Source organism: Schistocerca serialis, chromosome 4 (genome assembly GCF_023864345.2).
Source record: "Schistocerca serialis cubense isolate TAMUIC-IGC-003099 chromosome 4, iqSchSeri2.2, whole genome shotgun sequence".
Lineage (NCBI taxonomy): Eukaryota > Metazoa > Arthropoda > Insecta > Orthoptera > Acrididae > Schistocerca > Schistocerca serialis.
This window is the reverse complement of record NC_064641.1, coordinates 432071117-432180028: the sequence shown is the minus strand read 5'-3', so window position 1 is coordinate 432180028 and position 108912 is coordinate 432071117. Positions and strand designations below refer to the sequence as shown.

General features: G+C 42.0%; 1 protein-coding gene across 1 annotated transcript; it reads right to left on the bottom strand.

Moving 5' to 3' along the window:
* Window positions 1-10586: 10586 nt before the first annotated feature.
* On the bottom strand, window positions 10587-108456 carry LOC126474510 (cholinesterase-like). The gene is made up of 10 exons (XM_050101981.1): window positions 108448-108456; window positions 95099-95233; window positions 82358-82634; window positions 77578-77763; window positions 54402-54601; window positions 42238-42388; window positions 39646-39827; window positions 24647-24776; window positions 15749-15887; window positions 10587-10885 (listed from the first exon to the last, which is right to left on the bottom strand). The coding sequence occupies exons 1-10, from the start codon at window positions 108454-108456 to the stop codon at window positions 10717-10719; spliced, it is 1578 nt and encodes a 525-aa protein (XP_049957938.1). The 3' UTR covers window positions 10587-10716.
* Between the last annotated feature and the right edge of the window lie 456 nt (window positions 108457-108912).

The window sequence follows — 108912 nt, the reverse complement described above, 5'->3', positions numbered from 1 at the left end:
TGCAGAAGACAATATTCTTTGGCTGTGTGAAGTTTAATGTTTATATGTAATTAACAAATGTTTATAATGTTATGTATATAACATTAATTGTCTTTTATTTAACTATGTATAATTTTTTATGAAGTGAAGTCAGCACCAGCTCAGGGCTAAAGTTAAATATAGGAGAAACCAGTAGGGATTTACCGACGTTCTGGAAGGTCGGAAAAGGTGGAGATTTTTTACTGCTAACGGAAGCAGGTAAGAGATGGGAGAAGTGGAGTGGGTCAGTCAGGCGCTAGACACCGTTGAGGCAGGTAACGAAAGCTCTACTCCGCAGTACTGTTTAAACAAAGCTAAAGTTTAACTACTTAACAGATGTGAGTGAAGGGAAGGTGCTAAAGTACAAGTTTGCAACGCTTTAGAGGAGATACAAAATTACTTCTACAACGTGTGTTGGTTCCTGGATGTGAAATGGTCTAAGGGATCCATTACTGAAACTGACGCAGATCCCCAGGAAAGCCAAACTCATATTTACGATGGTATAATTCGCATAATTCGACGCCACGAAGACAAGTAATAGTCTCCGTCGCTGCAAAACGGTGACTGCCTTCAAAGCAGCAACTGTGCTCACGACATCACTACTGAAATTAACCGCCCATAGTTCTGTATACGAGCTGTGTTGACAAGGTTTGTGTGTTTTATTCTATAATCATTTAAGTGTTTTTTTCTAATGCAAAACTACTCATTTAACCTAAAGTGTTCCCAGTAGAGTTTTTTTCCTATACTAAAGAGAACGAAACCGAGAATCCATTGGTGCGAAACATTATTGCGCAACTGAGTGCTTTCTTATAAAGTAAATTTAAATTATCACTCAAGTGCAACTATTAAAGTAAATGTGGAGAATTGTAGATAGCCTTGGAAGCAATTAAAATAAATAACAACTCTACCTAGTGTGTGAACCTGGTTATTGGGAACTTCTGTCCAAGAAATTACGTAAAGTAACTATTCCAATAAAACAGAGAAAAACCAAGTATAAAAAACCTTTTGCAATTATTTCGATATCTGAGACCGATGACCTCACTGTTTGGTCTCTTCCCCCAAACAACCCAACCCAATTATTTCGATACTAACAAAAGTATCGTCAAATATTTCTTGTGTATAATACATGTTTTCAGAGGCAGTGCTGCTGATCTTACCTTCAGAAACGTAAGCAGGCATTATTGTCGTTCCGGTGTTGTTTTCATGGACCAAACTTTCTAAGTGTGTGTGTGTGTGTGTGTGACAAATTCTGAAAGCAGTCATTAGTCAGCTATCTACGTGCTTTAACTTGTTCCTTCAGTGATAGAAATTATTAAAAGAGAAAAGTTTTAACAAGAACCAAATTTGGTGAATTTGTTGAATAACGTCAATCGATTCGTCATATTGGCTGGCGACCGTGCTTTTCAGTATTAGTATTACTCGCAAGAAGTAGTTTGGCGAAAAAGAAAAGCTGCAACCAAGACTATACGATAACTTCACATTTGACCGAGTTTTATCCATTACGTGGCATCTGAGGTCACTAGCGGTTGTCAAGGAGGTAGTTGTGTACAAGTGTTTCAATTACCGAAGGTAGAATAGCATCTGAAGTAGGCTACTAAACGTAATTACAAGAGTAGAAACCGTGAGTGTTGTAAGCGGCCTTTAGACAGGACTAGAACATTTACTACGTCTAATACTATAGTTATATAGGTCTTACGGTGACAGAACAGTACTTACTCCACCATGCTACCGTTATACTACTCCTGCATTACCCCTATTTGAGTTTATATTTATAACCCTGTATCCACCTCACCAGAAGTCTTGTTCCTCCTGCCATAGAACTTTACTAATTCCCACTATACCTGACTTCAACCTATCCTTTAACCTTTATAAATTTTCTAACCTACCTGCCCTATTAAAGGATCTGACATTCCTCACTCCGATCCATGATACGCCAGTTTTCTTTCTCTTGATAACGACGTCCTCCTGAGTATTCCCCGCCAGGAGATCCGAATGGGGCACTATTTTACCTCCGGAATATTTTACCCAAGAGAGCGCCATCATCATTCAACAACACAGTAAAGCTGCATGCCCTCGGGAAAAAATACGGCTGTAGTTTCCCCTTGCTTTCAGCCGTTCGTAGTACCAGCATAGCAAGGCTGTATTGGTTAATGTTAGAAGGCCAGATCAGTCAATCATCGAGACTGTTGCCCCTGCAACTATTGAAAAGGCTGCTGCCCCTGTTCAGGAGCCACACGTTTGTCTGGCCTCTCAACAGATACCACTCCGTTGTGGTTGCACCTACCGTACGGATATCTTTATCGGTGAGGCAGGCAATCTTCCCCACCAACGGCAAGGTCCATGGTTCACGGGGACCTTGGTTCCATCGAAAACAGCATTTATAATGACCCTGTAACAATAAATGAGTTGACGATCTACACCTGGTTTTTCTGCTGAATTTTCAGGGTCTGCAAAAAGTCTTCTACTGGTATTAACATCACTGCTGTTTCCATAGCCTTGTTTGGGAACACCTGGAATTAATACCAGTCGATTTCTAAACGTTCCACGTGTGACTGTTTCCTCTCTTGGACAAGTTCCTTTTCCTCTTTCCAACGAGTTTGCCACTTGTTGTTCTCACGGTTCTTAATACTCGCCGGCCGAGGTGGCCGAGCGGTTCTAAGGGCTACAGTCTGGAACCGCGCGACCGCTACGGTCGCAGGTTCGAATCCTGCCTCGGGCATGGATGTATGTGATGTCCTCAGGTTAGTTAGGTTTAAGTAGTTCTAAGTTCTAGGGGACTGATGACCTCAGAAGTTAAGTCCCATAGTGCTCAGAGCCATTGGAACCAATCTTAATACTCCAGTTTTGTGATTTCTCTCACTTCCTGGAGCGAATAACACTAGAGGACGTTTACAAGTTCCTCTGCCGCACGCCTCCTAATATCCTATAACGCTCGCTACGCTGGAACGTTAAACCATCAATACGGTAGTTTTAGGCAGTTTTACTGGTAACTACTATGCTGTCTATCAAGGGGCTACATTGTAACCAAAAGGGAACTACGTACTTGAGGCTACCAAGCGTGGCCCAACACTTCAGACGACTTACTCTGAAGTTATCTCAGGTAATCAAGTCCTAAACAGCTGCTCGTTGCGGCAGTATTCATCTCATCACATTCGACGAGTCACTGTCAAGAATGCTGTAGCATTTCCTCTAACGCAACTTCCACTCAACGGTACAATGACGGTTGTCCTGTGTTTTGGGACTGATTGTTTTCTAGTAGTTTTTGGGTAAACACCGTGCAATATGTTTTGTGATCACTGAAGGGCCTCGGATACTAGTGAATTTCACGTCATCGCCTGACCTTACTTCTCAAATTACTGTCTTACCACAGTCTGTCCAAGCGACATACTACTTATGTCAGCAAGATTACTCTCGCTGAGAATGAGATCGCTTACGCGAATCTCTACTCCACGTCAAAATATCCACGGGTGTACTGCCGGTCTACAGTGTCCAACGGGCACAATATTTCGGCGATCAAGCATGTCGCCATCATCAGGTAAACTGACGGACTGAGCTCCTGTGAACGTGCCGGCACGGAGATCCGTACGCTATGGCTGCCCAGGGGGAACTGCAGTATTTTAAATTTATATTAATTTTGTTTCCCACAGTATATCTTGGTAGAAATACATTCACTTACACCTGGGATTAGCAATTACTGTAGCAGCAACAAAAAAAGTCAGTGTAGTCCTACTTAAATGATATGGAATTTTGACACAGGATATTTACAGTTCTGACATCCATTTGGTCCTTAATAAAAACTGCCAGATTTATTTTCTCACTGCGTTCTTAGAACTATTTACAAGGCTTCTTTTCATTTTCTTAAATAAATTACTTTTTCCTAACGTGTATCCTTATTTGAAAGTTTCTCTCGACTACTCAGTATAAGATACCAATAATGACACTGAAGCGCCAGAGAAACTGGTGTGGGCATGCGTATTCAAGTACAGAGATACGTAAACAGGTAAAATAAGGTGCTGCGGTCGGCAAAGCCTACATAAGACAACAAGTATCTGGCGCAGTTTTTAGATCGGTTACTGCTGCTAAAATGGAAATTTTTCAAGATTTAAGTGAGTTTGAACGTGGTGTTACAGTCGACGCACGAGCGATTTCATACGGTATCACCGAACTAGCCATGAAGTGGAGATTTTCCCGTACGACCATTTCACAAGTTTACCGTAGATATTAGCAATCTTCGGGATCACTCCGACCGGAAAAAGATCCTGCAACAACGGGACCAACGACAGCTAAAGAGAACAGTTCAACGTGACAGTAGTGCAACCCTAGTGCAAATTTCTGCAGATTTCCATGCTGGGCCATGAACAGGGGTCAGCGTGCGAACCATTCAACGAAAATCATCTATGAGCTGTCGGAGCCGGTCCGCAGCAAGCAACCGACTGCCTACTGGTCCGTCCGCGACTGCACCGCTGGTGCGTCTCCCACTCACTGCCAGACACCCGACGGAGGAAATACTGGCTCGGACCCAGTCATGCAGAGGAAACACGCCCACTGGCTACCCGACATCCCTGCCCCGGGAAGAGAGCGAGCTAAGTTCCACAAGATGGTAACTGAAAGGGCCTAGAAGCGCTCAGAGAACCAGTTACACGTTGCCCGATGAGACGACCGACCTCTCAGAGCCAATACACCGACGACATTTAAAATAACTTGTCAATCAAAATCACACAAACTACACACACCCTGACAAACACTGGCACGAAGACCTCAACGATACCCAACAGTAACTAAGCACGCACGGATACAAATCGGGAGTCGATGCGCGCGCACACACACACACACACACACACACACACACAGCCGACTCATGACCGATTGGCGATCCGAAACGCGTCGTCCGGTAGGACGACCGACCGACGATCCACCAAGACCGTGGCCCGGCTCACGTGATGCGTGGCGGCAATGGTCAGGCGAGACATGTCAACGCAGACCTCACAGCTCCATCCCAGCTACACTAGTGCCGCATTGCAACTCCCCGACAGGCAGGTCTGGAATGCGTTCCAGAAGCGTTCCAACTGACTGGCAGCCCGAAATCGCGACCCGAACTCCTTACGACCGACAACGACCGGGAAGCAATAGCAGTCGAGCAAAGATACCACGAGAGGGCGTATATCGATACGCGCTGCTAGCACCGGTCACGGTCAGGCAAAGCAGCAACTCAGTGACAGTAGTATTTTAAATTAATGTAGAGTGGTGGACGTACGTTAAAAACAGAGTGTAAAATACATGATGGTGGGAACACGAGCCACGCACGGCTCAGTAAGCTAACATGGGAACAATAGTGAGCATCAACCACAATATGAGTATAAGAGACGCATAGTAATGATATTTATACTTATCCTTATAAATTTACAAGCCATCATTTCCCTTGGACTGCCTCTGAGAGTATTTTTATTTGTTACCACAATTAAAATGGTTCAAATGGCTCTGAGCACTATGGGACTTAACATCTTAGGTCATCAGTCTCCTAGAACTTAGAACTACTTAAACCTAAAAACCTAAGGACATCACACACATCCATGCCCGGGGCAGGATTCAAACCTTCGACCGTAGCAGTCCCGCGGTTCCGGACTGCAGCGCCTAGAACCGCATGACCACCGCGGCCGGCGTTACCACAACTAAAAATGGCTTAAATGTGATATGGGACACTGTCTTCGATGAGACTGAAAATCAACAACATTTCCTAGGTCTTTATAAAATTTCCTCATTATGTCTACAGAAAACATCACAGAACCATTCCTTACAGTTCATATAAAATATTGATCTAACTGGCCCTCTTTTTAACCTGATCTAGTTTACACATGTCCAAGGCTTCCTTCTTTTCTATAGATTGTCTTTCCGTATGTTTTTCCATACTACACCCTCAGATTTTAGTAGGGAGGAGTGTTCTACCTAGGGTTTAGCGTACATGGGAGCACATTATGCTTTTGTCCAGTAGTCTAGCGACTAATTTTAGAGTCACATGAAGGAATGAGCACTAGCGATCGCCGTAAGTAGTTCCCGTGTGTTTCAACAGATTTCGTTGTTGTTAGTCGGGAGGTTGTGCTTTGAGCACCATTTGTAAATATTTCGCGCTCCACACCAGTTTCTTTGGCTCTTCAGTGTAAAGAGTCCTAATATATATGGAATTGTTATGAGGTCCACCCTTACGCTGACATTTGTACAGTTATTACGACCATTGCTGTCAACCTGATCACTTGTGTCAATTGTCTGATACCTGAGATCTGCTAACCTTCTGTTGCCATCTTTTCGGTTTCTGTCACGACCATTTTGTTGTTGTTCTCATTCCATCTACCAATCGCTCTGTTATAACCCATTTTATCTTTATGTTATCTTTCTTTTCGTCTGTGACACACTCTCTCGTACATAATTTTTCACCCGTTCGGTAGATAGTGTGACAGTGTGGCACACATGACGTACTTACGTACGTTGGTTGCTAGTGTCAGGTGTGAAAGTAACTAGGCGTGAGATAGACTAAACGCATCATTTTAATTTAAAGAAGGCCAACTTTCATAAGTAAGACTAATTTGACTGGAACTAACCTGATTCCTTTTTCCAAAACATTTTGCGTGGTTACGCAATTTGTGCCAATTTTGGTACGAATTTATGAATTTGACGTAGTAAGGTTTGTAGTATATGGAAGGCCATCCTGGCATAAGAAATGATCTAAGACTTAATATAGAGCTGAAAAAATTTGTACTTAGAGCCAATAGCAGTTTGCTGTATTCGCTTGTATAACACTTCTAACATCTGTAATTTCTACTCCCGAATTGCCACTGCGATAGTGAAATTATCACAGGTCTCAGTTACTTTCAATGTAGATATGGAGTCATAAAAGTTAAACAGAAAATAAGTAAAGGGTGTTTATAAACGAATATCGGGGTTTTAACGCTTTATAATATTTATTAGATTAAACTTACAATTACAAATGACATGTCAAATGAAAGAGCAACTCAAACAGTTGTGTTTGGCACCAGTGCGCATACGCAGCGCGCAATGTTTCCGCTGCAGTTTGTTGAACTTCACTGTACCCAAGCGCTGGATAGGCCGCAAGGGGCCCAATGACAGGGCTTGCTTTGCATGACCTCCATGTTCACCCGACCTAACGCCATGCGAGTTTTTCCTTTGGGGTTTCATCAAGGATCGCGTGTACGTGCCTCTGCTACCAGTAGACCTCCCTGAATTAAGAAACCGGATTGAAACAGCTGTTGCTACATCATTGAAAACACACTTATCGACGTTTGGGAAGAACTCGGCTATAGGCTTGATGTGAGCCGAGTGACAAGTGGTGCTCACATTGAACATTTATAAAGTTCTTTGTAAAACTGTTGGAGTTGCTCTTTCATTTTGCATATCATTTATAACTGTAACTTTAAAATAATAAATATTATAAAGCGTTAAAACCCCGATATTCGTTTATAAACACTCTGTATTTCTAATTACAAGATTGAAGGTTACTACACACAATATAAGATGGAACGATAGTAGTAGTAATTATGAATAAGAAGACAGGACAAAGAGTTACTTCGAAGAGCCCAGTGGTAGGATTATTCTTATCAGACTTGATACCTACCCAACGCCAATTACAGTACTGTAGATAAGTAAGCTGCGCTATCGAGCAGACAAAGAGGTGACAGTGAGTAAATGAGTGGATTGAACAAGTAACATAGTACATAAAGGGATATGAAAATCTAATAGTCATTTGATATTGGATCACTATAGCAGTGGGAGGAAAACAGAACAGAGATACACGAGAATATGGGCCCTTTACTACAAATGAGTTATGAAAAGCCTAAGTGAGTTCTGCAGTCAATTTCAGCAGGTAATACAAACACGCCGTTCAAGGATCACGTCAGAATGAGTTATACTAGCAGAGGACCTTGAGATACATGACGATACTAGCTTGATTACATAATACTGAGAAAGAGATTCCGAAACTGGATTTTAAAGCTTACCAGCAGGAGATATAAATTGATAGAACTAGTTCTGATGAAAAACACACTGACGTGTAACAACATTGTACAGAACAATCAGTGTCTCTCAAAGTGGGATACTTAGTTATTGAGGAACGATTATGTGCACTTGAAGATCCCTGAGGACATGGATAATACGGCTAGGAACACCACAATAGCCAGTTCCTTTGAAGAGGAATGGATTTCAATCGCTGAAGATGGACAAATCAAGTGACGTGGAAGGTAATTGGTTAAAAACCTTGGGCAGCATAACAAACATCTCTCCTTACTGACGAAAGGCTCTGAGCACTATGGGACTTAACATCTATGGTCATCGGTCCCCTAGAACTTAGAACTACTTAAACCTAACTAACCTAAGGACATCACACAACACCCAGTCATCACGAGGCAGAGAAAATCCCTGACCCCGCCGGGAATCGAACCCGGGAACCCGGGCGCGGGAAGCGATAACGCTACCGCACGACCACGAGCTGCGGACTACTGACGAAAGAATGAAGTACAACAGGAGTAGAAGGTATTATAGCAATAGAAGTCATTTAAAAATGGAATTCATAGAAGAAGCACGGAAGCCTGAGCGAAATGGGTGCAAAAAGAATGTGAAGAAATCTAAAAGTAGCCGCGTGGGATTAGCCGAACGGTCTTAGGTGCTGCAATCATGGACTGTGCGGCTGAGCCCGGCGGAGGTTCGAGTCCTCCCTCGGGCATGGGTGTGTGTGTTTGTCCTTAGGATAATTTAGGTTAAGTAGTGTGTAAGCTTAGGGACTGATGACCTTAGCAGTTAAGTCCCAAAGATTTCACACACATTTGAACATTTTTTGAAATACAAAAGTAAATAGCCGTCGGATGGACAGGTGCCGCATTTAAAAATATAACATAACTTTCGAGTAAATTAGAAGCATTGGCCTCTACATTGAGAATAAAAAAGGAATTTCGTTCTGAACCGCCGAGGACAGAGCGCCAGCTTCTACAAACACAGTGAGGGCTTTTATGGCAGGCAGAAACTGTCTTATGACGTGTTATAAGAAGATATTAATGACGAGTTTGAGGACATAGGGTACCAAATATGAGAATTGGAGTCTGACACAGCTTTGGATAACTTGAGAACAGCCAACTAATGGGTAACATTCTTTTATGATTTCTAAACTAATTAGCGAAGTACATCTGGATGATTATTAAGTTAGTGTGTAGAATTTGTGGGATTGGAGACCACTGAGTTTTCAGAACACATTAATCCATTCTGTTTCCAGATTTCAACTGATAACAAATACGGCGACTATCCTACAATCGACGTAACAGCTTAGGCATGTATATTACTTATAAGAATGCATCACAAGAGCGGTTCTGACGTTGCGCTTGATAGCGGAAGCAGCATGTAAGAAAAATTAAGACACGTTCTTAAAAGATTCTACCACAAAAAGAACATGAAACTTCCTGGCAGATTAAAACTGTGTGCCCGACCGAGACTCGAACTCGGGACCTTTGCCTTTCGCGGGCAAGTGCTCTACCATCTGAGCTACCGAAGCACGACTCACGTCCGGTACTCACAGCCTTACTTCTGCCAGTATCTCGTCTCCTACCTTCCAAACTTTACAGAAGCTCTCCTGCGAACCATGCAGAACTAGCGCTCCTGAAAGAAAGGATATAGCGGAGACATGGCTTAGCCACAGCCTGGGGATTGTTTCCAGAATGAGATTTTCACTCTGCAGCGGAGTGTGCGCTGATATGAAACTTCCTGGCAGATTAAAACTGTGTGCCAGACCGAGACTCGAACTCCGGACCTTTGCTTTTCGCGGGCAAGTGCTCTACCATCTGAGCTACCGAAGCACGACTCACGTCCGGTACTGGCAGAAGTAAGGCTGTGAGTACCGGACATAAGTCGTGCTTCGGTAGCTCAGATGGTAGAGCACTTGCCCGCGAAAGGCAAAGGTCCCGAGTTCGAGTCTCGGTCGGGCACACAGTTTTAATCTGCCAGGAAGTTTCATATCAGCGCACACTCCGCTGCAGAGTGAAAATCTCATTCTGGAAACGAAAAGAACATGCTCGAGAAAAAATCTGGAACCAAATTATTTCTCTCGCAAAATATGACCGTCAATGGAATGGCGGATTTTACCGTAATTTGTTGAGCTCAGATAAGAATATGGTTACAAAAGCAATGTTATCGACTAATTCACGTAGATCGCTGGAAATATTCGAGCTGAAACCGAAACGAGCGTTTTTAACAGCAGTGATGTACGTCAAAATACACTTTTGGATTCAATACTGTCTCAAATACGATGCGTATCGCTTAGAATTTCCTTCTGTTGATCAATGAAAACAGCTATACAAATAGAGATACGTATCAGAGGAAATCACATTTATCTGATTCACAGGACACCCACCACTCAATGTAGTGCAGCAGAAAAAAGTTATTGCAACAGTGAGTTAACTACAATGCAAAAGTTATTAAATTTAGCTAAATATATGTTGTTATTTAGACAAGAACAAATCGTGTGAAGTATAATTACGTTTAGTTAAAATAAATGAAAGAAATCACAGACATAAGAATAACTTGTAGAGTAATATTTTATTTCGCAGCTGTTATTTAGAGAAATTACATTTAAAATATTATATGCTACTTCCATGAGTTACTGAACGACAATTTCAGAACTTCCAAGTGACATCCAATGTGACTCCATCAGTAGGTCCCAGGATATGGTTCTAGCGGTACGTTATCGTTCCAGAAGTCCATGCGCTCGCTAAGCCTGTCGTGTGCGAGCGAGAAGTTGGCCTGCATCAGCAGGTAGCTGCGGCTGCTCAGGTCGTACGGCTCCCACACCACAGGGTCCGCCTCAGGGGTGGGGTTCCTGTGGAAAACGTTCCTGTGAAGCTGTGATTACGCGTAATTTTGGCGTATTATCATCTGCAATTTACTGGACACATGCCTGAAGCGATTTTGCTATACTTCTTTTTAATGTATCATCACACATCACATGTAGACTATAAGAGAGGAAGCAAAAAGGACTTGGCCTGGACCTGAAATAGCGATTATGCAAATGATGCTTTGTTTCGTTTCCTGGTACCTGCTGCGTAATAACGAAAGACAAGGGTGACATCATCAGATAGTTCTGTCTCTACGATTTCTTAAAATAGCTATGCAGTGTAACATTCATTCAAATAAATAATCTTCAGCACTGTGCTTCCCTCGTATCTGGCAGATTATAACGGGGCAACAGTTTACAAATGGCGGCACTTTTCGTAACCGACATGAAGATCATTTTAGAACTGCTATATATAGATAAAAATGTTGAAAATTGCGGATTACGATATTACACAAAAGGGCATTTAAAGCTTCATGGAAAATCTAACACTATATCGGCATCAGAAGAAACAGTACAGCACGTTTTACGCAAAACTTTGGAATTAATGCAAAAGTGATCTTTCTTTTTGAACAGCTCACAAAGAGTAAAACAGTTATTGGCCACTAATAGGCAAGTCTGGTGGTGGAAATATAACAACAAATAACCATTACAAGTCATATGTTTTAGATTGTGTAGTACTTCCACTTCAACGTAGCAACAGCAAATCAGTCGTGCTTATTTTTCCCTGGACAGCAGACAGGTGCTGACGTGTGGACGAGTGGATGCAAAACGGTTAGTCTATATCGACAGGCTTAGTCTACCTAGTGGTACAGTAATGACCGTGAACGAAACAACAGCGATTGTGACGTGTTTGTGGGAAGAATGTTCGACGCAGAGAACAAACAACCCACACACTAATATGTCGACATATTAAAGTACCAAATATAAAAATAGGAACTTATGATCGTACACCACCCTGTACGTAATGACGGATATTGAAAATGTTCTGTCATGAAAACCTTGTCCGAATGTTATGCAACTGATAATCCAGTATTTTCATGCCTGAAGGAACTGTTGATTAAAAGTTATGCGTGCTTATCTTCAGTATTTTCCATAAAGAAAAGAGCCATTAGTGCAGATGAAGAATGGTGTGGGAATTTGATGTCCACTGGGTGTATCTAACATTGTCTCAGGAGAAGTTCGTAACAGAGCATGCCCATAGGACGTGTATGTACAGTTTATGGTCTTCTGTCTGATATGGAGAAAGGTCGAGTCATCGCTATGAGGGACTTGGATTATCATACGGACAGATTGCACTGACACTTGGCTGTAGTGGAACGTATTCAGACGGACTTGTTAGATGTGGACTTACGACAACAATGTGGCAAGAACAGTAGATATGACTTTATCCAGAAGGACGCCACCAGGAGAAGATCGTAGGATTATTCGACTTGCTCTAGCAAATAAAAGGATGACACCATCTGCAATCCGGGCAGTGTGCCACCACCAACAGTCCGGAACTGGTTACAGATATCCAGAGGTCTCGAGCTGCCCTGAGTTGTTTACATATGACATCACAGAATAGACAGCAGATCGAAAGACTAAACATCTTTTTCCAAACATGTTTCACAGAGGGAGGTCACGCTCTAGGGCCTACTTTAAACCGTCGCACGAACGAGAAAATGGCTGATACCGAAATAAATGACATGGTAAAGAAAACCAACTGAAATCACTCGACAGCGGGAAGACCAATGGACCGGACGGAATACGAATACGAATGCGATTTCACACAAAGTACGCGGTAGAACTTGCCCCTCTTCTGGCAGCAGTGTACCGTAGGACTTTTCAAAAAGGGTCGTCGAACAGATGCTAAAAGCTTTAGGCGTTTATCTCTGAAGTCGATCACATCTAGCTCCGAAAGGAGCGATCGTGTGAAACCAAACTCGCTATGTTCGTCCACGAGACCCACAACGCTTTAGATACGGTTCCCAGATATCTGCCATGTTCCTTGATGCTTGCGTACTGCCACCTAATAAACAAACTACGAGTGTTCGGAATACCAGACCACCTGTCTGACTGGACTGAAACGTTTCTAGCAAACAGACCGCAGCACGTCGTTCTCAAGGGAGAGAAGTCTTCAGACGTAAAAGTGATTTTGGGCGAAGCCCAAGGGAGAGTTATAGATTCATTACTTTTCATAGTATGTATAAATGGCATAGTAGAGAACATAGACAGTTCCATGAGGCTTTTAGCTAGTGATGCTATCGTATATAGAGACGTTGCAACGCTAGAAAACAGTAGCTAAATACAGGAAGAGCTCCAGAGGACTGACGCTTGTTGCGAGGAGTGGCAATTGATCCTCAACATAAACAAATGTAGCGTATTGTGTATACATCGACAGAAAGACCCATTTTTATCTATAGCTATGCGTATGGGGCGATTTAAAGTACGACAGCCACATAAAACTAATTATTAAACATTGCTCATTAGTATGGGATCCGTATCAGATAGAATTGGCAGAGGAAACAGAGAAGATGTAAGAAGATCAGCACGTGTCGTTACAGGTTCATTTTGTAAACACGAAAGCGCCACAGGGATGATCAAGCAATTCTAGTGGTAGGCGCTACAATGGAGGCGTTGTGAATCGAGGTGTGGTTTATTATTAAAGTTCCAAGAGTATATTTTCCTCGAAAAGTTAACAAATGTATTACTTTCTCCTACGTACATCTCGCGAAAAGACCAGGAAGATAAAACTAGGGACTGTCTGAGAAATTTTAATAAAACTAGGGAAATTTGATATTCATTATTACAGGTTTCCAGCTAGAATGGGATAAATTTGTGGACAAATTTTTTTGCTGGAAATTTACCACATTTATTCGCAACTGTACCAGGAAAGGAGGGACAAAGTGTCCTCCACCGCACATCGCACGGTGGCTTGTGTGGTATAGATGCAGATATAGATGTAGGTAGAGACTTGTATGGGTAGAGACGAGGTCCTCTCGACCACTGAATGGGAAGTACATGGACTCGAATACTAATGATACCATAGGTTTTACTTCGTAGGAGCACTGCAATGGGACCAACAGACGTGCTATTTCAAGTAGTAAGGCCAGTTTTATTAAGTTCTATACAAAAATAGAAAAAGGGAGAGATTTAAGTGTGACATGTGGTAATCAGCCAATAAAAAGAATCGAAACAACACAATTTCTTGGAGTGCACTTTGACAAGAAAATGAACTGGTCTTCGCATATAATAGATCTCTGTGAGACGCTTAGGTCTGCTACGTATGCTTTACAGGTTGTCACTACATGTGTTGAACGTAAAACTGCAAAGTGGCATACTATGGCTATTTTCACTCATTCATTGAATACGGCATTATTTTTTGGGCCAACAAGCCATTAGCAAGGAAAGTGTTCATTGCCCAGAAGCGAGTCTTGAGAGTTATATGTGGATTGCGCTCAAGAGACTCATATATGAATAGCTTTCGAAAACTTAAAATATACACAACTACATGCCAATATATTTTTTCTCTCATGTGTTTTGTGATTAAAAATGTAGAGATGTTTCAACCAAACAGTAGTTATCATGAGCATAACACACGGAGGAAGAATGACATACACAGCAAGAATAGAAATCTGAAACTGGTGCAAAAGGGGGTCCGCTGAACTGGAACAAAACTCTTCAGTGCTCTTCCTCCTGAAATAAAGATAGAGATTCATAACAAGAGTAAGTTTAAGAAAGCGTTAAAAATATTTCTGCGAGAAAAAGCTTTTTACAGTCTAGATGAACTTTTAAATAAATAAACTATAAAGTTTTAGTATTATATAATACAAAATGACATAATGCTACTAAGAATGTCATTTAACTTGAGCTCTATATCCGCTTGAGCTCTGTATCGGTTTTTCGCTAGTGCTTTAATGATTTTAGAAAATATGTATCTTCTCATTTCTGAATTGCTACCCAAAGAAATTACTGTATGAATGTTTATATAATTATGTACTCAAATGTTTGCATATGCTATAAGATTATCATATTGTACTTGTAAAAAATTGATTCGTTCCACGTCCTTGTGAACCCAACACAGTTGGACATATGGAACACGAAATAAAATGAAATCAAATCAAATGGAAGTAGCTACAGTGTTACAGCAAGCCGACGTTTACGTACAGCAGTGCCAATGACGTCATTTGCAGGGGATGGCACAGTGGACAGTTGACAGCTCATCGTCAACGACGTTATTTCACCATTTTTACTTCTACCACATAAGTTGCCCTCAAAAGATCTTTGAACTGTACGACCTGTAGAGCAATTGTTTGGCTGTATAATTAAAACATTTCAGTACGTACAACAAAGTGACCTCTACATACTAAACAACGGAATTTCCTGCCGCAGGGAATATGAAAAGAAAAACATATTTAGGCATAGCGAAAAAAATACAGTTTGCAGCACAACCATTGCTTATCATGTTCTACAAAATTTTAATAAAACTGGGATCCGTTTCAGGTCCTTACTATCGGTTTCCAGCAAAATCGGAACAAATATTTTGCTGGAAACACGATTTTTTACGTGTTAATAATGTTACTTACTGGGAAGGTCTGCTGAGGTAAAACGTCTTTATGTCTCATACTGCACCACAGTAGTAAGAAAGACAGAGTAGGTGATTTATTTTCTACATATTATGGTATTTGTTTGATAAATATAATATTATGCACTGAATATAGAACGTGATATACTACTAATCACTGAAACAACTTCAATCTCTTGAAGAATTACTTGAACACACGCTAATGGACATTTGGATTTCTCTAAGCTCTCCTCTGAGCTGCTCTGTTAGCATTACTTGGTTTTAGTAACTACAAGGACTCATACCCGTATTTTACGAAGTTGGTCCACAGGCGCAGCATATTCCTCCGTACTTGATCCTCTTCGGATTGTGGGTCCAAGTTATAATTAGTGTCACCATTATAACGGAGGAAGAGGAATCCTTGTTCTCCTTCGTGTTCAACACCTGAAATAGAGATGTGTTCCGGTCAACATATTATGTTTGCTCATAGCACTGAATGATGGGTTGCACAAGTAGATTAAACAACTGCACAGAATACACCGATGGCGTAAGACTAAGGTCCTTCATTCATTTAAGAAAAATGAAAACTGTCGCCTTTTGTTTTGTTCTTCAGTTTTATTATCCGATGACCGGTTTCCAATCGCTAAACGATTTATTATCAGATGGCACACACGCACTAGAAGGAGGGAGAGAGAGAGAGAGAGAGAGTTGAGTAGTTGTGCCAATTTGGAAGAGAGAGAGGGAATGGGCGAAGGGAGATCTGCAGCAGTGTGGGAGTCGTGTAGCTATGGCAAGATGTACAAAGAAACGTTTAAGCACTTTGCGGCCAGAATGCATTTCATGAGATCAATTTCGTTGCTTTACTTACAGTTATTAGTGTCCGTTGGTTGGTTGTTGGTGCATACAGTATTGTCGAAAACATAATGAATGTTATCCAGTGACATTAATTTTATTGCACATCACACACTTAACCACAGGTAAAATGCTCCACATGCTTTACAAAACCTAAATAAAAGTAGAAGTACAGCTAAAGTTATGTCAAAGAGTGTGTGGTCGCGACAGTAAGTATGTATCTATTTCTCTGTAGCAAAAATAAAAGTTATAGTCAGTTATATAAAGTTGTCATGTGACATTTATAAAATCCATTAAACAATAAGTTTCAAAGATAATGCATTTACAATTTTAGCAATAAAAAATCGTTCGACGTTTCTTTTTCTTTTATTTTACGAAGATTGATAACATTTATGAAATAAATAATAAACATCTCAGAATTTCTATTTTTTATAAATAATGAAAACAGCGTGGTATGTGGGAGGAGGAGATTGTGTGTGTGTACACGTGCACACACGCACTAGAAGGAGAGAGAGAGAGAGAGAGAGAGAGAGAGAGAGAGAGAGAGAGAGAGTTGAGTAGTTGTGCCAATTTGGAAGAGAGAGAGGGAATGGGCGAAGGGAGATCTTTTTAGTTATTTAGTTTTTAAAGTTAGTGATTCTTTGAAATTTTGGAAAAATTGGTTATTTGCTAAGTCTGTTTGTTCATTTAAGATGGGCTAATTTTCTTTTTGGATGAAAATCTCTAATTGCATCAGGAGGTCCTTTTTCATTACTTTCTCTATAATGTGTAGGATATTGAGAATTGTATTGATGTTTGTAATTGAAAGACTGTTTTGTGCTAGGTGAGCTGCAAAACTACATATACTTTAATTTTTTAAACACAGTGCATCTGTGTGTTTTTTGTATCGAATTTCAGAGTTTCGTCCTGTTTGTTCTATGTAATGGCAGGAGCACCTGCCACAGGTTAATTTATGTATAACAGATTTGTGAGAAGTGGCCTGGCTGTTTTACTGTTATTAACTTCTTTTGTACTTTGTTGATTGAGTAGTAACTTGTTTTTACATTCTGTGGTTAAAACAGTTTTGCAATTCTGAATGAGATGTTACCAAGGAATGGCATGGAGATACATTTAGTTTAGTCTGCTATTGAGGGCTGTGTTTTTGTTGCTGTTCGGTTAGTTTTGATCTTTTCATCTAATTTGTCAATTATGGATGGGTCATAATTACTGCTGTGGGCTGTTGTATTTAAAATGTTTAATTCTTTGGTTTTTACATCAGGTTCAGCATGAATTTTGTTTACATGATTCAGTGCTGATCTAAAAAATTCTAATTTGTGTTGATTTTGGTGGAATACTGTGTTATTTATAATGACAGCTACATCAATGATTTAGAAACCAAATTTTTCAAAGCAAACAAAATTGAAAATGAGAGGGTCATTTATTATAAATGATATGTTGATAAAGCATTGACACTGTACAATGGGACAACCACTGAAGGAGAATGCTTAGCTGAGAAACTTAATAATATACATCCTGAAATACAATATACGGCTGAACATCAAGCACACATCATGCCACCCAAAACAACAAAATTAGCATTTTTAGATCAGTACTCAACCGAATAAAGAAATTCATGATGAACCTGATGTAAAAACCAAGAATTAAATATTTTAAAGACAACAGCCCACAACAGTAATTATGACCCATCCATAATTGACAAATTAGATGAAAAGATAAAACCAACCCAACAGCATCAACAACACAGCCCTCAGTAGCAGAAGAAACTAAATATATCTTCATGCCATTCCTTGGCAACATCTCATACCGCCTTGAAAAACTGTTTTAATCCCAAATTTCAAAACAAGTTAGCACACAATCAAAAAATTTCAAAAAAAGATGATAAAACTAAACAATCAGACTACTTCTCAAAAATCTGGTATATATAAATAAATCTGTGACAGGTGCTCCTGCTGCTACTACATAGGACAAACAGGACGAAATAAACACAGGTGCACTACGTATAAAATATTCAAATAAATTTAATTTTGTAGCCAATCTAGCACAAAACATTCAGTTACAAACATCAAAGCAAATCTCCATATCCCACAAATTCTAGACAAAGTAATAAAAACGGACCACCCATAACAATTAGAAATTTTCGCCCATAACGAAAATTCACCCCACACCGTCTTACATGAACAAGCAGACTTAACAAATAACACTTTTTTCAAAATTTCAAAGAATAATTACACCTGAAAAACTAAATAACTAAAAAAAACTCTCTTCCACATCTGCACGTCTACACACACACACACACACACACACACACACACACAATATACTACCGCATACCACTGCTTTTTTATTATTTATAACGAAATAGTAATGCTGAGATGTTTATTATTTATTTCAGGAGTGTTATCAATCTTCGTTAAACAAAAGATCCAACTGTACCTAAGTGCAAGCCCCAAGAACATTGCTGACGTAATAGCGAGTATGAACGCAGATCTTTGCTCTGTTTCTCGATGGGCACAGAACCTAGGTCTGAAACTAAACCCCAAGAAATCCCACGTCATACTTACATCTCATCCAAAGTTAATCAGCCGGTACTTTCGCGAAATAGTCCCCCAAATACTCCTCAATGGTACCCAACTACCATACCAAAAAACAGTAAAAGACCTTGGAATAATCTTGGATGAACACCTAAACTGGAAAAAACAAACAGTCACAGCTTGCCGGAAATCGCTCTCCTCCCTACATGCAATTCAAAAATTTAGAAAAATATTTCCAGCCCATGTTAAACAAAAATTTGTCCAAACACTAGTCTTGCCTAATCTTTACTACTGTGATGCAGTTCAACACGGCACAAATAGTGAAAATTCGAGATGCCTCGAGCTAGTGATGAATACCTGCGTTAGATACATGTGCAATATACGGTTGTATGATTATATCAGTCCTTCATACTCCCAGCTAGGTTGGATACGCCCACATAAGGCACGCGATCTCCACACGATGTGCCTACTTCATCGATTTCTTAGCTACTGGTGCCCCCAATACTTATCTTCTCACATTAAACACCTATCATCATTCCACAACCGCAACACCAGATCGGATACGTCTAGCACCTTGGCTGTACCTTTACGTAACACAAAATCTTTCTCCGTGTCATTCTCCATCTCAGCCATACGACTATGGAACGTGCTCCCCTGTGATCTGCGTCTTATCCAGAACCACTCAACATTCAAGAGGGAACTCAAGACTTATATATTAGGGACGGTATAGCCACCATTGTTGTGTCCTTCTCATCTCTTTCTTTCTCCTCTCCATCATAGCTTCGAATTTTACCATCCTACTTCTCTTCCTCTAACCTATCTACCTCTTCTATATCTCTTTCACCCCATTCTATCGTCTTATGTCTCTGCTCGATGAGAATAACTCACAAGCTGCAAGAATATAACGATAACATTCCCAACTAGCAATAGGACTGACATTCATAAAAGAAAAATATGTTTACTTTCATATACATAGTCATTACTATTATTATTATTATTATTATTATTATTAATTGTTATAATTATTTTTGATTGTTATAATTAACATTGTACTACTGTTATAATCTCAATTTTTTTCTTTAACATTAATACTGTATAACATGTTATAAGTCCATGATATTCTGTAGAAACTGAAATTTGTTCAATCTGAGTACGCCTGGTTAGGTGTAAGAGAGGGCCTGAAGGCCCAAATCTTGCCAGGTAAAATAAATGCATAAATAAATAAATAAAAATATAAATGATACATCAAACGAAATTTCATTGCTAAAATTGTAGATGTAATATCTTCTAAACTAATCCTTTAAGAGATTTTATAAATATCACATGGCAACTTTAACATATAACTACATCTTATTTTTGCTATAGAGAAATACATACATTCTTACTGTCATCACTGTGTAATGCAAGAGCAGAATAAAGAGACTCTCTGCCCTAAGACAAACTTCTTGACATAACTTTAGCTGTACTCCTTCGATTATTTACATTTTATGAAGCATGTGGAACGTGTTACCTGTGGCTAAGTGTGTGATGTGCAGTAAAACTAACGCCACTGGAAAACATTCATTATGTTTTCCACGATACTGTGAGCATCAACAACCAACCAATGGACACTAATAACTGTACGTAAAGCAACAAAACTGATCTCATGAAGTGAATAATGCTCGCCACACTCAGTGGTTACATGTTTCGTTTATACATCTTGCCACAGCTGCACGACGTCCAGAGTGCTGCAACAGTCAGTAAATATGTACCATCTGATGATAAATCGCTAGGCAGTTCGAAACCAGTAATGACAAGAATAAATCAAAAGGCGAATGGTTGCAGTAATTTCAAGAAACCATTATTCTTCACAGTCACAGTGACCCTCATCCATAATGGATAAAAGTTTTGATAAGAAGACCTTCTTATGAAACAAGTCTTACTTCATTCAGAGTCTTTGTTGTACACTCACTACCAAGAATCAGCAGTACACTTACTAAGTTGAGGGAACCCAGTCATCATGGTCCGTAGTTTTTAATAGTATTATGAAATTTAATAGCTCAAAAACTTTAATAGATATTGGACTGAAACTCTAACCAGATAATTTGTACATTGTGACCTCTGACTGAAAAAAATTAAATCTATGGAACACATAGTGGCGTAAATACTAATATTTATCGTATCTATTGAATTTCGTGTAACTTTACACTGTACTTCTTCGCTAGTCACGATAAAAGGGCAAAACAAATGTTATGGTTTTAATGATTAAATTATTGAAACAGCAAACGAGGAATCCCATTTTTCATGCTAGTCTTTCATGGTTTTTATTCTGCTTGTTAATCCATCATTAAAACATATTATTGCGTCCACTTCACCAATCTGAAGAGGTGACATACCAACAAAACGAGTTTTTAGCAAGCATTCTCAAATCAACTATTGAAGCTTCCAATCGGAATCTTTGTTTTGCCCCGTAAACATTTTGCTAGGAGTTCAGAATCTGAATGATCTTTATAGATAGGCTTTAGTTCTGTCATAAAAATTTCTGAAATGATGTGTGCCTGTGTGCGTTTTTGTCCATTTGCTTGACATCTATCGTACTTGTACCATGAAGTGTTTCCTTTTGAGCAGAGGCCATGCTGTGTATGTTCGTAGTTGCCCAAATTGCTTTTCTCATCTCACTGACATTTTCGCTGTTTCTTCTGACGGCTAGGCCATAATATTCTGTGATGTTTCTATTTCTGATTTGGTGAGTGTGCCTTTGTACCATCTGCTTTGTCATTAGTGAGGGTTTTTTTTTTCCTGGCATTCTTTGCAGTTTCCTAAGTCTTGCCCCCATTCTCTTCCGCACATGTCCTATATATTAATTTTTGTTTCACTCTAGGGTTTAGCAGCCACAATACTACTAAAGTTTTTACAGACATCATCACCAAGTTGGTGAGTGTATCACATACCATGTCTAGCAATGACCTACTAAAAATAGAGACTGCATCCTTGCTTCCCATACCACTACTGAAACCTTCAAAGTTTTTGTCACATTTGCGTACATTTACCTTACTGGCACAACTTTGGCAGTGTTCTATCGGACATTCATAGTCTAACACCTTGCCTGCATCTACAGAAGCAACTGTGACAGTTCCATTCAGTGATGTACATCCTCTCTTCTGCCAGGAACCGTCCAATGCAGCAATAATATCAGAAGATTGACAAATATCTATAGTTTCTTTCGTGGCCCTCTGCACAGATGCTTCACTGTCTTCTGTTAGGGCGTTGTGCAAATGTTTACAACAGCTCTCAAATTTGACAGCAGTAGGAGTTCCATCGTACCACAGAACATCTCGTCTGCTTTTCTTCTTTTTCCAGTACACCTCATGGCTTAAGCATTGCGAATTTTCACTTTTCTATTTTGCATGTTTCAGGAGATGTTATTGTACATTTCGTTACTTTATAGACTTGACATAACAGTAATATTTTGCTGGTTCGGCCTCATCTCTTACTTACGTTTTCACTAAACGTAAGGGATATTCATTATTATAGTATTTACATTGAGCGGCAGACAAAAGCAATTCTGAAATCTTTCACTTACTAATTCAAATGTAACCGCTACTATCACTGTTTACAACACCAGCATCTTGTTCATTTTCGGTAAGATGTTTCAATTCGCCTTTTGAAGCACTGCTGACGAAGTTTTATTCCTAACCTCATTTCACTGCAGCGTAACAGTTTCTTCATTTTTACGGTTTCCAACAACAATCTTGGAACGATTACCGTAAAATTTACGACTGAAATCAAACATCTGCGTTTCTGTCATTGTAAAATGTAAAATAGCTGACATTTGAAGTCACAACAATAAGTTTATAAGACGACTGCTAGTGGAAAACGTAAGTAAACTGAAGTAAACTACTTCTATAGACAAAAAGATCGATTGCAGTAAATCCCTGCCCATATTACTGTCGATATGTTCCTCAAGGTTATTACACAAATGAGTTGCTATGGAAATAGCAGCGCAAAAATTAAATAACCAGACATTATAGAAAAGGTTTTGTGTTTGACAGTAACGTAACAGCTAAGCACTCACGGGTCGCATCTATTTTAGAAAGGCATTTAAACACGGAAATGATGAGGTACTATAAATGGAGTTTGATGATGATGATGATAAAGTCCCATACTCCTTGATAGAGAGTAGGGGGAAGACGCGCACCGCCATACTAGGCAAGGTCCTAGTGGAAGTGGTTTTCCATTGCCTTCCTCCAACCGTAATGGGGATGAATGATGATGATGAAGACGACACAACAACACCCAGTCATCTAGAGGCATGTCAAAATCCCTGACCCCGCCAGGAATCGAACCCGGGACCCCGTGCTCGGGGACCGAGAACGCTACCGCGAGACCACGAGCTGCGGAGAAGTATATATTTTTAACATCAGGAAGAATCACAGAATTTTATTAAATAAAAAAATTGATGTTAGGCACTCGCGACCTCCAGGACCCCTTTATGTGTGATTTAAATATTACACAAAATTCAAGTACAACCTTTGACGAAAAGGACAACTGTGTTTACAGTATGAGCACATTGGACACCGCAGTATTCTGTATACAGTACCATTTCGATAAAGAGTGATGCTCAAGCTGTAGCTTTCTTTCAGCAGCCGGCCGGAGTGGCCGAGCGGTTCTAGGCGCTACAGTCTGGAACCGCGCGACCGCTACGGTCGCAGGTTCGAATACTGCCTTGGGCATGGATATGTGTGATGTCCTTAGGTTAGATAGGTTTAAGTAGTTCTAAGTTCTAGGGGACTGATGACCTCAGAAGTTAAGTCCCATAGTGCTCAGAGCCATTTGAACCATTTACTTTTCTTTCAGCAAAGCTACCCATTCATACCATTGAGGCTAGATACCCACTGGATTTGACTCCCAACATATTTTCTTTGTGTCGTTTCTCTGTGGGAAACACGATATAATCTAAACAGACGCAGTTATACTAAGGACGTAAACATCAGCAGTTCTTCCACGGAATTGGTACTGGTAAATCTTTCGCATGTCCGTTTGTGTACTGCATCCTGTCCCTTCTTCTTGTGTTTTCTATACATTCCTTTCCACGCTGATTCTGCAGACAACCTCCTCATTCCTTCCCTAATCGGTCCACCTAATTTTCAGTATTCTTCTGTAGCACCAAATACTTATGTGTTCCAAACACAGGTTCTTAGAAATTTCTTCCTCAAATGGAGGCCTATGTTTGATACTAGTAGATTTCTCTTGAGCAAGGATGCTCATTTTGACAGTGATTGCTATTTTCTATGTCCTCACAACTCACAGTCAAATCTATTCCATAGCCTACCGCTGCGCCAAAATGTGTCGTAACATGATGACCTTCGTTCGAAGTGTCGCAACTGTAGTACTGATGTTGGGAAAACTATCCATTATTGGATATTACGATTCTAAGCCTAATATTGTCGTCATGTGAAATTTTCCCAGAGTAAATCTAAAAATAAGTAGTAATAGAACCAAGACAAGACTTTTCTTGTCCAGCGTGTTTGGAATTATGTAAATAAAGACGCGGAGCATCAGCAACTATAGGGAAGAATTTCAGAAATAATAGCACTTTTATTACAGACATGATCAAGTGTGGCAGCGACAGGCATCAAGAGTCCATCCAGGTGCGAGATGGAGCAGACTTGCGTTGCTTGAAACAGCCAGACTTGATAATGCCCTGGGAAGCCAAAACTGTTCACGGCTAAAATAAATCTGCAACTTTTTCAATTGGTGCAGAATTTTGTTTTTATAGAAAAAACAAGAGAAGAATGGTGCGGAATGCAGTTTCGCAAAACGATCTCCGCTTGAACTTACCCCATTCGTTCTTGGGTACGTTCACCCCGCGATAGTCGAACTCGTAGTAGTAGACTGTCAGACCAGTAACTTCCACTATTCTTCTGACGAGTGCGTCGGTGGGGTTGAAGAAACTCATGTCTTGACTAAGCTGGAAAAAAATTGAGACAAATGTGTTACAACAGAGTTTGCTGGTACATTTATCATAGTTTAAGAGGTCCAAAGGTATGTGATTTTCTCAAGGCGTGTCCAGCTCAAAAATTAAAGAAGACACCGCCCCACCGAAAATGATATAAGGTGATTCGACAGGCACGGTCGCACGTCAGACACTATTAAGCACTAAATATCACTGACTTCGTCTGAAAAAATTCGCGGAAATTGTGGTTCAATTGATTCATTAATGGAGCAATGATAGCTGAAACCTCTAACACAAATTCTGATCGAGTCTTGGCGAAGATTTCAGCGTTGTTAATCTCGTTCACAACCTAAACGTTGCTACTTTGTGCTCACAAGTAGAAAATTGAAAGAATTCCGAAATTTGTGTCATCGACCAAGAACTTTTGTCAATGGTTTTGCATTAAAATATTTTTTCACCTCTAACTTTGCCTTACTCTAGTATATCTTTGCTACATATTCCACCGTATATCTTTGTTACATCTTCCGTATTTATGATACTCGTATTATTCCTGCTACCTATGTATCTTGTTAACAGACATAAATAGGAGGTAGCTGAGTGCTGATGCTGGGATACATTTTCACCTCTGATAGTCGCCGCCAAAGGAAAATGCGGTTGTAATCACCAACAAATGGTTTAACGTCCTGGACTGAATCCCACGGTTATCCGAGAAAATATCTCTCGCTCCAGATGGTGTAGCGCCCATCAATGGGTCATTAAGCTTAGAAGCGACCTCTGTGCTATTCGAAAGCTGTAGCCATCATGGAGGCACTGGGTGTTGACCTTTCCCTTACCTTTCACTTTCCGTTCTCCCTCACTGTCGCCAACAACAGAAACACGGCGTAAGCGCCCATCCAGAGTAAGATGTTCCGCTGTTTCCCTGAATCGCTACAGGTGAAGGCCGTAGCCTTTTTTCGCAAATGGTCGTCTTCAATGACGACCTGCCCCTAACCTACCCAATTATGGTAGGACTATACGCCGGCGTCTGACGGCGACACATGTTCACAAACGAGTAATATCCAAAGAATTTTTTCCAAATGAGACTACTAAGCGCTAACAGGGCACAGGATTCTCATGGATTTCCGATCAAATTTGAGATTGCATACTTTGCGACTTAGCATATTTTCCCGAGAATCTCTCACTTAACGAATACTTCTACATGACTGGCAAATAACACATGTCGTTCCTGATTGTAAAAAAAGTAAGGAGTACGGCTTAATGAATAACAAATCAATATCCGTAACTAAAGCCAAGTGATTTTTCTGATCTTTAGTGAGTTGGGTTAATGTACAGCAAACCCTCACTGACTCAATGCTGGAGACGAACAGCCAGTGAGCAGCAGCGGCAGTGTAGCGAGTTGCCACAGACCATCATTATTTTCAGTTGACACAACATCATCTACAGCAAGCTTTTTCCGTCCTACGAATATAACGTGTGTTACATAACTTATAGGTATTACAGTGTATTTCTGTATTGGTGGTCACAAACATAAGGTATGGAAAGGTTCATGCCTTTCAGCGTCACATTTCCGAACTATAACGTTAAATTCGTCAATTATTTGGACTTTCGAGACACAAGGTGCGGATCTGAAGTTTTGCATGTAGATAAAACAATATGAGAAAAAATTGTCCTCAACGTCGAGACTGAATCGTTGGATTATTTTAGGAATTATTATGTGTCTTATATTACTATCAGGCGAACAACAGCAGTCGATATAATCCATGTTTACTGAATGTAAGTGAACACTAGCTGGCTAACGCTATGCTGCTAAGAACGGACTGTTAAAAAGTTCGCAGAAGCAAAGTCTTAGTCGCTTTATTTTATGTAAGAGAATTCAGACTATGTGATCGTTATTTCTGAAGTTGTGCTTGTTGTATTCGTCGTAGTATTGTACTTCCAAATTAGATTCGTCTAAAAGTGTCGGTACAACGAGAAGGCGCTCTTTATTTAAAATTTTCACTTAAACGCCGAGCCGAAGATGCTGGCTCATCGTGGTTAATTGTGTTACAGCAGTTTCCACTTGCTTAGATATGAAGGAACAGGGATTCCGCTCAGTAGTCAGGTACTGACATGAAAAGCACAAACTGTTAGCGACATTAAAATTCATTATCATTGGAATATAAAATGGCATTAGTTCTTAATCTACAATCCATAGTATCCAGAACAATGTCTTCGCGATTTGGTCGGGAAGACACCTACCGGCATGTGTAGATCTACTTTTTTTTTTTTTTTTTTTTTTGAGTCATCAGTCTTCTGACTGCTTTGATGCGGCCCGCCACGGTTTCCTGTCCGGTGCCAACCTCTTCATCTCAGAGTAACATTTGCAACCTACGTCCTCAATTGTTTGCTGGACGAATTCCATTCTCTGTCTTCCCTTACAATTTTTACCCACTACAGCTCCCTCCAGCACCACAGAAGTCATTCCCTGGTGTCTTAACAGATGTTCTATCATTCTGTCCTTCTCCTTTTCAGTGTTTTCTACATATTCCTTTCCTCTCCTATTCTGGACAGAACCTCCTCATTCCTTGCCTTGTAAGTCCACTTACTTTTCAACATTCGTTTGTAGCACCCACAACTCAAATGCTTCGATTCTCTTCTGTTCCGGTTTTCCCAAAGTCTGTGCTAAAAACGTACGTTCTTAGACATTTCTTCCTCAAATTAAGGCTTATGTTTGATACTGGTACACATCTCTTAGACAGGAAAACCCTTCTTGCTAGTGATAGTCTGCTTTTGATGTCCCCCTTGCTCTATCTATCATCGGTTATTTTGCTGCCTTTTTAGCAGAATTCATTAACTTTATCTACTTCGTGACCATCAATCCTGATGTTAAGTTTCTCACTGTTCTCATTTCTGCTACTTCTCATTACTTTCGTTTTTCTTCGATTTACTCTCACTCCATATTCTGTACTCATTAAATTGTCCATTCCGTTCAGCAGATCATGTAATTCTTTTTCACTTTCACTCGGGATAGCAATGTCATCAGTGAATCGTATCATTGATATCCTTTCACCATCGGTTTTAATCCCATTTCTGAACCTTTCTTTTATTTCCATCACTGCTTCTTCGTTGTACAGATTAAGCAGTAGGGACGAAAAACTATATCCCTACCTTAAGACCTTTTTCATCCGAGCCATTGGTTCTTGGTAGTCCTCTCTAATTATTCCCCCTTGACTCATGTACATATTTTATATTACCTGTCTCTCCCTGTAGCGTACCCCTATTTTTCTCAGAATTTCGAAACCTTGCACCATTTTACATTGCCGAACGCTTTTTCCAGATCGACAAATCCTAAGAACGTGTCTTGATTTTTCTTTAGTCTTGCTTCCATTATTAACTGCAACGTCAGAATTGCCTCACTGCTGCCTTTACCTTTCCTAATGTCAAACTGATCGTCATCCAACACGTCCTCAATTTTCTTTTTCTATGAACGCCATATGACACGGGTGCTAACACTAGCATAAACGAAGAAATGTACACTGGAGTATCAAAAGTCATGGGATACCTCCCGATATCGGGTCGGACCTCCTTCTGCCAGACGTGGCGCAGCAACTCGACGTCGCATGGACTCAGCGAGTCGTTGGAAGCCCCTTGAAGAGATACTGAACCACGCTGCCTCTACAAGGGTCAACAACTGCGAAAGTGTTGCTGGTGTAGGATTTTGTGCACAAAATGATCTCTCGACTATGTTCCAAAAAAGTCCGATGGGATTCATGTCAGCGATTTGGGTGGCCAAATCATTCGATCGAATTGTCCAGAATGTTCTTCAAGCCAGTCCTGAACAATTCTGGCACGCTGACATGGTGCAGTGTCATCTATAAAAATTCCGTTGTTGTTTGGGAAAATAACGTCCATGAATGGCTACAAATGATCTCCAACTAGCCGAACGTAACCGCTTCCAGTCAATAATCGGTTCGGTTGGACCATAGGACGCAGACGATTCCATGTGAACACATTATTGAACCACAACCAACTTGCACAGTGCCTTGCCGACTCCTTGGGTTCATGGCTTCCTGTGGTCTGCACCACACTCGAACCCTACCATCAGCTTAGTGCAACTTAAATCGAGACATCTGGGTTTTCCAGTCGTCTAAGCTCCAACCGATATACACTACTGGCCATTAAAATTGCTACACCACGAAGATGACGTGCTACAGACGCGAAATTTAATCGACAGGAAGAAGATGCTGTGACATGCAAATGATTAGCTTTTCAGAGCATTCACACAAGGTTGGCGCCGGTGGCGACACCTACAACGTGCTCACATGAGGAAAGTTTCTAACCGATTTCTCATACACAAACAGCAGTTGACCGGCGTTGCCTTGTGAAACGTTGTTGTGATTCCTCGGGTATGGGAGAGAAATGCGTATCATCACGTTTCCGACGTTGATAAAGGTCGGATTGTGGTCTATCGCGATTGTGGTTTATCGTACCGCGACATTGCTGCTCCCGTTGGTCGAGATCCAATGACTGTTAGCAGAGTATGGAAACGGTGGGTTCTGGAGGGTAATACGAAACGCCGTGCTGGATACCAACGGCCTCGTATCACTAGCAGTCGAGATGACAGGCATCTTATCCTCATGGTAGTAACGGATCGTGCTACCACGTTTCGATCCCTGAACCAACAGATGGGAACGTTTGCAAAACGACAACCATCTGCACGAACAGTTCGACGACGTTTGCAGCAGCATGGACTATCAGCTCGGAGACCATGGCTGCTGTTACCCTTGACGCTGCATCACAGACAGAAGCCCCTGCGATGGTGCACTCAACAACGAACCTGGGTGCACGAATGGCAAAAAGTCATTTTTTTCGGATGAACCCAGGTTCTGTTTACAGCTTTATGATGGTGGCATCTGTGTTTGGTGACATCGCGGTGAACGCACATTGGAAGCGTGTATTCGTCGTCGCCATACTGGCGTATCACCCAGCGTGATGGTATGGGGTGGCATTGGTTAAACGTCCCGGTCACCTCTTGTTCGCATTGACGGCACTTTGAACAGTGGACGTAACATTTCAGATGTGTTACGACCCGTGGCTGTACCCTTCACTCGATCCCTGCGAAACCCTACATTTCAGCAGGATAATGCACGACTGCATGTTGCAGGTCCTGTACGGGCCTTTCTGGATTCAGAAAGTGTTCGACTGCTGCCCTGGCCAGCACATTCTCCAGATCTCTCACCAATTGAAAATGTCTGGTCAATGGTGACCGAGCAACTGGCTGGTCACAATACGCCAGTCACTACTCTTGATGAACTGTGGTATCGTGTTGAAGCTGCATGGGCAGCTGTACCTGTACACGCCATCCAGTCTCTGTATCAGGCGTATCAAGGCCTTTATTATGGCCAGAGGTGGTTGTTCTGGGTACTGATTTCTCAGAATCTATGCACCCAAATTGCGTGAAGATGTAATCACATGTCGGTTCTAGTATAATATATTTGTCCAATGAATACCCGTTTATCATCTGCATTTATTCTTGGTGTAGCAATTTTAATGGCCAGTAGTGTAATCAAGAGACCAGGAGGGTCGCTGAAGACGATGTTGTGTTGTTAGCCAGTTTCGTCGCACTGTTCTGATGGACACGTTCGTCGTAACTCCCACATTGATTTCTGCAGTTATTTCACGCAATGTTGCCTGTTTGTTAGTACTGACGATTCTACGAAAACACTGCTGTTCTCGGTCGTTAATTGAAGGCTGTCGGCCGCTGCATTGTCCGTGGTGAGAGGTAATGCTTGAAAGTTGGCATTCTCCGCACATTTTTTACACTTGTATCTCGGTATAACAAATTCCCTAACGATTTCAGAAACGGAGTGTCTTGTATGTCAAGTTCCAATTTCTATTTCGCGTTAATTCCCATTGTGCGGCCGTTATCACGACGGGAACCTTTTTACATGAATTTCTAAGCACAAATAACTGCTCCGCCAATGCGCTGCCCTTCTATACTTGGTGTACGTGATACTACAGCTAACTGTAGATGTGTATATCGCTGTAACGAATATCCTTGCACACAATTTTTGTCCTTTTTAGGCTTCCGTTTCTATCACGTAAGTCATTACTGATGCCTTAACGGACGTTCTGACAACCCGTGGCTTCTTTTTGTTTGTGTTTTCCAAATGGTTGAAATGGCTCTGAGCACTATGGTCATCAGTCCCCTAGAACTTAGAACTACTTAAACCTAACTAACATCACACAACACCCAGTCATCACGAGGCAGAGAAAATCCCTGACCCCGCCGGGAATCGAACCCGGGAACCCGGGCGCGGGAAGCGAGAATGCTACCGCACGACCACGAGCTGCGCACTGTGTTTTCCACATAATATTCCTTGCCCAGTGAGTTTTGTGGAGAATCTCTTCTTCTCTTTTCATTTAATTTGCTAATTTTCAACGTCATTCCATTAAATGAAATTTTAGAGGAATGGCACATATTCCCCACAGATGATAATCCACTCACATCGCAATTCTATTCTCCAGACATACAATACTTTCCCAAATTAAGGTCTATCCCGGATATTTACAAAGTTCTTTCCGTGAAGAATGCTCGCTTCACGTATGATAGCCTGTTTCGTATGTGTTTCTTGTGTCCTCAATCATCGGTCATTATGCTTCCAAAGTAGCACAATTTTTTCTATTTCAGTTTTACGTGGTCCACTATTTTGATATTAACGTTGTTCAAATGGTTCAAATGGCTCGGAGCACTATGGAACTTAACTGCAGTGTTCGGCAGTCCCCTAGAACATAGAACTACTTAAACCTAAGTAACCTAAGGACATCACACACATCCATGCCCGCGGCAGGATTCGAACCTGCGACCGTAACGGTCGCGCGATTCCAGACTGTAGTGCCTAGAACCGCCCTGCCACCCGGCCGGCTATTAAGGTTGTCACTAATTTCATTTTCGCAGTTCCTTAATACCTTCCGCCTTACGGTCTTCTGTCTTCCATTGTTATTGTTACTTATGGTTTTCTTGCATTCTGTATACGTTTAACTGTAGTATTTCTATTTTTGTCTTCTATTCCCAGTTTTATTTTGGTTTCTTGAACCAGCTGATTTGTAGTCATCTTTCATTACCATGTATACGTGTCTTTCTGAATATTTCAGACGTTTAGCAGTACTTAATGCTGTCGACCACTTTTCTAGTTCAATAGATCCTAAGGATTTCTCTCCGTTTTTCTATATCTTGCTTACACTGTCAAACACAGTGTTCTGAACTGTTCCTCTTGTACCTTGACTGTTCATAAAATCAAACTGCTCATCATCCAGAAGTACTCAATCTGAATTTCCTTCCTTTTGTATATTATTCCAGGCAATAACTTGGAAACACGAGATGCCACGATGACTGTGCAATAGCTCTGGCGTGTATGGGCCCTCATCTTCGGGATTGTATAAAAGACAGTCTTCCGAATGTTGAGTGGTATCTCACAAGGACCTCACGCATCAAGTTGATTTTAGATATTATGCCGAAGCGTTACCTCTCTCTTCTGTCTTGTTTCATCGCAGGCCTTCCAACGCTGCACCAAATCCCAATTTTTTACTCTCTATGTCCTCCAAATTGACATCCCTTCATTTTCTCTTCCATCACATTATGAGACAGATTCTTACCCTCGTAGAAGGTTCTAATTCTTATACACTCTTATACACTCTGTCAACTGTGGAATCCCATTCACACTCTAATTTCGATGCTTTTGCTTCAAAAAGTTCCAAAGTTATTTCGACTTTTATATGTGCTAAATGTGTATTTCTTGTTAAACATTTCATTCTCAGTTTCTATACATTTTTCCATGTATACTGTAAGCCATACCGAGCCAAGAAGATTATTCATGGTAACTTTGAGGAAATGGCAAGGAAAGCGTTTCTGAAGAAGAGAAATTTTTGAACATCGAGTATAGATTTAAGTGTCAGGAAGTCGTTTCTGAAAGTATTTGTATGGAGTGGAGCCATGAATGGAAGTGAAACATGGACGATAAATAGTTTGGACAAGAAGAGAATAGAAGCTTTCGAAATGTGGTGCTACAGAAGAATGCTGAAAATTAGAAGTGTAGATCACATAACTAATGAGGAGGTATTGAATAGAATTGGGGAGAAGAGGAGTTTGTAGCACAACTTGACAAGAAGAGGGGACCGGTTGGCAGGACATGTTCTGAGGCATCAGGGAATCACAAATTTAGCATTGGAGGGCAGTTTGGAGGGTAAAAATCGTAGAGGGAGACCAAGAGATGAATACAGTAAGCAGATTCAGAAGAATGTATGCTGCAGTAAGTACTGGGAGATGAAGAAGCTTGCACAGGATAGAGTAGCATGGAGAGCTGCATCAAACCAGTCTCAGGACTGAAGACCACAACAACAACAACGAGGAGTCGAAAATAGGTGTCGAAAATGGAAAGACAGACGGAACATTTCTCACCTTAAGAAATTTGTTGAGTAGTAGAGAAACGATTTTCATAGCCTAGGGTGAGGGTGCACAGAAGAGAGTTATAATGATGAATAGTATGTGGACGACTTCCTGCTGATGTTTAAGTCGTTCAGGGAGTACTGAAAGAATTATACCAGTGACAGCATTGGGCGAAACGTTGGTTGAATGTCCCCCGATAACGATGCCCAATGTGTTACTGTTGACGCCTGAACCCAGTAACGAGATGCACTTTGTAATTACTAGGAGCCGCCAAAGAGAGCCGAGTTTATGATTTTTTACCGACGCGACGAAGCTCTGAGGTTATGCGGATTTTTCTTATACTTGTGGCTAAACGCTCCAACAGAGAGAAGCACTTTGCGATTCTTTGAGGAAAATTAGTTTTGTAACACACAATCCCATGTAAAGGTACGTGTGTCCAAGCATTTGATAATTAATGTACGATTCGTCAGTGTGTTTTGCATATGCTTTCTCAGGGGAATTAAAAGATTTTACAGCAGTAATACCACCCATGAACGCTTGGAATTGGTGAAAGTAAAAATATAGAGGTAATATTGAGACCAATACAGGTATGGCAAATAGATCATGTAATGAGTTTTCAATTATAATGAGCGCACTTAGAAAAAAATTAGGCATTGCAAAGTCATCATATGTATGTTATGTTCGTGATCCTTGTGTGTTTCATGACAGTCCTACTAAAATGTAAATTAAAAAAACAGGATTTTTTAAGCTGCAGGAGAAAAGTAAAGAACACAGAAGGAGGGAGATGAAGATCTATCGTGAATCACTGGGAGTATTTCACTTACGTTACCAACACAGTCGTTGATTATGGGGTTTTTTAATAACTTTCAAAATATGCTTGCTCAGTATGTGTACAGGAAATTCCGTCTAGTATCAACAGATAACTCAGAAATCTATCAATAAAAGTCCACGCTAATCACATTAATTGCATGTATAATAACTGTGATTATCGATGATGACAAACAGTTTTCTTCAGTGACCTTCGTCAATATTTTTAGACTAGTGTAAAATTATTCTTTACTCATCGGATGTTTCTGACATTGTTGTGAGGCTAAGGAGCCTGGACGTCTTCAGTTGACATTTTTAAACTGTCATGGAGCTTAAGTCATGTCTGTAGATGTCTTGCAAATTCATATTGTGTTTCAAGATCTAAAAGCCACAGTATCTGCTGGAGATTTAAAGGCATAAGAGTCACAGTACTTATTCAATTGCAAAACGTTTGCGGCCACAGAGTCGTGATTAGTACTAGAATTTCAGCAGACTGATTGTAATTATCTTTCCTTATGTACATATAATTCTGATGTGTAATGGTTTTATGTGGAACTTCATTGTTGTATGTTTAATGTCGTGATGTAAACACTTCGAGGGTTCCTACGTCCAATGTGAAACTCATGATCAAACAGAAAGTCGAGGTGGGAGCCCTGTCGGGCTGACACAGCTGACTCCACTGGAAGCGATAAGAAGTGCAATAGTATCGAAGGAAATTGACGGACATCCGAAATGTGAAATGATTTGGCTGAAGGTCACGGTTAAAGCAGGCTCAGACATGGTAATTGGATGTCTCTATAGGCCCCCTGGCTCAGCAGCTGTTGTGGCTGAACACCTGAAGGATAATTTGGAAAATATTTCGAGTAGATTTCCCCACCATGTTATAGTTCTGGGTGGAGATTTTAATTTGCCGGATATAGACTGGGAGACTCAAACGTTCATAACTGGTGGCAGGGACAAAGAATCCAGTGAAATTTTTTTAAGTGCTTTATCTGAAAACTACCTTGAGCAGTTAAACAGAGAACCGACTCGTGGCGATAACATATTAGACCTTCTGGTGACAAACAGACCCGAACTATTTGAAAAAGTTAACGCAGAACAGGGAATCAGCGATCATAAAGCGGTTACGGCATCGATGATTTCAGCCGTAAATAGGAATATTAAAAAGGGTAGGAAGATTTTTCTGTTTAGAAAAAGTGACAAAAAGCAGATTTCAGAGTACCTGTTGGCTCAACACAAAAGTTTTGTCTGAAGTACAGATAGTGTTGAGGATCAGTGGACAAAGTTCAAAATCGTCGTACATAATGCGTTAGGTGAGTGTGTGCCAAGCAAGATCGTAAGAGATGGAAAAGAGCCACCGTGGTACAACAACCGAGTTAGAAAACTGCTGCCGAAGCAAAGGGAACTTCACAGCAAACATAAACATAGCCAAAGCCTTGCAGACAAACAAAAATTACGCGAAGCGAAATGTAGTGTGAGTAGGGCTATGCGAGAGGCGTTCAATGAATTCGAAAGTAAAGTTCTATGTACTGACTTGGCAGAAAATCCTAAGAAATTTTGGTCTTATGTCAAAGCGGTAGGTGGATCAAAACAAAATGTCCAGACACTCTGTGACCAAAATGGTACTGAAACAGAGGATGACAGACTAAAGGCCGAAATACTAGATGTCTTTTTCCAAAGTTGTTTCACAGAGGAAGATTGCACTGTAGTTCCTTCTCTAGATTGTCGCACAGATGACAAAATGGTAGATATCGAAATAGACGACAGAGGGATAGAGAAACAATTAAAATCGCTCAAAAGAGGAAACGCCTCTGGACCTGATGGGATACCAGTTCAATTTTACACAGAGTACGCGAAGGAACTTGCCCCCCTTCTTGCAGCGGTGTACCGTAGGTCTCTAGAAGAGCGTAGCGTTCCAAAGGATTGGAAAAGGGCACAGGTCATACCTGTTTTCAAGAAGGGACGTCGAGCAGATGTGCAGAACTATAGACCTATATCCCTAACGTCGATCAGTTGTAGAATTTTGGAACACGTATTGTGTTCGAGTATAATGAATTTTCTGGAGACAAGAAATCTACTCTGTAGGAATCAGCATGGGTTTCGAAAAAGACGGTCATGTGAAACCCAGCTCGCGCTATTCGTCCACGAGACTTAGAGGGCCATAGATACGGGTCCACAGGTAGATGCAGTGTTTTTTGACTTCCGCAAGGCATTCGATACAGTTCCCCACAGTTGTTTAATGAACAAAGTAAGAGCATATGGACTATGAGACCAATTGTGTGATTGGATTGAGGAGTTCCTAGATAACAGGACGCAGCATGTCATTCTCAATGGAGAGAAGTCTTCCGAAGTAAGAGTGATTTCAGGTGTGCCGCAGGGGAGTGTCATAGGACCGTTGCTATTCACAATATACATAAATGACCTTGTGGATGACATCAGAAGTTCACTGAGGCTTTTTGCGGATGATGCTGTGGTGTATCGAGAGGTTGTAACAATGGAAAATTGTACTGAAATGCAGGAGGATCTGCAGCGAATTGACGCATGGTGCAGGAAATGGCAATTGAATCTCAATGTAGACAAGTGCAATGTGCTGCGAATACACAGAAAGATAGATCCTTTATCATTTAGCTACAAAATAGCAGGTCAGCAACTGGAAGCAGTTAATACCATAAATTATCTGGGAGTACACATTAGGAGTGATTTAAAATGGAATGATCATATAATGTTGATCGTCGGTAAAGCAGATGCCAGACTGAGATTCATTGGAAGAATCTTAAGGAAATGCAATCCGAAAACAAAGGAAGTAGGTTACAGTACGCTTGTACGCCCACTGCTTGAATACTGCTCATCAGTGTGGGATCCGTACCAGATAGGGTTGATAGAAGATATAGAGAAGATCCAACGGAGAGCAGCGCGCTTCGTTACAGGATCATTTAGTAATCGCGAAAGCGTTACGGAGATGATAGATAAACTCCAGTGGAAGACTGCAGGAGAGACGCTCAGTAGCTCGGTACGGGCTTTTGTCAAAGTTTCGAGAACATACCTTCACCGAAGAGTCAAGCAGTATATTGCTCCCTCCTACGTACATCTCGCGAAGAGACCATGAGGATAAAATCAGAGAGATTAGAGCCCACACAGTGGCATACCGACAGTCCTTCTTTCCACGAACAATACGAGAATGGAATAGAAGGGAGAACCGATAGAGGTACTCAAGGTACCCTCCGCCACACACCGTCAGGTGGCTTGCGGAGTATGGATGTAGATGTAGATGTAGATGTAGAAGCAAAGTGTCACTGGACACTGACTCAATGGCGGGAACAGGAGGGGTCTCCCAATGGGCGAGCCCCAACTGCGTCAATGCCCGCTATCCCTCAGCCCAGCCGCGGCCAGCGATAGGAAGCAGCGTACTTCTCCACGTGTGCCACCATCACCTGCAGGTAGAGACCCAACCCCTCAGCGACCGATTTTTCGGCAGGGCCGCCCACCCACTCCCATCACACCCCTCCCGCCCCCTCCACTCCCGCAGTACAAGGGATTAAGGGGCGCCTGACACCTACTTAAGGCAGCTACCAACCCATCTTCTTCTGCAGTGTTCATGGTCACACTATAAAGGTCATCAAACCCACAACTTCATAGTAAGCCCTCAGAGAGGCTTTTAGTCGACCTTAACAGTTATCAACCTGTATGAAAGGTCTTACAAGGCTCTTTCCATGAACACTGAGACACCATTTGGTCATCCTACACATATAGATGCTATGTGTTTGCAGTGAACATTAGCTCTTCAATAGTGAATCATGCTGTTCAGAGACAGGGAGAGTACTGCTACTAATGACGTCATCTTTCTTCATTGTGGGTATGTGTAAGAATTAACACTTTATTACATTTACCGCAACCTCAAATCATGGTTTTTGAATCATAAACGCTTTTATAACTGCTCACAAGAGTTCACCGTTAGAAACCCCTCGTGCAAGCATTAATTGTTCGACTGTTTATCTCAGTGGGTAAACCATGTGTTTTGCTTTTCGATAATTAATATGATTGTTCCAGTGACACGTGTTTCCGTTATAGACTGATCATTCCTCCACTCGTTAATATGTCTATGAGTGTGGTGTGATACTCATATTGTCATCCTTGATTGGGCCAAGCCTATTAACTATCGCTCAGTAAGAGGTTTCCATTGTGTGACATTATCATTTCCTTTAAGTAATTTGCATGATTATATTGTGTGCTAGGTCACCGGAGATCAGACTATAGCATCATAGGCGTATGCAGAACAGCATAACCGCACCTCAGAATTTGTCCGTATAACAGAAGACATCGACAGCTGTAGTTGACGATTTTTATTCAGAAACGAAGCAGTGGTTCCCATAACAAAAGTAGGCAAACATGAATCCATTCATTGCAAACACTCATTTCACGTGACGTTACCCAAAAATAATTTAAAGCAAGTCAACGCACATAGAATTTGTTATGTATCTCGAACGACAGATGAAATTTTTTTTCTAAAACATAAATTGTTGAAGTGATACCTAGGATTCCCAAAAGAAGTACTACTGGTGCCTGCTGTTACTACTCTATATAAATGATTTAGGAGGTTATTTAAGCAGCATTCTTAGACTGTGTGCAGATTATGTTGTTTACCCTTTAGTAAAGTCATCAGAAAATCAAAAGGAATTGCAAAATGATTTTGACTGATATCTGTATGATGCAAGAGAAGGCCGTTGATCCCAAATATTAAACGTGTGAGGTCCTCCATATGACCACTAAAAATTCTCTTAAATTTCGCTTGAACGATAAATCACACAAATATAAAGTTTGTCGATTCAAATAAATACCCAGGGATTACAGTTACGAACAACTTAAATATGAACAATTACATAGAAAACTTAGAAGCCAAGACTACTATTCGAGAGTGGATCGGTCGGAAAAAGATCTGAATGTGGTTCTATGCACCCTCTGCTAAGCCCGTAAGTGTTAAGTTCTGAGTAATCATGTAGCTGTAGATGTAGTGCCCACTGCTGGCTCTCTGTTTGCCACTCTACTTTATCCCCTATGAGACAAACCTCAGAGTTAATTGTTTTTACATGTTTAGCATTCAGAAGCGTAAACCGTTGTTCATGGGCATCAGTAGTGAGGCGTCCACATAAGCCAATACTTTTTGTAGAATCAGTGTACCCGTTCATAATCTAATTTTGTCCTGGATAGTGAAAACAGTATGACATACATAAAGCTGACCGTCGTTCACTGACTTTCTGAGCCACTCTTTATATATTTAAATGCAGGCGACTTGCTCTCCTTCATTTCAGTTTCTGTGGAGGTTTAACGTACCGTCCAGTATAAAGTAATTAGAGAAGGAGCGGTAGATCGCAGGAGGAGAAAGGATGGAGACGAAATTATGCCATACCTTCTGAAAGAAATTACCGTGGCGTTCCTCTCTTGATTTCAGGAAATAACAGAAAACCTATGTCTGGAGACTAGACGGGAATATGAACAGGCGTCATTCAGAATAAGGGTCCAGATTCTTACTACTTAACCGCAGTATCTCACTCCTTAATAAGTGTAATACCTAAGTGTTATTAGTCACAAATAGTACACAATATTCATCGTAATCTGTATGCAGTGAAATGTTTAATGACTAGTATATTTACTTACGTGGACCAAAGGCTCAGGATTATCTAGGCTGATGGTTTCGTTGCCAAAATAGAAATTCTTAAGTTTAAGTGCTGCTTGCGTCTGCTCATCCGTCGTCTGTAGATGGAGGCATGGTCCCACCACTGCTTCAAAATTTTCGTTGAGGTTGCTAACCTTGACTGAGTCATTCAGAATATTGGCCCCTAGATAACATAACATTTTGTTAACGACTCAATGAAAAATTTCAACATTCAACAGCATTCATAAGCCAGTTATCTCTTACCTTACGTGTTACACTACACACATTTACTTTTTTGATCATCTATCATTCATGACAGAATGGTTAACAGTTACTGTTTTATAAGACTTCTTCAATCAGCAATGGTTGTGGTGTACAATGACTTTCTAACCGGCCGACCAGAGTGGCCGAGCGGTTTTAGGCGCTTCAGTCTGGAACCGTAAGGCCGCTACGGTCGCAGGTTCGAATCCTGCCTCGGGCATGGATGTGTTTGATGTCCTTAGGTTAGTTAGCTTTAAGTAGTTCTAAGTTCTGGGGGACTGATGACCTCAGATATTAAGTCCCATAGTGCTCAGAGCCATTTCAACCATTTTGAACTTTCTAACTCATTTGAATAATTCTTAGGAATAAATGCGTCAATAACCATAAAATGTATTTCATGGCTCAAATTAACAGACGACTTTCACTAATTCCAAACACTATTTGAAAGTCGTATATGTGCATTGCGTAATTTGTGCCATGCTTTGAAGCGATCATTAACTTAACGTGATCATTTTCAACGCCTTCGCTGTGACTCATAATTTAATTTAATGTAGTGGGCTGGTTTAAAACTCTACATTCAGTATGTACAATCTAGATAATAGCAATAAATATGTGAAACTCATTAGATTTTCATTTGTATCTCCACGACACGATATACAACGATAAGTTTGAAACGCGTAAGCACATTACATAAAAATGTAACTTGCAGCTAACGCATTCAAGCTGGTATTTTTAAATAAATCAAAGTGTACACATGGAGATGCTTACAGCCGATTGTGATCTTCATAAAGAGTAAGTTTTATAACAGAGTAGTGACTGCCACATTACCCCGTCTTGATATCTCTACATTAAACTTTTAAAACGTATGTGCTAATGATTTACACTATGACTGTTGCGATCTCCACAAAACATTCAGCACTTATCTACGCTCTACAACCTATGTAAAATCACATTTACGGACTTGGGTTTAATTGAACGACATAAATGCTTCTCATTTGCATCCATAAGCATTAGTTATTTGCATCGAATTTCAGTTTGTTTTCCAATGAATGCGGATCAGCAACATCTACCATGCTGGCTGTGCTGAAGTAATCGCTCATAAAATGTATGACAAACAAGAGCTCGTTAAAGTAACAGGGGTACACATCTAATCTTTGGTGTATACATAGTTAAAAAAATAAAATAAATCATCATTAACTTAAGAGCCTTAAATTACTTTTAAAACTCAAAAACTACTTTTCATGCTATAAGGTAACGCTTTTGGTTGGTATTTTATTCAGTAGGGTTTGGAAAATTCGATGGCAATTTTTGTGTATAGTAATTCAGTATTTGCAAATTTTTCTCCTCACACAAAAAATGGTAATGAAAGAAAGAGTGTTTCAACCTGTAGGCTATGTAGAAGTTAAGGGAGTGGAAATTGAAACCCGGTTTTTATTTTTATTTTCATTTAAACTCAACCACTTCTTCGCGCCATTGAGAAAAACGATAATAGTGCAACATATCTATGATTTGAAGAACTATTAAAACGAGTATGATGTAATAGGGTATGTATGAGCTCAAGTGTATAAATTTGCCAATCAGAGATAATAATTTGCACCAATTTACCTGTGTGTAATCGTAGTAACCATTAATTACTAGAATCCTACACCTATGATGATGCCAAAAATGCTATTTAAACTTTGATGAGTGTTGATGATGACGTCAGACATTACTGTAAGCTTAATAAACTTCGGTCTGTAAATGGGAAGACTAAAAATTTAAATAATTGCTAATGCGTTAGGAGTTCGGACTGACTTACGACGATGGTTTAGAAGATTGTTTGCACAATAATTCTTTACGGTGTACGGTGTTGGTCATTAAAAGTGAACCCATTAAGAAAATAGCCTTCGAGGGTGGGATGCACCACAAAGCACTTAAAAACACGGTGAACAGTGAGAGTTACAAATTAGGAATCTAGAACCATCCTATACAATTAAGAAGAGGAAAGATGTGTATTTTGGACATATCAAGCGTAGCGAAAGAAACCACTCTTGTAGCTAATAACTGTAAGCGGAAGAGAAATTTGAAGAAACACGACGCCTTGCCTCAAACGAATTAGGCAGTGGGCGGAATTACACGATATTCAGTCACTGATGCATCCATGAAGTCCTGGAAATGTGATCCTACACATTCCTTAGAGAACACATATTGTAAAGAGGAAATCAATTGAATAACTCTGTCAACCAGAGTGCAGCGGAGGACTATTTTTAATGTGGGATTTTCAACTCCTAACATCACACCATTTTTCACCCTTCATATGTTGGACACGTGGCACGCTCGTTCCGTACACTTACCAGTTTCAGCAGACGTAACCCCAATCATTATGGGCACTTTGTTGAAAGTGCCTGCATTCAGTGTTCGAATTGGTGACTCTGTGATGAAAGCACCTTCAATGTCGGGTTCGATAGTGGGTGCCCAAACGCCGTAACCCATGTACAGTTTTTGCTGAAAAAGAAATGTAAATACTGCATTAAATTTACAGTTATGATGTATGGATTAATAAGCGGGTAAGGAGTTTTGGTTAACTCCTTGTAACTAATATATTTCCACCAACAATTAGTCGTTCCGCTGTAAGCTTGATATATGTACACCACACTTACACGGTCACGTTGAGAGTTTAATTTGAAACGCAACGGATATCTGGTCCATTTATAGTGTCTCTCAGCAAGTGTGGTTTAATGTTATTCATTATAGCTCTGGTTGACCTGGAGCAAAGTGATTGTAACTATAGGGTGTAATTTTTTTGCATCATGGAACCGCACAGGAAGGAACTCCCCAGTGAGGCACGTGAAATAGATTTTGTCTGTGACCAATTCATGAAAGATCCAGCTACTTGTTTGATGTCCCTTTGGGTAAGATAATATCCACAACAAATAAAATGATAAAATTAGACTGGAATACCAACTCCACATAGATTAAATGTCGAGATTTCGTTTTAAGAAGCTATATGAAAAGTGACGATGGCATAGTAGCTTTGGTAGGGATGGCCATGGCGGACTCATAGGTAGAAGCAGTTTGTTCATGTGTGAATCACTTTTACAACGATAGTGAACAGCTCTTGGTGCAAAAATTTAAGAAAACACAAAAAAAATTATTCATTTATACTTGCTTTTACATACTTATAAGTCTACTTTGAAATGTATGGAGCTAGTAGTCGGCTGTGGCTTGTAATAGGAACCATCTTATTCGATTTAGGGAAATCACAGAGAATCGTAACCATGATAGCCAGATGAAGACTGGAGCCTGCATCCTCCTGAATACTGTGTCAGGCTGTTTAAAACAAAGCAGCTTAGTTCGTTTCATCTCTAACGCACAAAACTGCTTTGCAAAGAAGCTATTTAATATTGTAAAAAGCCACTACATCACTTTAAATTCATTTCTCATTACCAGTCACTACACACACTACACATTCTATCCGATAACATCAGGATCATACTAACGGTGTAGGCTGTGCTTATAGTATACCTCAACTTCCCCTTCCCATGCCTGAAAAATTGTGCCTGCACCTCTCCATAATGGGCAAGATGTTGACTTCAGTAAGAGGATAACGTGTTAGTTACATCCACTGCAAAATTTTGAGAGTAAAATACTCCTAAAAAGAAACATTATAACACGGAAATATTGTCTCCAATGACAGACATACTTTATTATTATTATTATTATTATTATTATTATTATTATTATTATTATTATCAATGTTTTTACAATTTACTTGTGTTACATTTTTTACCAAATCATCAGTGTCTGTTATCTAAGTAATCTTTCACTGTATGAAACATATTAATTAACAGCTACTGTTTAACGGCATTTTATAAATAAACTTTTTTATTAATGTCTTCAGTCTCCTTGGGTCAGTTATTATACAGGATAATACAGAAAACGGGAACATTTCCACAATCCAATAAAACTAGAAGTGATGAAAGAAAGAAATTGCATTCAAGGTAATTGAAACTTTACCTTTTTGTCATTTCCGAAACACTGTTAGCATTTATCATTTTTTTTAAATATTACGTCCTTTAGATGGCGTCCTCCTGTACGAATACATCCATGAAATCTGCTGCTCATTGACCGCTGCGACATCTCAGCTGGGATACTGTGAATTGCGTCCAGTATTCTCTGTTTTAACTCATCTAGGATTCTTGATCGAGTCGTGTAGACTTTGCTCTTGAGGAAGCCCCACAAGAAAAAAATCAGAAACGGATAAATCTGGCGATCTGGGGGCCAAGGAATGTTACCGAATCGTGAGATCACACGGTTGCCAAAGAATTCTCTCACATACGGCATTGATTGCCATGCAGTGTGTGATGCCGCTCCGTCCTGTTGAAACCAGGCTTCTTGAACGTTTGGAAAGTTTTCCAATCGAGATGTAACGAAAGTTCGTAACATCTCCACGTAACGATCGGCATTGACAGTTATTGTGTCTCCCGTTCATTGCCGGCCGCGGTGGTCTCGCGGTTCTAGGCGCGCAGTCAGGAACCGTGCGACTGCTACGGTCGCAGGTTCGAATCCTGCCTCGGGCATGGATGTGTGTGATGTCCTTAGGTTAGTTAGGTTTAAGTAGTTCTAAGTTCTAGGGGACTGATGACCACAGCAGTTGAGTCCCATAGTGCTCAGAGCCCATTTGAACCATCTCCCGTTCATTTGCGAAAAAATATGGTCCGATAATCCCATGTGATGAAATACCACACCATACTGTCACTTTACTAGCATGTAAAGAACGCTCATTAAACGTCCTTAAGATTCGTGTTTAACCACCTAACGGTAGTTCTGTTCATTCACATAACCTGTGAGATGAAAATGTGCCTCATCTGACATCCACAACTTGTCTAGAAATTCTTCCTTATTGTTTACTTTTGTTATCATTTGTTGACAGAATCCTAATCGTAACCGGTAATCGTTTTCCTTCAATTGTTCCACCATCTGTAGATTTTACGGATGAAATTTTAAATCAAGATGAGGAATTCTGGGAACACTCTCCCGGGTCATTCTAATCACTGCTGCTTGCTTGCGAATTGAACGCCGTGGGCTCTGTAAGACAGACTCACGTACAACATCAATGTTCGTTGGAGAACGCACACTTCTTCTTGAGGGCAGATCCTTTCTCTCCAAAGTTCATTTTATCGCGTACTTTGACAGAACGGCATAATGACATCCTGAATTATAAAAACGTCGAAACTCCCTCTCCCCCGCTACCAAATTATCATTGTTTTCATAAAACATTCTTACGGCTAGCGCACGCTGTTGTCTGTTCCACTGACCCATGATTACTGTAATGACGGACTGTTCACTCGCTAACTGTCACGAACCTGCAGTGCTGCCACCTGCCCATGGCTGCCACTATTCGTTTCAAACATTCCCGTTATTCTGTGTCACCCTGTATAATTTTATCGCCAGGTGCAAAATGCTGTTTTGAGTTATACGTTTATTCTTCCTTTTCAGATGTGTCTTACGTCATTATCTTCCTTTTACACATGTACTGAGCTTTTTGTGCAGTACTTACCAAGGTTACTTTCATGTGTTTAAAGGACTTCTAAATGTAGTTTCATGACTTAACAGAAATATCAAAAATTCTGAACAGATTTATACAATGTCAGTTTACTATTTTTGGTTATTATTCTCAAAGTCACTTCTTGTGTTTTGATAACCTGTGTTCATATTTTATACAATTTTTCCCTAGAAAGGAATTCCATGGCTAAGAATTTAGTATACACATGTATAGTAACTAGAATGCTCCGGCTGTTACACACTAATGACACTAATGAAGCACTCTACGACCACAAAATGTTGACGACATTTTGTCTGTAAATATCTTTCAGTTGTGCATAGTTTGTGTTTTCTTATTCAAATGTAAACTAACATTTGTTTATCATTTCCAGTGAATGTCTCATGATGGGCACTTTCGTAAAAGGAATCGATGCTTACAATGCTAATATGGAAACAAAGTAATCACTGGGATACAGTAGGGCAAAGAGAATTGTAAAGGACAGTGTTGACACATATTCATAACAGTAATTTTGAATCTTGGTGTGCTGTGTGCTCTGGACACAGGGAAGGAATTCTGCTGGTTCGTGCATTAGCATAATTTTTGAGCTTCAGAGTGGGTTCATATACAACTGATTATGCTTGCTTGCATTTGTGATGCATGAGTTAAAAGTATGTGAATTTCTAACAGGCCTCAGACTCGTGGGCTGCAGTGGGCAGAGAAGGAAACTGTGACAACATTTTATACCGAAAAATATTAATACGTTGTCACAAACTTTAGACACTGAGCAGCTCTGCACCTTTTTTGCTCTGGATCAACAATTCCACAAGTTTACAGCATTTGACTGTAAAATTGGCAGGGTGCCCAACAATTTAAATTGAAGATTCCAGTGAATCTTCTGAAAGCAGTAGTTTTCCAGTAACATAATGTTCTGCACCAGCATAGATTTTGTGTGGCAGACTACATTGTTGTCTTATAACACTACTACTTGGGATAGGTTCCTGATTCCAAAATTTATAATGGTATGACAGAATATCTAAAGTGTATAACAAGATTAAATAAAATTATATGAAATATGTTTCCTCTGAAAAATTCATTAACTTACTCCCAGTTTGCATAGTAACAGGCCATTGGATTGTGTTCTTTTGTTTGGAAGTATTCTTAAATTCATTTTGAATACTGGCACTAAGTAAATTATACACTGAAGAAAATTTGCTTTTCTTTCTATATTATTGTGTGCTGATATCTCAGTGTGCTGTATTTCAGCACTGTTTGCACAGATCTCTCATAGTGATTTTCAGTGGTTGGAATTTTTAATTTTCTAAGTTACTTAGTATGACTAAAAATAAATTTTTGAAGGTAAGTGTGAGCATGCTGCAACGCCTATGTGTTATCTTGTACAAAGTCATTTCAGTGTTGCAACAAACACAGACCGCTTTATTGTATTAGAAATTTTATGCAGACCAATGTGGGTGTACTAAATTCATTAATCAAAGGGAATAATTGCCTCAGAAAGAATGAATTACGTAATTGAGTATATATGCAATTGTAGTGTGTGTGCATCATTGCAGCTATCAATTAATTGATTTTGTACAGAAGTGTGTTGAATTGGACTCGTGATTTTGTTACTTCAAAATTAACCAAGTTTATCCAAAGCAGCATCTACATTTCAGTCAGCGTCTACATTTATTTGTATGAAACATTATCTTTAATTCTTTCATTCATTAATAATTCCATATCAAAAATACTTTCATCGTTCAATCTGCTGTCATTGGAATTCTTGACAATGAGTTGTATTTGCTTCTCAGTTTCAGTATTGTAGTACTGAGAATTGATAATCTTGTTTCTGAACTCTTTACACATGGGATCACAATCAGGTGGTTTAACTGACTGTGTTGTTGTGATGCTACATGTTCACACCACTTGAACTGAGAAAGTTCATTCTTAGAAATTTTGTGTTTTTTTTCACACAATCTGTAGGGGTATCCTCTACATTTAATTTAATATTATCGTTATATAATGAAATTCATTCCGTTTCCTTTTTTATGTTCAATATAACTTTATTAAATACTGATCAATGGTAATCTTTCTTGAGGGATTTCATTTGCTTTTCCTGGAAGTAATTTTATTGCTATTTCAGTGATTATAATGTTGATGCTGCCAGCAAAGACTAAAATTGTCAGGAAGTGCTGATCTTAACATGCTAACATGAGATGCTCATTTCTCAATGTATTCTGGTTTTGATAAGAGTTTCATTCAGAGGTTACTCTTTCCTGTTTTGCATTATCTCTGCTTATTGTACCCAACCTTCTAAGCATGATTTGAACCAGTTAATAGTTATCCTCTTTATCCTAAAAATTCTATCTTATTATGTAGAATTGTGTGGTTAACAACGTCAAAAGCCTCAGAAAGATCTAAGAACACTTCTGTTAAGCAGTCATCCTTCTCAAGAGTATCATGTATCAACTTTGTGAATTCTTCTATGGCAGCTTTTGTACTCCTACACTTTGGAATCTGAACTGTGATTCATTTAGAAGGTGGTAGTTATTCAAGCAGTTTAATACTCTTCCTTACTTATTAAAAAAGGAAATGAATTTATTGTATTAGTCCATGATCACTGTGAATATTTTGTGAATGAAACAACCTAGATAACCTATTAATGTTTCCTTATTTATTACAAAGTTTTTAGTAGTGCCCTAAGGAGACACAAAAAACCTCAGAACCTATAAAGAAGGTTCTGTGTAAGTACTAAAATCTATACTTAATCGACCTGATCTGCAATTCACAAAATAATCTATCTTTGTCAGTAAGTGATTCAATTATTTTCGAGAATGACTACAGAAGGGAAATGGACCAGTATTTTTCTACATCTTCTGCTTTTTCTTTTCTATATATATATATATATATATATATATGATGAATAATTCTGCCTTAGAGGACTGGGGTCATGTTGAGTCCAGTATTCAACGCAAAAATGAATAAATTATTAGTCTGCTTTTAGTATAAAACTGAACAAAACATCATTCAATACAATCGATTCAGATAGAGAAATTCATACATTTTATATGTAATAGTTTTGAAAAACTGGAGACATATCTTTTCAATGAGCTTAAGGGGTCATATTCACCCCAATTGTATGACTGCAAAAATCTTGAATAAATTATAATGTGTTTTAAATACAAAAATGATAAAAGCATTATTGGATACTGTTGACTAAAGGGGAAAAGTTATATATCTTCAAAAGGATAGCTTGAAATACAAGAGAAATATACACTACCAATATTCTTACGAGGTCATATTGACTTCAGTGGTACTAGGAATATACTGTTTCTTAACTTCTTGTACTTTGTATGTGTTGCTTCAGTGCACATATGTATACTTTGTCTATATGCTGTGTAGTTGGTAATAACATAATGTGTGTAATTATTTACAGGTATGCTATTTGTTATTGGAAATTTTTGTTTTAATTTCATTACAGTACCTGAAAAATGACCATTCACATAATTTGCTGACTGGCATGGATCATTTATTACTTGTTCCCATTCCCTTGTTAGTATGTTCATATGCCTTCTCCCTGTTACATGTTTAATGATGTCCCACACTGCTTTGCTTTATTGTCTGTGATGTGCATTATTCTAACACTGCATTACTTTTTGTAGCGGTCAGCACCTTACTACAAATCTCTTTTCAAAAATCAACTTAAATAATGTTGACAAAATATAGATTTTTGCATTTACACTAAATTTTCTGCACACATCATTCTAAGCATAGTTTGCTACTTCTCTTGATAAATGTTACGTTTTGTCTTACAGTAAAAGATATCTTGGTGCTCTGCAATTTCAGTATTTTACCATATCTTACTATTTCTGTTATTATTTGTGAGAAACGGAGGAAAAGTGCAGCTACAGCACACGTATCACTGTCCATACCCGTGGCCATGTGGTCTGTTACAGACTCTGTTGTTGTGGCTACGGCTGTTACATTATTAACCAAAAGAACATGCCAAAACTAAGAAGGCTGCTTAGAGGGTACTAGTTTCGTTTATGATGTCCATACAAAATTTCGTTAACTTTTGTGCTTGAGACGTTATCTTGAACTTCCGTTAAGTTATCAAAAAAAGGTATCCACAGTATAGCTGGATCACTGATACCATGATTAATTTTTTATTGACGTCGAGCCTTCTTAATTCGGTAGCTGACATTACAAAGTGTTCATCCCCACTATAGGTGCCACAGCCACTCCTCAACTTTTACAATATTCACTTTCTAGAATGAGATTTTCACTCTACAACGGAGCGTGCGCTGATGTGAAACCTCCTGGAAGATTAAACTGTGTGCCGGACCGAGGCTCCAACTCAGGACCTTTGCATTTCACGGGCAAGTGCTCCACCATATGAGCTACCCAAGCACGACTCACGCCCCGTCCTCACAACTTTACTTCTGCCAGGACGTCATCTCCTACTTTACAAACTTTACACAAGGTCTCCTGCGAACCTTGCAGAACTAGCACTCTTGAAAGAAAGGAGACGAGGTGCTGGCAGAAGTTGCCTTCAAACAAGTCTCTGACGAGTATCTGGTTGCAGGCATATGTGACACTCATCGGTGAAGAGAACGTAATGCCAATCCTGAGAGGTCCATCCGTCATGTTGTTGGGCCCATCTGTACCGCGCTGCATGGCGTCGTGGTTGCAAATATGGACCTCGCCATGGACATCGGGAGTGAAGTTGCGAATAATGCAGCCTATTGCGCACAGTTGTAACACAACGTCCTATGGCTGCACGAAAAGCATTATTCAACATGGTGGCGTTGCTGTCAGGGTTCCTCTGAGCCGTAATTCATAGGTAGCGGTCATCCACTGCAGTAGTAGCCCTTTGGCGGCCTGAGCGAGGCATGTCATCGACAGTTCCTGTCTCTCTGTATCTCCTCCATGTCCGAACATCATCCCTTTGGTTCATTACGAGACGCCTGGATACTTCGCTTGTTGGTCAATGAGGTCACCTCCACGTACGCACTTCTCAGAAATTGTCGTCTTCCTCTCTTCTACTGTGTTATTTGCTTAGACTAAAGAAAGAGGAAGTTTCTTAAAGCTTTTTAGGCCAGAGATCATCCACCTTGCGTAAAGTGACAACATTTATTCGGCCTGGTGATCTTCAAACAGAAAGGAATTTCTCTTCAGAAAGCAGGCTAGATGTTATTCAAGCATGCCAAGATATTTGTCTGTCACTGATTGTACTCCACATAGCATTCCCAGTCGGTGACTTTTCGGTGCAAAACTAAGTTCCTTAGGAGTTTGTTTTCCCCCAGATATTCCTGGTAGCAGAGACTGCGACAACCAGCGAGAGCTGGTGTTTGTCACACCACATTATACACACATAAAAAAAAGTTTTGCATCACCCCAGTTCCCATAACTCATGAAAACAGACGTTGACTGTGCACATTGTATCACAGACACAGTTTCTTTGACTGTACAGAGATGTCATTAAACCCGCCCAAAGATGTAAACAACCATGCACGAGCAGCGCGTATTAGACGGAGGGGGTCCGACAGCCGATCAGCTCCAGTCATTCCACGAGCAAGGAGGTACACGGCTCTTGTGGTCTGTAGTTCAACCATGCCTAGATGGTCAATACCGCGGTTCGATAGCGTCCACATTGTTACTTTGTGCCAGGAAGGGCTCTCAACAAGGGAAGTGTCCAGGCTTCTCTGAGTGAACCAAAGCGATGTTGTTCGGACATGGAGGAGATACAAAGAGACAGGAACTGTCGATGGCGTGCCTCTCTCAGGCCGCCCAAAGGCTACTACTGCATTGGATGACCGCTACCTACGGATTATGGCTCGGAGGAAACCTGACAGCAAAGCCACCATGTTGAATAATGCTTTTCTTGCAGCCACAGGACATCGTGTTACGACTCAAACTGTGCGCAATAGGCTGCATGATGCGCAACTTCACTCCCGACATCCATGGCGGGATCCTTCTTTGCGACCACGTCATGCAGCGCCATACAGATAGGGCCAACAACATGCCGAATGGACAGCTCAGGATTCTCATCACGTTCGCTTCACCGATGAGTGTCACATATGCCTTCAATCAGACAATCGTCGGAGACGTGTTTGAAGGCAACTCGCTCAGGCTGAACGCCTTAGAAACACCGTCCATGCGAGTGCAACAGGGTGGATGTCCCCTGCTCTTTTGGGGTGGCATTATGTGGGGCCGACGTACGCCGTTGGTGGTCATTGGAAGTTACCGTAATGGCTGTACGATATGTGAATTCCATCCTCTGACCAATAGTGCAACCATATCGGCAGCATTCGACTTCGTGGACGACATTTCGCGCCCCCATCGTGCACATCTTGTGAATGACTTCCTTCAGGATAACGACAACTCTCGACTATAGTGGCCAGCATGTTCTCCACACATGAACCCAATCTAACATGCCTGCGACAGATTGAAATGGGCTGTTTATGAACCAAGTGACCTACCAACTACTCTGAGGGATCTACGCCGAATCGCCATTGAGGAGTGGCACAATATGGACCAACAGTACCTCATTAAACTTGTGGATAGTATGCCACGACGAATACAGGCACTCATCAATGCAAGAGGACGTGCTACTGGGTATTAGAGGTACCGGTGTGTACAGCAGTCTGGACCACCACCTCTGAAGGTCTCGCTTTATGGTGGTACAACATGCAACGTGTGGTTTTCATGAGCAACGAAAAAGGCGGAATGATGTTTGTGTTGAACTCTATTCCAATTTTGTGTACAGGTTCCGGAACTCTCGGAACCGAGATGATGCATACCCTTTTTTGATGTGTATATAACAGAAATTGAATATAGGACGATAGTGTTATCAAAAATGGAGCATTGCTCCAGCGTTTTGAGTGATGAAGTGAGCATGGAAGCAGATATCGAATTCAGCGATGCGCCGTAGAGTCATTATGGCTCACATGAAAATATAAGAGATGCTCTTGGAACGTAAATGGGAAGCTTTCGTAGCCAAAACTGGTATGAAGTACCCTGCAAAGTGCGCTACTCGGTGGTTACGGAATATTTAAGCAGATGTTGATTTGGATGTACGAGGGATATTCGGAAAGTAAGGAATCATCGGTCGCGAAATGGAAACCACAGTGAAAATCCGATGAAGTTTAGCACATGTGTGTTGGGCAGTGTCTTTAGTATACCCCTCGATCACGTTACGTCGTTATTCTTACTTCTGAGCACACAGGGAGCACATAAAGATACCTAGAACAATAGTGCCTCCCGCCAAGTACGAGGGCCTGGTGAGAAATTTCGCCTGAAGCTATACAGCCTACATTACATAACTGTCGTGCGGTTTCTTCTTCGAGACAATTGTCACCCGCATTCTGCAGGGGCAATGAAGATGGTCCTGCATCGTTTTCAATTGGAAATATTTGATTGCCCACAATACGGCCCGTAATTGTCTCCCTCTGAGTTTCATCTCTGCTCACATGAACCGCTGGCTATGAAGACAACATTTTGGCACAGACAGCGAGCTGTAGGCCAGTGTAGAGAATTGGCGGAAAGCACTGGCGGCTGCCTTCTATAACGAGGGTATTGCAAAGTTGGTACAACGCTACGACAAAGGTCTAAGTCGGATCGGCGACTATGGAGATAATTAGCTGGGAGTTGTAGCTAACTGTTGTGAATAAAACAGTTTTGATATTCACTGTTGTTTCCATTTCGCGACCTACCGCTCCTTACTTTCCGAATAGCCCTCGAAGATATAGGTGGTCCCGTCGTTCTTCACTTCTGTACTATTCAGATCTTGTCGGAAAATCAACACTTATCGGATCTGTCCATAACATTATGTGTTCCAATATGTATAGAGAAACGTGTCCTCTGAAGGTTTCATTCGCTGGAGAAAAATAGATCCAACACATGTTGATTAGAAGCGGCACAAAACATCTCCGAGAACCGAAAGTAGCAGAATGACAGTACGTGATTTCTTCGATCCTTATGTCATGATATTGTTTCTGTTAATTTCTCCGGGTAAATCAAACATCACTTCATCGCTAATATTGATTTATTACCGACACGTGAACACTATTCTGTAATTGTAATAAATTATAAGGTAACACCTATTTCCTTGATGCGCCATGGGTTTTGTACCAGGTTCTGTTTGATTGTTATTGGTTCCAGGATTAATAAAGTTTGATGTACACTTTTTATGAGGTTTCCTCACTTCTAATCAGTGTTCCTGCGCGTCGTTTTACTTGATGACTCATGTATACGTCACCGGAGTGTTTGTAACCACCTGCGGATTTTCTGTGGTCATGAAGTTTACGGCTTTCAAATTAGGTGCTAAATGCCTGGGAGACGCTTATGACGAGAATGAATTACTAGAGCTTTTTTATGTTTGAAACCGAACTGAACGTTTCGACGCCTGATCTAGGGTTACTCTTCGGATGCTGCTGATGATGGTGTCGCTGTTCCTCGCTGTCTACATTACAAAGTACTGATGGTATCCCAGAAACACGGAGCCTGCATTACGACACTTCTCGTGTGTCTCTTAACACCATCTCTACGCTACATGACATCAGTTTTCCACTGTAATATATGGCACACATGGTGAATGGTATAAATAATGTGGCGTCAAGAATCTAAACCCTGAATTTACGGATTCATTTTAATGTGCCTTAGGTATTCTATGTCCCTTCGGAATCACATGCCACACTGCATCTCTGCTTTTCAGAGTCACACAGAATAAAAAAGATGTTAGTTTAGATTGTACCACAAAATAAATGTACACAATGCCGTAAAATATATTGTCCTGCTGTAATTTTATTTGTCCGTGATCTAGTTTATGTGTTTGTATCGAGAACAATTTACATACTGCTCCTTGAAAATTGCTTTTAATTTTCCGGAACGAACATTGTACGTAGCAGGCTGTGCTCAGGTGACGATAAGTGTTCCACATTGAGAAATCCTCTGACATAAGGTAAGAGCAGGACTCACCTCATCCGTCATTAAGAGCGACTTATCCACTAGGAGGTCAGTGGTGTTGACAGAGCGTAAGAACTGCACCAGCTGCTGCGAGTTTTCCGCTTCGTAGCCGAGGACAGAACCCAGTCTGAAGGCGTGGTACCCAGGATCTTGCACCACGGACATGCCACCAACGAAGGTGCCGCTCTGGTCTATCAGCTGCGAGAAGAAACCTGCAGCAGGCATAAAAACACACACATCAATAGTTCAATACAAGCACAGGTGAATATGGTAGTCAGCACTTGGCAGCCAAGTTGGATTATTATCTCCATTACTAAATTCGTTTCTACCATATTTTCTTTCCCTTACAAGCTCTTTCAGTTATCAGTTTAAAATTTTTATGACCTTACATTAAACATGATAAAACCATTATTTTTTTCATTTAGTTTGCGATAAAGCACAGACAAAAGTGAAAAGAAATGAAATGTTCTCATTGGCTCAGGCAAAGGTGAAACAGTTGAAGACTCCAGTTCATAGGTATAATTACGAAAAATGAAATTGCTTACAAAAGCTCGTTCGATCCGTCCAAGAATGTTACCCAAGTGTATGGGACGCATAACAAAAAGGACTAACAGGGGTGGTTTAGTGGGAGATAACCTCTGCCATGCATTCGTAGTGGCTTCCAAAACACGGATGTAGATCTTGAGAGAAATTTGTCAGATCCCTCTCATACATTTCTCTTGATTGTCATTTGTTGCGACACTCTCGTTTGCGAAGGTGGTACAGCTTCTCGGAAGGAATTGTGCAGTTGTATTCCTTAGGTTTTCACGATCAATAAATAATGATATGGGCCTGCACTCCTCACTCCCTCCCAAGCCAGCTAATATGGCAAATCTGTCCGACGCTGGTTGAGTGCAGTTTGAATGAGAAATCCTTTTGTTGTGATCAAAAGTCGTTTAAGATTAATTTCTGCCAGTTATTTCAATGTAAACATATCAGCTAGAGCAGAAATGATTGCAATGAGTGTAGCAGTAGCTACTTTTACTCTCGAATATTGTGTAGTTAGGAAACCGCAGCTTATATTATTCTTTATTACTGCAAAGAAGTTTCCAAATGTTCTCCAAATCAATCGTAAAACATTCTTCAAACTTTTTTTTTTAAATGAATGATATGTCTTCAAGGCTGCCTTAGCTATATTCAGAGTCCTTTATCAGGAAACATCACCCTAATAACGGAACCCGTACACAACTAATGCGGCCTTAGAGATGTTTCATTCACATTCAAATAAAAGTTTTTTTGCTCGTTTTCGAGAATTGTTGGAAATTTCTTTACAGTAACAGCACAACCTTTGATTACAATTTGTATGTAACTACATACTCCTCCTAACATTGAAAGGAATAACCAAGTCAGATTTTAATATCGTCTAATAGGGTTGTCATTTGAGCCGCCTGCCTCGTGGAAGACCAGCCTGTTTGCTTCTCATAGACTGAAGATGGTTCAAATGGCTCTGAGCACTATGGGACTTAACATCTCAGGTCATCAGTCCCCTAGAACTTAGAACTACTTAAAACTAACTAACCTAGGGACATCACACACATCCATGCCCGAGGCAGGATTCGAACCTGCGACCGCAGCAGTCGCGCGGTTCCAGACTGAAGCGCTTAGAACCGCTCGGCCACCGCGGCCGCCGATTTTTCTCAGTGACATAACACAACAGTAGGGGATTCGAGTGGAAAATTTCCTCTTCTCTGATAGGTCGACAAATAACCATGAGTCTTGGTTGTCAGACGCTGGTTTTCGCAGGCTGTCTTCGGTGGGATGCCACATTCATTCACATAGCCCTTCTATAATTCATGGTCCGATTCTGGAGAAGTAAGGAATGGGGTTCCGATCGTGAACGACACTGAATGGGGTTGTGATTATGGCGCTGTGAAGACGGATAATTGTTCCCGCTTCTGTGTTTAAATTTAACTGAGAGTGACATTTTGTGAAATTTAGAAATGTCGCGATAATTTAAGACTTTTATTAAAGCCTTTTATTGTATTGCAATGTATTGAACTGGGGAACTAGAAACGATGGAGAGGCAACGTCCCCACCGTAGCCCTCAGTGGTACACAGCCCCACAACAGACTACAGCAGTCTACTCACCACACCGCCACCCCACACCGAACCCAGGGTTATTGTGCGGTTCGGCCCCCAGTGGACACCCCGGGAACGTCTCACACCATACGAGTGTAACCCCCGTGTTTGCGCGCTGGAGTAATTATGGTGTACGCGTACGTGGAGACAGTGTTTGGTAATCAGTCGCCGACATAGTGTAAATGAGACGGAGTAATGGGAAACAATCCGCATTTACCAAGGCAGATGGAAAACCACCTTAAAAACCATCCACAGACTGGCCGGTACACGGGACCTCGACACTAATCCGCCGGGCACCGGGACGCCTTCCCGCCCGGGAAGCAGTGCGTCAGGCCGCGCGGCTCATCGGGCGGGCTCATAAAGCCTTAGTTATGATTGTAATTTATGTAATTTCAATTATTTCCCGAATAGCGCGTAGATTCCTATTGCAGTGAATCTTGTGTTGCCATGTCCTGCTAGTTGCACGTATTCGTTCCTGCGCATGTTCCTTGTACCATGGGTGAAGAAGTTATTTCTGCCACGTCGTTTGAAGTTGATTTTGCCCTGATCTCTTGTGGTAACACCACTTTTACGTATACTGTATTTCCCAGTACCTTGCGAGCCAATCGTGTGTTTGACGTGTAACAGACAGTTTAATCCATCATGCACATTTTGCTCGTTTTGAACGCAGATTTCTGCTATGTTACTTTTTCCTCCTATGAGTAAATTCTTACGAGGCTAATGAGCAGTAATTTAATTACTTCTGCTATAATTTCGGTAGCTAGTTAGCCTCTGTTAATATTTGACTATGGGTTAACCTGGGCAATCAACCATAATTATATATGGGGCACTTTATTTTCGACAAGTCCAGTACATTAATTCATGTTTCCCTTGTGTACCCATACAGTGGATACATTTCATTTAGCTCATCCCACGAGGATAGATATAATCTCATCCATTAACAGGTACGTTTCAGTGTTGGCTGGTTTCAATTAATCGATGAAGGAATTTCAAGAGTTACATTTGGGAAGTAAAATTAGAGACTATTATCAAATATAGGAACTGGATAACCGTTTCTAATGTACTGTATGACGCAGAAGACTTTCCAAAAGTCAGATGTTTGTATGCAGTTCTGTGTTAGGAAGCCTTGCTTACAGAATGACAAAGCCAGTTGCGATAAACACTATTTTTGTTCATTACCTGCTTATGTTCATGTTTCCCTGGAAAAATAAGGTCTACAAACAACTACTCTGTGACTGAGTCACCGAATAACTAATTAAATTAACGAATGATTGCTCACTTTTAGCGCACATGATCAGAAATTCAAAACATAAGGCTCATGTACACTTCCACGTCATTTTTATGTGATATTATTTCCTTTTGTGTTTTATTGTAACTTACTCTTTCACGTTGATTCTGGCTGACTATTGATGATATATACACAACAGCAGCTCAAATAATATCCACCATCTCAAATAGTGAGAAAAGTATATAACTGACTGCCAAAGAGAAGCAGTGTCCGAGCTGAGGCATTTCCATTATTCCCTATGAGCCACGGAAGGGTTTACTCCTAGAAGATAGTTGTTGTCGCATACCGACATATGAGTTGACTACTGTTTGAGTGAGAGATGACCCTTGTGTTGCAGAATGAAGCTGCACATCTACGTCGGGAACAGGCTCATCTTACCGATGTCGCCTGATGTACAGACTACTGGACTTTATCGTGAGTATTTATGGGACTCTGCATGATAAACGAACTGACAAAATAACGTTTGTGATCGTACAAGTTCCAGTTCTTATGTGAGAACCTACACTGTCACGTAATTATGGAACAGTAATTGATTTCATGTCGACAATAGGAGGAGGAATACCACACACAGCGAGGAACGTCGTAAGTATAGCTGCAAGAATCCAAAAATACAATGACGGAAAAAAAATCACAACATCCAAACAGATAAAAAAATTAATCAAGAAAAGCGAAATTTTGGGAATACGTTTGTTTAGGTAACATATTTAAATGATTAACATTGGCAAGATCACAAGTTAATGAAAGCACGAGACAAGCCGTTGCAAATGTGAAATGCTGGTACATTAATAACCGGTGTAACCGCCGTTGAATCAAGCTTGCAATGATCATGTACCGCGTTGTACAGGTTACGGAGGTCAGTTTGTGGTATGGAGTTTCATGTATGTTCCACTTGGTTGGTCTATAGTGGAACTGTTAATGCTGGTTGTAGATGACGCTGGAGTTGTCATCCTATGATGTCCCACATGTGCCCGATTGTAGACAGATCTGGTGATCGAACAGACCAAGGCAATATGTCGACACTCCATCTTGGGTTACAATAGCGGTACGTGGACGAGCGTTATACTGTTGAAAATGCCTCCTGGAATTCAGTTCATAAATGGTAGCACAACAAGTCGAATCACCATACTAACTTACAACTTTGGAATTCGGGTGCCTGGAATAACCGCAAGATAGCTCCTGCCATCATAGGAAACCGCACCCCAGACCGTAGCTCCAGGTGTAGGTCCAGAACGCCTATCAAGCCGACAGGTTGGTTGCAGGCCCACAACCGGCCTCTTTCTAAGCAACACACGACCATCACGGGCACCGAGGCAGAACCAGCTTTCATCAGAAAACACAACAGACCATACCGCTCTTCAATGAGCTTTAGGCTGACACCACCGAACCGCAAATGGCGATGGCTTAGCGTCAGTGGAATGCACGCTACAGGGCGTCTGGCTCGGAGCTCTCCTTGAAGTAACCGTAACCGTAGTGCCAGTAGTGCTAGTGTTTGTTTTGAATACAGTCCATAGACATGTAGTGCTATTTTCATTGTTTTCTAGAAGAAGTGTCTAGTAACCGCAGTTTAGTCAACTATGAGCCGCCTTCAGTGAATTAGCAGTCTAGTTAAAAGTTGATTAACTCTCTACAGTAAATTGATTTCTTAGGATGGATAGGATATGTGATTGCTGTGTACGGAGGCAGGAGGAGCTGGCCACTGTTCGCGAACAGCTGAACGTGTTGATGGCCGCGGTCAGGCTGCTGCCTCGGAGTGTAGCGGCAGTGGGGAGTCGGGTGCGTTGCATGGTACACCCCAGGTGTTACATGCTTCACCCACTGTCCCTGCTGTCGAGACATCTTCGCGGGTACCGGGCGCCGTTGGGCCACCCTCTCCCCAAGGGGAGTGGCGCGTTCAGCGGCGTTCGCGGCGCACGAGGCGGAGTGTCAATGTGGAGGTTGGCCGTGTGGCATCGCCCGCTCTGCCTTTGAGTGGACATGTGGCCGCTCCTTCAGCACGGTTCGAGCAGGCACACGGGGGGAGGGGTATATGAGTGATTGGGAGCTCCAACGTTAGCCGGTTGATGGAGCCCCTTAGGTAATTAGCGGAAAGGTCGGGGAAGATGACCTGTGTTCACTCTGTCTGCTTGCCGGGGGGTCTCATCTGAGATGTGAAGGAGGCCTTGCCGGCGGCGATAGAGAGCACTGGGTGCACCCGACTGCAAATTGTTGCTCATTTCGGCACCAATAACTCCTGCCCTCTGGGTCAGAGGTCATCCTCAGTTCATACAGGCGGTTGGCGGAGTTGGTGAAAGCGGAAAGCCTCGTTCGCGGGGTGGAATCTGAGCTAACTATTTGTAGTATCGTTCCCAGAACCGATCGCGGTCCTCTGGTTTGGAGACGAGTGGAAGGCTTAAACCAGAGGCTCAGACGTTTCTGCGGAGATCTTCGGTGCAAATTTCTCGACCTCCGCTATCGGGTGGAGAAATGTAGGGTCCCCCTGAATAGGTCAGGTGTGCACTACACACAGGAAGCGGCTACAAGCGTAGTGGACTACGTGTGGAGTGCACATGTGGGTTTTTTAGAGAATTCCCTCCCTAGGCCCGACAAGACGCCTCCTGAGACGCGGCAAGGTAGGCAAAATGCAACAGGGAATAACAATATTAATGTCCTAATAGTAAACTGCAGGAGCGTCTATAGAAAGGTCCCAGAACTGCTCTCATTAATAAACGGTCACAATGCCCACATAGTACTAGGGACAGAAAGTTGGCTGAAACCAGATGTAAACAGTAATGAAATCCTAAACTCAGATTGGAATGTATACCGCAGAGACAGGCTGCACAGTGAAGGAGGAGGCGTGTTTATAGCGATAAGAAGTGCAATAGTATCGAAGGAAATAGACGGAGATCCGAAATGTGAAATAATTTGGGTGAAGGTCACGGTTAAAACAGGCTCAGACATGGTAATTGGATGTCTCTATAGGCCCCCTGGCTCAGCAGCTGTTGTGGATGATCACCTGAAGGATAATTTGGAAGATATTTCGAGTAGATTTCCGCACCATGTTATAGTTCTGGGTGGAGATTTTAATTTGCCGGATATAGACTGGGAGACTCAAACGTTCATCACGGGTGGCAGGGACAAAGAATTCAGTGACAATTTTTTTAATCCTTTATCTGAAAACTACCTTGAGCAGTTAAACAGTGAACTAACTCGTGGCGATAACATATTAGACCTTCTGCTGACAAACGGACCCGAACTATTTGAAACAGTTAACGCAGAACAGGGAATCAGCGATCATAAAGCGGTTACTGCATCGATGATTTCAGCCGTAAATAGAAATGTTAAAAAAGGTAGGAAGATTTTTCTCTTTAGCAAAAGTGACAAAAAGCAGATTTCAGAGTATCTGACGGCTCAACACAAAAGTTTAGTTTCTAGTACAGATAGTGTTGAGAATCAGTGGACAAAGTTCAAAACCTTCGTACAATATGCGTTAGATCAGTATGTGCCAAGCAAGATCGTAACAGATGGAAAAGAGCCACCGTCGTACAACAACCGAGTTAGAAAACTGCTGCGGAAGCAAAGGGAACTTCACAGCAAACATAAAAATACCCAAAGCCTTGCAGACAAACAAAAATTGCGTGAAGCGAAATGTATTGTGAGGAGGACTATGCGAGAGGCGTTCAATGAATTCGAAAGTAATGTTCTATATACTGACTTGGCAGAAAATCCTAAGAAATTTTGGTCTTATGTCAAAGCGGTAGGCGGATGAAAACAAAATGTCCAGACAGTCTGTGACCAAAATGGTACTGAAACAGAGGATGATAGACTAAATGCCGAAATACTAAATGTCTTTTTCCAAAGCTGTTTCACAGAGGAAGATTGCACTGTAGTTCCTTCTCTAGATTGTCCCACAGATGACAAAATGGTATACATCGAAATAGACGACAGAGGGATACAGAAACAATTAATGAAAACAATTAATCAAAAGAGGAAAGGCCGCTGGACCTGATGGGATACCAGTTCGATTTTAAACAGAGTACGCGAAGGAACTTGCCCACTCCCCCCCCCTTCTTGCAGCGGTGTACCGTAGGTCACTACAAGAGCGTAGCATTCCAAAGGATTGGAAAAGGGCACAGGTCATCCCCGTTTTCAAGAAGGGACGTCGAACAGATGTGCAGAACTATAGAGCTATATCCCTAACGTCGATCAGTTGTAGAATTTTGGAACACGTATTGTGTTCGAGTATAATGACTTTTCTGGAGACTAGAAATCTACTCTGTAGGAATAAGCATGGGTTTCGAAAAAGACGGTCGTGTGAAACCCAGCTCGCGCTATTCATCCACGAGACTCAGAGGGTCATAGACACGGGTTCCCAGTTAGACGCCGTGTTTCTTAACTTCCGCAAGGCGTTTGATGCAGTTCCCCACAGTCGTTTAATGAACAAAGTAAGAGCATGTGGACTATCAGACCAATTGTGTGATTGGATTGAAGAGTTCCTAGATAACAGAACGCAGCATGTCATTCTCAATGTAGAGAAGTCTTCCGAAGTAAGAGTGATTTCAGGTGTGCCGCAGGGGAGTGTCGAAGGACCGTTGCTATTAACAATATACATAAATGACCTTGTGGATGACATCGGGAATTCACTGAGGCTTTTTGCGGATGATTCTGTGGTACATCGAGAGGTTGTAACAATGGAAAATTGTACTGAAATGCAGAAGGATCTGCAGCGAATTGACGCATGGTGCAGGGAATGGCAATTGAATCTCAATGTAGACATGTGTAATGTGCTGCGAATACATAGAAAGAAAGATCCATTATCATTTAGCTACAATATAGCAGGTCAGCAATTGGAAGCAGTTAATTTCATAAATTATCTGGGAGTACGCATTAACAGTGATTTAAAATGGAATGATCATATAAAGTTGATCGTCGGTAAAGCAGATGCCAGACTGATATTCATTGGAAGAATCCTAAGGAAATGCAATCCGAAAAAAAGGAAGTAGGTTATAGTACGCTTGTTCGCCCACTGCTTGAATACTGCTCAGCAGTGTGGGATCCGTACCAGATAGAGTTGATAGAAGAGATAGAGAAGATCCAACGGAGAGCAGCGCGCTTCGTTACAGGATCATTTAGTAATCGCAAAAGCGTTACGGAGATGATAGAAAAATTCTAGTGGAAGACTCTGCAGGAGAGACGCTCAGTAGCTCGGTACGGGCTTTTGTTGAAGTTTCGAGAACATACCTTCACCGAGGAGTCAAGCAGTATATTGCTCCCTCCTACGTATATCTCGCGAAGAGACCATGAGGTGTAAGTAGGCTGTTTATGTTTTCTCTATGTAAGTAGGCTGTTTAGGTTTTTTATTGGTAACGCCACCTCTGTATGAAAATCACTGGCTGTGCTGTGTGCAGTCTGTGGCTGCTTTGCATTGTTGTAATACTCGCCATTGTAGTGTTAGGCAGCTGGCTGTGAACAGCACGTAGCGTTGCGCAGTTGGAGGTGAGCCGCCAGCAGTGGTGGATGTGGGGAGAGAGATGGCGGAGATTTGTAATTTGTCATGAACTGCTATATTTGTACATGATGATATCAAGGTAAATACATTGTTTGTTCTCTATTAATATCTTTCATTTGCTAACTATCCCTATCAGTAGTTAGTGCCTTCAGTAGTTTGAATCTTTTATTTAGCTGGCAGTAGTGGCGCTCGCTGTATTGCAGTAGCTTGAGCAGCGAAGATTTTTGTGAGGTAAGTGATTTGTGAAGGGTATAGTTTAATGTTAGTCAGGGCCATTCTTTGGTAGGGAATTTTGAAAGTCAGATTGCGTTGCGCTAACAAAATATTCTGTGTCAGTTTAAGCACAGTCCTGTATAAATTGTTCAAAGGGGACGTTTCAGAGGATAAAATCAGAGAGATTAGAGCCCACACAGAGGCATACCGACAATCCTTCTTTCCACGAACAATACGAGACTGGAATAGAAGGGAGAACCGATAGAGGTACTCAAGGTACCCTCCGCCACACACCGTCAGGTGGCTTGCGGAGTATGGCTGTAGATGTAGATGTAATGTAACAGTTCGCTGTGTCACTGTGGTGCCAACTGCTGCTCAACCCGCTGCTGCAGATGCTGTACGGTGCGCCAGTGCCGTATCCCCAACACGACGATCTTCCCTCTTCGTTGCGCCACGTGACCGTCCGGAGCACGGCCTTCTTGCGACCGTATACTCCCGCGACCACCGCTGCCAGCAATAATTTACAGTAGCTGCATTTCTGACATTTCTTTCTGCAATATCGCAGAAGGAACATCTAGTTTCTCGTAGCCCCACTACACGACCTTATTCAAACTCACCATGATGTTTATATTGCAGTCTTCGTCACCTTAAGGGCATTCACGACTAACAGCAACTCATCACGTCCAATATCAAAGTTAAGAAACGCACATGACCGTTACACATTGTATTTAAAGTAAACCTGACTTTCATCGCCATCGTGGCGTTACTAGCGCCACTCTTATGCGACTGGCGCGAAATACGACTGGACATCATATTTCAGATGTATAAATACGCCTACCAACTTTTGTTTATTTTGAACAACTTCTTCTTTGTGTGGTTATTTTTTCCGTTGGTTAACAAGCAAAACAAATCAGCAGTTTCTGTAAAGGGGTGAGAGTAAGGATTTCTGTCCTAATACAGATGGACAAAATCCATTATAAAACTGCTATATCTGCTTTCGGATCGTATTACACACACTCTCGGAGGTACGCAGAGGATGTATCATTGTACAGTGCACTCACTTAAATGGCTGGTGGCAGATATGTGTAATTAGGATTCCATCAGTATAAAGCCATGGTGTTCAAAATGTTAAGAATGTTCACCATGTTAGTGTTACAAGGAGACCCCGTAGTTAAATTATAATTTCTTACTTTATTTGTTATCACAATACTTGTGCTATTACAGATAGCTAAACTGTTAAGAATGTTCACTCACAAAGAGATCTATTGTCTATAAGGATGTACGTAGCAAAGATAGGAAGACTTACAGAGGATTGGTGAATGATGCAGATTCTGGCTGCTGACTGAACGTAAATGAATCTAACATATTATGGATACATAGAAAATGGAGCTCACTACTGTACAACAACACTATTGGTGACAAATTGCTGGAAACAGTATACGTCGTAAATGTGGTGTCACCGCCAGACACCACACTTGCTAGGTGGTAGCTTAAATCGGCCGCGGTCCATTTAGTACATGTCGGACCCGCGTGTCGCCACTGTGTGATCGCAGACCGAGCGCCACCACAAGGCAGGTCTCGAGATACGGACGAGCACTCGGCCCAGTTGTACGACGACATTGCTAGCGACAATACGGACGAAGCCTTCCTCTCATTTGCCGAGAGACAGTTAGATTAGCCTTCTGCTAAGTCCATGGCTACGACCTAGCAAGGCGCCATTAGCCTTACCTAGTTTGAGAGTTATCGTATAAATGTCTCAAGAAGAACGCTGTATTCATCAAAGAATAAAGTTAAGTATAAAGCAGCTACGTACTTTTCTTGCTACCATTCAATAGTTATCCTGTTCCAGACCTGACGCCAGTCGGCGTGTGTGTACGCGTGCCTTTCTTTCGGCTCCTTTCCCAGTGTGGCGTAGCAGGCTTGTTGCGCCACAACAGATTGGCGACGAAGGAAAAGTGTTCTTTCTGATTGCTAAAATTTACTTGTGTCATGGCTTCGCCAGATGTACTGTCCGAATTTTATCGCTTGCAGAATCAGCAGACGCAGGCGTTATTGGATGCCCTTGGACAGCTCGTCCAGGGTCAACGTGCACTGCAACACGATGCAGCAGCCGCCGCTTCACCGCTACCGCAGCCACAACATGCAGTTGCACCGCCGTTTCGCAGTTTTAATGCGGCGCACGAATCGTGGCCAGAATGGTCACGACAGTTCGGCTTTCATCTAGCCGCCTACGGAATTCAAGGTAATGAGCGGCAGCCGTTTTTGCTTTCTTGTGTCGGTGTGTCCACCTACCATGTGATAGTGAAATTGTTTCCCCGACGCGACGTAGCAACTCTGTCCTACGAAGAAATTTTGTCTGCTTTAGATGCCTATTTCAAAGAAACAGTTAATGTGGTTGCAAAACGGTATACGTTTTTTCGTACAAAACGTACGGCCGGTCAAACTAATAGGGAGTGGGTAGCAACATTGCAAGGACTTACTAGGGACTGTGCCTTTGAATGTGACTGTGGCCTTTCTTATTCAGATACAATGGTACGTGATGCAATTGCACAGAACGTTTCTGATGTTCGCATACGGGAGCAAATTTTGAAACTAGTTAATCCCTCCCTTCAACAAGTGATAGACATATTGGATAGACAAGACACACTTGACTGTGCTCAGGAATCTTTTGGAACTTCGCCAGCCATTTGTAACATTAACCGGCCCGCCGGGCGAGCTGCGTGGCCCGGTAAATTGCCCTCGCGCACGTCGAAGCAGCTGCCACCTCGCTCTAAGCCAGGTGTGCCGCGCCAGCACACAAATGCAGTGAAATCATGCCCGCGGTGTACTACTCGACATTCGCGTGAACATTGCCCGTCACGCCAAGCTATTTGCTTTTTCTGCAATAGGAAAGGACATGTTCAAAGTGTTTGCCAGAAAAAGCTCCGATCAGACACTCTTAATCATTCCAGGCCCTTTGCTTCGCGCCGGAATCGAACCGAGGACACTCCGGCTTGTGGACCTTCGCCCATGGACATTCATGTAGTTAATTCCACTTCGTCCAGTGACACTTTCTCTAACAGTGACTGTGTTCGTCCCACAAACAGTGTGCGTCGACGTCGCCGGAAATCACGTCAATTAGCAAGTGATTCTGTACAAGTGTCTGTTCAAATTGCACAAAACAGTCGCTCTTGTCGTCAGCAGGACAATAAACTTTTTGTAGATTTGGACTTTAATGGTAAGGTCATACCGTTCCAGCTCGATACCGGAGCTGCAGTTTCATTGCTCAATCACGACACGTACAAACAACTGGGCGCACCTCCGTTGCGTGGCGCAAATGTTACGCTAAAAAGTTATTCAGAACAGTTCATCCCTGTGTTAGGACAGTGCAGCCTTCTTGCAACATACAAGGGACAAACAAAACTTGTGTCATTTTACGTTCTTCGTTCTTCTACTGCAGTGAACTTGTTTGGTTTAGATTTATTTCAGTTGTTTAACATGTCTACAGTAAATCATGTTCTATCAGTGAATCAAACTGTGCCTTCAGACAGTGTTTCTCGTCTGTGTGAAGAATTTGCAGACATTTTTGCACCGGGCTTAGGTTGCGCTAAAAACTATGCAGCACATTTGGAACTGAAAGTCAATGCGCAACCGAAATTTTTCAGAGCGCGCAATGTTCCCCACGCATTGCGTGATGAGGTCGCCAGAACACTAAACGATTTAGAATCACAGGGTGTAATTGAACGTGTGCAAGCTTCTCTCTGGGCCTCACCCTTAGTAATTTTGCCAAAACCTTCCGGAAAATTGAGACTTTGCGTGGACTTCAAGGCCACAGTGAATCCACAACTAGTGACTGCTACTTTTCCTTTGCCCCGCCCGGAAGATCTTTTTGCTAAACTGTGCCCGGGAAAATATTTTTCAAAGTTGGACCTAGCCGATGCGTACTTGCAAATACCGGTGGACGACGAATCCCAGCGCGTATTGGTGGTTAACACGCATCTTGGATTGTACAGGTTCAAAAGACTGCCGTTCGGGTGTGCATCCACCCCTGCATTGTTTCAGCAATATTTACAAACTATTTGTGCGTCGGTCCCTATTGCAGCAAACTATCTGGACGATATAGTGATCTCCGGACAGACAGAAGAAGATCATCTTGCGACCCTACGAACGTTATTTCAGGTCTTGCGACAAAATGGTCTTCACTTGAGGAAGGACAAATGTGTGTTTTTTGCTCGTGACTTACCATACCTGGGCCATGTCATCAATGCCCAAGGCATACATCCGAGTCCAGAGCACCTCCGTGCCATACAAGATTTGCCTTCCCCTCAAAATGTGAAGCAGCTGCAGAGTGTGTTGGGTAAAATTACCTACTATCATCGCTTTCTGCGCAATGCCTCTTCCATTTCAGCTCCGCTTCATCGCTTACGCCGTAAGGGTGTTCCGTTCGTCTGGACGACGGAATGCGAACGCGCCTTTCGCCAGTTGAAATCGGCGTTGCTTTCTAATACTTGCCTCACGCCTTTCGATCCCTGGAAACCCCCTTTTGTTGATGGTAGATGCATCGGATTTCGGGAACGGTGCTGTGCTTGCGCACAAAGTTGGATCGCATGATCGCCCTATTGCCTTTGCATCCAAATTGCTCTCCTCTGCGCAAAGAAATTATTCCCAGATAGAGAAAGAAGCTTTGGCTCTCGTGTTTGGTGTTACTAAGTTCCATGATTTCTTGTATGGTCGTCACTTTACCATCATCACAGACCACAAACCTTTGACATCGCTTTTTCATCCGAACAAGCCTGTACCTCCACGTACAGCGCAGAAATTCATTCGCTGGTCTATTTTCCTCTCGCAGTACCGCTACGATATCTTGTATCGGTCCACTGCTAAGCACGGAAACGCCGATGCGTTGTCCCGTTTGCCTGTTGCTGAGGATAAAGCATTCGATTCTTCCGAACTTGCTTGCATGTTCATTGATTCGGAAACCGATGAAGTGGTCGAATCGTTTCCGATTGATTTTCGTTGTGTAGCTACAGCCACAGCTGCTGACCCTGTCCTTGCTACCGTTTTACGTTTTGTTGCTACGCAATGGCCTTTGTCGAAGTCTCGGATCGAGGATCCGTTGGTTCGCCGATTTTTTGCTCACAAGGAGAGACTTTTTGTTCGACGTGGTGTTTTGTTGTTGCGTTCTGATAATGATCAGTCCAGAGTAGTGGTCCCACGTTCGTTACAGTCCTCTGTTTTACGGCTTCTTCACCAAGGACATTGGGGTATAGTGCGAACAAAACAACTTGCTCGTCAGCACTGTACTTGGTTCGGAATCGATGCTGCGATTACGAATATGTGTTCTTCTTGCATGGCGTGTGTCGAACAACAATCCGCACCGCCGCGGAAAGTCTTTGCATGGCCAAAAGCCACTTCCCCTTGGCAACGCTTGCACATTGATTTTGCTGGTCCATTCTGGAATGCTCGATGGTTGGTTCTGGTCGATGCCTTCAGTAATTTTCCTTTTGTTGTCCGGATGTCTTCCACGACGTCCTCCGCCACCATCCAAGCGTTGTCTGCTATCTTTTGCATTGAAGGTCTTCCGCAGACTATTGTTTCCGACAATGGCCCACAATTCATGTCCGCAGAATTTCAGTCATTCTGCCAGGCCAATGGTATTCAACATATGACATCCGCGCCGTTTTCGCCTCAGTCAAACGGTGCCGCTGAACGATTGGTCCAGACTTTCAAGTCGCAGATGTTGAAGTTGAATGAGTCGCATTCTCGGGAGGACGCATTATTGCTCTTTTTGTCTTCGTATCGCTCTCAGCCCCGAGATGGTCGCTCGCCGGCTGAGTTGCTCCACGGTCGTCCTCATCGAACCTTGATGTCCTTGCTGCATCCGCCGCATCAGGTTCCTGTGCAGCGGCAGACTCCTGCTTTTGCTCCAGGCGACATTGTATTTTATCGCAACTATCGAGGTTCACGGCGTTGGCTCGCAGGGCGCATTCTTCGCTGCCTCGGCCGCGCGATGTATTTGGTTTTGGGAGCCTCTGGTGAGGTGCGTCGGCATCTCAATCAGCTGCGCCTCTGTCGTCGCACAGGTTCTGCCGCTCCCCGTCTGCTTTCAGCGACGGTGCCGTCCGGTCAGCGCCCTGGGGACCCATCTACTGGCTCGCCTCATCCCCATGTGTTACCGACGATACCTTCCATTTTGCCCCATGACGACGCGCCGCCGCAGCAGCCGCCGCCGCCGCCGCCGCCGCCGCCTGTTCTCCCGCCGGCGCCGCACGCATTCGACGCTTCGCTGCAGCCGCCAAGCGCCTCCCTGGGTCACGCGCCGCCGATCGCTTCCCATGACCAGCCGTCCTCCGCCACGGACCTCTTGCCCGCTCCGGACCACATGACGTCATCGCGCGTCGGGTACCCCGACGCAATGGAGGTCGACCCTTCGGCCCCTCCTGTCTCATTACGGGCGCATACACCGCATGTTGACGTGCACCCTGGACTAGGTTTTCAGGCGTTTCCTAGATCCCCTCGGACCGAATGGCCAGGTGCGGGTGCCACAGCCTCGCCTGTTGTTAGGCTCCCCACCTCATCGCATACGTCAACATGGGGTCCTCCCCACGGCGGGCGGAAGCCTTATCACCCGACCGTTCGCCGATTTGCGGGGGAGGAATGGGTGTCACCGCCAGACACCACACATGCTAGGTGGTAGCTTAAATCGGCCGCGGTCCATTTAGTACATGTCAGACCCGCTTGTCGCCACTGTGTGATCGCAGACCGAGCGCCACCACAAGGCAGGTCTCGAGATACGGACGAGCACTCGGCCCAGTTGTACGACGACATTGCTAGCGACAATACGGACGAAGCCTTCCTCTCATTTGCCGAGAGACAGTTAGATTAGCCTTCTGCTAAGTCCATGGCTACGACCTAGCAAGGCGCCATTAGCCTTACCTAGTTTGAGAGTTATCGTATAAATGTCTCAAGAAGAACGCTGTATTCATCAAAGAATAAAGTTAAGTATAAAGCAGCTACGTACTTTTCTTGCTACCATTCAATAGTTATCCTGTTCCAGACTTGACGCCAGTCGGCGTGTGTGTACGCGTGCCTTTCTTTTGGCTCCTTTCCCAGTGTGGCGTAGCAGGCTTGTTGTGCCACAACAGTAAAATACCTAGAAGTAACTATCCAGAGCGACCTTAAGTCGAATAACTACACAAAACAAATAGTATAAAAAGCAGATGCCACATAGGAACATTCTTAAAAAAATGTAACTCATACTTGAAAGAAGCGGCTAACAAGGCGCTTGTTAGAACGGTTGTTAAATATTCCAACCCTTGACACGTGGTACTGTAAGAAGCGAGCGGCGCGTTTGTTCACGGGACCATTCGGTTGGCGCGAGAGCGTAACAGAGATAGCTAACAAACACCAGTGGCAGATGCTACAAGGGAGATGTTGTGCATCACCGAGAGGTGATTGAAATTTGGAAAGAATACTTTTCAGGAACAGTCGGACAACAAATTACTCTCACCCACACACACATGGCGAAGTGACCACGACGAGGAAATTTGAGACATTGGAGCTAATACACAGGTATGCCAACAATAATTCCTTCCACGGGCCATTCGTGAATGGAACAGGGAAGGAGGTATGAGTTAGTGGTATCAGAAGTATCAACCGCCACACACCGTCAGATGACTTGCGGAGTACTGATGTAGATCTCCACTCATCATCCAGAACATTATGACCAGTAAATAGCCATTATGCCCACTAAGGGAATAAGCTTAGTACAGTACCTGATTTTACCCAGAAAAGTTTCCTGTAGTTTGGACCCAAAACTGGTAGAGGCATCTTAGTCAAAAGCGTTAGTAGCAGTAGGGGAGCGTACACCTAAGAAGTTTAGTATGCATTCAGTGGTTTTTTACTTAGCCACCAGCAACAGTTCTCCGGGGAGGGGAATGACTCTGTGGAAGTATGACTCTGTGGAAGTAAGACATGATCCGTCGCTGGGATTGTTCCAGTGGAGATGAGTCGAGCCGGCAACACGAGTCCTCATTGAATAAACACAGGCGAACGCCGCTATTCAGCTGGAATTCCACGGATTGGCCGAACAGCAGCATGTTCAAAGTGAGCTCTCGCGATGGTAGGTGAGCCGGCTACTCCACAGCCGTGATGGTGAGTATCTATGTGTCGTCCTATTGGTCGTTTGTTGACTCATGAGTACGAAGTGATCCCATTCTTCACGGGACGAACAGTCTGTTGTACACTGTAGACATCTGATTCTATAATTCCCTCTGCTGCAGTCAGGTCGAAGCTGAAGTTTCTGCGATTTAGTGAAGTAAGTCACTATGGTTTAGAGGTTGCAAGAGCACCAGTAGTATTATAGTGGTAGCGTTTTTGGATAGTAATCTAAGAGTTCTCAGTCCCGGGTTCGAAGCCGACCACCAATTAAATTTTGAATAAATATCGCCACCATTGTTGGCCGAAGGCTTACGGCGTAAGAAGCCACCTTCATTTTGCCAACGGCCTTGTGAAAGGGGAGGAGGATGAGACACAGGTTCAGTTCACTCCCTTGCCCTTGGGATGGGAAACTGCTCCTAAAGGCGAAAAAATCATCGTGATCAACGGCATGTGGATGCAGAAAGCAATGGTCACCACTGCATTAACAGCACATAGCGTTTATCCACTGGACACGTAGCCGGTATCTGAAAAAAGTGTCGAGAAGAAAAGAAGGCGAAAAAATCATCGTGATCAACGACATGTGAATGCAGAATGCAATGGAAACCACTGCATTAACAGCACATAGCGTTTATCCACTGGACGCGTGGCCGGTATCTGAAAAAAGTGTCATGATGATCTCCATTGGGCAAAGTTCCGGAATAGTCCACCACTCGCACATCTGGGAGGGGAATCCCAAGGCGGAGGTGACCATGAGAAAAAGACTGAATAACCAACGAAAGAATAACGCTCCTCGAATCGGGGCGTGGAATGTAAGAAATTAGGATGTGGTAGGGAAGCTAGAAAATCTGAAAACGGAAATGCTAAGGCTCAGTCTAGATATAGTGGAGCTCAGTGAAGTGAAATGGAAAGAAGACAGGGATATCTGGTCAGATGAGTGCAGGGTAATATCAACAGGGCAGAAAAATGGTGTAACAGGTATAGGATTCGTTATGAACAGGAAAGTAGGGCAGAGAGTGTGTTACTGTGAAGAGTTCGGTGATAGATAGCGTTGTTCTTAGCAGAATCGACACCAAACCAACACCGACAAAGATAGTTCAGGTACACATGTCGAGCATGGGTGGTAACATTGAGAGTGCAATGAAAATTACACTGTTAAATGCAGTGAAGAGAGCGGATAGGTGGAAAGAGTACACTGAAGGCCTTTAGGAGAGGGAATATTTGTCTGATATGGCGGAAGAAGAAACATGCGTCGATATAAAAGAAATATGGGATACAGTATTAGAATCAGAATTTAAAAAAGCTTTGAAAAACTTAAGATAAAATAAGGCACGAGGGTTAGATAACATTCCATCAGAATTTCTAAAATGTTTGGGAGAAGTGAGAACAAAACGACTACGTTGATACGTAGAATAAATGGTTCTGGCGTACACCATCTGACTTTTGGAAAAATATCATCCATACAATTGCATGAACTGCAAGAGCTGACAAGCCCGAGAATTATCGCACAATCAGCTTAACAGCTCACGCATCCAAGTTGCTGAGAAGAATAATATACAGAAGAATGGAAAAGAAAATTGATGATGTGTTAGATGACGATCCGTTTGGCTTTAGGAAAGGTAAATGCACCAGTGAGGTAATTCTGACATTGCAGTTATAATGGAACCAAGACACGTTCAAAGGATTTATCGATCTGTAAAAAGCGTTCGACAATGTAATATGATGCAAGATGTTCGAAATTCTCAGAAAAATAGGAGTAAGCTGCAGGGAGAGAGGGATAATACACAACACGTACAAAAGCAAAGAGGGAATAATAAGGATGGACGACAAGAACGAAATGCTCGAATTAAAAAGGGTGTAAGACTGGCATGTAGTCTTTCGCCCATACTCTTCAAACTGTACATCTAAGAAGCAATGGTGGAAATAAAAGAAAGGTTCAGGAGTGGAATTAAAATTCAAGGTGAAAGGATATCATTGATGCTATTCTCTGATGACGTTGCTATCCTGAGTGAAAGTGAAGACGAATTACGTGATCTGCTGAATGAAATGAACAAATGAGTGACCTCTCTCTGCGACGACGAGACTTTTGACTGTCATTTGTATAGGCATGCTGAGCTGCGAAAACAATCTCAAAAGATTTAGCAGTTTTAAGCACTTCACCAGCGCTAGGCCCAGACTGAGCCAAAGCTTCAGCTGTGACATCCCTGTCAGGGGCAGGGCACACAGTCACATCTCAGATCAATTATTACGGACGTAGCCTACGCTCCGCAAGACTGCTCGTGTTGTTTATGACACTGAATAAACCGCAGTCTAGCTGCAACAAGGTGAGTCTGCTGACAGTAGTACCCAGTTAACACAACACAGATTACAGTGAAAGACAAATAAGTAGGACTGCGTGTTTGGCTGCAATTTCTGGACTGCATACCAAAAATGCTACAGGCAAAACATTACAGTCCAACAGGACGGAAGTTTACTTCTCATCCATCCGAAGACTCATCGAAGACGGGGTTGGTGGTTGGAGCTTGGCCTTGGGCACTGACAGATACTGCAGGAGGGCGACATACTGTGCTTTGTGCTGCTTCTGTTGCAGTGACAGCTGTTCATGGCGTCGATGCTCTTGAGCCGCATACTTTTGACGCTGTAGTTGGAGCTGTTGCTGTCGGAGTTGCAAAACTAGCCATCAATAACAGTGGCACTGCGTGCGAATGTGTCACCGTAAACACGATAGGGTAAGGCCACAAACCAAGTTCACGGTGGTATAAACACAGAAGGAATACCAAGAAGAGTAACAGGTAATAGAATTCCAGAGTCAGGTCAGCATCTAGACAGCAGCGGGGCAAGAATTGTAAGACCCCATGCGATGTACTATTAACGACCAACTCGCAGTTGCTGGCCTAGTCCTGTGCTGCTAGCGGACGGGCACCTGTGACCAATCGTTCGCGCCTATGTGGCGCCTGTCACTTGTTAACTGTAATGCGTCCGAGTTGCTATTAAACACAGAAGATGCAATAAGACTCATCTATTCTGATGAAGAATGGCTGCATTTATCAGGATACATCGACTTGCCTTTGTATGATGTTAACATGGAGGTGCCGCGTATGATTACTACAACACGAATTAAAGGACGGATCTCTTTCCAAGAAACCACAACTTTTGATATGTATGGAACAACGTTATGAAATCTTTTTGCAAAACACTAACAACAAACGAAAAGGCCTACGAAAATTTCGAGCCCAACAACGTAAGAGCACATACTTCCATTACAGCTAAGACAAAAATACGAGAATAGTTCCTGCCACCAGAAAAACTTCGTATTGTGAAAGTTAGCAGACAGTACAAAATGTGTTCATATAGGTTTCGCTCGATAGCTTGTATCATGCCATTAGTTCATTACGCAAGATATGATCACATACAGGGTGATTCAAAAGCGATGTCCCAAAGGACGAATAGGGTGAATCAAGATTCCACCGATAAACTTTCAGAGGTAGTAGTACGGACCGCAACAAGATAAATACATGTAGTAAACAGTGGTTCTAAAATGCACATCTTCAGAGCTACGAGCACTTCTTCATCTTAGATATTGTAAAAACAAGTCAGTTCTATTGCAAGCTCTTTCCATATTTTGAGAGGTGGTAATATGGACTAAACAAGAAATAAATGTCCAGTAAACATGGACTCTAAAATGCATATCTTACGAGCTGTAAGTATTGGTTCGTCTTTAATCCTGTGCAACTCAACTACTGAACAAGTGATCATAGCTCTTGAGGTATGCACTTTAGAGCCCTTGCTTAATGGACATGTTTTCCTTGTTTTTCTCCACACTACCACCCCGCAGCTCATAGTTCGTAAGATATGCATTTTACATCCCATGTTTACTAGACTTTTATCTTTGTTTTGGTCCCTACTACTATCTTTGAAACTATGTTGGTGGTTTTCTGTTGCGTCTTATTTGTGCTATGGGACTTCACTTTTGAATCACCCTGTACATCTTCATCTATTTTACTGATCAAATAATACACTTTAAAATCTATAACTCTGTACACATTTTAAAGCAGGAATACCGTACATACATCTCTATAGGTAAGTTACAACTGTGCAGTCATAGCTGAAAGAAATAATTTTAATTAATAGCATTTCAATAACATCCGAACCCAGTAGATATAACACTCATAAGAAATCTCCAACACAACCCCATACGATACAAACGGCAATGAAAACTCCTTATAAAACATAGTGATCGAAATTTCATGCAAATTTAGACAAAGTCTACAACAAATCTATCATTTTGTTTTCAACAGTTAATTACCTGGAAGTTGACGGAAAATGTGATCTTACGTCTCTAGATGATGAAACACCTAAGTGTGGTTACCTAAGACATACGAAAAGAAAGAATGGGACAGATTTTATGCGAATAAGTAACTATAATAGAGCTTTGTGCAAGGGTGATACCTCTTCAGTTGAATGTTTACAGGAAGCAAATGTGAAATTGAACGATTGCTTGGAGTCATGAAATGAGTGTAACAGATTTTGCGCTCTCTCTTGTCATTTTGAATGTCGTATGGGTGTGCCAATTGACTTCATAAACGAAATGATGTTCAGGTGGAAGCTTGTGTACTGTAATAAAATCGCCTAAGGTGATTCCATCCACAGGTAACCTATTAGCTTTTTCTAGAGTTTGAAAGCTACCTTCCTCATTGATTACTTTCAAGATTGTAAAACAATAACGTGAGAACAGTAACAAGTCTTCTGAACCAACTAGACGAAAAAAATGAAATACCTTTATTGTAAGAGGAAACGAATAAGATGTTAATCAGCCACTCTGTACTAGGTGCTTTTGCAATATCAAATTGAGGAATCTGTAGCACAGAATATTGGAACATCCAAATTCAGACTTACTCCTATCACACACATTACGGAAATTGTCGATGGAAAGTTTCTCGATTTCTATAAACATGTTATGACTGCAGCAGACCTATAGAACGGCACTAAAAAGCTGGAACCTACCCACTGGAAAAAATATGACTCAGAGTGACCTCACCTAGTCTATCATTTCTCCGCCTTTCAGTCTATAAAAAACATTCATTTAAGGGTCGCTGATTTAATCAAGACTACTGGAATCTATATCATTGGGGTTAAGAAGTGGTGAAGGCGGGTAAGTTACAGCACAGTCAGCGTGAATATTACCAAAACCCAGTTTCTTTTTTAATCTTGGAAACGGCTGACAGCATTTGTACACTGAAATTTAGTAGAGAAAATGACATCTGTGGCTATAGCAATTCTTAAGAAAAAGTACTTGTTATTATTGTCAGTGTTAAACAGACAAAAAGTTTAATCTAAAAATCAGTTCGTACTCAAAATCATGCTTGTCTTGGTAACTAATTTTACTCGTCTTTCGTCACTCTGGAGTATTTCCTATAAAATTTACTGCATGTTAAATCAAATAATGTTTCGGGCAAGTAGCAGCGCCAATTGTGCTTGCATGGTTGTTAATCTTTAATATTTTACCACTAATATGCCGATGTGTTTGGTTCATAGATTTTAAATATATTTGTCACCACTCTATTACTTAATTAATGCGTTTCCCTTTACTACTTCCCCACCTCTTACCTTCCGTCGACGTTTACATTCATATCATTTTAATAATCACTTTAATCAAAACAGCTGGTTTCACTTAAGATTCTCTTTATGTTTCGTCGCGTCAGGCGTTCTTACCCAACCCTCAGGTCTTACCATCTGCCTAACTACTACACTACTTCCCAAAGCTCAACTAGAGAAACCCGCATTATCGAGGCGACAATGTCCAGGGAAGTCCGTTTCCCAAACTGCATGGTTCCCACCCGGTGTGGTACTTTTACACTAGGAGAAAGCGACGTCCGAAAATCAGAGCAGATTTACTTGACAAACACCACAGCTGGTTAGTGTCCAGCTGATACAAATGTTGTACAAACCTGCAGTCAGAGGTGAGATGAGATGTAAGGAGACGGACATGCCACCTGCGCTGCGTCCGTCCAGCGTCACACGCTGAGGATCACCACCGAAGCGCGCGATGTTGCTCTGCACCCAGGAGAGCCCCAGCAGCTGGTCTTTGAGTCCCGCGTTGCCAGAGACCACCTCGTCACCAGTGCTCAGGAAGCCTGCAATCCAACTGACATCTTAACGAGCTATCGCAGCTGGGACACAAGTCGTTGATACACCACAGATGATAAAACAACAACTGAAAGTGTGAATCTCACCTTTCCAAAATTATTCACCGAGTTACTGAAGTAACTGAAGTGGCCCATCATTTATGAACGGCCTGTAATAAGTCCCTGATACGGCTAAACGTCCAACGTGAATGCATCAACGGTAGTTTTTTTTCACATGCTGTACGTAAAGCGTTCTCAAAGAAAGCGTTTGAGCCGACTGTTGTAGCGTGGAAGGCGACCAGCCACCTCAGATTTGGTTATTCTTAAACCTCATGACTGAGATGCAGACACATCAGATAACGAGTGATATGTCATTTGTACATCATTTACGCCGGTCATAACATACTTCTCACACAATTCTGCGACACGGGTCCCCAATAACTATACTTAATGCTTGTACATTCATACCCAGTAACGGAGAATAGCAATCAATGTATCAAGACCTTTTTCGATTCTACTCACGGTGCGAAAATTATCACCGGTGGTAGTATCTTTGGTTAACCAACATTTCATTTTTGTCACCGGTCATTCTGTCGTCTCAGAGATCATTGACATCATAAGTACTGGTGGAGCACCTTAAGAGAGACCAGCCGAAATGCCACCAGAAATATTTCTACAAGAAGCAAATACGGCATACTGATGCTTAGTTTTTGGTACTTTGTATCGGACAATATATCGAATATTCTGACGTACCGGTACGCAAGTACTTTTCTACTTTTAATGCTTCCTGATTATGATACCAACTTTGCATTTTAATGCAAATAGTTGCTTTTTTCTATAGAATTTATAGGGTATGACTTGGATGGAATTTGGATCGTAATAAGGCAACAACAGTACTGAAAACCGTTGACCCACCATCAGGAGACAACTGTATATTCCGTGTACCTACCTGTACGCTTCAAGCTCTTCAGTCTGTTATATGCTGTTTAGCTATCAGACAAGTTTTTTCTACAGCTATTCACAATGCGTATAATGAAAATGCACTTTTTGGACACTGCCGGTGAATTAAACAAGAACCTATTTTGTACAGGGAATCATATAACTCTCTTGTAAAATGCCTTTCCGAGACTGATGTCTGAAGCACTCCTCGGTGATACTGACAAAAGGGAGATTGAGTCAATAATTAAATCACTGAAGACCAAGGACTCTCATGGATATGAAGGAGTACCTAGCAGAATATTAAAGGACTGTGCTGCACATATTAGCCCCGTACTTAGCCATATTTGTAATTTTAAGATTTGTCAGTTTCCTGAACGATTAAAGTACTCAGTAGTAAAGCCGCTTCATAAAAAGAGAGAAAGGGATAATGTAGACAATTTTAGACCTATGTCTACGTCATCGTTGTTCGCTAAAGTTATTGGAAAGGCTGTGTATGTAAGGATAAGTAATAATTTTATTTCACATAACTTGCTATCAACTATGCAGTTCTGTTTTAGAAGTGGTTTAACAACTGAAAATGCTATATTCTCTTTCCTCTGTGAGTTACGGGTGGATTAAACAGAAGGTTTCGAACGCTAGGCAATTTTTTTTGTTTTAACTAAGGCGCTTGATTGTGTTGATCACAAAATATTGCTCCATAAGTTGGACGATTATGGAATACGGGTAGTAGCTCACAACTGGTTCACATCTTACTTTAACAACAGACAGCAAAAGGTCATTCTCCACAGTGTTCAGAATGGCTATGATGTGGGGTCTGAGTGGGGCACAGTTAAATGGGACGGGGGGGGGGGGGGGGGATGCCCTAGGGATCAGGGCTGGGGCCACTCCTGTTCCTTATTCATATAAGTGATATGCCCTCTAGTTTTACAGGTGATTCTAAAATACTTCTGCTAGCTGATGGCACTATCTTGGTAGTAAAGGATGTTGTGTGCACGGCTGGCACAGTTTCAAACAGTGCAGCTGAAGACATAAGTTCATGGTTTGTAGAAAATAAACTAATGCTAAATCACAGTATAACCAAGTTTTTACAGTTTCTAAAACACAATTCCACAAAACCCGACGTTTTAATTTCTCAGAATGGTCATGTGATTAGTGAAACGGAACAGATCAAATTTCTAGGTGTTCGGATAGATAGTAAATTGTCGTGGAAAGTAAGTGATAGTTCGACAGTAAAATAAGTCTACTTGCTCATTTTCATTCACTTATGACGTATGGTATTATATTTTGGGTAACTCTTCCCATTCTCAAAAGATATTTTCTCAGAAACGGGTGGTTCGGGCAAAAAGTGATGTGAGTTCGCGAATCTCTTGTCGACCTCTGTTCATTACTCTAGGTATTCTGACATTGGCCTCTCAATATACATATATCCTTTACTGTCGTTTCTTGTTGCCAGTATCAGCTCATTCCCAAGAATCAGCACCTTTCGCTCAGTTAATACTAGGTAGAAATCCAGTCTGCAATTGGATCGCATTTCCTTGACTTCCGTGCAGAAAAGCGTGCAGTATACTGCTGCATCCATTTTCAGTAAGCTACCACAAGAACTAAAAAATCTTAGCAGTAATCCTCATGGGTTACTCCTTCTATTCTGTCGAGGAATTCCTTGAAAAATTAAGCTGATTTCTGTGTTATATTATTGATTGCTTATACATAAATTTATGGCTTGCCTTTTTTGGGTTCATAACTATTTTATTTTATCTGTTATTACTTTTATGTTGTTATTTCATGTACTGACACATTGCATGACCTCGGAGATTTGCTTCTCAGTTTGGTCCTACGGAACTAGACGTGAAAAATAAAAAAAATAGATAAATAAAGCGGATATAGTATCGCTTTATGGCGAATGCTGCCAGACTGTTGGAGTAGTGGTGCACTTGTATCTCAAAGATATCCTGATCTCGGCAGCAGAGAATTCTCAAATCATTACGAGGCTACTCGAGTGAGCTAATGGGATCTGTGAAAGTGTTATTCTACCAATACCATATTCCAACATATCTCGCGTTGGCGCCATCAACAGCTTCATACACTGACTTTCAGAATCGATTACAGTTCCTCAAACGGTATCAACGGACTCTGGAAAATGGTTCTGCGTCAACTGAAAATTCGCGCTAAATGAGGGAACTAGACAAACGACGTCGTTAACTTGTGATTGTTCGCTCACTGTTTCTCTAGAAATGCGCTACTGGCCCCTATTTTATTGGTAAGAGTCTAAGCAGGAACATCTTATAGATATGCTATCGCAGATTAGAAGACATCCCATAGGACATACAGCTACTCGAAATATCTTGACAGATTAAAACTGTATGTCGGACTGAGACTCGAACCTGTGATCTTTGCCTTTCACGAGCAAGTGCTCAGCCAACTGAGGCATCCAAGCACAACTCACGACCCGTCCCCACAGCTTTACTTCCATCAGTTAATCATTTACCTTGCAGACATCACAGAAATTCTCTGGTGAAGCTTGCAGAGCTAGTACTCCTGGAAGAAAGGATATTGCGAAGACATGGTTAGCCACAGCCTGGAGATTTGTTTACAGAATCAATTTTCACTCCGCAACAGAGTGTGTCTAATATGAAACTTGCTGGCTCATCAAAACATTCTCTCTCTCAGGAGTGCTAGTCTTGCAAGTTTCGCAGAAAAACTTCTGTGGAGTTTGGAGGTTAGAAGTTGAACTGATGGTAGTAAAGCTGTGAGGACGCGTAGTGAGTCGTGCTTCCGTAGCTCATGTGGTAGAGCACTTGCCAGCAAATGGGAAAGGTCCTCGATTCGATTTCCGGTCCAGCAAACACTTTTAATCTTCCAGGGGACTTCCTGTCAACAAACGCTACCGTACAGAGTGAGAATTCATTCTGCAAACGGCTATCTGTTTGGTATGAACATGATGGATGCACCGACCAGTCCACTCATACCATCTTAACAGATCATATGGAGGTCGCTAGATGGTTCGGGAAACGCTCAATGGCCTGTACTCTCTCCAAACATCTGTATTTTTATTTCAGCGGAAAATTAAAACAATAACTCTATGCTGAAACCCGGGCGTTTTTACGAAGATATCCTTCCCTGCGATAAGTCGAGATGAAATCCAGTGTATTATATCGCCTATCCATAATCGCCTTATAGCATCTATCACCGTTCAGGGTAACCAATTTGTGTCTTAGGTATGATCCTCATGATAACACACAGATGAAATGCACCTGAGTGACGTGCTGGCTCACATTTGTTACAGTCAGGCAGGCGATCATGTAACCTCTTCTGATGCGAGGACAGTGATTTGTAGCTGTGTTACCTTGCTACCTGAAACTTCGTCCAAGATAAGCACATGTCATAGATCTGAAGCTCCCTTCGAACACTCTTCCAAATGACACAGAAAACGGATACAGCTCCACTGAAACAAAATCTGTGTCGTAACTCAGTAGAAATGTTAATAACTACTTGAGTATCTCAAAGCAATCCCCATGTTATCCATTAACTTGGCAATACCGCCCCTCGAGGTATTTAGTCGTGCCAGCTGTATTTTGGCTGGCTTGTCTTAACTGCTTCACCCAGTAGTTACTGTTCTGATAATTTACCTTGTCTGTAACAATATTTTACGTTGTGTAATACGTACCTAGCGGCCCAAGGCGGTAGTTGATGGTGACCAGTATAACTCCATATGAGACGAGGAAGTCTGGTCCAAACTTCTGGTCGGAGCCGCTGCCCCTGACGAAGCCGCCGCCGTGCACGTAGAAGAGCACGGGCAGCCCGGCGCCCTCCTGCGGCGCTCCTGGCACGTACACGTTCAGGTAGAGGCAGTCCTCCGAGCCCTCGCCCGTCTCCTGCACGCAGTCGCTGCCGTACTGCGTGGCGTTGCGCACGCCCTCCCAGCCGCTGGCAGCTTGCGGAGGCTGCCGGAAATTAACTGTCAGCTTCTGTCTCACTTGTACATACACATTTTCCTATCTCATATGAACATGTTCCGAAAGTGGCTGCCTTATAAGCAGTGGAGGTTTTAAATTTGCTCGAATACCTTTCAACAAAGGTATTCGCCCTTTTATAATAGTCATAAATTCTGTCAGTGCTCAATCCATGACTCACCTTCCTGATATGCATTTGTTTAACGATGATAAAACATACCGAAAAATCACGTTTTAGTGATAGACAATGCAGAACGTCCCCTTGTGGGTGGACTTTCAAGAAGGAATTTCGTACAAAGTACGATGTCCTTCCCATATGATATTACTCTCCTATGGCCAAAATTAGATGAGTAGATCACATAACTAATGAGGAAGTATTGCATAGGATTGGGGAGAAGAGAAGTTTGTGGCACAACTAGACTATAAGAAGGGATCGGTTGGTAGGACATGTTCTGAGGCATCGAGGGATCACCAGTTTAGTATTGGAGGGCAGCGTGGAGGGTAAAAATCGTAGAAGGAGACCAAGAGATGAATACACTAAGCAGATTCAGAAGGATGTAGGTTGCAGTAGGTACTGGGAGATGAAGAAGCCTGCACAGGCTAGAGTAGCATGGAGAGCTGCATCAAACCAGTCTCAGGACTGAAGACCACAACAACAACATGGCCAAGAGGCGTACTTCACCGAGCAACGCGATAAGAGGGTAGCTTGTATAATGGTGCAATTACCACATTCTGAAGTAAATATTGTTTTGCGATGCAGATCATTTGACATACAGTTCTGAATACATCAAAAAAATTACTACTGTGCAATCGAAATCACAAATAACATCAATAAACATTTGTTTTCCACATAATCTCACCAGACGAGATGTAACTCTCCCTCATAAAACAGTACATTGTTTGCTCTGGTGCACTGTAGTTCATGCAGAACTTGTCCCAGGATACAATATCACACTTCAACTGTAATGTAAGTCATGGCAATCAAGTGGTACGTATGTTCCTTTTGGCTGAGTGGATTCATCGTAATCACATTTTTCGATATGGAGGCATGACAGAATGACCACGACCACAACATGAATGAAGGTGCTTGATTCGTTGGTGTATCAACGCAGATTGTCAAACATTTCCTTAAGAAACGATGTGTCAATCACAACTGTGTAATACAGCATAAGAACAGTGTTTGTAAGAATCCTCAGCCAACAGTAACCAGCGATTGTTATTACGCTTAGCCAATCACAATCTCTTCAGACACAACAAGGAAATGCTGCTCCCATTAAGTTTAGAGCAACTTCAAACTTTTTCCAAGATAATTTTACGAAAGCAATTGCATCAAAGGGATTTTTTGAAGTTATGTTACCTGCCAAAAGGATATTACAGTGTCACATAAGTCTGAGTATCTTCAGTAGGTCAGACAACACATAAACTGGATGGCAGCCGATTGGAGACATGCGTTGTGATCCGACGTTTCGCAATTTAGATTCTAACACTGGAAATCGTAGAGCGCACCGACAGCCTAAGGAAGTGTTCAAGTGAGCTCATAGGCCAAGCCAAACACCTTACACTAATACTTCGGAATTTTTCAGGAAGTGACTTGAGCTATTCCTTAAATTTACAACGAAAATGAATCAGGATGGTTATTTAAAAGTTCGCTGTGAGCAGTTGTTCTATAATCACTCCCATTCACCAAGATTATGACAGTCATGTTCACAGGATTACAAGTGTACAATCCTGCTGTGATGAACACAGGGACACTATCACTCTTTGACTGACCCATTATATCACATGATCTTAACCCCATAGCGAATGTCTGGTCTATTATGGACAGCAGGTGAAAATTAGCGGTCGACATCCCTGCCATTTCGTAGCTCTTTTGGAGCTAATATTCAATGAGTGGCTTCATGAGCATTAACTTAATCGAAATTGCTAATTTGGGATGGTTACGCTACAAAATATTGAATTTCGAGCATTTTCCTTTCCTTTTAAGGTAAAGGTAAATCTCTCACCGCCGCGCCGGGTAGCCACGCGGTCTGAGGCGCCTTGTCACGATTCGCGTGGCTGCCCCCATCGGAGGTTCGAGTCCTACCTCGGGCATGGGTGTGCGTAAGCTAGTTTAAGTTAGATTAAAGTAGTGTGTAAGCCTAGAGACCGATGACCTCAACAGTTTGGTCCCATAGTACCTTACCACAAAAAAATGTGTCACCAGACTCAAGGCAGGTTTCAGTTACTAGTACTGTGTGAGATGTGGCAATGGTATGTCATCTCATTTGGAGTTAATAAGTTGGCGAATCAAAATAATGATTAAGAGAAGGAAGCATGTGGACACCAATATAGATGGATGTGAACTTTTATTAAAGTGAGATCGTGAAAACCACCTCATAATCTAAGCTTGGGATTACGATATATTTTACTTTTGACTAGGGGTGATAATCCGAATTCGTATTAGGCGGCGGCGACCGTAAGAAGTCATTATCTGGAATGAGTGTGTAAAGGCACAAAAGAAGTGCAGGAAGCATGGCGGGAGTTCAGACTACGGCGTCTTGAAGTCTGGAAGCATATCTGGAAGCATACTAGAAGGGGCAAAACTATAAATACGACGCAGTTTGCAGGGGCGGACACCGCCTCAGATATGATTTCGTGGTGCAGTCCACCAGAAGAAACGAAACACAGTCCATCATAAAACAATGTATTATCAGAGTCAGGATGCGGTGGAAACTATTTCACGTATCATTCTGAAATTTTCTGCATTTTAGTGATCTAGTTAGGTCATTGAATTATGCGGAGGATTAATATTATTAAAGTGTACTTTTTGACGTCATTGCAGTCCAGAAATGTTAACTCAGCAGTGAGGATGTTGGAAGACGTCGGATTTCTGTTGAATGGCAGAGCCACATGCGTGCCCTAATAAGTCTTTTTGCTGATGTCGAGCTGACAACATCCAATCACTTAAAGTCGTGCAGACAGTGAATTGGTGTTGGTAAAGTTCAAATGCTGAAATGTTCAAAATTATGTGATTTTCTAAGAGACCAAACTGCTTAGGTCATCGATCCCTAGACTTACACACTACTGAAACTAACTGAAACTAATTTATGCTAAGAACAAAACACACACACACACACACACACACACACACACACACACACACACACACACACACACACACCCATGCCCGAGGGAGGTCTCGGACCTCCGGCGTGAGGGGCAGCGCAGTCAGTGACATGGCGCCTCTCACCGCGTGGCCACTCCGACCGGCTGTGGTAAAGTACGAGGGCTATCCACAAAGTACATTACGTTTTGGAATTAAAAATAAATAAAGTATTGGAATTTTTTTTAATTATATACAGATGAAAGCCACACTTAAATACTACTTTTCTACATAGTTGCCATTTAAATTAAGGCACTTATCGTAGCGATGGACGAGCTTGGAAATTCCTTCGTCGTAAAATTCGGCCGCCTGCGCCTTCAACCACGTGGTTAATCAGAAACGCGGTAGAAATACGATTTTTGTGGATTTCCTGGAAAGATGCACTACAATAAACTCTCAAAGGTATGGCCAAACTCTGCACAACCTCAGAAGAGCAATACAAAACAAGCGCAGGGGAAAGTTGGGCTCAAAGATATTGCTGATTCACGACAACGCCCGGACCCACACAGAAAATGCCACTCGTGAAGTTCTGGAATCTTTTAAGTGGGAGTTGTTTCCTCATCCGCCATACAGTCCCGACCTGGCACCGAGCGACTTCCACTTATTCCCAGCAATGAAGAAGTGGTTGGCTATGCAGCGTTTTGATGACGACGCACAGCTTCAAGAAGAGGTAACCACGTGGTTGAAGGCGCAGGCGGCCGAATTTTACGACGAAGGAATTTCCAAGCTCGTCCATCGCTACAATAAGTGCCTTAATTTAAATGGCAACTACACTCCTGGAAATTGAAATAAGAACACCGTGAATTCATTGTCCCAGGAAGGGGAAACTTTATTGACACATTCCTGGGGTCAGATACATCACATGATCACACTGACAGAACCACAGGCACATAAACACAGGCAACAGAGCATGCACAATGTCGGCACTAGTACAGTGTATATCCACCTTTCGCCGCAATGCAGGCTGCTATTCTCCCATGGAGACGATCGTAGAGATGCTGGATGTAGTCCTGTGGAACGGCTTGCCATGCCATTTCCACCTGGCGCCTCAGTTGGACCAGCGTTCGTGCTGGACGTGCAGACCGCGTGAGACGACGCTTCATCCCGTCCCAAACATGCTCAATGGGGGACAGATCCGGAGATCTTGCTGGCCAGGGTAGTTGACTTACACCTTCTAGAGCACGTTGGGTGGCACGGGATACATGCGGACGTGCATTGTCCTGTTGGAACAGCAAGTTCCCTTGCCGGTCTAGGAATGGTAGAACGATGGGTTCGATGACGGTTTGGATGTACCGTGCACTATTCAGTGTCCCCTCGACGATCACCAGTGGTGTACGGCCAGTGTAGGAGATCGCTCCCCACACCATGATGCCGGGTGTTGGCCCTGTGTGCCTCGGTCGTATGCAGTCCTGATTGTGGCGCTCACCTGCACGGCGCCAAACACGCATACGACCATCATTGGCACCAAGGCAGAAGCGACTCTCATCGCTGAAGACGACACGTCTCCATTCGTCCCTCCATTCACGCCTGTCGCGACACCACTGGAGGCGGGCTGCACGATGTTGGGGCGTGAGCGGAAGACGGCCTAACGGTGTGCGGGACCGTAGCCCAGCTTCATGGAGACGGTTGCGAATGGTCCTCGCCGATACCCCAGGAGCAACAGTGTCCCTAATTTGCTGGGAAGTGGCGGTGCGGTCCCCTACGGCACTGCGTAGGATCCTACGGTCTTGGCGTGCATCCGTGCGTCGCTGCGGTCCGGTCCCAGGTCGACGGGCACGTGCACCTTCCGCCGACCACTGGCGACAACATCGATGTACTGTGGAGACCTCACGCCCCACGTGTTGAGCAATTCGGCGGTACGTCCACCCGGCCTCCCGCATGCCCACTATACGCCCTCGCTCAAAGTCCGTCAACTGCACATACGGTTCACGTCCACGCTGTCGCGGCATGCTACCAGTGTTAAAGACTGCGATGGAGCTCCGTATGCCACGGCAAACTGGCTGACACTGACGGCGGCGGTGCACAAATGCTGCGCAGCTAGCGCCATTCGACGGCCAACACCGCGGTTCCTGGTGTGTCCGCTGTGCCGTGCGTGTGATCATTGCTTGTACAGCCCTCTCGCAGTGTCCGGAGCAAGTATGGTGGGTCTGACACACCGGTGTCAATGTGTTCTTTTTTCCATTTCCAGGAGTGTATGTAGAAAAGTAGTATTTAAGTGTGGCTTTCATCTGTACATAATAAAAAAGATTTCCAATACTTTATTTATTTTTAATTTCAAAATGTAATGTACTTTGTGGATAGCCCACGTATATTTTGATTTGTAACAATCTACACAGTCCTAGACGCTTACAGATAATTAACAAAAGCTTATGATGTAGGAGGCGACGTCACTCCAAGTCATGTATGTAAGTGGGACAATTTACCTATCTGGTTGCCTCAGTGTTGTGATTATGGTACTACTGTAGTTTTGACGGATGGTTCATCTACATTTTTACGTGCTGGAAAATATCGAGTCATTGATTGCTAGCGGATCCAAAACTACCCTGGCGTTGTTATTTTACGCCCAGGGATTCAGAGAGCGTAATGCATATGTCGCATAGTACTGCGGCGTTGTGGCAGGTTGAAGTTGTAAATTCAAGTGCGCATAACTATTTCGTTCGGGTCGATAGAGCAGTGTTGATGAGGAATAGTTATGGTCACGTGCGCTTCGTGAATTCTGATAAACGCTCTCGTAACTTTAGGCAACTGACGCAACGAATATACATCTACCAAAGAGGAAGACACTGGATCTCATCAATATATTAAAATTTTACTAAATGTTTTTGCTATTTAAGGGTCCTACAACGGCTCTCGTAGTGTTGTTCATCTTCAGATATCACTTGCTGAAGCGCAATATACTACCATCTGTACTACAAATAAGAGCAGGTAACTTTAAGTGCTTAAGGATGTGCGGATGAGCTTCGAAGACACAGCACCATCAGCAAGGTTTTGAGCTACGCTCCCACGAGGCTTCCGCTTGCTGGTACAGGAAGTTTGTTTTACAGTGCGTTATCTGTTGGGGTATGAGCAGATATTTATTCTCGAAATCAACCGACTGATTTTGTTCCAGCTAACATCAAACGGAGTAAACGAAATTAACTTCAAATACGAGAGAATTTAACAAACGTTCCATGTGTTACGGGCAGTGTGTTTTTGTATTCAACGTGTAGTCTGAAATACAGCTCAACTCGACGTTTTTCTCATTAATGAGCTTTTCCAGAGGAGAAAAAGGCGATAAGTTACTCACAAAAATGCTATAAGCGACCGGGATCTAACTCTCAAACTTCTGTATCCGTAATTTAGCTCTTAACAAGCGATCCACCGAACCACAGTACCTCTTCTTGATTTAGAGTTTTGATTTGTTGTTTCACGAAATAGCCAACAAACCTGAAGATGTGTACTGTGGAGCTGCATATCTAGATTTTGCTTAGAACTAATAGAAAAATAGACGTGACTCAACACTTGCCTAACTATATGTGATGTGCACAGAATTTTCACAACTTAGCAATTAGTTAATGACAGCTCCAGAAAGAGTTAAATGGTACATCCTTTGCTGTAGACTAAATCATAATAAAATTTTTAACACGTAACTTTGGCGCCATTTGACTGTATTATGCCTTTGTCATTATTTCCACCATCGTGATTTCAGTAGTTTTATCGCTATATAGTACATCTGGGAAAGACATCAGTCCATGAACTAAAATACGTAGGTGGTGACGTGTTATGCAGACATGTCCGACATGGACTAATATCTTTCCAAGTTGCAGCTGACAATGACTCAAAGACTGAAATCGCAATTGTCCAATTAATAAAAAATGCCTACAGCCAAATGAAGTCATTTATGGTATCATTTAAAACTTGAAAAGTGTACCTTCTGTCTGAGATTTATGAACTGGGACTTTTTTTGAACAAAATTTTCTATTAAAGAGTATACCAGTTAGTTCTCACTTTCAATCTTTAATATTCATAGCCCGAACTCCTGCATCTCTACAACGACATCAGAGACATATTTGGATTTACATTCTTTATCAGTTTTAAGTGATACCTCATGAAACAATTTACCCATGTAATTTGAGGTAAAACAACTTCTCGGTTCTAGGTCTTGTTATGTTTCGCTTTTAAAATTGGTCAGTAAGACCCGTTTGATTAAATATCGTCAATACGGAACTCCCAGTGTGCTCACAACGCACAATTCACACCATTCATAACAATCTGAGTTAACGACGAGGGTCTGCTCTTCCCTATGAACGATTGTGAATGACTGAATGCGTGAATGAATTTGTTCTTAAAATTCCACCAGTAAGCCGAGTTAGCAATATTGTGTGTGAGTTTTACCAATCAAACTGGTGCGCGTTCGTTCCCAGTACAAGTGATGGGCCGCTTTTCCGCGTTCTCTCCTATTATGACGCCACGAGCGAAATTGCCAGAGGCTAGATACTCAGTTTGTTTCCAGCTACGTAAGTAAAGTGCCTGCAAATAAGTTGCAACACCAAGGAGGAGTTATGGGACATAAGCGAAAGTTGTCAAGCGTGTCTGAAAGATGATGTCTGTTCGTATTTCAAGCCAGTCGCGTAACAGTGGCACTGGTATCGCCGCCGGCCGGGATGGCCGAGCGGTTCTAGGCGCTACAGTCTGGAACCGCGCGACCGCTACGGTCGCAGGTTCGAATCTTGCCTCGGGCATGGATGTGTGTGATGTCCTTTGGTTAGATAGGTTTAATTAGTTCTAAGTTCTAGGGGACTGATGACCTCAGATGTTAAGTCCCATAGTGCTCAGAGCCATTTGAACCATTTGTTCTCAAGGTTAAACTTGTCTCAAAGACTTTGTACAGTGGATGCAAATCAGCAGAAAGCAGAAGTGACTCAAGAAGAATTGGAAGACATTTTAGTGCAAAGCACGGAGAATATACCTCCTGGTTGTTATGGCCAACCAGCGGAACTGTATTAAGCAAATGAAGTCGAAACTAATTGCCGCTTGAATGAACTGATGGAACCAAACAACTCCATTCCACCAGAATTTCAACATGGGACTGTAGCCTTACAACCTAAAAAACCGTGCAGTAACACCCTCAAGAATTTTCGACTCATTACGCTGTAGCGATTATAAAATATTCGTCCACGTAGTAAGCGAAAGGCTGAAGACAGTCATGAATAAGATTACTGGAAAATGCCAAACAAGTGTTGACAGAGGCAGATCAATTTACCACACACTAACGAGCCATAGCGATATAATATCAAAGAGTAGTCTTGGAGGATGAAATGCACCGTCGTAACGTTATAATTAGAAAATACCTTCGATAGGATGAGCCATCAGTTCCTTTTTCACATACTGCATGAAACAAGATTCCCGCACCAGTGCACCTGAATAATACAAAATATGTTCAGAAATAGTATTCAAGGACTTTATTTAATGGTCACCTCAGTCGCTCTATTTATATTGACAGTTCAGTAAGTTTAGTCAGTTCAGTTGCTATCATGGTACCATTTTCCATTACTATCGAACCACTGCTTACTATACAGAGGAAACAGATACAAATTTTGACTATCAATGGACGGAACTTTGTGTGTCGCGGTTACGCAGATGATTGTGGATTTGTTGCCATGAACACAGAAGAAATAGAGTCTCCACCTGAAACAATACAGAAATATGAAGCTGCATCTAGTGCCAAACTGAACTGGAAAATATACGGATTAAAAAATATCGGACGCGGCATAGCTCTGTAAGACCATACACAATTAAAAGACCTTTCTAGACTGAAATTGAGGGTATAATTAAGGAAAAGGATACAGAACACCACTGACATAAATAATAGAGAAATATTCAACAAAATTATATCATGCTTACGGCTTAAAGCGTGAGGAAATTAGATACATTAGAAAAACATGTACTGGTACCTACCTATATCATATACAACTTAGACTATGTTCCGAAAGTGTTACCAATTCCCAGCGGCATACTAGAAAGGCTGTTGTTCGCCATTGGCCAGTTTGTAGCCAGAGGAAATATCTTTGAAGACGAATATGATACGTTGACTTCCCCATGCGGAACGGTGGGTTAATCCACAGGGACGTACGCAAAAAGGCATAAACTCTTTCTTTTAACACTACATACAATTGAGTATAACTATTCTCCGAAGAGTGCTCGTTATATACCTGATCAATTAAATTTCACCTCCTCACCTAAATGCTCCGATTGATGTTCATCACGTTTCACGTGATCTCTACCATTTCAGGCACTTCCTTGGAGAATACAGTTACGTTCGAACAAGGATTCCGGCAAAGCAAATATAGGTGGAGAAGTAAATTTATAAAATTCTGGTAGAATCCAAGCCCATGAGAAATATAGAAGAAAAAGACAAGGATCATAACTGGTGTGTTATTTGGAGTACTATCTACACACAAAAATTGCTATCCAACGTGAGCAACAAATGTCAAACTATATTCCACTCAATTAGCTAATTAATGTATGTGCAACACATGCAACGTATGAGATAGTGAAAGCCAGACTTCCGTTTTGACAAGGTCAGCTGCCGTACTCGAATACCCCCAGATACCACAACACCAGCAAACTTCCCCAGTCCGGATGCCGTGCCATATGCTAAGCTCAAAAGGATTTTGGTAAACTGATTAAAAGGACAAACAGTTTATTATATTCTAAACGACGAAGAAAAAATTGAAGAAGACTTCACGTACCTCACGATACAACGTCAAAGGCTGCCGGCGTAAACAGTATAAAGGGAACTTCGCAAATATCTTAAGTATAACAAAGTAATATAACAAAAACCGCAGGAAGGTATAGTAAACGATGAGTTCAGCAGACCTGATCAAATAGTCAGAACGATACGCCCTATCCGTTATAAATTTGAGCGTGATCCTTTAATTCGGAAAGACAAAGTGGATACGACGTTACTGAAGATAACAATTAATGACCAAGCAAGCAATCAGCACAATGTGTGTGTGTGTGTGTGTGTTTGTGTGTACGTGTGTGTGCTTGTATATGTATCTATGCATTTATTTACAGAAGACATTTATTTAAGTTACATTAGCCGGGAATGTGAAGGCCATGCCGAGAAACCCTTTATACGTATATTTAGTAAACATGAATAAGTCATTGTTGAGAAGACTGACAAACTAGACTGTCATGCAAGATTTTTAAGTTCCCGTTATTCAGTTACAAAATAGAGCACTTTCAGTTCATCTGTCAAACTACAAATATGTCATCACTTACAGTTAGAAGAAGATAGTTTTAGATTTAGGAGAACATACAAATTTTAGGTCATTTTGAGAGGAAGATTTAAGTACTTCAAGATATTTCGGAAGTAGCTGAAGGAAGCTAGGAAGCTCTCCAGTGAAGGCATATTCTGGACGGGTTATAGGGATCGATGAAGGTCCCATCTTTTGTAAAAAAAAAAAAAAAAAAAAAAAAAAAAAAAAAAAAAGGTTTGTGGAGCGGTAGACTGTATAAAAAAAAGTTATCTAGAGGTAAAGCGCGTGTATTGCAACAGAGAGGTTGTACGATCGTATCTCGCTCGGACGACGCATTTTTCAGTCTTCGTTTTAGCCTAGGCTTCAACTCTCAACGATGTGAGGACACACCAGAGAGAACACGTAGTGCGGATTTCACGTTGAACTGCAGGTCCCTTTCTCCTTCGCTGGATAACTGGTGTAGATCAGAGACATGCAACTCACCGAAAAGGCATTTGTAATAATCCACTGAGACACATGAAATTATTATTACAATCTATATAAATAATTAAATTTATATCTAACCCTGAGAGCTCGAGCCCTACTCGGAATTATGCGGTTTTTCTTTTTTCTCAAATAAACTGCCACTCTTTGTGATAATGATCTCATTCTTTTATTGATTTCATCCCACCGTTCAGTCCAGATTCGTTTTCACACGAAAGTCTTAAACCATCGACGTGACTTAAATAAGTGTGCTCTAAAAAAGAGAATGAAGTGGTCTTATTGAAATGAAATCAAGGCCGTTCTCTGCGACCGCGCCTACCACTACGCACATGTTTTAATACATCCTGCTTATCCGTTACGCTAATAATTTATTGAGGGTACCTGACTAGATACCTCTATAGGGATTATTCAATATTATACAATCGGGTGATAAAAACAGATTCAGTGGTTCGTGAACGTGACGTTAGAAGAAAAAATTAATGAGTTTAGCCCCAGAACTTGAGTAAAAGGATTTATAGCAGATATTCCCACTTAAAGTATTTTTGTAATTACCAGAAAAGTTTATTAGACAGACCCCTTCTTACACAAACGACATGTTGACCAATCTGCTGGGATCTTCCAGTGTTCACTGTTAGCTAAACACTGTAAAATATCAGCGTTATGTTTACTTCTACTGAAGAGTAACCTAGGAGAGTTGTCGGAACATCGATTGCATGTGAAGAAACTGAAGAGGAACCAACCGTATGTACCCATGTAGTTTGCTGTCGTTTCTATTGTCATTTTAGAGTTTCCTTCGAGTATCGTTAAGTTACAAATGGATATAGGTGCAGGTCGAGTGTCATCAAAATAATCAGGACGCTCAACGCTAATAGGCTGACTTTTTTGGGACGCACCTGGAAACAGAGGTCACCCGCAGGCAGATTTGTTGAGTATCACTTACTACGCCCATGATAATGAAAGCAGGCCGAAACAGTGAATTAAAATTTGTACCAAGGCCAGAATACAAACCTGGGACTCCTACTCACTAGACAGATGCGCTAACCACGGCACGAGTATGACACTGTGAATGAATAACTGCAAGGATTACCATGGCCTAGTATGTCTCCCTCCCCATTACAAACTCCAATTCTCGCCTCAGTCCATGTCGATGTTCCCCTTCTTAATTCGTATCAGAACCGCAGAGACTCTCCAACGTTGGAATAGCACCTTCCTATTTAACGCAATGGGGACACTCCTGCCTGTACCTCAGGCGTATGTAAAATATTACTCATATAAATTATGTGTTGCAGAGACATGTTAAGTCTCAACTTCATCTATGATAATGAATACAGGCCGAAACAATGAACGAAAATTCCAAGATAATCGGTGCAGCTGTGTTAGCCACAGAGTCAGGAAGTAACAGTGCTTAGTACGTTTTAATAGTGAGCAGAAGACGTGGGTTCAAATCCCGGCCTTGGTAAAAAAATTTAATTCATTGCTTTGGCATGTATTCTCTATCATAGATAAAGATGAGACTTAATATGTCTCTGGAACATCTAATTTATATGATCATTATTTACTGCGTCGTTCACACAGTGAGTACTCACCTGGAAGCGCAGCTCCACGAGTGGAGGCTGAGCATAGGGGATGCCCAGGAATGCCGTGTAGGACGCATTGTAGACGCTCGTGGCCGTGGTCCCTCTAAGCGTGCCCTGCTGCACTGTCACCAGCACGTCGTCACCCTGTAGAAACGTCACCTCATTTCAATTACGAGTGAATACACGAGTTATAACAGTTATATTTTCTTTTATTCTGCAGAGTTGAACCATTATTATATTTTTATTGACAGGGTACCGTTAATATTTCGTAAGACTACGCTCTAAACACATGTTCACTAGGGTGGTCCTTAGTGGCAGGTAATTTTTCAGAAGGTAAAATTGTCATGTTCACAAATTAAAAAAGAAAAAAAATATGTACAATTTCTGCTCAGTTAGAAATAACTGCAAAGTGATTCGCGAACACCTTGCAGATGGAACATGATATACGAAACAGGTAATTTAAAAGTTGTAGACTTGACAGCAAAAAAAGTGGGTCACTGGCGAATACAACCAACATAACGTAGATGCGTTGCAGGTCCTCTAAACACCAAAACCCCATGGGGTACAGTCGTTTGACTGCACACAATGGGTACTGTAGGAGACTACTAGAGACCAAAGGTCTTTATGGCAGGCAGCCTAAGCGTCAACTAATATCGTCGTACAAAACATATTAGAAAACACGTTCTTAGCGATGAGACACCCCATAACACTCATAAACTAACCTTAATTACAACAAGTGACATTCCAAAAGTTCTGAGAAAACGGATTATTTTACATTATCGTACAGTAATCCATTGTCAAAATTAAATATTTGAGACAATATATGGAGTTACAGAGCTGAACGGCAATTGGAAAAAAGTTTTTCCCTCTCGAAAAGGTTTTCCATCCACGTTCTGAACGTCGCTCAACGGCGAGAGGCTCTGGAAATTGGATATTGAACGAACCAGTAAAAAACGCGATTAACAGCCACAAGCACTTTACGGAAATCTCAACATTAACAGCGAATAACCAGTAATATCATTGTTCTCGTAACACATCAACAGCTACGTGTACACAAATTTGAACTTTAAATCACATGACCAACATCGTCGTTCTGGCCCTGGATTCAAACCCAGCACCTATAGCCATTGCTAACTAAACTAAGCTTTGTTTGTTCCTTATTGAGACCCGATCACTGGGCATAAAGAGACGTGTAGACGTTTGCACTAATATCAGTTATCAATTCAGATCTTGAAAATAAATGACGAGAATGTTTGTACTGAACTGGGAATCCTGTCATAACAGTTACCTACCTGGAAACTACCCCCAACGACGTTTAATATGGTGTCATTCACAAGGAACAAGGTATGCTCATGTTTAAAATTTAAATGCCATCATGTAAAGCTTGTGACATTGATGCGAACCCAGCACCTAATCGGATTGTTAATGAAGTACGTAAAATCAGAAGTTAAATATCAAATATTTTCACCAATAGCGAGATGTTGTAACCTTAAATGACGACAGAACTGTTTTTGCCTGACTGGGATTCGAACCCAGCATCTAGTGCCGTCGTTTTCTAGCCAGGACGCCGGCCGGAGTGGCCGAGCGGTTCTACGCGTTACAATCTGGAACCGCTCGACCGCTACAGTCACAGGTTCGAATCCTGCCTCGGGCATGGATGTATGTGATGTCCTTAGTTAGGTTCAAGTGGTTCTAGGGGACTGATGACCTCAGAAATTAAGTCCTATAGTGCCCAGAGCGATTTGAACCATTTTTTTCTAGCCAGGAACAGACGATAAATAGCTATTGTTGGTTCACCAGAAGCGAGATGTGCGCATGTATAGCTAGACATCAGGCGTCGAAAAGTTCTGTGCAGAATGGAATTCAAACCCCGCACACTTGGTCATGAAGACACTTTAGCTATCAAATTCTTTTCCAATAATAGCGAGGAGTGGCATGTTTGTACTTTCAACGATGTGATGAAACGTTTGATCTTGTAATGTACTGATAAAAAGCTCATGATGTGGCTGTGAGTTGAAACGAACACGTTACAGCTGACAACGCACGAAGAGACGTTGAAAATGCAACTATTTTTCACAAGTAGTTCGGAGTGCAGATGCTAGGGCTTGAAATGAAATAATGAATATTTTGTGCTGACCAGGATTCGAAACCAGATAGGTGCCTTTCGAGGAGGCCTAGAAGAGTTTGCAATCTTGGGGAACACAGTGAAATCGAATTCGACTCCCAGTCCAGCACCACAACTTTCAACGTCTCAGTTTCAAATAAAGTAAGAGACTTGTGAACTTACATTGCCATGGATTCATTAAATGAAATACGTTTTCTAGTTTACGACGGCGTGCTGGTGACAGAGTCTCTGCCTTCCGGGGTTTCTCCATCTGTCACAGCTCAAACGAATGTCGCTCTGCCCCAGTCGGCAGCGAAGGGATGTTATCTTTACTGCGGATATTGAACTACGGAACTTACTGGCGTTCTGCACTTGGCGTTACTAGGGGTGAAGGACAATTACTTTGTGTTAAAAATCTACACCTGACGTGAAATGTGAACCTACACGTTTTACACATCAATACAAGATTAATCCACCAGACCACAGAACCCCCTGCCATGCATATAATTATGAAATGTAGGGTATTCATTTAGATGTAGATGCAGATGTCAAGGGAAGGGTAACAGGAAGGAGGGCGGGATCTGGGAATGAATAGGAGTGCAGAAGTGCAAAATACAAGCGTGAAATGCTTTCAAAGTATTGCTTACTTATATGTTGCCACAGTTCGTTTTATCTTAAGACCGAGAGATAAGGAAGGACTGTTTTCAGAACGAAGAATGTGTTATAGGGAAGGGGAGATCAAAGAATACGGTTTCATAGGTGTTGAGAGGAATGATAGCGAGTAAAGACAGCAGCAATTAAAAGAGACAATGTAGCGTCAATGGAAACCGCTAGATTTGTTTATAAAGTTTTGGGGGAGTGGAATAGAAGGGCACTTGCGGTGATAGTGTCAGAGAGAGTGTGAGAGAGAATAGAGGGGATATTAACAACGAGTAAACATAATATATTGCCTATTGTGTGAAGGACGGAGGTTGTATTCATGGATGGTGGAGAAGAGAGAGAGATATATTTGAAATAACAAAAACTACTGTGACAGAATCCATCTACGCTGATTAGTTTGTAAGTATCTAGACGGGGTATAAATGAAATCAAAATAGAATATTTAACAAACTGTATATTCAAAAGAAACCCACTTGAATTAAAAAGGCAATTCAAAGAAAAACTAACCCATATTGTATCTTTTCTGTTGCCACGCGATCTTCCACTAGCTTCCATTGAGGAAAAATGACGAAAAAGAAGACACAAAACATTTTATCCAGAATCCTTCATTTTTTGTACTTCTATCATGCGTCTTGGCATAGAATGTATAAGCCGTCGGACGTAACAGCCTGAAGAAGCAACTTCTTCTTAGGCTTCCAGGACACAGTCCCAAAGAGCGTCCGCAGTAGTTGGTTGGTTTCGTGGCCACTTCTCTGTTAATGTTCTGACGACCTCAGCCCACATGTTTTCCATGGGGTTCATATCAGCCGCCCGTGGCGTCCAGTCCATGACGTTGACGCCAATCGTGGAGAGCCGCTGCTGAACAAATGCAGACTTGTGAATAGGAGAATGGTCCTCTTGCAATGTGACGTCCCCTTCTGCGTACAGCATTCGCACTCACGGATGCATCACATTTTCCAATATGTGGGCATACTGCACGATGTCCAGAGTTCCTTCTATCATGTGAAGAATTCACGCCCCTCTCGCAGAAATCAAACCCAGCAGGTAACAGATAGCCGGCCACTTCTTCTCGTCATGGTTACATATTCGCGTCGATGGCGAGTCCCTTGCGGCCTGTAAACGATTCGTGGACCATCGTTACTGGTGGAAAACACCTTCTCATCAGTTAAAATGACGTTGTCCCACGACGCCCTCAGATGGAGCTCCGCAAATGCTAGCCGGTATAAAACGTTGTCTTCGCTGAGCTCTTGTTTCACAGCGGATCGTCGTGCATGCAGCCCAGCGTCCCTCAGCCTTCGGCGAATCGTGTCATTGGAGCCGAGGAAGTTGGTCTCCCGCCGCAACTGCTTCGCGTTCAGAAAGGGATTTACTCTGCTCCTAGACACTAGGTCCCTGTCTTCCTGCTGTGAGCTCACTCTCTTCCTGCCTGAGCCGGGAGCCCTGTTGGTGGTTACTCTTTCAAGGCAGATCCTCCACCATCTCGTTGCATTGGTATGTGGTACGCCATACCGTCTGCCAGCTTCTCTGATGGAACATCCTCCTTCTTCAGTGAGAGCGACGACTCTATCTCAAATAGACCTCTCCAGTGAGCCATTACGGCAGACAGCCTGATGTGTATTTCTGCTTGTCGCTCTTATACTGATGCCAGGAGAGGAGGTAAACATATTTACGTCAAACGGAGTGGCAGAGGCAGAGGCATGTGGCGCAGCCGTGCTGGCTCGTCCCGGGCTGTTGACCCACCGACGCCACCGCCAGCTCGCTCACTTCCGTCTCGCCTCGGCCATCCTGGTTGGCCCGTAGCTCGCGAGCCGCGGCTAGTACAGACCCAGGTCGCAAGGCCACGATCACCCCTTGATGGATCAAAAATTACACCTAACCTACCCAAGTCTGTAGTATGAACTAACGCAGCTACAGCTATTATGCTATAATATGTGCAGGCACACCTACAGTTGACGATTCATTCAAATATTTGACGAACAATACGTTCAAAATTACATTTCATATTTCACCTAGCTAGCAATAGCATGACGCAGGAAACTACGGTTTCTTGTAAGCGCTCTGCATTAGATGTAGCCTTAAGAAAACGTGTGTTCAACCACGACAACTAAGCGTAATGTGAAAGTAAACAGGTTTGGCGGCAGATTCTCCAAAGAATAGTATATACGTAGTATATAACACACGTTTTGTGCCCATATAACATGTACTCAGTGTCTCTGAAACAATACGTGCTGCACGACGGAAATTACTTTCTGCTGAGGCACTTCATTTCCATTTCAATGATACACGACTACTAGAGAACATTGCTCTTTACGCCAGTCAATCCACTTGTAAATTAACACCATGATATCGCAGATACTAGGCAACACGTTACTAGGGATGAGAAAGGCCTTAAGGTTTGCAACTAAAAATGCTACTCCTAGCTACTACTGAATAAGAATTTGATTGTTAACGTGTCTTCATAACCATATGTGCGGCGTTCGACTCTCAGTCAGAATAGACGTTATCGTCGTCTTATTTCTAGTTAAACGTGCGCACATCTCGCTAATGGTGGACCAACATTGGATATTTCTCGTCTGTTCCTGGTTAGACAACGACGGCGTTAGGCGCCGGGTTCAAATTCCAGTCAGGAAATATAACTTCACTCGTCATTTAAGGTTCGAGGCTCGCTACAGGTGACAAACTGTGATATCTACATTTTGATTTTACGTACTTATTCAACAATCAGATTAGGTGCTGGTTCAAATGGTTCAAATGGCTCTGAGCACTATGGGACTTAACATCTGTGGTCATGAGTCCCCTAGAACTTAGAACTACTTAAACCTAATTAACCTAAGGACATCACACACATCCATGCCCGAGGCAGGATTCGAACCTGCGACCCTAGCAGTCGCGCGGTTCCGGACTGAGCACCTAGAACCGTTAGGTGCTGTTTTCGCATCCTTGTCACCAGCATTACATGATGGCATTTCAATTTTAAACATGTGCATCCTTTGTTCCTTGACAATGCAATAATATACAACGTCTTTCGAGGTAATTGTCATGTTAGGGTTCCTGATTTAGTACAAACATTATCTTCATTTACGTTCAAGTTGAGAATTGATAACTGACACTGGTGCAAACGTCAATATTTGACGTTTCTTTCTGCCTAGTGATCGAGTCTCGATAAGGCACAAAGCTTTGCTTGGTTAACAATGGCTTTACGTTCTGGGTTTGCATCCGGATCCAGAACGAAGACGTTGGCCATGTCATTTAAAGTACAACTTTGTGTAGAAGTAACTTTTGATGAGTAATGTGAACAATGATATTACTTGTGATTTGCTGTTCATGTTGCTATTTCCGTAGAGTGCTTGCCGCCGTTAATCAAGTTTTCTATTAACTGCTTAGAATTACATAAAGCTGATGCGAAACCACTCCCCGTTGAACGTTGAACGACGTTCAACATGTGTTGGGTAAACCTTTTAGATAGCAAAGAACTTGCCATACAACTTTATAAATCCATATACTGTCTCAAATATTTAATTGTGCTTCAGGATTACTGAACGATTTATGTGACGAAATTAGTTGTCCCTTAATGTTTGAAATGTCACTTATTGTAATTAAGTTCAGTTTACAAACGTTAAGGACTGTCTGATCTCTTCTGTACTATCGTAGTGTTACTTTACATCTGGACGGACTGTCATACGGCCAGTGTTCTCTAGTAGTCTCTAGCGGTACCCATTGTGTATCTTACAATGACTGTACTGTGGAGGGTTGCGACGATGTGCAACACGGATATGCTATGTTGGTTACATACATTCAGGTGCAGCCAACTCTTTGGAATTCAGGTGTGACCCACTTTTTTTGCTGTCGAGTGTACATCTTTCTGATTTTCACTGTTTCCTTTTTTTTATCGTAAGAAATAATTATGGGCGCAACTTCCAAGCCACCTTAGCGTTTGTTTAAAAATATTCATAACCAAATTTTCCACAAATTTCTGGCAAATGTGAAAAATGATAACAGGAATAAGTTTATAGGACGAATACACAAGATTTCAGTAAGACAGATGCGTTTTTATTTACAGCTTATAGAAACAAAACATGTTGAGCTCAGATATAAATTAAACATTTATTTTCCTGAGAGGTGGTTTGGTAGCGGTAAAGTATTTTTCCATTCTTCAGCAATGACCTCTAAAATAAATCCTTTTTCATTTTCATCTTTCGTTGGAATGTTACACTATGTGATCAAAAGTATCCGAACATCTGTCTAAATATGACTTACAAGTTCGTGGCGCCCTCATCGGTATCAATATGGTGTTGGCACACCCTTAGTCTTGATGACAGTTTCCACTTTCACAGGCATACGTTCAATCAGGTGCTGGAAGATTTCTTAGGGAATGGTAACCCATCCTTCACGGCGTGCTGCACTGAGGAGAGGTACCGATGTCAGTCGGTGAGGCCTGGCACGAAGTCGGCGTTTCAAGACATACCAAAGATGTTCTATAGGATTGAGGTCAGGACTCTGCGCAGGCCAGTCCATTACAGGGATGTTATTTTCGTGTAACCACTGGCTGTTCATTATAAATAGGTGCTCGATCGTGTTGAAACATGCAGTCGCCATCCCCGAATTGCTTTTCAACAGTGGGAAGCAAGAAGGTGCGCCGGCCGGAGTGGCCGTGCGGTTCTAGGCGCTACAGTCTGGAACCGAGCGACCGCTACGGTCGCAGGTTCGATTCCTGCCTCGGACATGGATGTGTGTGATGTCCTTAGGTTAGTTAGGTTTAATTAGTTCTAAGTTCTAGGCGACTGATGACCTCGGAAGTTAAGTCGCATAGTGCTCAGAGCCATTTGAACCATTTGAACCAAGAAGGTGCTTACAACATCAATGTAGGCCTGCGCTGTGATAGTGCCACACAAAACAGCACGGGGTGCATGCCCCCTCGATGAAACACACGGCTACACCATAACACCACCGCCTCATAATTTTACTGATGTCATTACACACGCTGGCAGATGACGTTCACCGGTCATTCGCCAATCCCACATCCCGCCATTTTCTTTACCGTGATTCGTCACTCCACTCAACATTTTTTCACTGTTCAATCGTCCAATTTTTACGCTCCTTACACCAAGCGAGGCGTCGTTTGGCATTTACCGGCTTGATGCATGGCTTATGAGCAGCCGTTCGACCATGAAATCCAAGTTTACTCACCTCCCTCCTAACTGTCATAGTACTTGCAGTGGATCCTGTTGCAGTTAGGAATTCCCTTGTGATGGTCTGGATAGATGTCTGCCTATTACACATTACGAGCCTCTTTAACTGTCGGCGGTCTCTGTCAATCAACAGACGAGGTCGGCCTGTACGCTTTTGTGCTGTATGTGTCCCTCCACGTTTCCACTTCATTATCACATCGGTAACAGTGGACCTAGGGATGTTAAGGAGTGTGGAGATCTCGCGTACACACGTATGACAAGTGACACACAATCACTTGATCACGTTCGAAGTCCGTGAGTTCCGTGGAGCGCCCCATTCTGCTCTCTCACGATGTCTAATGACTACTGAGGTAGCTGATATGGAGTACCTGGCAGTAGATGGCAGCACAATGCTCTTAATACGAAATACGTATGTTTTAGGGGGTGTTCGGATACTTTTGATCACATAGTGCATAATCTTGACTGAGTCTGATACAAAATTGTTAAGGCTTTCGTGGCCACTTGTTGACAAACTGCCTATTGGCTTCTGTCTCGGGTTCTTCGGCCGACGTTCATCTAATGATTTTTCTGACGTTTCGCCAGCACGAGTGGCTGGCATTGTCAAAGCGTCACCCTCCATTGCCGGTGGTGAACTGGAGCCGAGCTCGCGGCCGCAGACTAAAGGTACCTGGCGCGCCAACGTCAGAGGGCTTCTCCGCGGTCATTTCCGGTGCGGTTCTCTTGCTACCTGCGACGGTCGTTCGCTGCAGTACGGGAAGACAGGATTCGTGTACCTTAAGGCCTTCCTCTTTCTTGTTCAAACTGTTCGCGTGTTTTTGTATTTCTACAGCTTCTCTGAACAAGCGCGTGTGATAGTGCCTCTCTACATCCAGAATTTCCGTGTCGGCGAATTTTATTACGTGGTCGGTCGCATTCAGTGCGTGCTCTGCCACGGCCGATTTCTCCACCTGCCCCAATCTGCAATGTCGCATAAGCTGTAGAAATACAAAAACACGCGAACAGTTTGAACAAGAAAGAGGAAAGCCTTAAAGTATTTTTTTTTTTTACCCATTCTTTACTTCCGTTTGCCTCCACGTTAACTTCAGCCATATTACGCGAAATTGATCTTGGATCGCTATCATCGAATATTGATTGAGATATAATTTCAGGAAGTAAGTATCAGATGTGACTGCATAATTTTTTCAGTTTTTAATCAATATTGTGATAATTTATCAGTTTACGGTTGAATATGAAATCCTGATAAGTTTCTTTAATTGCCTCTGATCACAGAAACCACGTCCATAGGTACACTGAAGGAATGACAATGTGTATTGTTCTGAAAGAATCATTTTCCTCTTGAGATAAGAGAAATTAACCTTGAAAGAGATATGTTATAAATACATAGATTTCCTTCATTGCTCCGAATAGAGGTTTGTCAACGAGATTTTCCGCATTTTTAATGTAATATTTTTTAAGCCTTTGAATTCGTCATAGACTTTAAAAACAGTAGGAATTCATACAGACAACATCCTGAATCACAGATACTGACAATAACAATATAAATTCACGTAATAACTTTTGTGAAAAGTCTCTAACTCTATTGACATGGCAACCATTAGTTGATGTTCTTAATATTAACTTTGCAGCAACAGTTCATCTTTAGCTTCAAGTATGTTACATTCTAATCAAGTTCATGACAATTGGCTCTGATTTGAATTATAAGTCTACAAGCGGCTGTAAATAAAACCGAAAAATTAAATTTCGGGTGAAAGTATGAGAACTTCATGGTAGCAGAGCATTTTTTTTTTCAACAAAGTATTAGAAGATGTAATGTAGAGAAAGTAGAAAAATTAAGGATATCCTAGAGATCACAAAGTGAGTCAATATGGGAAAAGGTATTTTGGAATCCATAAATATGTTCTACAATTCAATCAAGAACGTTTACCCTTTACCAGACTTTTATTACTCAGAACATTCCAAGGCGCTGAAAGAAAGATTTGTACATGATGAAGGGGACAATATAGGCCGTTTGAAAAAGATTCATCAAGTTTCACAGGTCTGTATCTTCTACATGAATGGGAATAATAACTTGGGGTGACTTTTAGCTTTGGCAAAGAGACACAAAGTCTTTATTTTTCAAAGAACCATTAGATTTTACAAGGATAAATCTTTTACATGGCATGAACATACTCACTTGACGTACTTTTTACAATTACTTGTAAATTCAAAGTTCTGATTTCACTTTCATAAATTTCCATTGTGCCTTCCATGGGTAGCACGGCGAAATGCACATTTGACAGGCAACCATGTAGCACGTCCTCGCGATCCCGTCCGGCATTGTCCCTGTTGCTACCGAACGTCGCACTTAGCCAAAGTTGTCGAATCGCCGGCCACGTAGATGGACGCTTACACAAACCATTCCAAAAAGAAATCAGGGGAACTTGAAGGTGTAATGTACCACACAAAAAAGAATAAATAAAATGATGAAGTGATATTTGTGAATGTTAATTCTTCGAGAGGCGAGACATACCACATTGACAACAGCAGGAGTGTAATGATAATGACATGGAGAAGTAGAATTTCATATGAGTGATAAAACCGCAAATCCTACTTCGTTGAATAATATCACGTTACTTGAGATGCTCACATTCTTGTAAAACTCAGACTGAGATATCATCGTTGGAGAGCGGAACATCTTGGTAACGCAGGACCGTGAGGTATAACGAACGATTTGCCCCATAAAAGCAATGATAATCGGACTTCATGAAAGGAAAATTAGATCGCAGGCTCGACTTGAGAAAACGTAACTGTACATTCGGTAGTGCGTTGATGGCACGTCACCCACCCGTCCACTTCAATTGGTTCAAATGGCTCTGAGCACTGTGGGACTTAACTTCTGAGGTCATCAGTCGTCTAGAACTTACAACTACTTAAACCTAACTAACCTAAGGACATCACACACATCCATGCCCGAGACAGGATTCGAACCTGCGACCGTAGCGGCCGAGCGCTTCCAGACTGTAGCGCCTAGAACCGCTCGGCCACCCCGGCAGCCAACGTCCACTTCCAGAGGCTTATTAGATAGATACATATCAACGGTTGACAGTTAGTAGGACAGCATCATAAAAATGTCGGAAACGAATTAAAGAAAGGGCATTTCCCGTTATTAAGTATGTTACAAAATAAAATACAGAACCTCTTACTCTGCACGTCCATTCCAGAGAGCGAACAAGAAGCAAAGCGCGAGAACTGAATCAAGAACAATTTGTACATCAGTTTTTTTCTTCAAACATATGATTCACATATTTCACATAGAATTTATCATATGCGCTAGTGATGTAGTCTGAAGCACATTTACATTCTTACATTAAATAACTAATCGTTACAGAGGCCAATGGTGCAATGTGAAATCCGTACTGTTCTTAGGGTCCACCCATCTTTGAGAGAGCTCATTGTTAAGAAAAGCTCCTAGATGCAGTTACCAATGTGGCGGTGCTGCATTTTTTGGACATGCTCTCAGAACTGAGGAAGAATCCATGTCTCCAATATGTCCGTAATAAATGAACGATTCGCTAATCTTTTTTCCCGATAAACGGCGTAAGACGCATGAAGCTTTGGAAGTCCCTTTATGCAGGAATTTGGAATCTGACAGCTGTGTTTTCCGTATTTTTATGCTTTTACGATTCAAGTTGCCACTCAAATTGAACGTACGTTCATCACTGAACACCAAATATGAGACTATACTTCTTTCTTCCATCTCCACACTGAGACACGTAACCCTACATGTGTTTTCACCATAATGAAGGGCTTGTTGCGATGGAATCCTGTATTGGTTGAAAAATAAACGGGGTAACAAAACGCGTCCATAAGCCACATGATGAATGGCTAAGACTCGGCTAGCGCGACGAGTTATGTGGACTATATGCAAGACTCTGCTGAATGCGTGCTACGTCACAGTGGTGACCGGTGGATTTCGCCTTACATAAACTACCAGTGTCTTGAAACTGCTCCTGCCATTGTTAAATGCTATGACCAGTAGGAGGTGTAATGCCGCACAGTTCTAACTTAAACGCAACCATTCGAATGGAGAACCCAAATCGTCTTTTGGACAGTCTTGTCTCGAAGCACAATGGCCAATGAACTAGCGAGCGAGCTAGCGAGCTTTAAAGCGAGACCTCTACCGGCAGCCGCATAAACCGGCAACTTACGGCTGGCACAAAGGCATACATTTAGTTCAGACGCACAAGAAAAAATGTTCTCAAATCTTCATCCATTTCACCTTGTAAAACACTGTGTGTCGTCAAATTCCACACCGTTCCTTCCTTTATGGGGAGTATATTACATTCTTGCTCATATGCGAAGCGTAACGAAAAAGAGGGAAACATGAGGGAAATTCGAAGGCACGAATGGAAGTACAGGCAGACGGTCTCGCAAATGAACGTTTAGGTACCAAGATTAACAGTCGCGAGGCGTTATATACGAGATTAACGTTTTAAAAGTTAGTAGCAGAAACAAAATAAATTATCTTTCTTCTTAAATACTAAGAGTATTAATCGTAAAACACTTATCAGGAAAAAAATTATGGCACTTTTATGGCGAAAAGACAATCATAGACAGCTGCTAGTGCTACTCGAATAAAAAGAAAGCCGTTTCTGACATGAAACATAAATTTGAGATTCCATATTCGTTAAGACATACGTATCAGGTTGGAGAAATTAATACATTTTTTAGAGTGTGAAGATATCAGAGCCGAGTTTAAAGCCTCCAACGACGAAAATACAAGGACCGCACAAGAAGTATAGAGCGGAATCGATATGCTAATCAGGCAAAATCGCTGTGACCATACGGGCAATCGTCCCAGCGACACACCAGTTTGAAGACACCCGTTTTGGCAAAACAACGTGGCCTGCTGCATGAAGAAGTCAGTAACATCCTGCTGCACATCCTCGTCCGACAGGAATCGTCATTAGTTCGGGGTTTCTTTTAAGGGAACGACAGCGTGATAATCGTGCCTCTCACTGGCCTCCCAGATCGACCACCATCTTGTGTCGAACCGCAACCAGCGCGGAACTTGACGCACTATTCCACAACGGTGGTTTTCGAGAGACATGTTGATCCTTACATATTCTTCATTCTCTGATGGATGTCCACCGGTGATTGTCCTTCGGCAGCCAAGAAAAGAATGATAGCAGGTTAGCCCTTTATGGATGCATACGGTAGTAGTGTCGTTATAATTTACGTTTCCGCATTTAACGAACACACGTCGGGAAGCCACGAATGCCACACTAATACCTTGCCAATATGTCTATACTTACAAATCCGCACTACGTTGCATATACGACGCAGTAACGCCCCCAAGCAGAAACTGCACTGCGATGTACACATTGTCACGGGTGAGATATTGCTGAAGGTGGCGCTGCGTTTACCTTGACCATGACCGCCAACCAGAGCAGAAGAAGGACGCACGTGGGAGACATTTTTATTGCCTGCGTGGTTACTCATCTGGCTTATAACTGCGACAAAAGGTAATAGCCACGTCCTCAGTAAGCAAGTCGCTGTACAAAGGTCAGCAGGCTAGCATGTGGAGGGAGAAATTGAAAACAGACAGTGTCCGTTATTAGCCGTATACACATTATCAGATTTTAATCAGACTCTTTGATAAAATGTCTACTCTGTTGCCGGGGTTCAAGAAACTGATTAAAGTGGCAGCATCTAATGGTTTCACAGTCCAGAGATAGCAAAAGAGTAACTGACGTATGTACTTCTGCATAGTTTACAAGTATGCCGCACGTCTGTGTCGTAGCACTGAAGCACCGAAAATTACACAAAGCATTACAAAGTCATCATACACGTAGTGTTTCGACAAGCAAAGTGGCCATTTGTGGGAAAGA

What these genes read in the sequence shown, in the direction of transcription:
- LOC126474510 (XM_050101981.1), bottom strand. An exon ending in CATCTCACCTCTGACTGCAG is followed by an intron (nt 54,602 to 77,577) that starts GTTTGTACAACA and finishes TGCCTGCTGCAG; the next exon opens with GTTTCTTCTCGCAGCTGATA. An exon ending in GGTTACGTCTGCTGAAACTG is followed by an intron (nt 39,828 to 42,237) that starts GTAAGTGTACGG and finishes TATGTTATCTAG; the next exon opens with GGGCCAATATTCTGAATGAC.